Source organism: Mastigoproctus giganteus, chromosome 10, assembly GCF_048544385.1.
Source record: "Mastigoproctus giganteus isolate SK-2022 chromosome 10, ASM4854438v1, whole genome shotgun sequence".
Classification (NCBI taxonomy): Eukaryota; Metazoa; Arthropoda; class Arachnida; order Uropygi; family Thelyphonidae; genus Mastigoproctus; species Mastigoproctus giganteus.
Window position 1 is genome coordinate 204,982,952 of NC_143584.1, and position 144,179 is coordinate 205,127,130.

The following is a 144,179-nucleotide window of genomic DNA, read 5'->3' on the forward strand; positions in this document are numbered from 1 at the left end:
GAGAGACAAATGGAACCAATGGATGAAGTCTTCTGGGGACAATTTGACACCAGCAGGAAGAGTGAAGAAATCAACTATAGGAGAAATTTGTACCTGGGTGAAAAGATCCTGGGATAATATCAAGATTGAGATCATTGTCAAGTCATTTAAGAAGTGTGGTATTTCAAATGCCATAGATGGAACTGAGGACGAGGCAATATATGAAGACAGTGATTCGTCATCAGACACAGATGAGGACAAGCTAACGGATGGGAGTTTTGACAGTGATGAGTTGTATGAATTTTATGATGAATAAAATTTGAGTTCAATAACTTTATGTAATACATTTTTTTTCAAATTTCGGGCCCCAAAATTAAGATGCATCTTATACATGGGGAAATACGGTATATAATTCATAAACTAAGGGATTGGCAATAAGCATGGTGTCTATACGTTGTAAAAGGATAAATCTGCCTCTCTGATACAACATATTTACACTAAGTGGCCACCTTATTAGGTGCACTTACCTAACAGCAAGTAGATTCTTCCCCCCCCCTTAGCTCTCAGTCCATCTGAGAATAGCCATGGCATGGACTCAACAGGGTGTAACGTATGTCACATGAATGCTGGTTCATGTTAACTTAATTGCTTCCTACTTCTTTGCAAATTGGATAGTTGCAGATCTCTTCTCATTGCTCATCCCATAGCTGCTCAATTAGATTGAGACCTGGTGACTGGGGAGCCTACTGCAATGGGCTAAATTCTCTCCATAATTGTGCAGAGCTGTTCCTGGAACAACTCTGTACAATTATGGCCTTGTGAAGTGGTGTATTATCTCATTGGAAGAGCCCATTCATATGTGGATACACTTTTCAGCCACGAAAGGATGTGCCTGGTTGGAAACAATTTCCAAAATACCTGTGGCATCCAAATGTTGCTCATCCCACATCATTACATTAGCCTATACTGTTGATACCTGACAGAATGGGTCCATGGACTCCTGCTGTTTCTGCCGTATTGTAGTATTTGATTTAATCTGAAATAGCAGGAACTGGAGGTCATCATCGAGCGATGTTTTTCTAATTCTCCACAGTCTGGTGTTGGTGTTTCTTTGCCCTCTCTAACCATACCTATTACACTAGTTTACAAATTTAAGTTTGTTCACTGGGGTTTGAATTTCAATAGGTCTTACTGCCAAAATATGTTGCCGTGATTTCAAATATGACTTAGATTTTTTTCTATCACATCCAGATACATCACAATTTAAGAAATAAAAAAGTATTGTTTTTTACGAAAGTATATAACTTTTATTGTATTTAGTAAGGACAAATTGATAGGATTACATTTTCATATATCAAAAAATACGTAAATACTAACAAGTATTAATCAAAATTCTGAAACTTTCATTAATCAGATCTTCGTCTCTTTGTTTGAAAAGAACATTTTAATCATTTTTCTTTTATGTATAGTTCCAGGTTTCTCTCTCTTTTTAAACCCCAACAGTAGTCGGCCATCATGCTTGTATTCCACCTTCCCTGGTACTTCTCTCCATTTCCTTTATGTCCTGATGGAATTTCTCCCCACGTTCTTCACTCATCTGTGCAAGATTTTCGGGGAAAAAAATCAAGATGGGCATGCAAAAAGTGAATTTTGATGCTCATATTTAAACCTAAATTGCAAAGCTTTTCGAGCATATTTTGAACAATTTTTCTCATAATCTTGTGATTTATGATTTCCTAGAAGGTTTTCCGTTACACTTTTAAAAGCAATCCAAGCTTCCCTTTCAACGTCAGTCATAGTAGTTTCAAACAGACCATCTAAAACCAATTTTCTAATTTGCCAACAATTAAGATACCTTCCTTAAGTTTTGCGTCAGATAAACTGGGAAATTTACTGCAAAGGTACTTAAAGCAGTTGCCTTATTCAATGCTTTAACAAATTGCTTCATTATGCCTAACTTGGTATGCAGTTGAGGTAAAAGTATTTTATCTGGCTTCACCAAACTTTGGTGCACAATATTTTTGACCCCAGTGTAAGATTGTGCCTCAGAGGCCATTGCTTCTTTGTCCAATGCAGTGCTTTAGCTCTGCTATCCCATTCACAAATAAAGCATGGCATTTTAGTGTACCCACCCTGTTGCCCCAACAACATACATAACACTTTTAAGTCTCCACATAGTTGCCATTCGTGATCTTGATATTTAATTTTCTCCAGAAGCAACTTTAGATTGTCATAAGTTTCTTTTAAATAGACTGAATGAGCAACTGGCACAGATGTGTACTTATCTCCATTAGAGAACACCTTTTAAACTACTCTTAGAAGAGGCTATAAATAGTCTCCATTCACTAGGAACATATGAACACTTATTAAACCAGCAATATCACTGCAGTATACGAGAGGACCTTCTTGTGAAAAATACTGTATAAACTCTCTTTCACGATTTCTGTACCAGGAAAATGATGTACCTGGAGCAAGTAAGTTCTTTGCTTGAAAGTCTGAATCCCAGAATTTCAACAGTATACTTTGGAAGACCTAAGTCCCTTACTAAATTGTTCAGTTCGACTTGCGTGAATTGCTGTGGCATTAAAATATTTTCTGGTTGATAACATTCCTCTTAACTAACCTCTTTAGCTTCTGCTTCGGTGGAAGAAGATGTGGACTCCAAAGTTTCTGTTGGAGGTTTTGCAGGCAGATCAGGTCCATGCGGAACTGGTCTTATGGCTGACAGCAGATCTGGATATTTGATGTCCTTTTTATTTTTTGAATTGTAACCTTTAATGTCACATACACAAAAGTAACATTCGGCATGGCTTACTGGCTCACGCCACACCATAGGAATAGCAAATGGCAAGCACAGCTTTTTTTCCTTGACTCCATTTTCTAAGATGTTTGACACATGTATGGCATACTTTATGCGATGCCCACGATTTATCCTGATCGCCTAGTTTTATGTCAAAGTATGTATAATACGATTTTTTTACAAAATCGGTAATATTTCGCCTCTGCTTGACAAGAACAAAACAACCACATATGTAACGAAATATGTTGAGGCTGTTTATACATTTTCTGGTTGCCATACTAAAAGAAAACTAACACACAATGAGAGCTCATGACAGTTTTTATAGGAGTACTATGACCGCATAAGGGATGTGCCACTTATATAGGCTCTATGGTTGAGTGAACTGTACAAACAAGTGTGTGCATGCTCAGACAAATTTAACCCATAACTACACACAGGAGTCTCCCAGACTCCACTCTGAAAATAAAATTGTGGGAATCACAGATGGGCCGGAAGAGCGGGGTGGGGGGGGGGCTGTCTACCTTCCTGGGTCAAGGTCGGCTACCTTGCAGTGTGTGCAGTTCCGGATTAAACAGGCACAATCTGTTGTATTTGAGGCAAATATTTGATACTGATTACGAATATAGGAGTATAAAACTTGTAAACCATTGCAGAAACTATAGTTATGTACACATTTGCTTATAATACGTAGGTAATTAAATTTTGTTAATGAATTGTGAAAAATCTTTACATGATAGAAACAAACAGACTTCAGTTTAGTTATTTGGTTGTTATTTTTTTTTTTTTTTTTTTTTTTTTTAGGAGCATTAGCAACTAAGGCTCCGGGATATGCGGTGGTCATTCCCTGACCTTTCCGCATCCTCCGTATTTGGTGGTGACGGGCTCGAACTCCAGTCTAATCAAGAAGCGTGTGCTACGCACTGCTGCTCCTTCCCACCTGGCTACGGAGGCGCCTTTCAGTTTAGTAATCAGTAAACAGCCTCCGTAGCCGAGTGGTCAGGAGCGGGAGTGCAGTAGCATACGCTCTTTGAATAGACCGGGGTTCAAGCCCCTGACTGCTGAATACAGTCAATCTGCCAACCCGCACTGGACCAGCGTGGCAGATTATGGTCCATTTCCCTCAGCATGAATAGTTGAGGAGGCTTCCATCCTGCAGTGGGTTGATAATGGCTGCACTTTACCTTTTTCTTTTAAACATGCATAAATAACTGCCACATACTTTTACTCAAACCCCAGATACACCGTAAACCAGTGTTATTAATAATACAGCATAAAATTGTTTAATAATATTTTTATAGGAATATAATGATTATTCTTTGATTTTTAATACTATATATATATATATATATATTTTTTTTTTTTTTTTGTGTCATGTTTCTGAATTTAAATTGTGGGCTTTGCTGTAAAGCCAGGTGGGCCATGTTTTACTGATCACTGCCTTAAACTCAGTCACAGGTGAAAACTCCAGCAGGATTGTAGTTTTTGAGACATACATACTGATACCAACTACCATGCCTCATTCAAAGTAATAGCTTAAATTTTTTGTCTTGCCTATTCTTGTACTGAACTACACACCTGCACCATCCCTCTGTGCTGCCTACTTGCTTTATATCTTGTGATGCTGTTACTAAAGAACTCCATTTGTAGAAATAGTAGGTATACCTAATAAAGGTTACCTAGGTATATATTAGCAGAATGCTGCTATTTTCAAAAACTATCAATTCAACTAATATCCTTTAGAATCTTAAACAGAGAGAGATTTCCAAACAAATATATAAAAAAAAAAATTGCAACTTTTCTGAGTCATACAAGGAGACAATTTTTAAATTAAATCCAATGAAATACAAATCACTTCAATTAAGAGTGCTAGGACATGAAATTTTCAAGTAACATTCTTTATTCTGTGCATGGTGTTGCCATCAGTCATTAACCTGTAAAACTAAAATGCACATGTGCAGTGCAAGCAGTAAATGAACATGACGTTCAGCACAGAGAAATGTGTTCCTGATGGAACAATATAAAAAAATGTTGTTTATACTTGAGAATGACTGTCATTCATTTTAAATTTATTTTGAGAAGAATAGAATCATTGCCTTTTTTTATCGGTCTTTCAGGCTTAAACCACAGTTGGTTCAAATGCATATGCTACTGCACTAGTCATCTTTCTGTGGTTCCCAGGCTTTCTGCAAAAATTCTTGTAACTGCAATAACTGCACCCACTGTCACATGTCAAGTATACTGACAGTTAGTAAGCTTTATGGCAGCATTTTCCATTTAGATTTTTTAGTGTGGCCTTCCCACTTTCTAATCCCTTGATCAGCTTTAACCCTGCTGTTCCATTCTTGCAGAAAGCCTGATCAAATATTTCACTTCTTTCTAAGAAGAATTTCATACTATTGTGGAATTTGTTGTGTTTCCCTTAACCATGAGCTAGGTGAACAGAGTCAGACTCCAGATAATATTTTAGCAATTTGTGCTTTATCTACTCTGTCCACACAGCTGAAACTCCTAACGGCTGTTTTTGATTTTGTGATTTCTCCACTGAATTCCAGAAATCTCTCATAATTATTGCATAATTATGAAAAATTCATGAATTAAGCTAAACCTAATTATAAGCATCTATTGAGTGGCAGCTATCATACACAGTTATTGATAGCTGGCTTTACTGGCATGTACTTTCTTCCAGTTGGTGATGCTCTCTGGCTTCATGACATCGAAGCTTCATCTGGAATCAAACTATTGATGTGCACTTCGTGTTTCGTGCAGAGGACACACCTGTTGTTGATGGGCAGGTGTCTAATTGTGCACATTTGTTGAAGCACACAAGTTTTTCAGTTTGCATTTTTCTCGCCAATAGGTCTGAAGGAAGCTTTAATTTCAAAAATTAATTTAAAATATAGCTTTTTAATATAAAAAACGAATTTTTCACAGTTCTCTTCAAAAAAGATTTAAAATAAAGGTGGCCTCAAAAGAATGAGCAATTGTGCATTAATTTTCAAATACTCACATGCACAGAGGAAGATTAATTCTCATAACTGCTAACAGCTTAAGTGTACAGAATAGCAACCAGCTCTGAGAGTAATGGGACTCCTTGTGTGACAGAACTCCTCCTTTTAAGCTCATCATTGTCAAGCTGTCAGTGAAGAATCTCCATTGCAAGGATCATACATAACACCTATTGCATTGATTAAACCATTTATGTCAGTACCAAATATAAGAGATCTCCCCTTGAATAGATGGGAATGAATTCTTTTTCTGTGTACTTATACCAAGCGGATTATGTGCCAGGTGCCAACAGATTCTTCACTCAACCTGGAACCCAAGCCCTTCAGCTGGTCCAAGTCCCATACCAGATTGTTCAGTTTGGTTAGTGTAAACTGTAATATTTTCTTTAATGTGGCTTTCATGGCCAACAGAACACTGGGTAATTTCATGGTGGGCTACCTTTTCCATGGGCTTCAAATAGCAAGATCTGATGAATGCGTAATTACATAAATTTTTAACTTAATAATTTATGTTATCATTAAATACATAAAAATATGCTGGTAGAAAGATATAAATTTATTATGGTTATTTTTGTTTTCATCATAGTGTGCTAGTTCACTGGTTTATTTTGTATTATGTCTAGTGCTAGATTTAGGTAGCACAAGTCCTCACATATTTATTTTTAGAGGCCTGAAATAAAATTGTAAGGAACTCTGGACCAACAATAATCATGTTGTTCTTTGGACCCCTCAACTTTGAGGCTGTAGAGCATTTGCACCTCAATAAATCCAGCCTTCACAAGCATGTTTGCATATTGTGGCAACTGAAAGACCTAAGCTATTGTATTGCCTTATAAAGTGCTCTTTAAAGAAATTGAACAAAAAGATAAGCAATTGAAGCCAATTTCTATCTCCACTTCATCAAGTTGCATGTAGCTCTTACATCAAGAAATCACTCCTATCATCTCCCAATATGTCGAGCCTCATATATGATTTTTTGGCAAATTTAGTAGTAAGGCTGAATTAGTAAACACTTTTTTTCTGCACCAGCCTAAAATAAATAAATAAAATAATAATAATTAATTATAATATTAATTCAAATAAACAGAATATTTATGCTATTCCTATTTCCACAAGGTAATCATTCAATTCTGTTTCATACTTAAGTCAGACTTGCTGCCTCTATTACATTGGGAAGCAACTTATTCCAGTATTTGTAAACTTGCTGCCAATAGGTGAATTTCATAGATTTAATCTTCTGTTATTTCCTGAGATTTTATATTGGTGTACCCTGATTCATGTCTCACCCATGAGGGGGAACAGACCTTCCTCATTCATTACTTCCTTCATCCCTTCTCAATTAGATTTCCCTTTAGATGTTTTGTTGTTAAACATTTCAAGGCACACACCTTCTAAGCCAATCTTCATATGTGCATTGCTTTACACATGTCACCAATTTGGTCACTCTTTTCTGAATCCTCTACAGAAGTTCTGTCTTTTTTTAGGTGTGGTTTTCAGATCTGAATGCAATGTTCCAAATGCAGTCTAACCACTGCCTTATAAAGTGGAATAATGATTGTCCTTCTTCCTACTGGCAAAGGCTCAATAAATCATACACAGACTCTATTGTGCCTTCTTAGCCACCTTTTTATATTGCATAGAAATTTTCATGTCAGACTGAATCATAAGGTTATCTGTAGATCTAAAGACAGATCTTTTCATCTTCACAAGATGAAAAGATCTAAGTCTTTTTGTCTTCAACCACTTTTACTGCCTCTCCCCACTGCTTTATACATGACTCCAAGATTTCTGTTTCCCTAAAGGAATAATTTAGAAGCCCTTAAACTTTAGTTGCCATTTTTAGGACCATATATGCAACTGATCAAAGCCTTTTTTTGAAGCAATATGGACCGACTTTGATTTAACTGCCCTTCCTACCTTTAGATCATCAGTAAACTTTGACAGTTCAACCTGGATACCCTAGTCAATATCATTTATGAAAATTGGAAATAGGAGGGGACCCGACTTATGCTGAACCACCAAGAAAACTTACCATTTATGACAACCCTGCATCCCTTATCGTTTAGCCAGCTTGTAATCCAGCATTGGATCTTACCAGTAACTCCAACTTCTTCCAGTTTATATAGCAACCTTCAGTAAGGGACCATATTGGCACTAATGACCTTAAGAGTAAGAGATCTGCAGATTTACTTAACAAATACAGGTCAGTGCTGAAAAAAAGACACGAGTTAGGGTTAAATTTGAAAGTGTCTGCAATTCTGCCCAGACACATCATCATCATCACTGTCCTAACACCTACTTGTACCTGCGCTTCTTGAGCAATAAGCTCATCGACACTTTATTCCTCTATCCTGTCAATTTTAATCTTTTGATCCGTATGATAAATCAAACATTGAGGATATGTTACCACCCCTGCCCCGAAGAGGCGGATATCGACTATCTAGAGCTCAACGAACTGAACAAACAGAGGGGTGAAGTGGAAGTGGGTTTTTTTTTTTTTTTTGGCTGATGCTGCATAAGCTTGCTTTCTTGCATCAAATGCCTCTACTAATGCTAATGCTAATGCAATTAAACTTTAAACTTCAAAGGCAAACTTCTATAAATTGTGATTCTTGTTCCAGCCAAATTAAAACTCTAAACATTTAAAAATCATCAATATATTTTTGTATTTTATATTTTATACTTTTTTTTTCAACATTTCCTTTTTATACAACTATAAACTATAAGATCAAGAAATTCCAACTAAATCTCAACTCCATAAAAACACTATTTACATATATACAAACTTTTATAATTGTCTATCCTGTTTACTTCTCTAGCGAACTCAGCAAAAGCTTCATTCCATTCTCTATTCTTAAACAAGTCACTCCAGGTGTATGAGTCGGAGCCAATCTGCCTAATTAACATATTCCTTGGTATATCATATCTTACACACTGTCGTAAAAATGCTCTGTATCCTTTACCATCCCACAAATACACATTGGATTTTCTTCTACACCAAGCTCTACCAGTCTTTTCTTTAACCCATGTCCAGTTATTAACATTGTTTGGAACATTCCTAGACCAGACCAAGATGAAATCTCTTTCATAGTTTTCACCCCAGGCAGAAAGGCAAAGGTAACATTCCCCTTAGCAGAACCGTTCCATCTTTCCTGCCATATACAATCTATATCTTGCTGCAACCTTTTCTTTTCTGCTTCCAAATCGTGTCTTCCATACTCTCTTCCCTCTTCTCTACAAGATTTTATTTCCATAAGCTCTATTCTCTTATTATTCTTAATTGCATATTCCATTGTCCTTTTAAGTATAATTAGATCCACTAGTTCCTTTCCTGCAATAACTTGCAGAGCATCATTTGAAATGGTTCTGCAGGACTGTGTCACCGCCAGAAGGGCAAATCTCTGTGCTGAAATAAGACTTATTTTAACATGGCTATTAGTCACTCTATGACCCCAAGCCCCACATGCATATGTCACAATCGGTAGAAATATACATTTATAGAGGAGGTCTAAGGACTTGCCTTTCACTCCCCATTCTACCTTTGTGACTCCTAATTTTTAAATAAATCATCCTCACTTTATCTCTTAATTTCTGTATGTGAGGCAAAAAGGACATTCTTTCATCCACATAAACTCCTAGGTACTTGACCAAGGGTGCATATGCTATCATCGTACCATATATTTTTGCAGTTGGCCTTCTTCTTTCACTGAGCTTCCCTTTGAGCAGAACCATGTGAGTTTTTTCATTGATATCTCCATTTTTATGGACCTTGGCCCATTTCTCCACTTGTCTCGTAGCCCTCTTAATTCTCTCCTCCAATTCTTTTCTAGACTTTCCCACCACCATTATTACAAATCATCAGCATATGCTACCAGTTCACATCCTGAACCAGTAGCTCATCCAATACAATATTCCAACTATAGGGACCTATGATTGAACCTTGTGGAGCACCTCTTGTTACTTCTTGAGTAACTTTCCCATATTTCGTTACAATTGTAACTTTCCTATCTTTAAAATGATCTTTTAAAACTCCATAGAACTGCCCAGTACACTTCATTTTTCTCATTCTTGCTAGAAAGCTCGGCCACCACATACGATCAAATGCCCCCTTAAAGTCAAGAAATATACCCAGGACATAATTTTCTGAAGTCTCTTGTACATATGACACCATTTTAACCACAGCATCCTCAGTAGATCTGCCCCTCTGAAAGCCAAACTGCCTAGGACTACTCATTCCACTACTCTCGTAATATCCCTCCAATCTATTCATCAACACTCTTTCAAAAACCTTTGCGATAACTGGCAGTGATGCCACTGGTCTATTATGATCCAGGCTCCGTCCTCTTTTTCTCTATTCTCTAATAATATTTTAATATATGCCTCCTTCCAACAACTAGGAAAGATTTTCTCATTTAAGCACATATTATATAACTTTACCAATTCCTTTCCAAATTTCAAACCAAACTTCTTTATCGCTTTGGGTAGCAATCCATCTCTGCCTGGTGCTTTCTTTGTCTTAACTTTCTCCAATACTATCTTCAATTCTTCCTCCGTAATTAAACTTTCAATTTCCTGCTCCCCCGCATATTCATGATTTAATTCCCTGATTTGTCTTTGTTCTCTACTATCCAAACTTATTTGATCTATAGGAAACAATGAGGAGAGCGAACCATGCATGGAGGACTCCCAGTCCCTCGTACTCTGATTTTCTATTTTAATAGTACTATAAATTTGATCAACTTTCATTCTATCAAATAATAATTTGTATGGTAATCCCCATACATTCTTATTCATTTCCTCTTTTACATAGTTTCACCACGCTTTCTCTCTTCTCTTTTTGAATTCTACCAACATATTCCCATCTTATTTGTGGGTATTGCCTCATTAAATCCTCCATTTGTTCATGTTGATGATTAAGCTTCACACCAGCCAGAAGATAAATAAATTCAATACTGTAACTAAAAACACTTTATTTACAATAAAATAAGTATAAAATATATATTTACAATAAATAACACTGATAAAATATACTAAAAACCTAGAAATTAAAAGCGATAAAAATTTGCTATAGCTTTCGGAGGGAGCAGTCTCCTTCCTCAGCAGCATATGTCTGCTGTGCAGCACATCCTTAAAAAGCAGATCCACAGCACACATCACATGGTTCCACGGTTGGAATTTTCCATTTGCGCACTGGGACCGGAAATGACTTTTAGCATTAGCATTAGCATTAGTAGAGGCATTTGATGCAAGAAAGCAAGCTTATGCAGCATCAGCCAAAAAAAAAAAAAAAACCCCACTTCCACTTCACCCCTCTGTTCGTTCAAAATACCTGTCCAGATGAGCCTTAAACTTATTTAGGCTATCAACCTCCACCACAAGGGATGGAAGTCTGTTCCACCAACCAACCACCCGCTGGCTAAAGGCAAATTTCCGCACGTCTATCCTACATCTGTCTTTCCTCAATTTGAATTTATGCCCTCTCAGGTGATTTTTCTGAGCTAGAGGAAGAATCCCATCAGCGTTGAGCATGCTTAAACCATTCAAGGCTTTATACACCTCTATCAGATCACCTCGCTGGTGCCTAGTCTCCAGACACTGTAATTTGCAAAACTTAAGCCTTAAGAAACGTAAGAGCACCCCTTTGTTCCATTCACTAATCTTGTTGCCCTTCTCTGTACTCGTTCCAACAGCTCTACATCCTTCTTGAAATGAGGCCTCCAGACCTGTATACAGTACTCTAGGTGTGGCCTGACCATCGCCTTATACAATGGAATAATCACCTCCTTATCCCTGCTGGAAAAATTCCTGTATATCATTGACAATACTCAATACTCTTGCAGCCCGTCTGCACTGCTCAGAGAACTTCATATCTGCCTGCACAACCACCCCCAAGTCCCTTTCATTCTCTACCACTGTCAGTGTAGTACCACAGAGTTGATACGTTGCTCTGGGGTTGCTGTTTCCCATGTGTAGTACTTTACATTTGTCAATGTTAAACTTCATTTGCCACCCCTCAGCCCATCTGCTCAACCTATCCAGATCCTGTTGCAGCAGCATAGTGTCAGTAGTGTCCTTGACAACCCTGCCAACCTTTGTATCGTCTGCAAACTTGGACATTAAGCCCCATATACCATCATCAATATCATTTATAAATACAGAAAACAATAATGGACCCAACACTGAGCCCTGAGGGACTCCACTAATAACATCCGTCCACGATGAGCAGTGTCCATTGATTACCACTCTCTGTCTTCTCCCCCTCAACCACCCCTTTATCCATAGCAGCAATTTGCCTCCAATGTCACACTGCTCCAATTTGTGTAGCAGTCTTCCATGTGCAACAGTATCAAAAGCCTTTCTAAGATCCAAGTATATAATATCAAAGTTATTCCCTGCATCCAGTTCTTTTGTGACTGCATCATAGTATCCAATCAAGTTGGTCAGGCAAGACTTCCCCTTAACAAAACCATGCTGTGTCTGAGCTATAACTGAAGTCTTGTCTAAATGATCCTGCAGTGCCTCCATTAATTTTCCTGGAACAGAAGTTAAGCTCACAGGTCTATAATTACTTGTGTCAGCCTTTGATCCTCCTTTGTGAATTGGGGTCACATTTGCACATTTCCAGTCTATGGGTACCTCCCCTGAGTCCAAGGAAGCTCTCATAATTATGGCTAAGGGTTTGCTTACTTCCTTTGCTGCCTCCTTTAATATAACTGGATAGATCCCATCCACCCCGGGTGCCTTTCTTGTGTTTATCTTCAACAGTTTCTCCTCCACTTTACTCCCAGTTATTTCAAGATTCTGTAGCTTACTGCTAGAGTTGAATACACCTCTGGCATTCCCCTCACTGAATAACTCCTCATGTGTGAATGTCGATGCAAAATATTCATTTAGTTTGTTAGCTACCTGAGCAGGATCATCAACACTTGACCCATCAATATCAAGTGGACCAATCTGATTCATCCCCTTCCTTCTAGAGTTTACATAAGTAAAGAACTCTTTGCTGTTTTTCTTTGCATCCCTTGCCAAGGATTTCTCGTAATCTGCCTTCGCCTGCCTAACCTCCTTTGTAACTTGGTTGCATATCAACTTGTATCTATCATAGGCTTCTGTGTCATGTGTTAATTTGTATGTATCCCATGCATTTTTCTTCTCTGCCATATGCCTCATTAGTTCATCTGACATCCATTTTGGCCTAAACCTTGAACAATATTTCTTAGTTGGTATGTAAAGCCTAGTAGCCTCCAAGATGAGTTCTTTGAATGCTTCCCATTTTGAATTTGCTGTTGGTAACATCATCAGTTGGTCCCACTGTATAGAATTTAAATACTGTCTCAGTCCATCGTAGTCGCCTTTACGGAAGCAATAACCCTTCCCTTTACCCCTAATGGTAGTTACCTCTTTGAGTAAATCCCACTTCAGCACACTGTGATCACTGCCACCTAGTGGTTCATTTATCTGCAGATTCTTAATGCATGAAGAATCACTGCTGATAATCAAATCAAGAGTATTACTCCCTCTAGTTGCCTCCCGAACATGCTGATGTAGAAAACAATCATCCAATAAATACACAAAAGCCCTGCTAGTGTGTGAGTAACCAGCCCCGAAATTCCAGTCAATATCTGGGAAATTAAAATCACCCATTATAAGACTCTCTGATTTACTGGCCCACTCTATTTCCCTGTACAGTTCCTTATTATACTCATCAGAGTCATTAGGCCTATAGCACACTCCTACTCTCAATTTTGATCTCGCAATGCTTATGTCACACCAAACTGACTCAACACTGCACTGTCCAGCGATGTCGACTGGCTTCACTTCCTTGGTTTTTATGTGTTTCTTAACTAATAGCATAACCCCTCCCCCCTTCCTATCCTGTCTATCCTTTCTGTAGACTTTGTACTCCCCAAATTGCAGTTCTGCATCCCTTATATCTGTGTGACACCATGTCTCTGATATGCCAACAATATCTGCCTTCGATGTTTTGAGCAATACCTCAAATTCATCAAATTTATTTACTAAACTCCTAGCATTGGTGTACACGCAAGTATACCTGCACCTGTTTCTATTCTTAGCTACCCTAACACAACCCATGTGTTTACTTGTACCGCAATGGCTCCCAGCAGTCTCTGAAATACCATGCATCTTGTTTTTCAGGCTTCTGCTCATTCTCATAGAAGCAGTGCAAGAATCTCTTTCACCTCTGCCAGTGGCTACTGTCAATCTATTGGTCTTTGTCTCCCCCCAAGCTAGCAGTTTTCCGACCCACCTAACACTGCCTCGATAGCATCAGCAAATATTCTTGCACCCTTTCTATTTAAGTGTATCCCATCCCTGTAGAAGCAATCTCTCCTGTTAACAAGTACATTCCAGGCTGAAAAAAATTCTACCCCTTGAGCCTTGCACAATCTTTCCAGGGCCGAATTGATCGACAAGGCTCTCATCATATACTCCCTCCTATCGTGTCTGGGCAGAATTGCAGACACTTTCAACTTCAACCGTAATTCTCGGCTTTTGTTCAACAGTGACCTGTACTTGTTAAGTAATTCTGCCGGTCTCCTACTCTTAATATTATTAGTGCCAACGTGTACAACTATATCACCTTTTGGGCCCTTAAAAGATGATATTCGCTCTACAACGTCATCAACCTTTGCCCCTGGCAGACATACCCTGGTCCTGTTCCACCTATCTTTTTTACAAAGCATGTTCCCCGTTTCCCTGACAATAGAGTCACCAACAACTACTAGTTCCTTCGGGACCAGCGCATTCTGCCTTGGGGGTTGTCTCTGTGTCACGCGATGCCCAAGTGCAAGTTCTGGCGTTGATGTGGGCAGCTGAGAGCTTGATGGGCCCCTCAATTTAGTTTCTTCGAGGGCATCCACCCTGTCCTTCAAGCTCTCATATAGGCCCACAAGAACGCCGAGTTGTTGCCTGATATCGATACACTCCTTGCATCGCGCACACACAAAGACATCCCCCTTGGCAGTATCATGTCCCGTACCCGATTGCTCTGCAAACATCAAGCAAACAGTGCATTTTATAAGGCTGTGAGTCAGAGGACAACTGCCCCCCTCAGTTCTGCTCTGAGCCACAGAACTTCCATTAGCTTGAGCCTTTTGCTTTGCTGCTCTGGTCTGAGTCATGATTCTATTAATTTATTAATTAATTATACTTAATTATGTTATGTTATTAATTATGTTAAATATAATTAATTATATTACGTTTGTAATCTAAGTCGTTATATGTATTTATTTAAACGTACAATTCAACTGCTAACGAAGTTCAACTAACGCTATCTAGTACGGTATATAACTATCGTATCACAATGGCGGGAAAATTACGAACGGTAGCGGTAGTTACGAACACGTGGAAACCCTTACCGATACTTTTATGCAATTACAAGGCCGAGTAAAGAATAAATACACCAAATTAATCAGAAAATCACAAAATAATGTTATACTACTAAATTTAAATCAAAAGTTTTAGAAAAACAATAATTTCAAATCAATAAATAAGAAAAATCCACTTAGCGGCTTTGAACACGACCGTCACTAGTTGCCTCGTCAGCAGACCAATATAGGTCTTGGGACAGCAGACCAATATAGGACTTGGGAGCACACTAGCTGAAACCGTTCATCATGTCCAAGAACGACGGTTTCCAGGAGGGGGTGTAGACGTACACCCCTATCCCTATTAATAGTATTGCTAGCTGCCCCAATACGTAAGCTCTTAAGCTATTTACGCTCCCAGAACCCCTGTGCATGATCTGTGATGACAGCATCCTCCAGAGAAATTTGATGTTGTTTCTCCCAGAAATGTTCTGCCACAGCAGACTTCCCATAATTTGTGGACTTTATTGCGTTTGCATGCTGAATGAATTTATTTATCTTCTGGCTGGTGTGAAGCTTAATCATCAACATGATTTGTCCCAGCCTTGTAAGCCTATTTAGAGATCTCCATTTGTTCACTTCTTCCTCCTCTCCGTACCCTCTGGAAATTCCTCCCTAGCCCTGTTCACTCTCCTGTTCACTATTTTCTCAGCCAGGCTGCTATCTATTTCTTGTCTATCTCTAAGTCTTTTTGTAATCTCTTCTTCAAAACACTGCCAGTTCGCAGAACTCGCTGCAAACCTCTTTTCAAACCCTGTATTACATTCTACTCTCTCATCTCGAAACTGATACATCTATGATCGCTGGTAGTCCAGTCCTCCCTAACCCTCCAACACCATATCTTATTCCACAAGGCTTCTGTAGTTAATGTTAAATCTATATTAGATTCTCCTTGTATAGTACTGAAGGTAGAGGGCTGGCCCAGCTCATTTACAATATTAAGTCTCTGACTTATCAACATTTCCTCTAATTGATTTCCTCTAGTATTAGTCTCGTGACTTCCCCAAGTTGTTGAACTTGCATTTGAATCAATACCAATTACAATTTTCTTTCCTTGTAATATATCTACCACTTTTTCAATATAGTTTAAATAAGGCTGCAGTTCATCACGGAACTGGCAGTACACACTTAGCACATATATGCTACCAACCTCACTCAAGATCTTAGCACAGACTCCACGAGTAAAACACAACTCATCAATTTGTGTTACCACACAGTCTGCATTTCTCACTATGACAGCAGCCTGACTGTTTATACCAGACTGCACAATTTTATCAGTTATTTTATAACCTTTAACAAGGTTCCCAACGATGTATGGCTCCTGAAGGAGGACATTATAGTCTTTTTCATCCATCTGATGACTCAACTGCAATGCAACATTATAGGATCTTTGCCCATTCACTTGCAGTACCTTTAGCTTTTTCATTTCTATTTCTCTCCTATCCATAATCTAATCTAGTCCTATATTGTTCATAATACTTCTTATATTCACTGCATTCCTTACTTCTAATTGAATGGCAAAAATCCCTATTTTTTTCACTTACAGTTAATACATATAGCACTTTCATTTTTCTTTTTACAATCTTTAAAAATGTGTCCCTCTTCTCCACAATGTCCACACGTGGTCTTCCCCTTACACTGATAAGCCACATGGCCATAAGATAAACATTTTGGAATGAGGACAATATCCTTCACCCAAAATGAGGTCCACTGGCAATAGACTCTTCCTTTATTTATTAATAATATTTCTTTCAACTCCTTGGGCACTTCCAAAATCCAATTACTTCCTTCCTTACTTGAAGAAATAGACCTCACAATCGCTTCGTTTTTAACCTTTTCTAAACTATATCCATGATCAAACAAATTTCTATCCCAAAGTTCTTGCATAAACTGTTCCTTCTGTATATCCTTATTCACATCATATACTGTTATCCTTAAACTAGGTTTCTTTGGAACTTTGACTTTAAGACCAGACTCTTCCAATTTCTTATTATTCTGTAATTCACATAGATCACTCATAGAATCAACTTCAACCAATATTCCTCTATCTCTAATCTTTCTTGTTCTCTTTACTTTAAATTTCTTCATTAAAGGTCTTATATCCTCATTCACCACTGCTTCAACTTGTTCACCTGTAGTATATTTATCGGTATTCGCCTTAATGAAGGCCACTATAGTTTCACCTCCCTTTTTAACTTCCTTCACTTTTTCTCTTCCCTTCTCTAATAAAGAAGCATAACATTCAAATTGTTGTTCTAGATCCTGAATTAACTGTCTACAATCTTTTACTCTAGATACCATTACTTGATTTTCCACAAACAATCTAATTGCTCTATCTTCCAACGTATCCCACATTGAAAGAATCTTGTTCATGGCAGCTCTAGTTACTTTATTTGCATCACAAAATAGAAATTTTTGGAGCCTAGTCCGTACTTGTCTTATTTCCAAAAACTCCTCCCAAATATCTTTCCCTATACCCATATGTTCGCTATCTCCATTATCTATCTCTTCATCTTCTACTCTTACCCTTTTCTGTGCCCTTTCTTATTCTCTTCTCCACTTTCCCCTTTTTCTTCACTTTCTATTCTCTCTACTGCTGTCTTTAACTGTTCTTGAAACCTCATCTCCTCCAACTCTTCATCATCCATTGCCAGCAGATCCTCCTCAGATGAGGATTCCTCACTCCTATGAGCCATAACAACTCAAACAAGATTTTAATACTAAGCAATCAAACTTAACAATCTAAATATTTAACTAGCTGGATTCGCTCCAGGGCCAGAAATGCTCTTGTCCCAAAAAACAAACACAGATTACTAAATTCCTAAGCACTCGGATGCGTATATAGTATTATTACTAGACCACACCTACAAAAATAATAGTAAAACTTTTAAAATTCTACCAAAACACTGAAATTCACAACAGTCCAGACAATTGCAACTTGTCTACTTAACCCAAAACATTTATTCATACACACTATAGTATCCACTTATCCTTATAATTCTCACTGTACAAATTAGTTCAGACTCCACTTTGCCGACCAGGACTTGCCTGGCTGCCCACCCCAGGCCATGTGGAGGTAGGAGTCTTGGCAATTGTATCTGACTGCTTCCTTGTAATTTTCTGCACTAAAAACAGTAAAAATATACAATATTCCTTTTATATCTCTCACTAATAGCACTTTATAGCTCACAAGAATCAAAGTCCAATATATGCCTACCCTGGGGCTCTGCCCAGACACAATAGGAGTGAGTATATGATTAGCATTAGTAGAGGCATATGATGCAAGAAAGCAAGCTTATGCAGCATCAGCCAGAAAAAAAAAACTTCCACTTCACCTCTCTGTTCATTCAAAATACTTGTCCAGCTGAGCCTTAAATTTATTTAGGCTATCAACTTCCACAACAAGGGATAGAAGTCTGTTCCACCAACCAACTACCCACTGGCTAAAGACAAATTTCCAGATATCTATCCTACATCTGTCTTTCCTCAATTTGAATTTATGCCCTCTCAGGTGATTATTCTGAGCAAGAGGCAGAATCCCATCAGCATTGAGCATGCTCAAACCATTCAAGGCTTTTATGCACCTCTATCAGATCACCTCGCTGGTGCCTAGTCTCCAGGCACTGTAATTTGCAAAACTTAAGCCTTTCTTCGTAAGAGCAACCCTTTGTTCCGTTCACTAACCTTGTTGCCCTTCTCTGTGCTCGTTCCAGCAGCTCTACATCCTTCTTGAAATGAGGCCTCCAGACCTGTATACAGTACTCAAGGTGTGGCCTGACCATTGCCTTATACAAGGGAATAATCACCTCCTTATCCCTGTTAGAAAAATTCCTGTATATCATTGATAAGACACCATGACATACTCTTGCAACCTGTCTGCACTGCTCAGAGAACTTCATATCTGCCTGCACAATTACCCCCAGGTCCTTTTCATTCTCTACCACCGTCAGTGTAGTACCACAGAGTTGATACGTTGCTCTGGGGTTACTGTTTCCCATATGTAGTACTTTACATTTGTCAATGTTAAACTTCATTTGCCACCTCTCAGCCCATCTGCTCAACCTTTCCAGATCCTGTTGCAGCAGCATAGCATCAGTAGTATCCTTAACAACCCTGCCAACTTTTGTATCGTCTGAAAACTTGGACATTAAGCTTGATATACCATCATCAATATAATTTACAAATACAGAAAACAATAATGGACCCAACACTGAACCCTCAGGCACTCCACTAATAACATTAGTCCACGATGAGCAGTGTATATTGATTACCACTCTCTCTCTTCTCCCCCTCAACCACCCCTTTATCCCTAGCAGCAATTTGCCTCCAATGCCACACTGCTCCAATTTGTGCAGCAGTCTTCCATGTGCAACAGTATCAAAAGCCTTTCTAAGATCCAAGTATATAATATCAAAGTTATTCCCTGCATCCAGTTCTTTTGTGACTGCATCATAGTATCCAATCAAATTGGTCAGGCAAGACTTCCCCTTAACAAAACCATGCTGTGTCCGAGCTATAACTGAAGTCTTGTCTAGATGATCCTGCAGTGCTTCTTTAACCAGGACCTCCATTAATTTTCCAGGAACAGAAGTTAAACTCACAGGTCTATAATTACATGTGTCAGCCTTTGATCCTCCTTTGTGAATTGGAGTACCTCCCCTGAGTCCAAGTCTCATAATTATGGCTACGGGTTTGCTTACTTCCTTTGCTGCCTCCTTCAATATAACTGGATAGATCCCATCCACCCCAGGTGCCTTTCTTGTGTTTATCTTCAACAATTTCTCCTCCACTTTACTCTCAGTTATTGCAAGATTATCTAGCTTACTGCCAAAGTTGAATACACCTCTGGCATTCCCCTTGTTGAATAACTCCTCATGTGTGAATGTCGATGCAAAATATTCATTTAGTTTGTTAGCTACCTGAGCAGGATCATCAACAGTTCAACCATCGATATCAAGTGGACCAATCTGTTTCATCCCCTTCCTTCTAGAGAATACATAAGAAAATAACTCTTTACTGTTTTTCTTTGCATCCTTTGCCAAAGATTTTTCGTAATCCGCCTTCGCCTGCCTAACCTCCTTTGTAACGTATATCTATCATAGGCTTTTGTGTCAGATGTTAATTTATATGTATCTCAAGCATTTTTCTCCTCTGTCATATGTCTCATTAGTTCATCTGACATCCATATAGGCCTAAACGTTGAACAATATTTCTTAGTTGGTATGTAAAGCCTAGTAGCTTCCAAGATAAGTTCTTTGAATGCTTGCCATTTTGAATTTGCTGTTGGTAACATCATCAGTTGGTCCCACTGTATAGAATTTAAATACTGTCTCAGACCATCGTAGTCTCCTTTACGAAATAAATAACCCTTCCCTTTACCCCTGATGGTAGTTACCTCTTTGAGTAATTCCCACTTCAGCACACTGTGATCACTGCCACCTAGTGGTTCCTCTATCTGCAGATTCTTAATGCATGAAGAATCACTACTAATAATCAAATCAAGAGTATTACTCCCTCTAGTTGCCTCCCGAACATGCTGATGTAGAAAACAATCATCCAATAAATCCACAAAAGCCTTGCTAGTGTGTGAGTGGCCAAACAACAAATTCCAGTCAATATCTGGGAAATTAAAATCCCCCATTATAAGACTCTCTGATTTACTGGCCCATTCTATTTCCCTGTACAGTTTCTTATTATATTCATCAGAGTCATTAGGCCTATAGCACACTCCTACTCTCAATTTTGATCTCTCAGTGCTTATGTTACACCAAACTGACTCGACACTGCACTGTCCAGCGATGTCGGCTGGCTTCACTTCCTTGGATTTTATGTGTTTCTTAACTAATAGCATAACCCCTCCTCCCTTCCTATCCTGTCTATCCTTTCTGTAGACATATTCCCCAAATTCCAGTTCTGCATTCTTTATATCTGTGTGACACCACGTCTCTGATATCCCAACAATATCTGCCTTTTATGCTTTGAGCAATATCTCAAATTTATTTACCAAAATTCCTAGTATTGGTGTACACGCAAGTATACATGCACCTGTTTTTTTTTCTTAGCTGCCCTAACACAACCCATGTGTTTTCTTGTCCCGCAATGACTCCCAGCAGTCTGAAATATCCTGCATCTTGTTTTCCAGGCTTCTGCTCATTCCAATAGAAGCAGTCCAAGAATCACTTTCACCTCTGCCAGTGGCTACTGTTAATCTATTAGTCCTTGTATCCCCCAAGCTAGCAGTTTTCCGACCCACCTAACACTGCCTCGATAGCATCAGCAAATATTCTTGCACTCTTTCTATTTAAGTGTATCCCATCCTTGTAGAAGCAGTCCCTTCTGTTAACAAGTACAGACCAGGCTGAAAAAAATTCTGCCTCTTGAGCCTTGCACAATCTTTCCAGGGCTGAATTGATCGACAAGGCTCCCATCATATACTCCCTCCTATCGTGTCTGGGCAGAATTGCAGACACTTTCAAATTCAACCCTAATTCACGGCTTTTTTTTTCAACAGTGACCTGTACTTGTGCCGGTGTCCTACTCTTAATATCATTAGTACCAACATGTACAACTATAAAACCTTTTGTGCCCTTAAAAGATGATATCTGCTCTACATCATCAACCTTTGCCCCTGGCAGATGAGAGACTTGTCAATCAATTTGGCCTTGGAGAGATTGTTCATGGCTCATGGGGTGAGTTTTTTTCAGCTGTGCTTGCTAACAGGAGAGACTGCTTCTACAGGGATGGAATACACTTAAATAGAAAGGGTGCAAGAATATTTGCTGATGTTACCACAGCAGTGTTAGGTGGATCGGTAAACTATTAGCTTGGAGAGATTTACAGACTAAAAGATTAACAGTAACCGCAGGCAGAGGTGAAAGTGGTTCTTGCACTGTTTCTATTGTAATGAACAGCAGCTAGAGAGCAAGTTGCTAGGGATTTTATGAGCTACTGGGAGTCATCATGGAATAAGTAAACACATGGGCTGTGTTAGGGTAACTATCTACAGTTGTCCAGCCTGACTATGAAAACCCTTCAGATGTCCTAGGGACTATCCAGATCACGGAACAGGAGCTCATACGTGCCATCAATTCCCTTCCCACAACAGCCACTGTTGGGGAGGATGGAATTCCACAATTTATGATCAAATGCTTAAGCACATTCATCATAGGCCCTCTTCTCTCGATCTACAACAGATGCCTCGCTGAGCATTATTTTCCACCCCAGTGGAATAAATACAGAGTGTACCCCATCCCCAAAAACCAATTTGCCTCAAACGTCAGCCAGTTCAGACCCATATCAGTTGCCTCTTGTCTGTTAAAAACTCTTGAAAAGGCTTTGCTACCCACAATCACTCAACAAATCCTCCAGACGAAACCACCTGAAATCCATTATGCTATCGCAGGAAAATCATCAATCACTAACTTGGCAGCCACCACAGAACGCATTCTCTCAGCATTCGAACAAAGAGCTGAGCTAGCAACCACATACCTCGACATAAGCGCAGCCTTTGATGCCGTGTCGATTCCGGCCTTGCTCCTCCTACTTAAGGAGAATTTTCACATTCAAGGTGATATGCTGTGCTTTTTGGAATCACTTCTCAGTCACAGAATACTTATTCTCCATCGGCAGCAACATACCCTATCCTGCGACATTACTGCTGGAGTACCGCAGGGGGGTGTCCTGTCTGGTGTCCTGTTCACAGCCATCATCGTGCCCATTATTGCCTCAACGAATGGTCTCCTATGCTATGCCGATGACTTCAAACTGCTGACTCCAATTAACCCTGGCGACGACCCCGCCCAGCTTAGCAACAGGATTAATTCCCAACTTAAGGATCTAGAATTGTACCTGGCAAACTTCAATCTAAAAATCAACCCTCTGAAGTCTGCTCAGGTTATATTCTCCCTTAAATCCATGCCGACAGTACTCAACGTTTCACTCGCAGGGGTACGAATACCAAACGTACCCTCGCACACAGACCTTGGCGTTCTGTTCGACCAAAAGATGTCCTTTGTCCACCAGATCGACAAACTCAGTACCAGATTTTCTCGTCTACGGTGGATCTCAAAGCAGCAGCTGCTACACGTCCGACATCCTGCCACTGTTAAAAGGTTCATCACCTCCACCGTCTACCCTGCCATTCTCTATGGTGTAGAAATATGGGCCTCTGCTGCACATACAAACCTTAAGCGGGTGTACACTGCTGAATACTGGCTACTGAAATGGGCGAATAACAAGCTTCGGCTACCTCCCGCTACCACAACTACCATGATGGCACAAGCACTCGACATCCCGAGGTTGAAGTTCCTGATCGTTGAAAAGAGGCTGGTCTTCACAGCCAAACTCATCTCAGGCCAAATATCATCTCCAAATATTTGGAATGCTTGCTCTTGGAGGATTCCACAGCCAAGCCTAAGGTCGGTACCAGCACTTGTGGCTCACCACAACAGGCTTGTACTCACCGAAAGATTTCTGCCCAAGCAGATGCTCGCTGCCCTCAACCGTGTGGACGCCGACATCGACACCATAATAAGTAAAAAGAAGGACAGACACAAGTTTATCAAAGCTCTTGAAACCTGAATCACTGCCAACTTGTATTTGTTTTTCTTTATTTGTGTTCAGCTCCTTGTTTTTATGATGTATTTGTATTTCTTTTTGCATTTGTAATCTGTATTTTGTAGCCTTTTGTATGTGTTCGCTATATTTTGTAGCCATTTGAATTTGTACTTATGTTATCTATATGTGAACCCCTGGGCTCGTCGCCGTGATGGGATATTGTGCTGTAAATCTACTTCACAATAAAGATTTATTTATTTATTTATTTATTTAAGAGTAAGAACAGGTGCATGTATACTTGAATGTACACCAATGCCAGAAGTATAGTAAATAAATTTGATGAATTTCAAGTGCTGATCAAAGCATCAAAGGCATATATTGTTGGGATATCAGAGGCATGGTGTCACACATATAAGCAGTGCAAAATTGGAATTTGGGGAATACAACGTGTACATAAAAGATAGACAGGGTAGGAAGGGAGAAGGGTTTAGGCTGTTAGTTAAGAAACAAAATCTAAGGAAGTGCATACAGTTGACATGGGTGGACAGTGCAATGTTGAGTCTGTTTGGTGTGACATAAACACTGGGAAAGGGAAAATGAGAGTAGGAGTGTGTTATAGGCCTAATGACTCTGAGTACAACAAACAGTTGTGCAGAGAAATAGTGGAACAGTAAATCAGAATGTCTATTAAGGGGGGATTTTAACTTTCCAGATATTGATTGGAACTTGTGGGTTGCTCATTTGCACACTAGCAAGACTTTTGTAGATTTATTGGATGATTGTTTTCTACAGCAACATGTTCGAGGGGCAAAAAGGAGTAATACTCTTGATCTGATTATCAGTAGTGATATTCATGCATTACGAATTTGCAGATAAAGGAATCACTGAGTGACAGTGATCACAGTATACTGATGTGGGATTTACTTAAAGATGTATCTACTATCAAGGGTAAAGGGAAGGGTTTTTGCTTTCGTAAAGGTGACTACAGTGGTCTCAGATAGTTTTAAATTCTATACAGTGGGATCAATTGATGATGTTACCAACATTGAATCCTAAATGGGAAACCTTCAGGGACTTAATCTTGGAGGCTACTAGGCTTTTCATACCAAATAAGAAATACTGTTAAAGTTTCAGGCCTAAATGGATGTCACATGAATTAATGAGGCTCGTGGCAGAGAATAAAAATGCAAGAGATGCATATAAATTATCAGGCAACACAGAAGCCTATGGCAGATATAAGCTAGTCTATAATCAAGTCACAAAGGAGGTTAGGCAGGCAAAGACAGATTACAAGAATTCTTTGGAAAACAATGCAAAAAAAAAAAAAACAGCAATGAGTTCTTCACTTATGTAAACTCTAGAAGGAAGGGGAGGAATCAGATTGGTCCACTTAACATTGATGGTTCCACTATTGATGATCCTGCTCAAGTAGCTGATAAACTGAATGAGTATTTTACATCTACATTCACACATGAGGAATTATTCAAGGAGGGGAATGACAGAAGTTTATCAATCTCTAAAAGGAAGCTAAGTGATTTTGTAATAACTGAGAGCAAAGAGGAGGAGAAATTATTGAAGTTAAACATAAGGAAGGCATCTGGACTGGATGGGATCTATCCAGTTATATTGAAGGAGGCAGTGCGGGAAGTTAGGAAACCCTTAGCCATAATTATGAGAGCATCCTTAGATTCAAGGGAGGTTTCCATGGACTGGAGATGTGCAAATGTATCCCCAATTCACAAAGGGGGGGGGGTTTCTAATAGTGGCAAATAATTATAGACCTGTTAGTTTTACTTCTGTTCCAGTGAAAATAATGACAAGACTGCACCTAGACAAAACACAGCATGGGTTTGTTAAAGGGAGGTCTTGTCTAACCAATTTGATTGGATACTATGAGGTGGTCACAAAGGAACAAGATGCAAAGAATAATTTTGATATCATATATTTGGATCTTAGAAAGATTCTTGATACTGTTGCACATGGAAAACTGCTGCACAAATTGGAGCAGTGTGGCATTGGAGGCAAATTGCTGCTATGGATAAAGGGATGGTTGAATGGGAGATGGCAGAGAGCGGTAATAAATGGACATTGCTCTACGTGGACTAATGTTGTTAGTGGAGTTCACCATGGTTTGGTGCTGAGCCCATTGTTATTTTGGATATTTATCAATGTTATCGATGAAGGTATATCAGGCTTAATGTCCAAGTTTGCAGATGATACAAAAGTTGGCAGGGTTGTTAATGACACTAAAGACAGTATGCTACTGTAACAGGATCTAGAAAAGTTACGCAGATGGGCTGAGAAGTGGCAACTGAAGTTTAACATCGACAAATGCAAAGTACTGCATATGGGTAGAAGTAACCCAAGAGAAACATACCAATTGTGTGGTAATACACTCAGGGAGGTGGAGAATGAAAAAGACCTGGGGTTAATTGTGCAATCAGATATGAAGGTTTCTGAGCATTGCAGACGAGCTGTCAGAGCATGTCATGGAGTTTTGTCAATGATATATAGGAATTTTGCTAGCAGTGACTAGGAGGTGATTATCCCTTTATGTAAGGCAATGGTTAGGCCACACGTTGAGTACTGCATACAGGTCTGGAGCCCTCATTTTAGAAAGGATGTAGAGTTGCTAGAACGAGTACAGAGAAGGGCAGCAAGATTGGTGAGAGGAACAAAGGGGTGCACTTAATGAAGAAAGGCTTAAGTTCTGCAAGTTGTAGCATCTGGAGACTAGGCACCTGGGAAGTGATCTGATTGAGGTGTATAAGGCTTTGAATGGCTTGAAAAGCCTCAATGCTGATACTTCCGCTTGCTCGGATTAAGAACCTGAGGGGGCGTAGATTGAAGTTTAGGAATGACAATTGTAAAATAGATATGCAGAAGTTTGCCTTTAGCTAGTGGGTAGTTGATTGCAGGAACACACTTCCATTTGTTGTTGTGGAGGTTGATAGCTAAGAATTTAAGACTTTAAGAATTTAAGAATCTAAGAATTTAAGACTGAACTAGACAAACATTTGGAGTGACCGGATGGGCGAAATGGAAAGGCTTTTTTTTTTTTTTTTTGGCTGATGCTGTGTAAGCTTTCTTTCTTGCATCATATGCCTGAACTAATGCTAATATCAAAAGCTTTACTAAAGTCCAGATATATAATGTAAAAACTGTTATCTGCATCCAATGGATTAATGACTACAGCACATGACATTAGTTAGTGTATTTGCATCATTACTATGTAGTTGAATTTTATTGAAAAACCGAAGTTTGTACATTGTCGTCATTATTTGTGACATTTCATATTGTGAAATCCTTCATAGCAAGTTGCTCTCCAAACAAGTGGCAGATGGAGATGTATTGTGCTAACTAAACTGCCATGGAGAACTGGAATAAAACTCTGCTCATAATTTTCAGTCAGTAAAATCTATATACCAATGTTATAGCCACCCTATATATAACAATTCAAATTGAAACAATGGGAAATTATGAGACATTTGACAACTGAAGATACAGTACATTGTTTGTTTGCAGGATTAGCCAGTTCTTGATATTTTCATGGAAATAGTAAATGAAATGTCATTCAGATTTGTTATTTTAGGGCCAACAACTCTTTATTTAAGTAGGTATTATTATTATTATGCATTATATATGGTGGTTATTCGTCTTTTCATTTGAAGTAATGAACCTATCCTAAAGTAATTGTCTTATGCATTCAATAGTCATATGTTAGGAATATAGCCATAGAAATAAAGTAATAGAATTAAGTGGCATGCTAATCATGGAATTTAGTAACCTAGCCTCTGTTTAAATAACTGGGCATTATTTGTTAGGTATTAATTTTCCTTAAATTTTTCCTCTTTCCTTTTAATATTATCAGCCAACCAGTGACAAGGAAATGTAATATGAATAAAACAATAACATATTTACCACATTTCTATAAGTCTTATATATTTTCAGGTAACTCAAATTTTCCATAGTCATAATAGCTAAGACTTATTCAATTTATCTGAGAAAATTAAACCTGAATTAAAAGCTTATATATTTCCAGGAATTTGAAGGTACTTCGGTTTCACTATGCCGTATTGCCGAAATTGTGAGAGACAGATTTCTCCCTGGAAGTTTAATGAGCACCTTAATAGTACATGCCCAATGAAATCTGTACCTTGTATTTATTGTGGGTTGAGCTATCCAAGAAATAGGGTAAGAGTTTTTAAAGGCATTATTATTTGATATTAACTGTAAGTGATTTACCTAGTTTCACAGGATTGACAAATATGCTTGTCTGTGATGGCTCATGGCACGAGTGCAATAGCACTCGTGCCATGGGCCAACATGCTCTTTGAGTGGGCTATGATTCAACGCCCATGATTGCTAACTGTGATTAACAATTGTATTCATGACTTACTATAAACTCCTCTGACCTGGTGGGTGTGTTGGAGTACAAACAAGAATTTTTTTTTTTTTTTAAATATCACCAGATGGTAAGTAGCTACAAATGACAAAAAAAATTTTTTTTATTTTTTTATTTTGTGAATGTTAGAATAATAAAAATTATTGTAACATTTTGTTTTGCTCCCAAATGTCAATGAATGACAGACAATGATAACCACTACCATGATAATGGATATGCCATCCTGGTCTCCAGTTGTGCACATTTGTGCGACTGGGTTCACATGAACCTCTCTAGTGTCACACTGGTTGGCATACTGTTTTTCTTATTAGGACTTAATGCCATTAAAAAAAGAAAAAAAAATTGAGGGCGGGGGTCCCTTTTTTGTGTGGAAAGCAGGATTTTGCATTATTTGTTGAGCCCTGCCGATGGATAGTCAAGAAGTTGCAGCTGTTTGTGCTGAACAGAAAACTATCAAATTGGTAGAAAAATACAGTGTACTGTTTCCAGCAAAACTGCAGATTGAATTTCTAGCCAGTGGAGAAATGTTATTAATATACAGCCTTAACTGAGAAGTTATACAGAGAGAGAGCCAACTACCATTACACACAGAGAGTATCAGAGAGAAAAGAAGCAAACCAATTGCAAAAATTATAAGGCCGCACATAGGATTGAATCTCACACCCAACTGTTACAAAACTGATGATGCCTAGTCTAGATCCCAAATTTTTCTTTTAATTTTTTTTTTTTAATTTTGCATGGAATGTAATTCTTGAACCTAGTGGATTGCAGTACTTATTAAAGCTAATTTTAAAAATTTTTTTAATGAAAAATTGGAAAATGTATAAAAATTTATTAAGTTTTTTTTTATAAAAAACTTAATAAATTATGGCAGCTGATTCATCATGGACAAAGTTCAGAAAATCAGTTTTAAAGAATAAAACACCAGAAATAGTTAAATGGGCAAGTTCAAAAATTATTCTAAATAATGAATAGTAAGAGTAAACTGCAGCCATTATCAATCCATCGCAGGAGGGAAATGGACCATAATCTGCCACGCTGGTCCAGTGCTGGTTGACAGATTGACCATATTTAGCAGTCAGGGTCTTGAACCCTGGTCTATTCAAAGAGCATGTGCTACTGGCCCCATACCTGACCACGCTGTTGCAGAGGCCATATTGAATAGTATAACAAATAATAAGATCAGTAAACATTTCAATTTGAGAGTTCAAATGTTGCAAGCTTAATGACAGAGGATATGTGGTTTATGTATGTTCCTGGTGCTGAGATGCATTATGAAGCTTATTTAAGTTATTGTATCCATATTTAATGCAAACACTGGTCTATCTGCATAAATAAAGTACAATGCCAGTGAAATAATTTTCTATTTTTCAAACATCCAGTCAGCCACTTTCTGCTTTTTTAATATCCCAACTGTAAAATATTGTGCAAAATTTAGTTAAGATATTACAGTTTCTGAGAAGAAAAAAATCAATAAAAACTCAAACTGAGAAAAAAACACTAAGCATGAGATTATTAAAAACAGCTTACACTTTTAATAATGTTATGCTCATTAGAAAAACTGCAGGTAAATGGCTTTTCTTTCTGAGCTTCTAATATGCAGCTTCACAGCTACATGAAGCAGATGCATCAGGACAAATGCTTCCTTTTGCTTGCATTCAGTACAGTAAATGTAAATGTAAAAAAATGCCATATTAATTCCAATTCCAAACAAGCACAATTAGAGGAGTGTTTCTTCATAAAAATTGCATAAAACAGCAACAATTAAATGAAGTTCTGTTATAAGAAGACACTAACAAACTGTCCAGATATTTCAAATGTAACAAAATACACAACAACTAAGAAAACATTAATACAAAATATATACTCACATCTGTTCAACAATTTCAGGCTGAAAATTTTTCTTGTAGCTTCCACTTCACATGAACAGTTAAACTGTACCATTTAGAGTTGCTATGCAATTCTGTCAAGGTCAGTGCAGTCTTAGCATTTTAGTATAGTAAACAAATATTATATTGCCTTTATCTTCCTCCATTTCAGGCAAAATCTTTTCTCTGACAGGATTCAATAGACTTCCCCAAAGGAGTGAAATGTGGCAACTCACAATACTGCCTTGGAACACAATTATTTGAACTATTTTCCAAAAAAAAAAAAAAAAAAAAAAACAGAAACCACAAAAGAGAGAAAGTGACTAAATTTAAATTCTGAAATTACTAGAGAAAGCACTGCTTACTGACTGCCACTGCCTGAGTTTCTCCAAAGATGAATGACAGTAACATAAGTTAAAGCAGGGCAAGTCCTTAGGAGTTGCAGAGGATGCAATACAACCAGGCTCCCAATTGAAAAGGGCCTAAAATCAAAAAAAGGGGGGGGATCTTACAGACCTATCAAGGTTTGACTGGGTAACCCAACATTAATTACTGCATCTAGACCCCTTGAACTTCCTAGGACCAGCCCTGAGTATTACCAGAGGTATTACCAGTGGGTTGATTCTGCTGAAATTCAAATTGAATTTGCAAATAAGTCTTTAGTAGAATCTCACTAATAAATTTTATCACTAAATAAGTTTTTATCTTAAATACAAGCAATGAACTATCAGGCTGTAACAGAGGTGGAAATATGGATGAGCAGAGGTTGTGGAAGATATCAGAAGGTTTGACTACCATTTGGACAAGAATCAAGTTTTCTATTCTTTTACCTTTTTTAAAATCAAGCTTGGATTTATTAATTTATTATATCATATAACATATTAATTTCATGCAACTGTTGCAAGCTTTGGCATAGACAGAAAATAGAGCTGGAGATTTAGATACAAGCCAATTGTAATATGTTCTTGTTTATACGCCAGCACAACCACCAGGTCAGTGGAGTTTACAATAAATCATAAATACAAATGTTAATCGTATTTAGTGGTCACATGCTTTAACCCCAGTCCACTCAAGCAGTGCATGCTACTGACCACTTCGCTGTGTCAGGCCTAATGCTACGTTCTTATTTTGGTTAAAGGATGAAAGACAACAGTTTAGGGTGGAGTAAGGAATTAAGGATTTCATCCCTGCAAGAATAATTTCACTGACATAATTTCTGCAAATATTAGAATTGGAAGACTTAAAACAGTAATCCAACCCAAGAAAAATCATACATGTCATCTGATTTCTAACTCTTGTAAAACCAAATCACACAAAGCTGAGAACAGCCATAAGACAGGCTCCACTGGAGAACAACCATCAAGTTTCAATCTGAGAGAGAGGTACCCAGAGGATAACTAACATGAACTGTGTAATTTGTAAGGTTCTGGTGAGGAAAAGACAAGCAAGGATGTTAAGTGTGGTTATGCCTGATTAGTACCCTAGTAGGCAAATGAACAAGTTGTGTTAGTTCATTAGTAACAGCCTCAACATCTCTACTAGCAAGGCCTGTACAACAATAAAATTGAAGAAAATTGTAATTGTGAACATTAAATCACCAAGAAAAACTATTTCACTATTTGGAAAATTATACTGAAGAAAGTCATTTTAGAGAAAGTCAAAGTAAGTGGTTTGTTAAGTTTGGAGAGAAATAGAGGCAAAATGAATTTTAAAGAATGGCATAAAGAGATTTTGAGCTAAAGAATGTAAAACTTCTCTCTTTCCTCTCTCAAAAAGAGAAAATTCCAGAAGTCTCTGACAAGGAATATAAGGATGGACATATGCATAAGTATCACCATTAAAATTTAAGGGATAATTAGGACAAATGAGACGAGTGGTAGCGGAGGCTTGTTATTATTTGTTTGTTATTTGGTTTTTAGGAGCATTAGCAACTAAGGCAATTGCTCCGGGGTAGCGGAGGCAATTGGTAATGAAGTTTCCCAGAAAAGGTACGTAGGATTAAGCAGAAGACAGCTGTATAAGAAGACTTTTTAAAAAAAAAACAACTATCCTTATGATGGATTTTTACAATTATTTTACCTATATTGCTAAGCATACTTAAGAATTTTCTTGTTTTAAAGGAATCTAGATCACTCCAACCATTTGTATTACCATGCTCTAAATCAGTAGTTATCAATGTGTGTGTGTGGGACATGCCAACTTTCTTGGTCTCCTCAGGAGACCACAAAAGTTTTTCCCAACTAACAGTGACTATGAAGGATGGGACCACAGAGGGTCACAAGCAAAAAAAAAAAAAAAAAGGTTGAGAAACACCTCTAAATTATCTTGGTTCTTTGTTATAATTGTATTCATTATAAATAAATTAGATAATTACAATCTCTAAATTTTAAATGTTATTTTGAATTTCCATTGAATTAGCATTAGTAGTGGAAAATGATGCAAGAAAGCATCATTTTACATCATCGATCAAAAAAAAAATTAATCATTTCACCAATTCATTTCCTCTAAATAGTTTATCTAGTTCTTCCTTGAATTTATTTAAGTTATCAATTTCCACAACAAAGATGGAAGTTTGATCCAGCAATCAATGATCTGTTGGTTAAAGGCAAACTTCTGCACAACTAATGTGCAACCGCCCTTCCTCAATTCAAATTTGTGACCCCTCATGTGTGTAGTCTGAGCAAAAGGAAGAATCCCATCAGCATTGAGCTTGCTCAATCCATTCAAAGCCTTAAACACCTCAATCAGATCACCTCACAGGTGCCATGTCTCCAGACATTGCAATTTGCAGAACTGAAGCCTTTCTTGGTAAGAGCACCCCTTTGTTCCCCTCACCAATCTTTTTGCCATTCCCTGTATTCATTCCAGTAGCTCTACATCCTTTCTAAAATGAAGCCATCAAACCTATATACAATACTCAAAATATGGCCTGACAATAGGATAATCACCTCTTTCTCCTTGCTAGAAAAATTCCTCTATATTATTGACAAACCTCATGAGTTGTCCTGGCAGCCTGTCTGCATTGCTCAGAGAACTTCATATCCAACTGCATAGTTACCTCCAGGTCTTCTTGATTGTAGTACCCTGAATGTAGTATTACACAATTGGTATGTTACCTTTTGCGTTGCTGCTACACATATGCAGTACTTTGCATTTGTCAATGTTAAACTTCAGTTGCCATTTTCAGCCCAATACTTAATTTTTCTAGATCATCTTGCAGTAGCATACTGTCATTCCTGTCATTAACCACCCTGCCAAACTTTGTATCATCTGCAGACTTGGACATTAAGCCGGATATGCCTTCATCAATATCATTGATAAATATAGAAAACAACAATGGGCCCAACACCGAATCCTGGGGGACTCCACTAATAACATTAGTCCACAAAGTGGACTGTTGATTACCACACTCTCTATCTTCTCTTACTCAGCCATCCCTGTATCCATAGCAGCAAATTGCCCTTACTGCCACACTGCTCCAATTTCTGCAGCAGTCTTTTATGTGCAACAGTATCAAAAGCTTTCCTAAAATCTGAGTGCAGGCATACTCTGGTTAGTGTTACCCTTTTTAGCACTGTTTCATTATAGTGCTCTTGAAACTTGGGAAATTTAATTTTTACTAGAAATTAAAAGAAATGACAAAAATTCATATGCTATGTAATTCATGTGTAATGACGATGATGTTATGTATATTTTTATTCACTAGTTAGGTTTGCTTTATTCATAAAAAGTAAAATATTTACATACAAAAAGTAGTTAACATTTTGGCTAATTTTTGATTTTAAAATTTCCAGTTGTTAAAGTGAGTCCAATTGGTCACCCTTAAGTGCAATGTGGCAGTGGGTTAAGGCTGAAATGATCAAATCCATTCATGTAGCCAATCAGAGTCACACACACACACACACACACACACATACACAGAACATGCTCGCAGCCAATCAACTCTCTCCTCTCAAGCTCTTACTTAAAAGTTCTGCCATGATCGCCTGTGTACATATTCTTATTTAGGTGTAAATTATTTTATTTTTATTGCCCATCATGTCTGGAAAACAGCCTTTCAAGTTTAACTTCTAATAATGCATCTAAGGAGTTGAGGAAAAGCATTACTTCAAATGTAAAATTGTAAGTGTTGATGCGATTGGAAGCTGGTGAGTGTCAGGTGGATGTTGGTATCTCTTTGAACTGGGATATATCCACAATTAGAACAATTATCAAAAATGCAAAGAAGATAGCAGCTTTAGTAATGACTATCTTGAAGTTGTCTGCAACAATGGTGACTCATTCAAGGAGCCATTTGCTTGAAGAAATGGAAGATTTGGTATTTGGTGGAGGACCAAACTAGAAAACAATAGAACATGCCTGTAAATCAACTGATAATAATGGAAAAGGCAAGAAGTGTCTTCAGACACCTTCAGAAAGAAGATACATCAGAAACAGTCAACCAGCAGCATGGGCATCCACAGAAAATTTTCCAGGGGGGGACAAAGCTTGGAGACAAATAATTACATCAATAAATTTTTATTTAATTTTTTAAATAATTATTTAATTAAACAAGTAGATTATAGAATACAGTATTGCATCAATACAAAAACACATACATAATGTATATAAATTTACAATATAAAGGAAACAAGAATTAATATATAACAGGTTTTTTTAGTTAAGTATAATACCAACTAGATAAATTAGAGAATTTAGCATAAAAGTATTAGGGATGCAAACTATACTCATTTCTGTTTGCCATTTGCCAAACAGAAACAGATAGCTTCAGCTAATTATTGATGGGATATATTGAGTAGAGCTAGCCTTAACATTCCATTCAATGTATCTATATATCTATAATTAGCTATATTATCATTTTAATTTTACTATTTTATATTATTTTATTTTATGTGTTTGTTTACAGGGTACAACAAAGAAGTCCAACTTAGGTTACCTAAACTTGGCCCTTTGAACTAATGAGTATAGTTTGCACCCCTAATACATTTATGCTAAATTCTCCAATTTATCTGTTGGTATTACAATTAACTAAAAAATTGTTATATATAGACAGATGTAATGTACAATCATAAATTTGATGGCATTAATCTGTTCTGTCACTCTTTCTCCTTTTCTATTTCTTATATTCTTTTACATAACTTTATATATATATACAGGGTGTCTCAAAAATATTGGTACAAACGCTTAGGGGAGGTAGGTAACATCTAAAGGAATGTAAATCGCATAGGAACCCATAACCGTAAACATCACTGTAAGTTGGTACACGGCGCTGTTCATCAGTTTGCGAGAGGGAAAATTTCTGGTTTACTCATTCAAGCAGTAATCGCCGCACGAAGAGCATGCATCGATATACGCACTGTGAGTTGGCAGACATGCACCTAGTGTATGGATTAGCAGAGGGCCCACACGGTGTACGCCCCCATATGGCACAACATCGCTTCGCAATAAATGTGTGGGCAGGTATGGTCGGTGACTGCTTAGTCGACCCATACCTGTTACCATCCCGCATGAACTCCGCTAAATATCGGATCTTTCTTGAACAAGTTCTACCAGGGTTACTTGACGATTTTCCAGCAAATGTGAAACGCAGCATTTGGTTTCAACATGACAGGGCACCTGCCCATTATGGAAGGTGTGTTCGTGACCATTTGAACAGGCGTTTTGAGCGTCGATGGATTGGCTGTGGTGGACCCGTTGCCTGGCCCCCACGCTCACCTGATTTATTGAGCCTTGATTTCTTTCTGTGGGGAACCCTGAAATCTATCATGAATCGCCTGTGGAGATGGAAATGGATCTTGTGGCAAGACTTGTCTGCGCTGCTGCTACTGTCAAAGAAACTCCAGGTGTGTTCGACTGTGTCCACCATTCCATGCTGCGTCGGTGCCACGCATGCATCGCGTCTCATAGTTGAACCTTCGAGTATCTGTTGTAACATCATGAAATGCATCCATCTCATACTCCATTGTTAATATTATGTCAAATAAATGTTTGCCACTAATTACTTTCTTGTGTCATTTCTGCTTCTTGTGCCTCTGCTACTACTTTCCTGTGATGTTTCTGGTTATGGGTTCCTATGCGATTCACATTCCTTTAGATGTTACCTACCTCCCCTAAACGTTTGTACCAAGGTTTTTGAGACACCCTGTGTAGATAATAATAATTTCAATAATCACGTATCGTATAAGAATTGAATTCTCTGTCAGTCGCTTGGAAACCTATTGATGACATTTTCAATAAATTTTTTCTTTACCGCTTCCTCTTCTAGTTTCTTCCTGTGCACACTAATCATACATAAACCTTATAGGTGAGTTTCTGAGATAGTGGACACCTTAACCATGTTTTGACACGTCTCAAGGTACTGAAACTTCTTTCAATGGTACAGGTCGTAACAGGTAATGTCAAACCAATAGTTATTGCCGAATTAATAGAAGGGAAATAGCTGCAATGTTCCAAAACTTCTGGTAAAGTTTGAGGAATATCAGTCGATGAACCAAAAACAGGTACTCTGTTTTATTGCTGCAATAGATGAAACATGTGTTCTATGGTTACCCCACCGAGGGCCGAAACCGGCCAACCCATAATAAAAGTTTAAGGCAGACAAAGCGTCCCATGGTCGAGGGTGTAAGGTTACACATCTCAATCGCTTTTACGATTATAATTTGCGGAATTTTTTACTCAATCCCAGGGAGGGGCAAGTGCCCCGTTTGCTCCCCCTCTGCGGATACCCATGGCCAGCAGAGGTTGGTTTTGATAGCTTCAAATGGTGCACTAACCTCCATAGCATACATATCTCTGGTGTTGTGGACACAAAGGCAGCATAGGAATTTTCTGCGACTCTGAAAGCCATCATGAAGCATGGCAACTACCCTCCCAAGATTGTATTAAATGTTGATGAGACAGGCCTTTTTTGGAAAAGAATACCATCTCCTAAAAAAAAGAGAAATGCACATCTGGATTCAAGGCAGGAAAAGACATTAACTGTCTTACTAGGGTGAAACAGTGACTTTAAGGTAAAGCTGATGCTTGTGTATCATTCAGAAACACCATGAGCTGTGAAAGGATTTTCAAAATCACATCTTCCAGTGATTTGGAAATCAAACAAGAAGGCCTACCATAACAAGGTGATGATTGATATTTTCCAGTGGTTTGTTTCATATTTTTGCCCTGTAGTAAAGTGCTATAAGAAGAGCATAACCTTGACCCAAGGGCATTGTTGGTGCTCAATAATGCCCCAGGCCACCCTTCCACCCAACACCACTTCATTACTTCAACCAGTGGATCAAGGAGCATATCAAATTTTAAGGCCTATTTCCTTCGCCACACGTTCAGACAGCTCATGGAGGAAACAAATAGTGAAGATAAAACAGTCCATCAGGCAATTTTGGAAAAATGTCATGAATGCTATAAACAATATCACAGCAGCCTGGTGTGAAGTGACTCAACTGCATGAATGGAGCATGGAAGAAGCTATGGCCAGAAGTGTGCAACGACTTTATAGGATGTGACGAGGATTCAGTCATTGAAAAATGTCATTGAAATAGCCTGTGAAGTGGGAATGAAGGATGTTGATGTGGACAACGTTGAGGAATTACTGTACTCTTGTGATAAGTCTTACTAATGATGAACTTCATGAATTTGCAAAGGAGTGCACACAGAATGAAACTAAAGGCCTTGATGATCCTGATGCAGAGGAGGAAATGTCACTGCAGAATTCCTCAGTGGTAGTATTGCTACGATTTTACAAATCATGGACCAGTTCACAGAGAATGACTCTGACTGGGAGTGAAACAAGGCAAAGAGAGATGTTTTTGATTGATTTCCTGCTATAGAGAACTACTTTGTGTGAGGAAACTTAAGGGGAGCCAGTCAACCCTTGACTTCTATTTCAAGAAATATTAATCTTCAAATGACTTTTCATGATATATATTGTACATTATTCGATAAAGGTATATTACAATATTAGTCTGTGTTTAACATACCCATAAATTACTGTATATTATATTTCTCAGGTTGAAAAAAAATGTTATGAAAAATGCATCTCCATTTATTTAATGTTAGAATGACCTTGTATAGTGCTGTTTCATTTAACACTCCATTTTCTAGGAATGCATCCTGGGCACTAACCAGGGTATGCCTGTATATAATATCAAAATTATCTTTTGCATCCGGTTCCTTTGTGACCACATCGTGACCATATAATAGATTAATTGAAATTAAAATGAATTTCAAAAACTTTATCCACTCACTCTTTTCCTAGTTTATTCTTTCATTTTTTTATTTTTTTATTTTTTTTTTATATATTTTAGGCTTATAAACCTAATGGTTTATAGTGGCATTTTATGATAGATGTAATTTTTTTTAAAACTTTACATTATTATGTATATAAAATTTTTTCCTGAATGAACTGAAAAAAAAATTATGTAATAAACAGGAGAGGTAATAAATTCGTCTATATAACAAAGCAAATCACAACAACTCTTTCTAGAGTTGTTTGTTTTGATAATTCAATGTCTTTTCCTGTTTTCTTTTTTACTCTTTAAAAACTGTCTTGTTATCATAACTAGGAGATTAAATTAGACGTCTTCTCACATGTACTGATCCACATAATCCATATATCTTTGTTTTCTTGAGTGAAAGCTCACCTTTTATATGTTGATTTAGTTTCATTGTATAGTAGGCTTGAAAAAATTAACTGTGATCACAGGCTTCAGTTCTGGAAATCAGCATCTGGAGACTAGACACCTGCAAGATGATCTGATTGAGGTGTTTAAGGCTTTGAATGGTTTGAGGAAGCTAAATACCAATGGAATTCTCTCTCTTGCTCAGATTATGCACTTGAGAAGGCATAAATTCAAATCGACGGAAGACAGTTGCAGAATAGATGTGCAAAATTTGTCTTTAGCCAGCGATTGGTTGATTACTGGAACAAACTTCCATCTGTCGTTATGGAAGTTGATAGCTTAAATAAATTCAAGAAAGAACTAGACAAACTATTGGAGGGAATGGATAGGTGAAATTGGAAGTGGTTTGGTTTTTTTTTGGCTGATGCTGTATAAGCTTGCTTTCTTGCATCATAATGCTAATGCTAAACATCTTTCAGGATTGTTTTCTCTTTTCAACAGAATCACCAAGATACTTGTTCAGCAGCCATGACTAAATGCCTTTACTGTCATGATATGATTCATTGGGAATGGCTGAATGAACATATGAAAAATAACTGCCCTCAGGTGACTACATGTTCCAACTGTTTGCAGCAGTTTCAGTGGACAAAGATAGATGTAAGTTTGTATCTTACTAATTTTATAATTATCATAAAATGCTGTATTGAGATAAACAGAGTCTTCATGATTATAAAATCACTGAAATTACAATGCTTTTATGTTACAATAAAAATTTACTTTCAAATTGGTAAATCATAGTATCTGAATTGTTTCTGTTGCCACATGTTAGTAGATGGAGATCAAATTAGAAGTGAGAGGAGGATAAAGAATTTTTAGCCTTGTATTGATACACTTATTATTTCCATAAAATTATCCAAAACTCTTGTAAACTGCTGTTAAAAGTAATTTTTATTCTTTGACAACTTTTTATTTTATAAAATCTTAAAAGTGATACTTTTATCATTGCTTATTACCAGAAATCCAGATTAAAAATTAAATTAATAATGTTGAATACAGTAAAAACCCTATTGATGCTTTTTCAGGGAAACTAGCTCATAAAACATTATGAAAGGTGATAAAACTCTTCTGAAGACTAATAAAAATAGGAAAAAAAGATTAATGTTTTTCAACTTACATAATATTTCAAGAAAAGGTGCTTCTCTTTGTTTAACTTGCTGTGTAAATGTAGCAGTATCTATTTTATAAATATCAATAGTTTTTTAATGAATAATAAAGTTTAAAGATGTTAAAAAAAAATTGCTATATTTCATGGACTGAAATCTTCTGTAATTTATTGGCCTAACCATCAACAACTTCTGTAATCTCTCAGTATAGGATATACGTTGACAATCAGTAAGTATAAAATTGCCACGTAGGATGAAAATTTCACAAATTCAATTGTGAATTATCACGTTCACTCTAAGAAATAACACTGTCGATTGCATACATTTTCTTGAAATAACAGTTAAAAGATCCATATGTTCACAATTTTTTTTGATATGCTTCTGGAAACAACTGCATTTCCCTCACAAAATTGTTGAAAAATATGCCACATATTCTCCTACTTCAGATTGTGGTGGTTTTGGTATGTAGCACGGTACTAAGTACTATAGGTTTCCAATACCTCTCGTGTTTTGGGGTTCACATTAAAAAAAAAAAAAAAAAAATGTAACCTCTTTCTCCTTCTTGCTATGCCTCTAGTGATTATATACGTCATCTGGAATTTTAAGCCCACAAGATAAAATTAATCTACTGAAAATTTTCCTATCAGAGTTGCAAAAATTTTTTGGTTCTTTTTGAGCTATTTCTAGCTGCTGTTGCTGCTCAAAGCATTTTCACTGAAATTATCATTACCACTGCCTGCAAGAAGTCTCAAAATTTTACTTCCTCTACCAGTTTGAAGTTATGCTTGAAATGGTGGTTGCACATAATGGAAAAAAAAAATTCATGGCTTTGTGATGAGCTTTCTTTTCAGCATAAAGTTTCCTTGATATTGCTTCAAGCGATTACAGAAACACACGAGTCAATAGTCATCATAGCCTTGTGGCTTTCTTTTGAGATTATCTCAGGGGGGAAGCCAAATCTTTTCTTTCCTTCTTTGCTTTCACCTCTGATTTAATCAGTTCCTTTTCTGTAAAAAACTGAGGAAAACACTTTTTTTTTTTCCCCTTTATAATAGCAACATTAGAAAATTTCACATTGTTTAATCTTTCTGGTGAAATGGAAAGCTTTTTTTTTTTTTTAACTTGCATCCAAAACAAAGTAAGTTTTGTTAAAGTTACAAAAGTCATGAACTCTTTTGTGTAAAGCAAAAAAATATTTCTTTGTAATTTATATGCATTCAAGGTTACTGTACATTGTGATTTTGTACATTTTATCAAGTATAATCACAATATAATTGTGATTATATTGTGATTATACTTGATAAAAGTATAATCCAAAATTAATGAACCAGATAAAATGGAGATATAAAAATCATTTTTATAATAAAATAAAAGTATTTAAATAATTAATTGAAATTTAAAAAAAATTACTTTCCTCCATTTTGCTTCTTTTCAGATGGTGAGTGGCTTCCCCCTACCTCTGTCTGTTAAAGTGTCACCATCAATAGTTGTTATAAAATCACACCTCATTCCATTCCCTAACTAGAATAATAATATTCTCTATTTTAGTGTAGTTGTCCAGTAACAGTACTACTTAGGTGTTTATTTCTCATTTATGTATATTTCAGTTTCCCTTAATTTTCATTTCCGAAATAATCAAATAACTTGGTTTTTATTTTGATTAATTATCTATGCTGCATAGCATAGAACAATATGATGGCAAAAAGACATTTCTTGGCTAAAGCCTATATACTCCCTGAGAGGCATGTAGTGCCTCTCACAGAGTCTATAGCATATACATGGGTAAAAATATAACATAAAATGACACTAATATTAAAGCAATTAAACTAACTAGGATGTAATACAATGACAAGGCCCTAAAAGATTCTGAACACTCTCCAGAAGGTTATTTCTGATTAAACCGATCAAATCACAGGTGAAAGCAAAGAAAGAAAGAAAGAAAGAAAAAGGATTGTAGTGTCTCATCATCTGAGGGGAAAAGCACAAGACTATGGTGATTATTGAACTCATTGTGTTTCAGTGGCCTTTTGAGGCTCACATCTGATGAGTATGGGCTTGGCACACCCAAGATCCTGAGCTGGATATCATCATTCTTCTTTTCTTGGTGATTCCTTTCTAATTCTCTCTCTTTCTCAGGGTAACTCGGGAATTTTTTTTGGCTGGTACAGCATAAGCCTCACACTTCCTTGCACCATATGGCTAATAATAATAATAATAGTTATTATTATTATTAGTATTATTATTATTATTATTATTATTTATTCTATTAGAATAAAAAAATATTCTATTAAAAATATTTATTCTATTAGAATAAAACCACTGCACACCACGAGATGCCTGATGGTGTGTAGTGGTGTTATTCTAAAAGACATTTCTTGGCAAAACTTCAGAGTATGAAGGAGTTTACTTATGCATGGGCTAATGCACACATCATTTATACTACCAAGGTAGTTTTAATGCATCGTTTTAATTATATCTCATATTGTGAATACCTTCACAGTGAGTTTCCATGGTAGTATGAGTGATGTGTGCATTAGCCCAGGCCATAAGTAAACTTTTTCATACCCTGAGGCTTTAGCCAAGAAATATCTTTTAGACTAAATCATTGGCACACCATCAGGCATCTTTCATATTTTGGAGTTATACTTCATAACTGGGTTTGTGACTATTGCAACACCAGGGTACCTACCCACCCATTGAAGAGAAGCCAGTAAGCTTCAAAATGGTGCCATCTGCAGGGGCCTTGATGCTGCCCAAGTTACTGAGAATAGGTAAACAACAGTCTTCCCCTAATGCAGAAGCATTGCCTATTTGAGGGATTTTATGAGTGAGCAGTAACTGCCCCCTTTTCTCTTTTGACGGCATTTCTTCTTCTTTCACTCCTGCTATCACTTTTCCCCACCTTTTTGGCTTTCCTAAGTCTAATAGGGGACAGTTATGTGGATAACACAGTTTTTTATCCCATACCATTTTGCAAAGGATGCCGCCTGGGTGGTGGTATCTGCCTGAGAATAAGTAACAATAGTTTTTCTCCATAGGTGAAGCGTTACTTATTCATGGTAGTGCAATTACCATGGGTATTCACAATATGAGATATAATTAAAATGATGCATTTAAACTACCTTGGTAGTATAATTGATGTGTGTGCTTTAGTCCATGCATAAGTCTGCTGCTCCTTCAATGTTGATGGCTGTTTGAAATAATATATTTTGTGTCAAGAGGGCACTGACACACAATGGGTTCGATAATCACCATAGCCTTACGGTTTCTCCCTGAGATGATGAGACAGTACAGCCCTTTTTCTTTCTTTGCTTTCACCTGTGATCTGATCAGTTTAATCAGAAATAACCTTCTGGAGAGTGTCCAGAATCTTTAGGGGCCTTGTCATTGTATTACATCCTAGTTGTGTTAATTGCTTTAATATTAGTGCCAATTTGGATTATATTTTTAGCCATGTATATTCCACAAATTGGAACAGTGTGGCATTGGAGGCAAATTGCTGCTATGGATAAGGGGATGGTTGAGTGTCAGAAGACAGAGAGTGGTAATCAATGGACACTGCTCAACGTGGACTAATGTTATTAGTGGAGTTCCTCAGGGTTCAGTGTTGGGTCCGTTGTTGTTTTCGGTGTTTATGAATGATATTGATAATGGGATATCAAGTTTAATGTCCAAGTTTGCAGATGATACAAAGGTTGGCAGGGTTGTTAAGGACACTACTGACGCTATGCTGCTGCAACAGGATCTGGAAAGGTTGAACAGATGGGCTGAGAGGTGGCAAATGAAGTTTAACATTGACAAATGTAAAGTACTACATATGGGAAAAAGTAACCCCAGAGCAACGTATCAACTCTGCGGTACTACACTGACATAGTGTGCATAGTATTAGGGTCAGGCGCCACCTGTGGTTTCCCACATCTGCGCCATATGTTCGCTGTGAAGGAATACAGTACTACTGTAAATGCCAGAAAAGTGTTGTGTGTTGTATATGACATATTGCGTTAGGTTCTGTTGTGTGTCCTGGCATTTGGCCGCAGGGCCCCTAGTGGGACTCCACGTTGCCCGCACACACCACTAGGAGGTAGCCAGTCTGCCCATTATTCTCTGGCTTGTCTCCGCCAGGGTCGCCAGAGCTTCCTGGACGGAGACAAAAAAAAAAAAATAAAAATAAAATAAAATAAAAAATAAAAAAAATAATATAAAAAATAAATAAAAATAATAATAAATAAAAAAAATAATAAAAAATAAAAAAATAAATAAAAAAAATAAATAAAAAATAAAAATAAAAAAATAAAAAAAATAAATAAATAAAATAAAAAATAAAAAAAAAATAAAATAAAAAAAAATAATAATAATAAAAATAAAATAAAAAAAAGATAAAAATAAATAAATACAAAAAAAAATAATTAAAAAAAAATAAATAAATAAAATAAAAGGTAGAGTCGGGGAAGTACAGAGTGTACGCAAGAAAGGAGGGTATAGCTAGAAATATGGAGGATGTAGGCAAAGGTATCCTCCAGGTTATCAATGGAGCAATAAGCGCCATCAGTTGAAAGAGGAACCTGGGAAGGACGATAAATAAGACAGCAAGAGAGCCGTGTGCAAGTTGCCACTGAAGAATGAGGTGGTCCATACGCCAGTTGATCCTATCCAGGTTAAGATCGGTTTGCCAGTTAGGTTAGGATCAGATGTTTGGGTTGTTCCTATTTTGTGTTGGCAATAGGGTGCTACGTCTTGTGAAGAGGGCTTGTGCAAACTTGGTAAACTCATAGTAGTAGTGTTCTTCTGTGATGAATAAGTGTTCATTTCCTTGAGGGTTATCTTGGATACGAGTAAACAGGATGCTGCGGAGGTCCTCATAGTGTTGACAGGTATATACTAGATGGTTCCAGTCTTCTATTTCACCACATACTACACTGACAGTGGTGGAGAATGAAAAGGACCTGGGGGTAATTGTGCAGGCAGATATGAAGTTCTCTGAGCAGTGCAGACGAGCTGCAAGAGTAGCTCATGGTGTCTTGTCAATGATATACAGGAATTTTTCTGGCAGGGATAAGGAGGTAATTATTCCCTTGTATAAGGCAACGGTTAGGCCACATCTTGAGTACTGTATACAGGTCTGGAGGCCTCATTTCAAGAAGGATGTAGAGCTGCTGGAACGGGTACAGAGAAGGGCAACAAGATTAGTGAATGGAACAAAGGGTTGCTCTTACGAAGAAAGCCTTAAGTTTTGCAAATTACAGAGTCTGGAGACTAGGCACCGGCGAGGTGATCTGATAGAGGTGTATAAGGCTTTGAATGGTTTGAGCATGCTCAATGCCAATGGGATTCTTCATCTTGCTCAGAATAATCACCTCAGAGGGCATAAATTCAAATTGAGGAAGGACGGATGTCGGATAGATGTGCGGAAATTTGCTTTTGGCCAGCGGGTGGTTGGTTGGTGGAACCGACTTCCATCACTTGTTGTTGAAGTTGATAGCCTAAACAAATTGAAAGCTCAACTGGACAGGTATTTCGAACGAACGGAGGGGTGAAATGGGAGTAGTGTTTTTTTTTTTTTTTTTTTTTGGCTGATGCTGAATAAGCTTGCTTTCTTGCATCATATGCCTCTACTAATGCTAATGCTAATGTGTTCTGAAAAATCTCCACATTATGGTATTTCACACATTAAAAACAATAGGGCTTAGGGAAAAATAGGGATAGGGGCAGAGCACTCAAAAAAAAATGTTCACTCTGACAAGTAAAACACTAATAAAAGTTAGGAACCCAATAAACTTGTTAACACAGGTTTAAATATCTTAAATTTCTAATAAATAAATAAATAGTACAGTAAATATAGCACTTTATCTTGACAAGATACCTTGTATTGGTCAGAGACTATGCACGCTTACAGTATATAGCTTAATTAATACTGTAATATATGCATACAAATTGATAGTTCTGTTCACTGACATTTTTAAATTTTAAAATCCAAAAAAAAAAACAGTAAAAAAGATAAACAATCAATAACGACAAACATGGCACACACAAATTGCACAAGTGAGATACGGAGTAACAAGTTTATGAAGCTTAAAAAATAGGAATGAAGAGAAGGTTCTAAAAATTTATTTGGTTTTTTTTTTATGTAATTGAAGCTTTCATGGAAGGGGAAAAATTTCACCATAATAAGTAAAAATCCACAGAATTCCAGCTATCGGTATTATCACAAATTCAATAAGATCGAGTTTACTACCTGTTTATAATTAGATTGCACTAACTGAAAACTCCAATAAATGGGAAACTGCAAATTGTTTTTATTGTTTTATGGTAGTGACCTCCATAAATGTGCTCCTCTGCTCAAGCTATCACACATCACGAAATTTCTGTTTGAACGGAAAAATATTAGCTCCTGAAAACATGAGTCGGCATACAATATCACTTGTTATCTTGTGAATCGGAGACAGTGTGTCTCCAACCAATACAGCAACAGTAAATGGGAAACATAGCTATCAAACATTTGATGTTTGAGATTTTTTAAGCTTAGCAAACTTGTATGTATTGCTGCACAGATCGCTACATTCCAGCTTGGTGCCAGGTTTTGTGTTCACCTGGTGTTACTCGCAGACAAATTGTGCATGAGCCAAAGCAAAAATCGCACTATACTCACATTGTTCTCTAATATATCAGTTGTGTTGGAGCAAATTCTTGTTGTGAAAATGCGCATTATAGTAGAACTGACTGTATATATCAAAATTATTTTTTGCATCCAGTTCCTTTGTGACCACATCATAGTACCCAATCAAATTGGTCAGCCAAGACTTCCCCTTAACAAATCCATGCTGTGTCTGAACTATAACTGCAGTCTTGTTTAGATGATCCTGCAATGCTTCTCTAACCAGTGACTCCATTACCACGGGAAATTTACTGGACACACTGGTTTGCTACTAACAAATTCTTGGTAAATAGACAGTGCATGTTGTCGGTAGTGGCAATAGAAGTCGAGAACAATATATTGATTGACATTTAGGCATGACAGGCAATGTACTGATTGGTGCATGAACACAACAGACGATAACCTCATAGCATTAACATCATATAAAAACATTATGGGAATCCTATTGTCTCAACTTGATACTACGATAATTTGGCAAGACAACTTGTGTAATCGAGACTGCTAATATTCGTAAAATCAGACAAATGATAACTAATTGTGATTTTTCTCTTTTAGAGGATCTGAATCCTCATTTTGAATTAAATTTTTTTTAATTAATTAAATTCAAAATTTTATTTTATTTTTAAAATTTTCAATTTTTTTAAAATTAAATTCAAAATGAGGACTCAGATCCTCTAACAGAGAAAATCACAATAAGTTAGCATTTGTGCAATTTTAAGAATATTAGCAGGACTCGATTACACAAGTTATCTGTCTAAATTGTCATCATAGCATTAAGTGATTGATTGATGTTATGGTGTGTGTGTGTATGTTTTTTTTTTTTTTTTTTTTCCTTTCTTTTCCTATTATTTCCTAACCTAACATTTAAGGTCAGGTAAGGAAATATAACAAAAAATAAAGAAACCTTTTCCTTTTTTCTTAACCTCACCTTTAAGGTTAGATTATGAAATAAGGTTTCTTAACCTAACCTTTAAGATAAGGTTAGGAAACTTAACCTTAAAAACGTACAAAGAAATGAGCAGTTTGGTTTTCTTGTAATCTGCCTTTGTTTTCCTGGCCTCCTTTGTGACATGATTACGGACTATCTTATATCTACTATAGGTTTCTGTGTAGCTTGATAATTTATATGCATTCGATGCATTTTTATTCTCTGCCATGAGTCTCATTAGTTCATCTGATATCCATTTAGGCCCTCTAAACCTTGAACAGTGTTTTTTAGTTGGTATGAAAAGCCTGGTAGCATCAGAGATTAATTCCTTGAATGCTTCCCATTTAAAATTTGCCGATGGTAACATCACCAGTTGGTATCACTGTATCCTATTCCTATCCTGTAGTCACCTTTACAAAAGCAAAAACCAGTGGTGTAGCTACCATGTAGGCAGGCAAGGCAATTGCCTCCTCTCCCAAAAAAGGGTAACTATGCTACTGGAAAAAACCCTTCCCTTTACCCCTAATGGTAGTTACATCTTTAGGTAAATCCTGCATCAGTATACTGTGATCATTGCCACCAAGCGGTTCCTTTATCTTCAGATTCTTAATGCATGAATAATCACTGCTGATAATTAGATGAGGAATATTACTCCCTCTGCTTGCCTTTCGAACATACTCCTGTAGAAAACAGTTATCTAGTTAACCCACAAAAGTCTTGTTAGTGTTCGAGTGTTCAACCAACAAGTTCCAGTTTATATCTTGAAAATTAAAAACCTCTATTATAAGACATTCTGATTTACTGGCCTACTCTTTTTCTCTGTACAATTGTTCATTGTACTCATCAGAGTCATTAAGCCTATTACACACTTCTACCCTCATTTTTGCTTTCCCAGTGCTTATATCACACCAACGTTGCACTGTCCACCAATGTCAACTGGATGCACTGACTCAAATTTTATGTGTTTCTTAACCAACAGCATAACCCCTTCTCCCTTCCTATCCTTTCTCTAACACATTGTACTTCCCAAATTTAAATTCTGCATTTCTCATATCTGTTTGACACGATGTCTCTGATATCCCAACAATATCCCCCTTTAGGCGCCTCCGTAGCCAGGTGGGAAGGAGCAGCAGTGCGTAGCACACGCTTCTTGATTAGACCGGGGCTCGAGCCCGTCACCACCAAATACGGAGGATGCGGAAAGGTCAGGGAATGACCACCGCATATCCCAGAGCAATATGGCCTTAGTTGCTAATGCTCCTAAAAACCAAATAACAACAACAACAACATATCCCCCTTTGACGTCTTGACCAACACTTCAAATTTATTTACTATACTCCTTACATTGGTGTACATACAATTATACATGAACCCATGTTTAATGAACCTATTTCTACTCTTAGTTATCCTAGACACAACCCATGTATTTACTTGTTCTGTAATGACTTCCAGCAGTTCATGAAATCCCCAGCACCTTGCTTTCCAGGCTGCTGCTCATTCCAATAGAAGCAGTACAAGAATCACTTTCACCTCTGCCTACAGCTACTGTTAATATATTTTACTCTCTGGCTCCCCCCCCATAAGCTAGCAGTTTTCTGACCCACCTAACACTGCCTCAATAGTATCAGCAAATATTTTTGCACCCTTTCTATTTAAGTGTATACTATTCCTGTAGAAGCAGTCACTCCTGTTAACAAGCATGTAAATTAAGCATTTTAGATGCTTATTTAACCTATTATGTCTGCTATTTATGAGCTGTATGGGGATGAAAAAGTTTGCAATCAAACAGGACAGGCCACCCCACATTGTTATTGACCTACCTTGATAATCATTTCATAGACTAGTTGCCAGTGGATAGTCCAATGAGGAAGTATAGAGTATCCCAAAATTTATCTGATTTTATCCTACTCCACTTCTACTGTTTGTATTACCTAAAGTATGTGGTGTATTAGGCGCCTCTGTAGCCAGGTGGGCAAGAGCAGCAGTGTGTAGCACGCTTCTTGATTAGACCGGGATTCAAGCCCATGACCACCAAATACGGAGGATGCAGAAAGGTCAGGGAATGACCACCACATATCCCCGGAGCAATATGGCCTTAGTTGCTAATGCTCCTAAAAACCAAATAACAAAAAATGTGGTGTATGATATAAAATCATCCACTCTTCAATAATTAAAGGATGAAAATTAAATAAGCATGCAAAACTATCTCAGCAATTGCAGTAGAACATTTATCGTTCAGTTGTTTACTACTGTGAATAGTGCCCAGAAACAAATGGTGGACTATCTGAACATCTGCACTAGTTCACAATGGGCCACAAACTAATGCTTCAGTACAAATTATAGGGTGGTCACTGAAAGACTGAAGGGTTTGAAAAAGTCATAACTTGTTCATTTTTAATCTTTTTTATTTTCTTTTTTTACAGGTTATAGAGCATCCCTTGGAGATTAAATTGTGGCCACTGAAAGACTGACCACCCTTTCAGAATCTTCTGAAGTGATGTTCTGGTGATGCCTAGTTGAGCAGAGCGACGACGGGTAGAGGCAGATGGATCCTCAAGGACACTCTGCCGTACAGCTTCCACCGCTGTGTCAGTGTGCTTAGGACCTCTTCCCGGAAGATCGCTGACTGATCCAGTTCTTTCAAACCAGGCGATCAGGTTCTGAATCATGTTATCGCTAGGAGGACTTTAAAATGTTGCTGGTATTTTCTCTGAGTTTCAATAATTGATCTTTCACTGGAATAGAAAAACCCAACGAGTTTTACTCGTTGCTGGACATCATACGTAGCCATCTTAATCTCTAAGGGATGCTCTATAACCTGTAAAAAAAGAAAAGAAAAGAAAAGAAAAAAGATTAAAAATGAACAAGTTATGACTTTTCAAACCCTTCAGTCTTTCAGTGGCCACCCTGTATAATAATAGTTTTTGAAGTTTGTAATTAATTTTGTTTTTGAGACACTGTAATAATTGATTGTTTATTTTACTGTATTGTTTTGATGTACAAATATTTTATGCTAGGACTGTCATTGTTAAATGACAGTCCTGACATTTAAAAACCTTTGTAGAGTTTTGTTAGGTGCTATGATTTTTTTTTTTCTGTTATTATACAGTGAGTATATTTACCACAAAGCATGCATCAGATTATCTTATTATGCAAAAGTATGAAGGTTCTCTTTTTTTTATAATACCTGTTGTAATTTTTTAGGAGCACAAAGCTATTTGTAATATAGCAGAAATGCAGTGTGAGTTCTGTGCTGCTAAAATATACCAGAAAGATTATAATGTGCATTTACGTAACATCTGTCCTAAGGCACCAATTAAATGTTCTCATTGTGATACAGAGATTATAAGATGTAAAATGTCTGTAAGTATTTCAGAAATTGAATTAGCATTGCTTGTTCAGATAATTAAACTACCTCAAACATACCAAATAGATAAGCTTATTACTGATTAAATAATTTTGATTATTCATTCACTAGAATTTGAATTTTATATACATTGTGTGGTCTTAATTATATTAGTATATAACTTATGAAAGATCCTTCATGCTGAGGAGTGGCTGTGAAAATGAGGCTGGTACATGTGAAATTATTCATTTCAAAATTACAGATGACTGTTTATTAAAAAAAAAACTTTTGCACCTAAAGGCAAGTAAGGCTTCTGAAGTTGACGGCATATATCCAGTAATTTTGAGGGAGGTGGCCAGAGAATGTATTGAACCATTCAGATTAATTAGGAAGGAACAATTGAACTCGAGAGTCTAGTTGTTCCATCATAATTAACTTGATTGGAGATTAACCTTTGGATTGTAGATTACCTTGATTGGCACTTCTCCAATCCAAAGGTTAATCTCCAGTTAACCTAATTTGGAGAAGTGCCAATTTATCATCAGTACATAAAGGTGGTCATAACAGTAAAGTTACTAGCAACAGACTGGCGAGTCTCACTTCAGTGGTAGGAAAAATCTTGGACGCAATAATTAAGGATGCAGTCCAGAGACATTTAGATAGAAATGGCATTCTGAAGGACAAACATCATGGTTATGTTAAGTGAAAATCATGTTTAACTAACCTGGTATATACAGTTACTCATGAGCTGGATATAGAGAACAAGGGAATGGTGATGGAGTCAGGGCCATGCCGAGCCATTTTAGTACCTGAGGCAAGAATGAAAAATTGTGCCCTATGCTAAAATACTAAAAAATTATGACATTTAAATTACATTTGTGGTACACCTTTTAATATAAATAAAAGGATGACAAAAAAAATAAAATAAAAACTGTTTAAAGTAATTTTTATTCTTATAAAATCATGTTTAACTATTTATCTGTTATATATTTATTATAAATATATAACATTATAAATATATAATGTTATATATATTTATTATAAATATATAACAGATTTATTTCTGCGTCATTCGTTTCAAAAATAATATTATTATAATACTTGAAACAAATATTTCATAAAAAAATCACAAATTAGAATACTTTTAATTATAAATAAACAATATTTCTTTAATAAATTAATGATAATATATTACAGACAGACACATGGCTTTTATATGTACAGATTACAATTTTATTTTGCAAGCTTTGAATGAAGTCATCAATAATTTTGTCAAAATTTAATTTACATGTGGTCCTCTCAGTTGATAAAATGGCTATATCAGATCGCTTTTCTTGGTTTGATGTTGACCATAAATAGTTTTTAATCAATTTCAGCTTGTCAATGACAACCAATGGGGTGACAACCATGGTGGTGCCCCAGATAGCACTGGCACACAGAGCTCTGTATCTGTACAGTGGTATTTACTTGTTCCACCAGGACAATGCATCTGCTCACAAGTCTTCTATTGTCATGGCTGCACTGCATGAATGTGGCTTTGCAATCTCAGACCATCCCCCATATTCACCCCATAATCATCTAGCAACATTGGACTCTCGCCTATTTCTGAATTTGAAAAAATAACTGGCTGGGATCCACTTCCCCACCAACAGTGAGATCGTTGATGCATTAGATTGCATTCTTATAGGCCAAAGAGAACTTTCTTCACAGTTAGAACCAATGCATTGCATCATTGGTGGAAAAGGTGTATCGACTCCAAAGGAGACCATATTGAAAAGTAACATGTTACCAGACTCCTCAAATAGAGCCTTCATACTCAGGCTGTGAACTTTTGAAATGCCCTTCATACTAATAAGAAATTAGTTATATACCTCAAGAATCTAGAGGAATTCTTCCTTAAAGCCAAGTGTTTTAACCCAGTTATGGCGACACCCAAAATGTAACAAAAACAATTATGGGCCAACTGGTGATAAACTTTCTTTTTAATTTTTAGAAAGTTTTTTTTTTTTCCTCATTCTGCTTCAAGAATACCAATATTTCATCTTTACTTAATGGATTGCAGCAGTTATTTTATACAACTTCCTTATTAAAAAATAAAATTAATTAAAAATTGTATTTTTTCACCTTTTATTTAAAAAAAAATTTTTTTTTTTTTCCAATGAAGAAAAAAAAAGTTTTGCAAGGTTTGTGGGGTAGAATTTTTGTCATTGTGAGCTGTGCTTGTTAACAGGAGAGACTGCTTTTACAGGGATGGGGTACACTTAAATAGAAAGGGTGCAAGAATATTTGCTGATACTATTGAGGCAATGTTAGGTGGGTTGGAAAACTGCTATCTTGAGGAGGGGATTCACAGACTAAAAGATTAACAGTGGCCGCAGCCAGAGGCGAAAGTGATTCTTGTGCTGCTTCTATTAGAATGAGCAGCAGCCTGGAAAGCAAGGTGTTGGGGATTTTTAGGATTGCAGGGAGTCATCGTGGAACAAGTAATTACATGGGCTGTGTTAGGGCAACTAAGAGTAGGAATAGGTGCATGTATACCAATGCTAGAAGTATAGTTAATAAATTTGATGAATTTAAAGTGCTGGTCAAGACGTCAAAGGCGGATACTGTTGGGATATCAGAGACGTGCTTATATCTGTGGTGTCACACAGATATAAGCAGTGTAGAATTGGAATTTAAGAATACAATGTGTATTCTCAAATACAATTATGCTGTTGTCTAAGGAAGTGCATCCAATTGACATTTGGTGGACAATGCAATATTGAGTCAGTGTGGTAAGACAAGCACTGGGAAAGAAAAAATGAGAATAAGAGTATTATAGGCCTAATGACTCTGATGAGTATAATGAACAATTGTGCAGAGAAATAGAATGGGCCAGTAAATCAGAATTTCATATAATGGGAAATTAAAATTTCCAGATATTGACTGGAACTTGTGGATTGGCCACTCGCACACTAGCAAGACTTTCGTGGATTTTTTGGATAACTGTTTTCTACAGCAACATGTTTGGGAGGCAACCAGAGGGAGTAATACTCTAGATATGATTATCAGCAGTGATTTTTTTTTTTTACGCATTAATAATTTGCAGGTAAAGGAACCATGGGTGACGGTGATCACAGTGTACTAATATGGGATTTACTTAAAGATGTAAGTACCATCAAGGGTAAATGGAAGGGTTTTTGCTTTCATAAAGGTGACTACAGTGATCTCAGACAGTTTTTTTAAATTCTATACAGTAGGATCAACTGATGCTGTTACCAATGGTGAATTCAAATGGGAAGCCTTCAGGAACTTAATCTTGGAGGCTACTAGGCTTTTCATACCAACTAAGAAATACTGTTCAAGGTTCAGGCCTAAATGGATGTCAGATGAATTAATGAGGCTCATGGCAGAGAAGAAAAATGCAAGAGATGCGTATAAATTATCAGGCGACACAGAAGCCTATGGCAGATATAAGCTAGTCTGTAATCAAGTCACAAAAGAAGTTAAGCAGGCAAAGGCAGATTACAAGAAATCTTTGGAAAAGGATGCAAAGAAATACAGCAAAGAGTCCTTTACTTACATAAACTCTAGAAGCAAGGGGAGGAATCAGATTGGTCGAGTAGCTGATAAACTGGATGAGTATTTTGCATCTACATTCACACAAGAGGAGTTATTCAAGGAGGGGAATGCCAGTTATTGTTGTTATTTGGTTTTTTTTAGGAGCATTAGCAACTAAGGCCATATTGCTCCGAGGATATGCGGTGGTCATTTCCTGATCTTTCCACATTCTCTGTATTTGGTGGTCATGGGCTTGAACCCCAGTCTAATCAAGAAGCGTGTGCTCCGCACTGCTGCTCCTGCCCACCTGGTTACAGAGGCGCCTGAGAATGCCAGAAGTTTATCAAATTCTAAAAGGGAGCTAAGTTATTTTTCAATAACTGAGAGAAAAGAGGAGGAGAAATTGTTGAAGTTAAACATAAGGATGGCATCCGGAGTGGATGGGATCAATCCAGTTATATTAAAAGAGGCCACAAAGGAAGTAAGCAAACCCTTAACCATAATTATGAGAGCTTCCTTGGACTCAGGGGAGGTCCCCATGGACTGGAGGTTAGCATTAGCATTAGCATTAGTAGAGGCATTTGATGCAAGAAAGCAAGCTTATGCAGCATCAGCCAAAAAAAAAAAAAAACCCACTTCCACTTCACCCCTCTGTTCGTTCAAAATACCTGTCTAGCTGAGCCTTAAACTTATTTAGGCTATCAACCTCCACCACAAGGGATGGAAGTCTGTTCCACCAACCAACCACCCGCTGGCTAAAGGCAAATTTCCGCACATCTATCCTACATCTGTCTTTCCTCAATTTGAATTTATGCCCTCTCAGGTGATTTTTCTGAGCTAGAGGAAGAATCCCATCAGCATTGAGCATGCTTAAACCATTCAAGGCTTTATACACCTCTATCAGATCACCTCGCTGGTGCCTAGTCTCCAGACACTGTAATTTGCAAAACTTAAGCCTTTCTTCGTAAGAGCACCCCTTTGTTCCATTCACTAATCTTGTTGCCCTTCTCTGTACTCGTTCCAGCAGCTCTACATCCTTCTTGAAATGAGGCCTCCAGACCTGTATACAGTACTCTAGGTGTGGCCTGACCATTGCCTTATACAATGGAATAATCACCTCCTTATCCCTGCTGGAAAAATTCCTGTATATCATTGACAATACTCCATGAGCTACTCTTGCCGCCCGTCTGCACTGCTCAGAGAACTTCATATCTGCCTGCACAACCACCCCCAAGTCCCTTTCATTCTCTACCACTATCAGTGTAGTACCACAGAGTTGATACGTTGCTCTGGGGTTGCTGTTTCCCATGTGTAGTACTTTACATTTGTCAATGTTAAACTTCATTTGCCACCTCTCAGCCCATCTGCTCAACCTGTCCAGATCCTGTTGCAGCAGCATAGTGTCAGTAGTGTCCTTGACAACCCTGCCAACCTTTGTATCGTCTGCAAACTTGGACATTAAGCCCGATATACCATCATCAATATCATTTATAAATACAGAAAACAATAATGGACCCAACACTGAGCCCTGAGGGACTCCACTAATAACATCAGTCCACGATGAGCAGTGTCCATTGATTACCACTCTCTGTCTTCTCCCCCTCAACCACCCCTTTATCCATAGCAGCAATTTGCCTCCAATGTCACACTGCTCCAATTTGTGTAGCAGTCTTCCATGTGCAACAGTATCAAAAGCCTTTCTAAGATCCAAGTATATAATATCAAAGTTATTCCCTGCATCCAGTTCTTTTGTGACTGCATCATAGTATCCAATCAAGTTGGTCAGGCAAGACTTCCCCTTAACAAAACCATGCTGTGTCTGAGCTATAACTGAAGTCTTCTCTAAATGATCCTGCAGTGCTTCTTTAACCAGTGCCTCCATTAATTTTCCTGGAACAGAAGTTAAGTTCACAGGTCTATAATTACTTGTGTCAGCCTTTGATCCTCCTTTGTGAATTGGGGTCACATTTGCACATTTCCAGTCTATGGGTACCTCCCCTGAGTCCAAGGAAGCTCTCATAATTATGGCTAAGGGTTTGCTTACTTCCTTTGCTGCCTCCTTTAATATAACTGGATAGATCCCATCCACCCCGGGTGCCTTTCTTGTGTTTATCTTCAACAGTTTCTCCTCCACTTTACTCCCAGTTATTTCAAGATTCTGTAGCTTACTGCTAGAGTTGAATACACCTCTGGCATTCCCCTCGCTGAATAACTCCTCATGTGTGAATGTCGATGCAAAATATTCATTTAGTTTGTTAGCTACCTGAGCAGGATCATCAACACTTGACCCATCAATATCAAGTGGACCAATCTGATTCATCCCCTTCCTTCTAGAGTTTACATAAGTAAAGAACTCTTTGCTGTTTTTCTTTGCATCCCTTGCCAAGGTTTTCTCGTAATCTGCCTTCGCCTGCCTAACCTCCTTTGTAACTTGGTTGCATATCAACTTGTATCTATCATAGGCTTCTGTGTCGTGTGTTAATTTGTATGTATCCCATGCATTTTTCTTCTCTGCCATATGCCTCATTAGTTCATCTGACATCCATTTTGGCCTAAACCTTGAACAATATTTCTTAGTTGGTATGTAAAGCCTAGTAGCTTCCAGGATAAGTTAGCATTAGCATTAGTAGAGGCATATGATGCAAGAAAGCAAGCTTATTCAGCATCAGCCAAAAAAAAAAAAAAAAAAAAAACACTACTCCCATTTCACCCCTCCGTTCGTTCGAAATACCTGTCCAGCTGAGCCTTAAATTTATTTAGGCTATCAACTTCAACAACAAGCGATGGGAGTCTATTGCACAAACCAACTGCCCGCTGGCTAAAGGCAAATTTCCGCACATCTATCCAACATCCGTCCTTCCTCAATTTGAATTTATGCCCTCTGAGGTGATTATTCTGAGCAAGAGGAAGAATCCCATCGGCATTGAGCATGCTCAAGCCATTCAAAGCCTTATACACCTCTATCAGATCACCTCGCCGATGCCTAGTTTCCAGGCTCTGTAATTTGAAAAACTTAAGCCTTTCTTCGTAAGAGCAACCCTTTGTTCCATTCACTAATCTTGTTGCCCTTCTCTGTACTCGTTCGAGCAGCTCTACATCCTTCTTGAAATGAGGCCTCCAGACCTGTATACAGTACTCAAGGTGTGGCCTGACCAATGCCTTATACAAGGGAATAATCACATCCTTATCCCTGCTAGAAAAATTCCTGTATATCATTGACAAGACACCATGAGCTACTCTTGCAGCTCGTCTGCACTGCTCAGAGAACTTCATATCTGCCTGCACAATTACCCCCAGGTCCTTTTCATTCTCTACCACTGCCAGCGTAGTACCACAGAGTTGATACGTTGATCTGGGGTTACTGTTTCCCATATGTAGTACTTTACATTTGTCAATGTTAAACTTCATTTGCCACCTCTCAGCCCATCTGCTCAACCTTTCCAGATCCTGTTGCAGCAGCATAGTATCAGTAGTGTCCTTAACAACCCTGCCAACCTTGGTATCATCTGCAAACTTGGACATTAAGCCTGATACACCATCATCAATATCATTTATAAATACAGAAAACAACAATGGACCCAACACTGAACCCTGAGGAACTCCACTAATAACATTAGTCCACGTTGAGCAGTGTCCATTGATTACCACTCTCTGTCTTCTGCCACTCAACCATCCCTTTATCCACAGCAGCAATTTGCCTCCAATGCCACACTTCTCCAATTTGTGCAGCAGTCTTCCATGGGCAACAGTATCAAAAGCCTTTCTAAGATCCAAATATATAATATCAAAGTTATTCCCTGCATCCAGTTCTTTTGTGACTACATCATAGTATCCAATCAAATTGGTCAGACAAGACCTGCCCTTAACAAAACCATGCTGTGTCTGAGCTATAACTGAATTCTTGTCCAGATGATCCTGCAGTGCTTCTTTAACCAGTGCCTCCATTAATTTTCCTGGAACCGAAGTTAAACTAACAGGTCTGTAATTACTTGTGTCAGCCTTTGATCTTCCTTTGTGAATTGGGGTTACATTTGCACATCTCCAGTCCATGGGTACCTCCCCTGAGTCCAAAGAAGCTCTCATAATTATGGCTAGGGGTTTGCTTACTTCCTTTGCTGCCTCCTTTAATATAACTGGATAGATCCCATCCACCCCTTTTGCCTTTTTTATGTTTATCCTCAGCAATTTCTCCTCCACTTTCCCCTCAGTTATTAGAAAATAATCTAGCTCACTGCCAATGTTTACTTCACCTACGACATTCCCCTTCCTGAATAACTCCTCATGTGTGAATGTAGATGCAAAATACTCGTTTAGATTGTTAGCCACCTGAGCAGGATCCTCAACTGTTGAACCATCAACATCCAGTGGACCAATCTGATTCATCCCTTTCCGTCTTGAGTTTAAATAGGTAAAGAACTCTTTTCTGTTTTTCTTTGCGTCCTTTGCCAAGGATTTCTCATAATCTGCCTTTGCCTGCCTAATCTCCTTTGTGACTTGGTTACAGACCAACTTATATCTATCATAGGCTTCCATGTCACCCATTAATTTGTATGTATCCCATGCATTTTTCTTCTCTTCCATATGTCTCATTAGTTCATCTGACAACCATTTAGGCCTGAACCTTGAACAATATTTCTTGGTTGGTATGTAAAGCCTGGTAGCTTCCAAGATTAGTTCCTTGAATGATTCCCATTTTGAATTTGCTGTTGGTAACATCATCAGTTGGTCCCACTGTATAGAATTTAAATACTGTCTCAGACCATCATAGTCGCCTTTACGAAAGCAAAAACCCTTCCCTTTGCCTCTGATGGTAGTTACCTCCTTGAGTAAATCCCACTTCAGCACACTGTGATCACTGCCACCCAGTGGTTCCTTTATCTGCAGATTCCTAATGCATGAAGAATCACTACTGATAATCAGATCAAGAGTATTACTCCCTCTAGTTGCCTCCCGAACATGCTGGTGTAGAAAACAATCATCCAATAAATCCACAAAAGCCCTGCTAGTGTGTGAGTGACCAACCCACAAATTCCAGTCAATATCTGGGAAATTAAAATCCCCCATTATAAGACTCTCTGATTTACTGGCCCATTCTATTTCCCTGTACAGTATCTTATTATACTCATCAGAGTCATTAGGCCTATAGCACACTCCTACTCTCAATTTTGATTTACCTATGCTTATGTCACACCAAACTGACTCGACACTGCCCTGTCCATCAATGTCGACTGGCTTCACTTCCTTGGATTTTATGTGTTTTTTAACTAATAGCATAACCCCTCCTCCCCTCCTGTCCTGTCTATCCTTTCTATTCCCAAATTCCAGTTCTGCATTCCTTATATCTGTGTGACACCACGTCTCTGATATCCCAACAATATCTGCCTTTGATGTTTTGAGCAATACCTCAAATTCATCAAATTTATTTACTAAACTCCTAGCATTGGTGTACACGCAAGTATACCTGCACTTGTTTCTATTCTTAGCTACCCTAACACAACCCATGTGTTTACTTGTATCACAATGACTTCCAGCAGTCTCTGAAATATCCTGCATCTTGTTTTTCAGGCCTCTGCTCATTCCAATAGAAGCAGTGCAAGAATCTCTTTCACCTCTGCCAGTGGCTACTGTTAATCCATTAGTCTTAGTCTCCCCCCAAGCTAGCAGTTTTCCGACCCACCTAACACTGTCTCGATAGCATCAGCAAATATTCTTGCACCCTTTCTATTTAAGTGTATCCCATCCCTGTAGAAGCAATCTCTCCTGTTAACAAGTACATTCCAGGCTGAAAAAAATTCTACCCCTTGAGCCTTGCACAATCTTTCCAGGGCCGAATTGATCGACAAGGCTCTCATCATATACTCCCTCCTATCGTGTCTGGGCAGAATTGCAGACACTTTCAAATTTAACCCTAATTCTCGGCTTTTGTTCAACAGTGACCTGTACTTGTTAAGTAATTCTGCCGGTCTCCTACTCTTAATATTATTAGTGCCAACGTGTACAACTATATCACCTTTTGTGCCCTTAAAAGATGATATTCGCTCTACAACGTCATCAACCTTTGCCCCTGGCAGACATACCCTGGTCCTGTTCCACCTATCTTTTTTACAAAGCATGTTCCCCGTTTCCCTGACAATAGAGTCACCAACAACTACTAGTTCCTTCGGGACCAGCGCATTCTGCCTTAGGGGTTGTCTCTGTGTCACGCGATGCCCAAGTGCAAGCTCTGGCGTTGATGTGGGCAGCTGAGAGCTTGATGGGCCCCTCAATTTAGTTTCTTCGAGGGCATCCACCCTGTTCTTCAAGCTCTCATATAGGCCCACAAGAACGCCGAGTTGTTGCCTGATATCGATACACTCCTTGCATCGCGCACACACAAAGACATCCCCCTTGGCAGTATCATGTCCCGTACCCAATTGCTCTGCAAACATCAAGCAAACAGTGCATTTTATAAGGCTGTGAGTCAGAGGACAACTGCCCCCCTCAGTTCTGCTCTGAGCCACAGCACTTCCATTAGCTTGAGCCTTTTGCTTTGCTGCTCTGGTCTGAGTCATGATTCTATTAATTTATTAATTAATTATGTTATGTTATTAATTATATTACGTTTGGTATGCAAATTAGGTATGCAAATATATCTCCAATACACAAAGGGGGTTCAAAAGGTGACACAAGTAACTATAGACCTGTTAGTTTAACTTGTGTTCTGGGGAAAATAATGGAGTCACTGGTTAAAGAAGCATTGCAGGTCATCTAGACAAGACTGCAGTAATAGTTAATACACAGCATGGGTTTTTTAAAGGGAGGTCTTCTCTGACCAATTTGATTGGATAGTATGATGTGGTCACAAAGGAATTGTATGAAAACAATAATTTTGACATCATATACTTGGATTTCAGGAAAGCTTTTGATACTGTTGCACGTGGAAGACTGCTGTACGAATTGGAGTGGTACGGCATTAATGGCATAATATAAAAATGGCCACTTTGCCTTCTTTTATGTTATTAGCTTAGAAGAAGGAGGCAAAGTGGTCTTGCAAATGTTTTTCCTGTGTGTGTACTATATGCATAGTCTGTTTTCTCATTAAAATATTATATAATTATGATTTCACTCTAAATAACAAATTATGAAGGTCTTCATTTTTGAAGAACATCATCAGTTTTGTTTAATTCATTCTTCAAACTTTAGAATTAATGTTTTTTTTCATTTTATCTTTTTAAATAAATAGAGATGAGATTAATGTCAAATGTGAAAATTTATTTTAAATTATCAATCCCTTCAGTTTTACCTAGCGTATCCAAGGGCAAATCTAGCAAATCATTTATGTGTACAGATAATAGAAGCTTACATGCAAGAATGTACTTTTGAAATAATCTTGGGAGATAATAATTCCAATTCTACTTCCCCAATCCACTTTTGGTGGCCCATGCATTAAAATCATTGAATTTAAACATCAATAGATTTGGACACTGAGTATTGCAATGTTCATCAAGTGCATGCTATTCTTTGAGATGGGAGTAGATAGGTTGTATCATCTCAGGCATTAAAGAATTAACTTTTTATACTGTTTGTTAGTTTATTTTATCCATGCCACATAAATAAATATGGTATGAACTATTATGTATAATTTGTCTCTTGTGTATAACACAAATACAATATAGACAGACTTACTTTTTTTTTTCTGTCTAACATTAAGATACACTGTGCTGCCACTTTATTAGGTACACCTAATAAAATGGCAATGGTCAGGCCACGCCTTGAGTACTGCATACAGATCTGAAGGCCTCATTTTAGGATGTAGATTTGCTTGAACATGTACAGAGAAGGGCAACAAGATTGGTGAGGGGAATGAAGGGATCCTCTTACCAAGAGAGGCTTAAGTCCTGCAAATTGCAATGGCTGGAGACTAGGCACCTGCATGGTGATCTGATTGAGGTGTATAAGGCCCTGAATGGGTTGAGCACGTTGAATGAATTCTGATGGGATCCTTCCACTTGTTCAGATTACGAACCTAAGGGGGCATAAATTCAAATTAAGAAAAGACAGATGTAGAATAGATGTGCGGAAATTTGCCTTTTAGCCAGCGGGTGGTTAATTGCTGGAACAAACTTCCATCTGTCGTTGTGGAAGTTGATAGGTTAAATAAATTTAAGGAGGAACTGGACAGGCATTTGGAGGGAATGGTGTGTTTTTTTTTTTTTTTTTGGCTGATGCTGCATAAGCTCATACACTTGCTTTCTTGCATTACATGCCACTACTACTACTACCTGCCTAGTAGCGTGTTGTGCCTCTTTTAGCCTTCAAAACAGCCTGAATTCATCTAGGCATGGATTGAACAAGATACTGAAAATGTTGTGCAGGAGTGGAGTACCATGCAGACAAGTGTGTGTCACACGGTTCCTTGAGATTCGATGGAGGTGTAGGCCTGCAGCGAACAGCCCTTTCCAGCTCATTCCAAAGATGTTCAATAGGATTGAGATCTGCAGACTGAGCGGGGCACTGCAGCAAAAAAAGTCATTGTCATGTTCCTGGATCCCTGAATTCCTTAGTAATTCAGGCTTTGTGCACTGATGCATTATCCTGCTGGAAGTAACCATCTGACTGAGGATGAACTGTCAACATGAACAGATGCACTTGGTCAGCAACGATGTTTAGGTATGATGTGGCATTCAGACGTGAATCTATGGTTATCAGTGGACCCAATGTGTGCCAAGAAAACATACCATAACACTGCCCCCACTACCTTGCACAGTAGTTGTCAGACATGACAGGTCCATGAATTCATATTGTTTTTTTGCCAAATTCTGAGCCTTCCATCAACATGATGCACCAGGAAGGCTCAGAATTTGGCAAAAACAACATGAATCCACGGACCTGTCATGTCTGACAACTACTGTGCAAGGTAGTGGGGGGTAGTGTTATGGTATGGGGAATGTTTTCTTGGCACACATTCGGTCCATTGATAACCATAGATTCACATCTGAATGCCACATCATATCTAAACATCATTGCTGACCAAGTGCATCTGTTCATGTTGTGTGTTGTCGACTCAGTCAGACCAAGCAACTGTTTTCCAATCCTTGATAGTCCAGTGCTGGAGTTGCTGTGCCCACAAGAGGCGGTCTCTCTTGTTCTTCATTGATAACAAAGGTACACGATGTAGCCATCGGCTGTTGTAGTCCATTCACGACAAAGTGCAACTAGTGGTCCGTTGCGATATTTTGTTCTGCACACCAAGGTTGTATTCTGACGTGATGTGCGACATTCTGGCCCATCCGTTTGTTTCCACAATTCTAGCCATCCTCCTCTCTCACAACAAGCGATTTTCTTCCACAGGAGTGCTGTTGAGAGGATGTTTTCTGTTCGTTGCACCATTCTCAATACACCCTTGAAACTGTGGCACGTGAAAAGTTCAGAACTGCCATTTCAGAGATGCTCTGTCCTTGCACACGTCTTGCACCTACTACCATGCCACATTCAAAGTCTGTTAGATCACCCCCTTTCCCCATTCTTGCTACAGTTTGTACGCTTAACTGATACTATATTGGTTGTTCTTCTGCATTTATATCCACAACTGTGGCCATGCAACTTATAACATTGTGGGATGAACCATTTGTGTGCGCAGCAGGGATGTACCTAATAAAGTGGCAGCACAGTGTATGTGCTGCTCTATCCAGTATGATTTTGATAGATTTATTTGATCTTTCAAAAAAGGTTAAAAATTGATACAAATTAAATCCTGATTTTCATTAATTAAAATGGTATTATACCACTTTGAAGGGATTTTGGTAAACTGGAGCCAGTTATGCCAATGAGGTGTTGACTGCCACTTAACATATGAGCATAAATTAAAAATTAGAAAATTTTCAGAAATAAATAGCAAAACCTGATAATTTTTATTTGGATTTTTGCGCATATGTAAGTAGCAGTTGTCACCTCATCTGCAGTGGTTGCATTAGTGGTTGCAGTTCGCAACTATCTCTTCAACACAGTTGAACAGTGTTTTAATTTCACAAAAATTATTTTATCGCACATTTATTTTTGACCTTCAATAAATTAAATTATACTTAATGTTTCTATCCCTAGGAACATGAAGATGAGTGTGATTTGGTGCAAGTAAAATGCAAGTACTGCAGTGGTAAAATGGCTCGTCTTTATTATGAGGAACATATCACTAACAGATGTCCAGAAAGATATGCACATTGTTCATTGTGTGGAAAGAGAGTCCTAAAAAGTGATATACCTGTAAGTTTAAATTGATAAGTGTTATCAAAAATTTTAATATTTCTGTTTTAGAATTAGCACTAGGACATTAAAATTGTATTAAAAAAACTTCTTAGGGTGCATGAATTGTTTCATTGTATTTAAATTTCATTCTACAGAATATCACTCAAAAATGCATTATTAATTTAAATAAATTTTTTTGTACAATTTCTAATATATCAGAGTTGTAATTTCCATTTCATTTTACTTAAATATCAAACTACTTCATTACTTAAAGGTACATTCTGAGGTTGGAAAGATATGAAGTTTTACCAGTATTTACTATTCATTTCATATATATTTTTACACAAATATACATTGCTGCTCAGCTTTTAAAATCCAAGGATTTGTTCATCTTCATCAGATGAACATTTCATGGAATTTGTTGGGAATTATGCGTTCAGGTTTACGTGTCTAGTTCTTGAAAAGTAAACTTTCAAAATTGTCAACTTCTTGTAGAAAATTCTAGCATATTGAGGCATATTTACAGAAAAACAATTTGCAATGCAGCACTAAACAGGCAACAAAGAATGGGCTCAGTTACATAATCAAAGCCTCCATGTACACAAATAGCATCAATAAGAACAATGTTGTGTCACTTTTTCCTGTAGATTCTATGCATACTGCAAACATTTATCACTTTCCTTAACCCCTCAACATGAGCAACTGTATGTGGTGAGGGGAACTCCCAATGATGCTGCTGAGCTTCCAGATTAAAATTACTTGGATCTAATGTCCATAACTTGGTTCCAGTTCCAGAGTTATATCATTGGGATAAGGTATGTGCAGCCATTCAGGAAGATCTACTTTGGGGGGCTGTGGTTAACTATTGGATAGAACAGTATCCTGTGCTGTGTGGCATTTTCTTCAGGTGGATTGATTTTACTGTTTCTGCCCCTCCAAGGAGCAAATGTTCCCATATATTTTCAGTTGTATGCTTGATGTTCTGGTTGTGTCACAATTCCATCATCACAATTGTGGCTGCAATCTTACATACTGTGCAGAATAAAGGATATAATCTCAATGAATTTAATTTGTTTAGAAAGAAATATATTAATGGCTTCAGATTTATTGACAGAATTGTTTCTCCAAAAAAAAAATATCAGAGATATTAGGTCAATGTCAGAATGTACCTTTCCTTTGCCAATACCACCCAGTGGTGGCACGCAAAAATACTGAATGCCCTTGTTATTTGATGAATTACTGAATATGCCTATTATTTTCTGAATTACTGAATGTTCCAATATTATTTGCATGTATTAGCCATAACCAAAAAATAATTGTAGATTTATTTTCTTGCATCCAAATTTTCCAAAAACTCACCACCAGATTCATGCTTACATTTTATGTCTAAAACACATTTTTATTTTCATTGGAATTAATTTTTTTGTTTATTTTTGAAAATAAAAGTAAAAAACAAAGCATTTTTTAAATAATTAATTTTATATTTTTATAAAAAAAAGTTGCATGAAATAAGTATTACAATCCATGTACATTTTAGCGCACTTTATTGCATCATTTATACACAGCCAATTACAGATTAGCAAATTTGCAATAGTGGCATTGTTTAAGTTACATCTCATATTGTGAATACCTTCACGACGAGTAGCCATGACATTGCACTCAGTAGTGCAATGTCATATCTGTGTATAAATGATGCAAGTGCACTAAAATATACATAGTCTAACTCTTTCACAGCTTGAGGCATAAGCCCTTAATGCATTAGACTATTACAATCCATTAAGAAAAGATGAAATATTCTCTAAGCAAAATGAAAAAAAAAAAAAAAAAAAAAAAGCAAAATGTTTTCCAGAAATTAAAATGAAAGTTGGTCACCTGTCAGTTGACCTACCACCGTTTTTGTTACATTTTGGGTGTCACCACAACCAATTAAATTACTGGATGTCCTCTTTTTGCAACTTGACCTTAAAGAAGAATTCCTCAAGGGACACAGCCATTCTTATCTTGAAGTACAGGCAATCCCCGTATAACATGGTACTTCTACAACACGTGTTTTGCTCTAATATGATTGATCAATTGCGGTAATCCTCACACAACACAGTACTTATATAACACAGTTTTGCTCTAACACGGTTACAGAATTGTGGCAAACTCGCATAACATAGTATTTTTGAGCTTTTGTGGTATTATGTTGGATGTAAATTTCAAAATTTCCATTCTTTTTTGTAAATCTCTGCTTTTGGCTCTCTAGTTATACAAAAAAAAAATGCTGGGTTATATATGTATAGATTTAAAAGTTTTATTACTATTGGATAATGCACCAGGCCATCCAAAAGATTTAAGTCATCCAAATATTAAAGTAATGTTCCTACCACCTAATATAACTTCTTTAATTTACCTATAAAACTCATTATATCAGAAAATTGTTACAATGGATTTTGGAAAAAATTGATTCCAAATCTATTGAAGTGTTGGAGGCATCGAAACATTTTTCAGTTGTGGACTGTATCAGAATCATAGCTTTATTTCTCAAAGAAGTAAAATCAACATTAACTGTTGGAAAAACTTATGGCCAGAGTCAGTTCATTCAGGAAATACTATGGTCAAACTGGTAGAAAACGGAATCGGTGTGATAGCAGAACTTGCTAAATTGGTAGGAGGGGAAGGTTTTGATGATATGACTACTGAAGACGTTCAAGAATTTTTGGTAGAAAAAGAGGCCAGCAAAGCGGATTTCATAGAAATGGCATTGAAGGTAAACCAAATCAATTCAGAGGATGATAGCGCAGATGAAAATTCTCACGTTCCAAATTTTACACTAAAAAGCATACAGGAAGGCATAATAGGCATAATATATAGCTGAGCAATTAGAATCTTATTTTTTGAATGCAGATCCTTCAACTAAAAGGAGCACAAAGTTCAAAAGGGAGCTTCAAAAATGCTTAGCTCAATACCATGAAATTTACAAAGCAAAAGCTAGCAAACCCAGATTACTGATTTTTTAGAGAGCAGAAGATATACAAAATCTAGATGCTGTAGAAGAAAGTTAAAGTGAAGATATTCTGCAACCAAGAAAATGTCCTTGTTTGATTATGCTTAGCAGCGATGAAGAGGAAAAAAATTAAATTAAATGAACACACATTATTTGGCATATGTGTATCACAGTTGTAAGAAGTTTGTTCAGTTATTACTATTTTTAATAAAAATTAACTTTCCAGTAGTTATAAAAAAATTATGTATTTTTGTTAGCTTTTGGAACATAACCCCTCTCTTTTTTTTTTTTTTTTTTTTTTTTTGTACTGGTTCTTAGTCCCGTATAACACAGTTTCACACTACATGAAATTTTATTGGAACCTAACTACCGTGTTATAATAGGATTACCTGTATATAACTAATTTCTTATTAGTATGAGTGGCATTTGAAAAGTTCACATGATGAGTATGAAAGGTTTATTTGAAGAGTGTGGTAACATGTTACTTTTCAATATGGTTCCCTTTGAAGTAGACTCCTCCGTAGTCAGGTGGGCAGGAGCAGCAGTGCGTAGCACATGCTTCTTGATTAGACCGGGGTTTGAGCCCGTGACCACCAAATACGAAGGATGCAGAAAGGTCAGGGAATGACCACCGCATATCCTTGGAGCAATATGGCCTTAGTTGCTAATGCTCCAAATAACTAACTAACAATCCCCCCCCCCTTTGAAGTGAATACGCTTTTGCCACAAATGCTGCAATGTGTTGATTCCTGGAATGCATCCACTGCAGCAATTATGTCACTATTGATGTGAAAATGGATTCCATTTGGGTATTTTTCCAAATTAGGAAATAGGTGAAAGTCCAATGTTGCTAGATCTGGTGAATATGGGGGATGGTCTGAGATTTTGCAGTGCAGCCTTGGCAGTGACAGATTTATGAGCAGGCTCATTGTCCTGATGGAACAAGACTCCTTTGATGTTTTCACGCAAACACCTCATGCGGTCTATGTAATATGCCCCTGTGACTGTGTAGTCTTTCTGAAAGTAATCCACCAGCAATGCTCCACCACCATTCCAAAAAACCAATGTCATCATCTTGTTAGCAGAAGGAATTGACTTGGCTTTCTTTTGAAGTGCTGTGTTCCCGCTATTCGGACTGCTCCTTTGTCTCTGGCTTAAAGTGATGGACCCACATCTCATCAGTGGTCACAAACCTTGCAAGAAAATTTGCTGGATCTGCTTGCAAACAACACAACTGTTCACTTGACTTGACAATTCTTGTGCATTTTTGATCTTCTGTCAACAACTTTGGGACCCATCTTGCTGACACCTTTTTCACATTTATAAAAAATGAAATTCCCCAGATGCTGGCAATGTATCAAACTGTCACTCATCAATCACTAGATCATGCACACTGTCAACTACTTCTGAAGTGATGGATGTTGCAAGTCTTCTTCCAGGCTCTCCCCTCCCCCATTTATATTCTGCTGCCCACTCCTTAACCATGGAATAGCAATGGTCATCCACCTCCCAAATTTTTAACCATATCCTTATGCATTGCCTTTGGCATTAATTCCTTTTTTCCCAAATATTGAATGACTGCATGATGAATGATTTTTTTTCCTTCTTTCTTCATTCACACAACTTTGTTAAATTCAGGACCTGTAATTAAAAATAGACCTTATTGAAACTTGGAGGGTCTATTTGAAGTCTTATTTATTAAGTACAGAAATGTTTAACACTGTACCACTGTCCTTTCATATTCAGGCCACAAACTTTTCAAATAACCCTCATATTAGTATTAGTCATATAGTCCAAGGAAGACACAGGCTCCACCACCCAAAAAAAAGTAGTAAATGTAAATAACAAAATACAAATAATGCACTTCCCTCCTCACATAGGTAACTATTCAGTTGACCTTTCAATTTCTTCAAAATATCAGCCTCAACTACCTGCAGAGGCAACTTGTTCCAGTAATCAACACTGGCTAAAAGAAAACATCCTACAATAGTCTCTATAGTCTAAACCTCTTCCCCTGAAATTTGAATTTATGGCCCGTGGCTCTGGAATTTTTTATACAGTGAAAATTTTGCCTTCATTCAACCCCTCTAAGATCCTTATGAACCTCAATCAGATTCCCTCTAAAGTGTTTATAATAAATAGCCTTATGAGAAAATATTAATTTTTTGTGCCATTCCTTTCCATGTGCAATGAAACTCATTTATAGAACTGAAGTCTGTAACCAGAATCACTTCATTCAGTGAATTTCAAGGAAACTTCACTAAAGATAATACATAATATCCTGTTCTTTGTTTGATATAATGTGCAATTTAATTTTAAATCCCAGTCTCATATTTGATTTGCTTATTAACTTTTCTGGACTTTCCTGTATGGTTTCCTAAACAGCACATTGACACTGAAAGCTACTTACTGTTTAGAGCAACCTGGGTCTGTCAAAGTTGAACTAGGCTTCCTGTTTTCAAGAGCTTCTATCTTTAAACTCCAATTGAACCCATTTCGTGTACAGTAGGCCCTCATTATAATGCGATTCGCTTTATGATGATTCTCTATAAAGCTGTTCTTGTATTATAACCCGTATCTCACTATAACACTATTATAACTTGCTATAATGCTGTTTTACCCGCATACAGATTGAATTTTTGGCATGTTTAAAGAAAAAGTGATTAGCATATATCTGAAGAACACTCACCTCAAAAAAAAAAAAAAAAAAATGGGAAATCATTTAATGCTAGTAAGGGCTGGTTCGATAGAATCCAGGGAGAAACCATAAGTGCAGATCAAGAAGGAGCCAAACCTTTCAAAAAAGGACTTGTTAAAATTATTGAAGGGGGGTTTTATACTGCTCAACAAGTTTTTAACACAGATGTAATAGGACTTTTTTGGAAACAAATGCCTAAAAGAAGTTTCATATCGAAAGAAGGAAAAAACATGCCAGGCTTCAAAACTGCAAGGGATTGGTTATTATTGGGTTATAACACTGTGGGGGATTTTAAATTAAAACTCCTTTTAGTTTACCATTTGAAAAATCCAAGGGCTCTTAAAGGGTTCACTAAATCAAACCTACCTCTAATTTGGAAGGCTAATAAAAAAAGCTTGGGTAACCAGGCCTCTTTTTCATTGATTGGTACTCTGAATCCGTCTGTTCTGTAGGGAAAGATATTGTGCAAAAAATAACCTTGATTACAAAGCAATTCTGATCATGAACAACATGCCAGGACATCCAAGCAAAGAGAGCTTAGAAGACTTGAACAATTATATAAAAAATTTTTACATACCTCCAAACACTACATCCCTGATCAAACCAATGGACCAAGGTGTTATTGCCACATTTAAAGCTTACTACATGAGGAACACCTTTTCCCAAGCTATTAAAGCCATCAATGCTGGTGAAAATGTACTGAGCCTAATGGAGTTTTGGAAATCCTACAACATAAAAACGGCCATCAACAACATTTTAAGAACCTGGGATGAAGTGACTTGGAAAACCATGAATGGAGTGTGGAGGAAATTTTGGAAGGTTTGCATAAAGTCGAGCCCGTGACCACCAAATATAGAGGATGCGGAAAGGTCAGGGAATGACCACTGCATGTCCCCAGAGCAATATGGCCTTAGTTACTAATGCTCCTAAAAACCAAATAACAACAGCATTGCATAAAGGATTCCCAAGAACCTTATGATTTGGTTGAGAATGTTAAAGCACAAATTGTTGAGCTTGGAAAAGAAGCAGGATTTGACAAAATTAACGATGACGACGCATAAGAGATGATCGATGACAGGGATGGCCTCTCTAATGAAGAACTTGTGGAAATAACAAAAGAACAAGAGCATGCAATTGAAGGAGAAGATGATCAAGATCCTACAGATGAAGAACCAATAAAGTTGCTGACTGCAAAAGGACTTAGTGAAGCTTTTGAACACTGAAAAAAATGTGATTTTTTTTTTTTTTTTTTTTTTTTTCCAGGAGAACAACCCTGACTTGGAACAAAGTTCCAAGCTAATAAGAAATTTAAAAAAAGAAATTAATTCCTACATGATTTTGTACTCTTTTTGTAAAAGAGACAAAGTAAAATCCCAAAATCGACACATTTTTCAGTCCAAAGATGTGAAAACTCGACAGCCCAGAGCCATCAGATTAATGAATTCATGATTTTAATTGGCATTAAGTTTAATTTTGATATGTAATACAGTTACTTATCACATAATTACATATGTATGTAACATGCTATATTTTATGTGTACAAACTTTTGAATATTAAATATGTTGACTGACATTATGCATCTTTTCACTACCGTTTATTATTCATTAGGAAATATCCTATGGCATAGACCACAACTCACAAATACACATGTTACCTTGTGAGAATACGGTGCTTGCTTAGCATTAATTCACTTAGCACTGTTTTTAGGGAACGAATTATCAGCGTTAAGTGCGGTTGCCTGTATTCTGAAAACACTGTCAACCTGAATATGTTTGAGTTCTATTTCTTCCTGTGGACACTGCATTGAATCTGCAACCAGTGTACCACATGTTTAATGTCTTAAAGCAAAGTTAATGTCTGAAAACAAATAACATGATGGTTTCAAACTGCATTCTCCCCCTCCCCAAGTGCATCTCAATCCTGGTGGGGGGGAACATCTTTTTCTCATATGCCCAAAAAAAATATTTAAACTTCTAGTGTAAACTGAACTGACTGACAAGAATTAGAACAAATGAATACAAAGTCACTGATACATTAAGCGGCTGGAGAAACATGCAGGTTAACTTATGACACTGCTGCATAAAGCAAAAATATTTATTTATAATTTATACAAATTCAAGGTTACTGCATGTAGTGAAGTTTACTATGTTTACCATTTACATGAGTAAAAACATAATCCAAAATGGTACTAATATTGAAGCAATTAAACACAACTAGGATTTACTACAATGAGAAAACCCAAAAAGATTCTGGATACTTGCCAGTAGGTTATTTCTGATTTAAACTGATCAAATCACAGGTGAAAGAAATGAAAAAGAAAGAAAGAAAAAGATGGACTTCGGTGTCCCATCACCTCAGGATAAAACCACAAGAGACTGTGGTGGTGATTATCGAACCCAGTGTGTTTCAGTGACTTCTGAAGCAGAATATATTATTTTAAACAGCTATCACATAGTGCTATGCTATGATATGCTCAGATAATGAATCAAAAGGAAAACCAAGTGGTGGAGAGACCCAGCTCAAAGTAATTCAGCACATAATTTCCTTGTTGAATATTAAAAAATATTTATTATTTCATTACAACAGTTCATATCACACAGTATTCAAGCTGAAATCAGTAATAAAAATAATGCATACATCATGAAAGCATTGATCTGAGTTTAAGTTTGTTCAAATTTAAAGTCTGCTTGAGCCTTTGTATTCCCAGCTTAAATTGTTACAGATATGGGTTTGCAACTTCTCCCTTGTAAGTATGGGTATTCTGACACTGAATCAGTCTGTATTTCACAATCCTGTTGTTAGATTTTGATAATTTCTTGAGACCATTATTAAAATACTGAGTTAGCAATGAGCTGCAGTGAACTTATTAATTGCATAGCATGCTTAGTGTTGGCAGCATATCACCGGTTGTAAATTTAGTAATGTCTTCAAAGCAAATATTTGTAATTTATATAATCTTCCTTTTTTCCAGCCCTTTATAGATATTTTAATTATTGCTGGAGAGGCCAAATTGTTTATTTTTTGGTAAAAATATTTTTTTATTAAAATTATTTGTTCTATATGTAATATGTGTAATATTATTTAGTGTTTCAAAATTTTTTTTCTAAGGCAGTGTTCAGCATATTTTCAACACCTGTATTATATATAGTTTATAATTTTATCAAACATTGCCACTTACTAAATCTAATATAAAATGGTTTACTTCAATCATTCCAACTATATACAGAAATATTTAAACAAGTGAAAAAATCTGCATTTTGAAATAACATTGTGTTGTATACATTGCTATTAAACTGTAAAAAGGTATAAATACATAATCTCAGTTGTATTATTTCTTTAGGATTATGAAGCAATGGGTGATTTCACTAAAATATATTGTAAAAATTGTGAAGGTAAATGGGATCATGAGAAAGATGAGAAACTCAAGCTATGCCTAAAAGTTCAAGCTATACCTAATGCAGATATTATTACAAGTGCTGGACTTGAGAAATTTGTGGATTGTTACTGTGGAAAGAAGGTCCAAAAAAGTGAAATCCGTGTAAGTATTGATTGATTAATTAAATTCAAATAAAAGATTTTGTTTATGCATGGGTACTGCACATACACATAACCCCAGAGGCTCACATCTGGTGAGTATGGGCTTGGCACACCCAGGATCTTGAGCTGGATATCATCATTCTTCTCATTCTTGGTGATTCTCTCTCTCTCTCTCTCTCTCTCTCTCTCTCTCTCTCTCTCTCTGTCTGTCTGTCTGTCTGTGTGTGTCTTAGGGTAACTCAGGGAATTTTTTTTTTTGGCTGTTACAGCATAAGCCTCAGGCTGCCTTGCACCATATAGCTAATAATAATAATAATGGAAATAATAATAATGAAAAGGACCTGGGGGTAATTGTGCAGGCATATATGAAGCTCATGGTGTCTTGTCAATGATATACAGGAATTTTTCTGGCAGAGATAAGGAGGTGATTATCCCCTTGTCTTATGGAAGTGAAACTTGGGCACTCACCAAAAGAATGGAAGAGAAGCTGAGAACTACACAGCGAAGAATGGAATGAATCATATTGGGAATCAGACTGTTAGATAAGAAGAGAAACACATGGATTAGGCAACAAACTCAAGTAAAGGACATTCTTATCAAAACTAAAGAACTAAAATGGTCTTGGGCAGGACACATAGCTCGAAGACATGATGACAGATGGACTAAGAAAATAACAGAATGGTATCCAAGAGGAGCTAGAAGAAAACATGGAAGACAAAGGCGGAGATGGATAGATGAAATTCATGAGTTTGTGGGTAGTAAATGGATGTCCAGTGCTCAAAACAGAAGGAACTGGAAAGTTGCTGGAGAGGCCTTCATCCTGCAGTGGATTGAAAATGGCTGATGATGATGATCCCCTTGTATAAGGCAATGCTCAGGCCACACCTTGAGTACTGTATACAGGTCTGGAGGCCTCATTTTAAGAAGGATGTAGAACTATTGGAACAAGTACAGAGAAGGGCAACAAGATTAGTCAATGGAACAAAGCGTTGCTCTTACGAAGAAAGGCTTAAGTTTTGCAGTTTACAGTGTCTGGAGACTAGGCACCTGTGAGGTGATCTGATTGAGGTGTATAAAGCATTGAATGGTTTGAGCATGCTCAATGCTAATGGGATTCTTCCTCTTGCTCAGAATAATCACCTGAGAAGGCATAAATTCAAATTGAGGAAAGACAGTTGTAGGATAGATGTGCGGAAGTTTGCCTTTAGCCAGTGGGTAGTTGGTTGGTGGAACAGACTTTCATCTTTTGTTGTGGAAGTTGATAGCCTAAATAAATTTAAGGCTCAGCTGGACAGGTATTTGGAATGAACAGAGGGGTGAAATGGGAGCGGTTTTTTTTTTTTTTTTTTTTGGCTTATGCTGCATAAGCTTGCTTTCTTGCATCATATGCCTCTGCTAATAATATCATTTCTACTACCCAGGTAGTTTGAATGCAAGAAATATTTTTAGATTAAACCACGCACACAATCAAGCATCTCACATATTGTGGAGTTATACTTCTTAACTGGGTTGTCACTATTTCAACAACAGGGTACCTGCCCACCCCCCAATGAGTAAGACAACAAGCTTCGAAATGGTGCCATCTGGGTGGTGGTATCCACCAAGAATAAGTAATGTTAGTCTTCTCCACTAATGAAGTATTACTTATTCAAGGCAGTACAATAGCTCAGCCACTCATTGTGAAGGTTGATTCACAATATGAGATATAATTAAACAATGCATTCATACTACCTGGGTAGTAGAAATTATGTATATGCAGTACCCATGCATAAACAAAATCTTTCGTACTCTTAGCCAAGAACTATTTTTTGATTTAAATTTATAATCAAAGCTTATCATGTACACATAGCATCAGTAAGGGTGATACCACATTGTCACCTATGTGTGTAGGTTTCCTTTCACTACTCTTATATCTACTCAGTGTAAGAAATAAAATGAGACTTTAGCCATTCATAATAAAGAAATTTTCCATTTGTTACTTCTAATTCCATTTTTGACATCTGTTGTTTAGTAGGATACCACTCTGATAATATAACAAGATACAGTTGTTATAGGCTTACAATTTCAGATTTCTTTAAGCTTCACATACAGTAAAATTATCAATATTTATTTAGTATAGGTCACCGCAAACATGGGGAAATACTATTAGAAGGAGAACAGTATAGAATTTTGTTACCGTTAATAAAAGGTAACAATTTATCTGTTATGGCTACAGCTTAAGTTGAAACATGATTTCTAATACATTGTGAGATGGAATTTTTTATGCTTGAAGAGAAGCTATTGCTTAGTATCATTGCCAATTTTGATTTATCAGTTTGCCAACTGCAGGTTCAACTGACATGAGTAATTACAGACCTGTTAGTTTAACTCTGTTCCAGGAAAAATAATGAAGTCACTGCTTAAAGAAGTGATACAGGACCATCTGTACAGGAGTGCAGTTATACTTTAGTCACAGTATGGGTTTTTTAAGGGGGATCTTGCCTGATCAGTTTGACTGGATACTGTGATGCAGTGACAAAGGAACTGGTTGCAAAAAAATAATTGTGATATTGTTGCACATAAACATCTGTACAAATTGGAACAATTATGGCATTAACGGCAAGTTACTGCTCTGGATAAAGGGATGGTTGAATGGGAGGAGACGGTGAGTGGTAATCAGTGGACACTGCTCTTTGTGGACTAATGTTATTAGTGGAGTACCACAAGGTTTGGTGCTGGGCCCATTGTTGTTTTCTGTATTTATTAATGACATTGATGAAGATATATCACACTTAATGTCTAAGTTTGCAGATGATACAAAGTTTGGCAGGGTCATTAATGACAATAATGAAGGTATGCTGCTGCAGCAAGATCTAGAAATATTAGGCAGATAGGCTGAGAAATGGCAATTGAAGTTTAATAGTGACAAATGCAAGGCACTGCATTATGGGTAGCAGTAATCCCAGAATAATGTACGAACTGTGTGGTACTACACTCAGGATAGTGGAAAATGAAAAGAACCTTGGGGTAATTGTGCAATCAGATATGAAATTTCCTGAACAGTGCAAGCTGCTGGGACAGCTCATGGGATTTTGTCAATGATATACAGGAATTTTACTAGCAGGGATAAGTAGGTGGTTATTCCATTTTATATGGCAATGGCCAGGCCACATCTTGAGTACTGCATACAAATCTAGATGCCTCATTTTAGAAAGAATGTAGAGTCACTTCAATGAGTACAAAGAAGAGCAACAAGATTGTTGAGAGTAACAAAAGGATGCTCTTACCAAGAAAGGCTTCAGTTTTGCAAATTGCAGTGTCTGGAGACTAGACACCTATGAGGTGATCTGATTGAGGTGCTTAAGGCTTTGAATTCATCGAGCAAGTTCGATGCTGATGGGATTCTTCTTCTTGTTCAGACTATACACATGAAGAGGCATAAATTAATTGAGGATGGTTGGTTGTAGAACAGATAGATATGAGGAAGTTTGTCTTTAGCCAGTGGGTGGTTGATTGCTGGAACAAACTTCTATCTGTTATTGTGGAAATGGATAGTTTGAATAAATTCAAGGAAGAAGTAGATAAACTCTATTGGAGGGATGAATATGGGAAATGATTTTTTTTTTCTTTGTTGATGCTGTATAAGCTTGCTTTCTTGCATCATTTGCCATTACTAATACTATATCAGCCACAATAAAGAAGTTAAAACAAAGTTGGGAATTCCTCTATTGCTTGGGGCCACAATGCAGTATAAAGTATTAAAAAGAAAGAAATACTTGAGGCTGACAGCTTGGGGATATTCCATGGCCTGTGGATAGGTAGGGAGGTACTTGCCAGAAGAGAGAAATGTGTAGTGTGTTTTTTTTTTTTTTTCTCTCTCTCTCTCTCTCTGTTGAAGCAAAATGCCCTTAGCAATTTTGCACTGTGTGACTAATATTTAATACTGATACTAAATACACTGAGTAATCACTGAATTATGACCACCCCTATGAAAACCGAATGCGACCCATTGACCACTTGAGTTACTAGAGTGCGGAGTTAGTTGACCTACGTAGCATAGATAAGGTGTCAGTGGTTCAGTAGGTATTAAAATTCTGAGCGTGACAGGTAAAAGGAAGGATTTATTGGACTTTGATAAAGGACAGATTGTGAGTGCTGGATGAGCTTGTGCCTTGATTTCCCAAACGGCTGAACTGGTGGGATGTTCGAGAGCCACTGTAGTTAAAGTGTATCAGGACTGGCACCAAATTGGTCAAACAACGACCCAACGGCAAAACTGCAAAGGTCAGCATAAGGTTGATGTTAAAGGTGAGCACTGGGTCCAACAACTCATACAGGCGAACAGGCGCAGCACTGTTGAATAGTTGACTACCCAATACAACATGGACCAACCCGGAACAATATCTGGCATGACCATGCATCACATGCTCACACGTATGGGCTATACTAGCAGATGACCCCTACGGTATCCTCTCCTAACCAAGGTTCATTGGCATAAAAGACTCGCCTGGTGCAAAGAGCCTGCAAGTTGGATGTTAGAAGACTGGAAGAAGGTGTGCTGGTCGGATGAGTCATGTTATTTACTCCACACCGTGGATGGTTGTGTATGGATTTGGCATCAACAACATGAGGCTCTTCATCCATCATGAATGGTATCAAAAGTGCAGGCCAGTGGAGATGGTTGTATGGTGTGAGGCATGTTTCAGTGGCAGGAACTTGGACCCCTGGTGCACGTGGAACAACTTATCAGTGGTGTCTGCTATTGTCAACTGCTTGCTGACTGTGTACACCCCGCTATGTTACACTTTTTCCCGAATGGTGATTGTGTCTTCCAAGATGACAGTGTGTCCTGCACAACAAGTGCCCGATGGCACTTGCTGTGCAGGAATGGTTTGAGGAACACAGTTCTGACTTCCAACATATCGATTGGCCTCAGAACTCTCCCGATATCTATCCCATAGAGCATTTATGGGACACTATGGAAAGGCACATCAGGCGTCTGGATACAACAATCACCTCCATACCTGCATTCCTGGGCTCATTACACACGGCTTGGTTGGCCCTACCTCCTGAACACTTCCGACATCTTGGTGAATCAATGCCACGTCAGACAGCTGCTGTACTGAGGGCAAAAGGACGACCTACGAAGTATTAGGTAGGTGGTCATAATTCAGTAATCACTCAGTGTATATTATAGTAAAGTATCAAAAATCCAGGACTAACAGGAATAGAACCAAATTAACAAATTTTTTTCTCAAAATTGTTTCAACTGACATTTCCAGTTTTTAATTAAAAAGAAGTTTAATTTACATATTTGTTTTGATACATAGACAAATCCATGAAGTTATTACATAAATACAAATTCCTTTTTTCACTAGGAATAATCTCAACTTAAACAACTTAGATTAGTGGGACTTGGATTATCAAGGCTCTGTTGTATTTCAGTTTTATTGTATAATAATATGTAATTGTATTTTAAGAGAAACATAAAGATTAGTATAAACTTGCATATATTTCATCTCTTTAGCATCATGTTGGTGTATGCAATTTGATGAAAATTGATTGTAAGTATTGCAGTAACAAAGTTCAACGTATGAATTATTAAAATCATATAAACTACAGATGCCAGCAGAGAATTATATCTTGCCTCTGTTGTGGAGAAAAGATGAAAAAATGTCTCATCAATGTAAGTTCACAGCACTCTTTTTCATAATGGTTCTGCATTAAACATTAAATTAAATTATTTTGATATTTGCTAATGCCAAGTAGCTAATAATACTATATATAACGCCGACCGGGCTAGCTGGGTGGGTAAAGTGCCTGCCTGGCAACCCAAAGGTCGCGGGTTCGAATCCCGCCTCGGGCTTGGATCAGAGTAGTGAAAAAGCCTTGGGAGGTGCATTATGGCCACAGAAGCCGATGTGCCAACAACTAACAAAAAAAAACTATATATAATCATATATTTATCCAATAATGAACTAATTACATTAAACAATCATGAGGGGAAAAAAGCATATAGTGGTTTTAATTGAAATTCAATAGTTTTCAGTTATAACCAGTAAACACAAGTTACAGTGTAATGTTGAATTAGCCTGATGTGATATAAACACTGGTAAAACAAAAAGAGTTGGAATCTGTTATAGGCCAAATGACTATGATCAGTATGATGAACAGCTATGCACACAAATAGAGTAGGCCAGCAAATTGGAATGTCTTATGAAGGATTTTAACTTTCCAGATATTATTATTATTATTATTGCTGCTCTTATATTATTTCTCCCTGATTGAGGGTTCCACCTCGTGATGGGTATTGCTACCAGGTACACAGGGTGGTTGTTGTTATATATTATTATTATTATATTTAGCCATATGGCACAAGGAAGCCTTGAGGCTTTTGCTGCACCAGCCAAAAATAAATATATTTTTTAAAATATTGATTGGAATTCATGACTTAGCAGCTCACTGAGCAGCAAAACATTTCTTGATTTGTTAGATGAATGCTTTCTACACCAACGTGTTAGAGAGACAATGAGAGAAAGCAATGCTCTTGATTAACAGCATTGATTCATCATGTATTAAGAATCAAATAACCTTTAAGTTGCAGTGATCATAGTGTATTGATGCAGGATTTATTCAAAGAAATAGCTATTGTCAAGGGTAAAGGAAAAGGGTTTTGTTTTTGCAAAATGGGCTCGGAACATTTTTTAAATTCTTTTTTAGTGAGCCCAACTTATGTTGTTGAAAAATGTAAATACCAAATGGGGAGTGTTCAGAGAGGTAATTACGGAGACCACTAAGTGTTTTATACTGGCTAAGAGATATTGCAAAAGATTTAGACTAAAATGGATGTCAGATGAACTGATGAGCTTAGTGGAAGCAAATTAAAATTCATGGGATGATTATAAACTATTATGGGGTATAGCATCCTAAAATAAGTAAAAGCTAGTGTATAATCAGGTTGCTCAGGGGAGGAGCTATATAAGTTAGGGCAGATTATGAGAGGTTTTTGGCTTAGAGCAGCAGTACCCAACCTTTTTTTGACTCGCAAAACTCTTTCAGCATAACATTTTTATCATCGTGAACCACTAAGGCTGTATTTTCTGAAATCATATAATAGTTGTAATTTTTATTATAAAATTACAGTACTATGTTTTTATAAGTAATATTATGTAATAATATAAAATTATTAAGCACCTATACATAATGTAGGTGCTTAATACTTAAAAAAAAAAAAAAAAAAATTTAGCATGGAAAACATTTAACACAATATACTGTAAGATAATAAACTAATTATAAGGAATTGTGGGAGATGTGGTTTCTTTCATTGGGAATTCTTTATTTTATATTTAATTTTATTTTCTTCTTCTTCTTCTTGGTCCTTAGCTGGCAGCTGGGGGAGGCAGTTGGCCACGCAACCAGTATGCTGCTGTAGGTGCCGCAGGGTTTCGGACTTGCTCTGTGATGTTCTTCCATACCTTACGATCAATGGCGTCAGTCCTGGCCTGGTTAAGGTCGAGACGTCGGCTCTTCAAGTCATTTTCCACTTGCTTGGCCCACGTTTTCCTAGGCGCGGTCCTTTGGATGCTCCATTGGGTGGGTCGTTGTCTCCAAAGGAGTGTGGATGGTATTCTGTTCGTGCCCATTCTACATACGTGGCCAAACCATCTAAGCCTTTGCTTCTGGATTTGGTCAGCAATGGTTGGTTGCTGTTGGCATCTGGCGCGGATGGTATCATTAGTGATGCGGTCACGAAGTGAGATGCCCAAATGCCGCAGGCATCGCATTTGGAATACCTCAAGTTTGTTTAAATCTAGTTTGAGACAAATCCATGTTTCTGATCCGTAAAGGAGAATGGGCAGGATCAAAGTCCGGAAGAGTCGGATTTTAGTCTTTGAGGAAATGTTGGTCCTCTTCCACAGACACCATTTGAACGAGGCGAACGCAGTGGCCACCTGTCCAATTCTGCTGTGGATTTCCATGGTGGATGCAACTTTCTTCTCCTGGACCAGCGACCCAAGGTATTTAAAGTCCTGCACTTGCTCGATCTGGACGCCTTCGAGATAGATGGTGGCTTGCGACCCATCTGTTGTCAGGGCCTTTGTCTTATCAGCATTGATCTTCAAACCGTATGGCCGGGCAATGCGGGCAATGTCGTAGAGGATGTCCATGGCTTCAGAGTCGTTACCAGCAAAGATAGCACTATCATCAGCAAACATCAGGTCAGTCACATAGTGATCCTTGTCATATTGTATGCCCCGTCTGTTTCTGAATGCTTGCCTCATAATGGCGTCGACCACAATGTTGAAAAGCAATGGGGAGGCTACATCCCCTTGGCAGACTCCAGTTTGGATGGTAAATTCCTCAGATAAATCGTTCTGGATGGTTAAACCATTGTATGCAGTTTGGAGGAGTGTGATGACTTTTCGAGGTACATGTTCGACCTCTAGTAGTTTCCATAAGGCAGGCCGATGGACACGGTCGAAAGCAGACTTAAAGTCAATGAAAACAATGACGGTTCGCTGTCCACACCGGATCCTCTCCTCCATCAGCTGACGGATGGCAAAGATTTGATCACAGCATCCTCGCCCGGGTCTAAATCCCGCCTGTTCTTCTCGACTGGTTTGCTCGCGATGTTTCTGCAGCCTTGACTGGATGATCTTCATAAAGACTTTTCCGATGATGGAAAGGAGGCTGATGCCATGGTAGTTCTTGCAATCCCAGTTATCACCTTTCTTGTGGATCGGTACAATAATGGCTTTCCTCCATGTTAGCGGAATTTGTTCAGTGCACCAGATGGTTTTGAGCAGTGAGTGTAGTCGGCGAAGCAGTACATCTCCCCCAGCTTTGATCACTTCTGTGGTGACTTGGTCCACTCTTGGTGCCCTGCCATTCTTTAGGGATTGTATGGCTGCTTTCACTTCTTCTACTGTAGGCTCAACATCGACCATGGAGACTTCAGGGGGATCAATCGATAGTGCGGCTTCTGGCGGTCCCTGAGGTGGGTCATGATTATACAATGCTTTGAAGAATTCACTCCACCGTTGCAAGCGTTCGGACGGTGATCGCACGAAGGTCCCATCAGCATTCTTGATGTTGTCACTAGTCAATTTGGTCTTTCCACTCAGACATCTGAGGGTGCGATAGAGAGTGCGGTACTCGTTCTTGGATGCCGCCACTTCAAGATCGTCTGCCACTTGATTCCAGTATGCTTCTCTTTCCTCTGTCATCCTCTGTCGGACGTCTTGGTTTAGCTACTGGTACCGTTCAAAGTCGACCAACTTTGCCTGCTTCCGTTTGTCCACGAGGTCGAGGCACTCGTCTGATATCTATGGTTGCGTTCGACATCGGGCAGGTGGACATAGGGGCTTGGCACATTCCAGGATGGCATCAGAGATCTGCTTTTCTTCTTCATTTATATCCTCGGGCACGGCTGGCATCTCGAAGCGGTTGGATAGGGCGATCTGATATGCCCCTTTGTTGGCAGTATTCATTAGCTGCCTTCAGTCCAGCTTGGCTGACCGAGATGACCTTTTTGCATGCCGTAATTTGAGCTGCACCTTAGCCCGGATGAGGTAGTGATCAGATCCGCAATCAGGTCCCCTCATGGCACGAACATCCATGAGTGATGAGCGAAATTGGGCGTTGATCAGAATGTAGTCCAGGATTGCTGAGTCCTTGCCAGATGGATTTCGCCATGTAAGTTGATGTTTTTGAGGGTGCTGGAACTGACTGTTTCCGATGATCAGGTTGTTAGATGCGGCAAAGGACAACAAACGTAGTCCATTGTCATTGATCTTCCCATGGCCAAACTTGCCCATTGTTGTTTCCCAACCAGATCTGTCCACGCCAATGTGGGCATTAAAGTCCCCTGCGAGGATGATCACTTCTGTCTGTGGAATTGAATCTAGCGTATGTTGGAGCTGGTTGTAGAAGTCATTCTTGGTCAGGTCCAGGCTAGTCTCAGTCGGTGCATAGGCGGAGATAATATGGGTCTTGATGGTGCCCTTGACAGTAAGGACTGCCAGGCGGTCCGATATTGGTTGAAAAGCGATCACACTACTGGTGGCCTGAACATCGAAAGCCCACTCCTGCTTCTCGTTTCTCACCACCAGAGTAGAATAGCATAACCGCTTCGTTAGGTGCTGGTGGTTGGATGATCATCGTTCTGGACCCAGTGAGCCTTAATTCGGATAATGCCGCGATTGATACCTTGCACCTAAGTAGTTCTTGGGCAATGATTTCCTTTTGTCCAACGTGGTGCCCCGTTCAAACATTCCATTCGCCAATGTTAATTGCCCTTTTCGGCATAGTAAGCTTATTGCTATGGCCAGTGGTCCACTTTACACCAGTACCCTGGGTCCCCAGTGCTGGTGCATTGGCTACCCCGGATGCAGTAACGTTGTTGTAAGAGCTTGTTCTGTGGCCAGTGGTCCACTTCACACCAGCACCCTGGGTCCCCAGTGCTGGCGCATCGGCTACCCCGGATGCAGTAACATTGTTGTAAGAGCTTGTTCCGAATTTCATGCGGTTTCTTGCCTAGTTTCCCCGGTTTCCCGGTTCTGGTCATTTCGGCAGGATGACTACCCTCCTCCTTTCGCAGCCGGGCTTGGGACCATCCATGGCGGAGTTAATATTTTATTTTACTTCATTCTATTTTTATTTATTATTAGTTATAATATTTTATAATCCTTTTGCAATGGTGCAATACATATCAGCACGTTCGCACCCAATTCTCCCCCTCACTAACATCCTGTCATGCATGCTCACATGACCCAAACTACAACTAAATATAAATTTTGAACTGAACTGCATAAATTAATATTAAACTATTTTGCAGTTTACAAAATATACCTTTGTAAATCTAAGCAGATGCCATTACAGAATTTTTAATGCGAACCCCCGAACACTTTCGTGAGCCCCTGGTGATTTGGGAACCGCTGGCTTAGAGTGTAAAGAAAGGCAGCAAGGATTTCAGCAAAATACAAGCACAGGAAAATGGTAACTATCAGCAAATTTCTCATTGCTTCCATGTGATAGGTCAATAACTTGACAGTCTCACTGCATGATATTTGTCTCTCATTGGTTTCTGTTGATCATGATTGACAACTGTTGCCAATCAAAGCATCATCACTGATAGCTACTGCAAATCAAGCTTATGACAAACTTAAAAGTTGTTTTCATAAAAATAACATAGTTTTAAAAATAACTTAACATAGTTTTTAATTAAACATTTTGTAAACGAACTACAATTATCATATTTTATTTTAGGTAACACAGCCTTATTTATTTATGTATATATTTTTTGATACTTTCACATGTACAATTGTTTAAATTGGAGCAAATGTGGCATTAGTGGCAAGTTACTAATATGGATAAAGGAATGGTTAAGTGATAGGAAACAAAGAGTGGGTATAAGTGGCCACTGCTCTTCATGGGCTAATGTAATGAGTGGAGTTTCACAGGGGTCACTGTTGGGCCCTTTATTATTTTTAATATTTATTGATGTAGGTATCTGAAGTTTAATGTCGAGACATTTGTTGATGATACAAAGATGGGCACAGTGGTTAATAACAGTAATCGGGATATTCTACTATAACGGGATATAGATAAACTAAGAAGATGGGCTGGAAAATGGAAATTGAGATTAAACAATGATAAATGCAAGGTTCTGCATTACAGGAATTTTGCCAGTAGAGACACAGAAATGATTATCCTGTTGTGTAAGGCAGTAGTCAGGCTACATCTTGTATACTGCATACAAGTCTAGAAGCCTCATTTTAAGAAGAATGTGGATCTACATTGGAATGAGTGCAGAAATGAACAGCAAGATTAGATAGGGGCATAAGATAGTATGCTTACCAAGAAAGACTTGTTCTGTAAATTGCAGCATCTGGAAACTAGGCACCTGCAAGGATACTTGATTAAAGTGTTTGAGGCTTAAATGGATTGAATAAACTAAATGTTAATGGCATCCTTACTCTTTCTCAGATTACATGCACATGATGGAATAAATTTAAATTGTTAAAGAATGGTTGCAGAATAGATGTATGAAAATTTGTGTCTTTCAAAACAGTAATAAACTGTTTGAATGGAGTTTCACTTAGTATTGTAGAGGTTGGTTAGTTTCAATAAATTTAAGGAAGGTTTGGGCAAATTGTTGGAAGAAATAGGCAAATGAAGTGGTTTTTTTTTTTTTTTTTTTTTTATAATCCTACATAACCATTTATATAAGTATTTTTTTGGAAAAATTTGGTTTCATTTTCTTTTGTTATGTATTTATGCCATTCAGATTCAATTATATGATGTGCATAAGTCTCCAGTCACAGCTAATCATTAGGCATAGCAACTTCATATACAAAAGCATAGATTGGTAGGATTTTTCAAAATTATTCATATACTCTCAATAAAGGAATGAGAACATCGGAGACTTTGGGAAATTGAAAATTAGTATAGAACAGTAGGCCATGTGTAAATCGTTTTTTAGTATTTTGTTTTATTTTTATTAGGCACATTAGCATATATGCACATAATATCTATTGTCTTCATCATATCTGTCTGTCCATATGTAACAAACTTGGCTCCAAGTGGATGGGAGTCAAGTTTTCATATTTGTCTTTTTTTAGAAATATTTGTCAAGCTATCCATGTCATTAAAATTGGACTGATAGAAATCTGGCAATTATTATTTCTTACCATCATTCTTCTCTTTCTTGGCGATTCCCTTCTACTTCTCTCTCACTTGGAAATTTATTTTAGCTGGTGCAGCATAAGCCTCAGGCTTCCTTGCACTATGTGGCTAGTAATAATAAGAATAATAATAATGTAACAACTCAAATTCCACTGGATGGAGTTTCATGAAATTTTATATTTGGCTCTTTTGAAATAATTTGTTGAGCCTTCCCAAATGTCATTCAAATCAGACCAATATAAAACTACTAATTATTTCTTTTTCATACATATCACATAGCCTATCCACATACCATATATTGTAGCTGAAGCACTGGAAATTGTTTGTTGCTTTGTGCTGATTGGAGGAATGAATGGGAAAAGTTTTAGGTTTGCAGAAATGAAATGTTCTCATCTCTTTTCTTTTAAATAAACTAAATGTACATAAAAGTTGTTTACTTTTATTAAATACATAAATCATGAATTATTATTTTTTGCTTATAATATTAATCACAACAGAAACGTTAAGTATGTGTTATATTTTAGTTGTTTTTAAAGTAAGTAAAACTATGTTCACTCATTAATTCACTTATTTTAAAAAATAAGTAAACTATGTTATGAAAGCATTGATAGTATATTAAAATTGTTTAATTTATTAAATCACAAAGCTTAAAATACATGTTGCATTTCAGCACAAAATATGGAGTGAATATTACTTTGGGAGGTATGTGCAGTGAAGTGAAAACAATAACTTTTATATAATATTAGTTAATCAATTAGTGGCTTAGATGGGAACAGGTATCCTGTGTGTGTTATCAGACACTCAGTCTAAAACACTGATGGATCCAATATCTCTCTATTACAGAAGATTTAGGAGAAGTCCGGTTGGCCTGCCTCCCTAAAATCCACTCATGCACACCTCGATGGTAAGCCCTGTTACGTCACTTAGGTGGCAGTGAACGTGTAGAGTGGTTCTCTTCAAGACACCTGGTCAGCGTGAAGAGGAAAAGAGCAAACCCTCCAGCATATGACAGCAGGACAAAACAAATGGCCCTTTCACTCCCCCTCTTACAGCATCGAGAGGATCAGAGTGGAAGCAGAGGGTGCTAAGAATCTCTAGGTACGACCAGGCTGCCATGCACAGAAACTGAACTTGGCCTGTTATAACGTATGATCACTCATTAGTGAAGACAGGATATTAGAGCTGAAAAAGGAATTAGAAAATGTTAATTGGAATATCATCGGTTTGGCTGAAACAAGAAAAAGAAATGAATCACTTATAAGTTTATCAAGGGGAAATCTGCTGTACACCAATGGAAACAGTGAAAGGAGTGAAGGTGGAGTTGGGTTTCTGGTCCATAAAGATTTAAAAAACAACATTTTGGAATTCAAAAGTACATCAACAAATGTGTCAAAACTAATACTCAAGATTTCTAAGAGGTACAAGCTAAAGGTTATAATGATTTATGCACCAACATCGAGCCATGATGATGAAGAGGTTGAAGAAATGTACACCGAAATTGTGAGTCTTCTAGATGAACAGAAAACCCACTATACTATTATTATGGGGGACTTCAATGCTAAGGTTGGAAAAAGACAAAACAGCGCAGAAAGAGGAACTTTTAGAATTCGTGAAAGAAATGAAAGAGGTGAAAGACTTGTGGAATTTGCAGAATCTCAAGGATTGTCAGTAATGAAACACTTTTTCAAGAAAAAGGTGAACAGAAAGTGAACATGGAAGAGTCCAAATGGATTAACAACTAATGAAATTGACTTCATCCTCACTAACAGAAGATATATTGTGAATGATGTTACCGTCCTGAATAAGGTAAATGTTGGAAGTGATCACAGAATGATAAGATGTACACGATATAGATGTAGGAAAGGAAAGGAAAAAACTGACTCGAGTAAATAATACAAAGGTCTTTGAGATAACAGAAGAGGAGAAAAAGCAGTATGTACTGGAAGAACAAGTTTGAACTTCTGCAGACTGCTCAGGACCAAGATATCGACGAGGAATATTACAACTTTCTGAAAGTGATAAAGCCTAAGAAACCTATAGGGAAAAAGAAATCCAAAGAAGAAAACATTAGTCAAGAAACACTTGACTAATTGTTATGATGAACTGAAGGCGAAAAATGAAGAGCAAGATAAACACTGACAAGGAAAAAAATTGAGTATACTCAGTTATGCAAAGCCATTAGAAAGAGACTCAGAGAGGACATAAGAAGATTTAACACAAGAAAAGTAGAACAAGCATTAAAGGAAAACAAAGGATTTAAATCAGCAGCCATGAGTAGTAATACAGAAAGACAAATGATACTGAAACTGAAGAATAGCGATGGTGTACTTATAAACAGCAGCGAAGGCATAATTCAAATAGCAGAAGACTACTATAGAGAATTATACAAGGAGTGAGGGAATGAGGCCAGCAGGGAGGAAGATGGATTGCAAAGTAGCAACACATAACGACATACCCAATATTCTTTCTGATGAGGTAGAACATGCATTGAAGAAAATGAAGAATCAGAAAGCCCCCGGGGAAGACGAAGTTACTGTAGAGTTGTTAAAATTGGGAAGAAGAGACATAACACAAAAACTGGCAAGACTCTTCACAAAGTGCATTAGAAAAGGTGTGACAACTAAGCAGTGGAATAATGCAATCATAGTTTTGCTGCATAAGAAAGGAGATAAATCAGAAATTGGAAATTACAGACCAATTAGCTTGTTATCTCACATCTACAAGTTGTTCACAAGGATCATTACTAACAGATTAGAAAGAATACTTGATGAGCATCAACCGAAAGAGCAAGCTGGCTTTAGGACAGGATTCTCAACTATGGATCACCTTCACGTAATATCACAGCTAATGGAGAAAACAAATGAAGATAAAACACCATTATGCCTGGCATTTGTGGATTATGAAAAGGCATTTGACTCCATACAGCATAAGGCAATGTTTCGGGCACTGAAAAGACAAGGCATAGATACCCCACATATTATGATTTTGAAGAAAATATATGAGAGTGCTACTTCCTTTATTAGACTAGACAAAGACAGTAGGAAATTTAAAATTGAGGAAGGAGTTCGACAAGGAGACACAATATCTCTGAAGCTGTTTACTGCTACCCTTGAGGAAGCTTTCAGAAGATTAGACTGGTCGCAGAAAGGAGTTAATGTGAACGGAGAGTACCTAAACCATTTACGATTTGCAGATGACATTGTGGTCATAAGCCACGATCCCAAAGAATTAGAGGAAAATCTTAATCAGTTATGCACAGTTAGTAAGGATTTTGGACTAAAGATGAATATGGCTAAAACAAAAATAATGATGAACAAGTATGCCATTGAAATGGAAATAATGATTGAAAGAGCAGTAATTGAAAAGGTGGAGTCATATACTTATCTGGGACAAGTTTTTAGCTGTAATAACGATTAATGGCTGGTAGTCAAGAGAAGAATAAATTTTGGATGGATAGCATTCAGGAAATATAGTCACATACTGAAGAGCAATATCCCAGTTTGTCTAAAACGTAAAATAATGAACCAATGTATACTCCCCACCATGACTTATGGAAGTGAAACTTGGGCACTCACCAAAAGAATGGAAGAGAAGCTGAGAACTACACAGCGAAGAATGGAACGAATTATATTGGGAATCGGACTGTTAGATAAGAGGAGAAACACATGGATTAGGCAGCAAACTAAAATGGTCTTGGGCAGGACACATAGCTTGAAGACATGATGACAGATGGACTAAGAAAATAACAGAATGGTACCCAAGAGGAGCTAGAAGAAGACCTGGAAGACAAAGGCGGAGATGGATAGATGAAATTCATGAGTTTGTGGGTTGTAAATGGATGGCCAGTGCTCAAAACAGAAGGAAGTGGAAAGTTGGTGGAGGGGCCTTCATCCTGCAGTGGATTGAAAATGGCTGATGATGATGATGATGATGATGAATCAATTAGTAATTAATTAATATCAAGGTAATTAGTTATGTATTAATCACAGAAAAAGAAAATATTCAATTAATTTAAGAAATAAAAATCTAATTAATCTGAAATATAAAGCACTGCATATATTAACTAAATTGTTTTGTTATTTACTACCACAGACCCAGATCTCAAAAAGAAGACTATAATAGATTGCGCAAGACTCATGCGGTAGAATTTTTTTTTTCAGCATGGTCTGTGCTTGCTAACAGGAGAGAGACTACTTCTACAGGGATGGGATACACTTAAATAGAAAGGGTGCAAGAATATTTGCTGATGCTATCAAGGCAGTGTTAGGTGGATCAGAAAACTGCTAGATTGGGGGAATTCAGACTGAAAGATTAACGGTAGCCACAGGCAGAGGCGAAAGTGATTCTTGCACTGCTTCTATTGTAATGAGCAGCAACCTAGAGAGCAAGTTGCTGAGGACTTCAAGAGCTGAGGAGAGTCATCGTGGAACAAGTAAATACATGGGTTGTGTTAGGGTAACTGTGTCTGTGTGTGTGTGTGTAATAGTGCAAAAGCTGTTGTGGCTATAGTGCGTCTATTCATAGGAATGTTATGTTATAAATAATAATTAATATGAAGCCAGCTCAATTTCATTCAGCTCAGAAACTATTTATATTCAATCATAAATTCAAATTTCTCTCAAAAAAACAGTAAAGTTCACTAATATTTGCCTTCTTTCCAATGATATGATTTAGTGTCATCGATTCACAAGTGCATGTACACTAATGCTACAAGTATAACCTAGCTAGAAGTATAGAAAATAAAATTGATGAATTTGAAGTGCTGATCAAGACGTCAAAGCCAGATATTGTTGGGATATGCATAGAATGGTACCCAAGAGGAGCTAGAAGAAAACCTGGAAGACAAAGGCGGAGATGGATAGATGAAATTCATGAGTTTTTGAGTAGTAAATGGATGGCCAGTGCTCAAAACAGAAGGAACTGGAAAGTTGTTGGAGAGGCCTTCATCCTGCAGTGGATTGAAAATGGCTGATGATGATGATAGTAAATAAAATTGATGAATTTGAAGTACTGATCAAGACATCAAAGGCAGATATTGTTAGGATATCAGAGACATGGCGTCACACAGATATAAGCAGTGCAGAATCAGATATTGGAGAGTATAATGCGTACAGAAAGGACAGACAGGGTAGGAATGGAAGAATGGTTATCTGTTAGTTAAGAAACACAAAATCTAAGGAAGTGCATCTAGTTGACATGGTTGGACAGTGCAATGCTGAGTCAGTTTGGTGTGACATAAATGCTAGGAAAGGGAAAATGAGATTAGGAGTATCTTGTAGGCCTAATGACTCTGAGTACAGTGAACAGTTGTGCAGAGAAATAGAATGGGCCAGTAAATCAGAATGTCTTGTGATGGGGGATTTTAACCTTCCAGATATTGACTGGAACTTGTGAGTTGGTCAATCACATGCTAGCAAGGCTTTTGTAGATTTATTGGAAGATTGTTTTCTACGGCAACATGTTCAAGAGGCAACCAGAGGTAATAATACCCTTTATCTGATTATCAGTAGTGATTATGCATGCATTAAGAAATTGCAGATAAAGGAACCACTAATTGACAGTGATCACAGTGTACTGATATGGGATTTACTTAAAGATGTAACTACTATCAAGAATAAAGGGAAGGGTTTTTATTTTTGTAAAGGTGACGATAGTTTTTAAATTCTATACAGTGGTATCAACTGATGATGTTACCAATGGTGAATTCTAAATGGGAAGCCTTCAGGGACTTAATCATGGAGGCTACTAGGCTTTTGATGCCAACTAAGAAATACTGTTCAAGGTTCAGGCCTAAATGGATGTCGAATGAATTAATGAGGCTCGTGGCAGAAAAGAAAAATGCAGGGGATGCATAAAAATTATCAGGCAACACAGAAGCCTACGGCAGATATAAGCTAGTCTGTAATCAAGTCACAAAGGAGGTTAGGCAGATTATGAGAAATCTTTAGCAAAGAACGCAAAGGAAAACAACAAAGAGTTCTTTACTTATGTAAACTCTAGAAGGAAGGGGATGAATCAGATTGGCCCACTGAGCATAAATGATTCGACTAATGATGATCCTGCTCAAGCAGCTGATAAACTGAATGAGTATTTTGCATCTACATTCACACATGAGGAGATACTCAAGGAGGGGAATGGCAGAAGTTTATCAAACTCTGAAGGGAGATATAAGTGATTTTGTTATAACTGTGAGAAAAGTGGAGGAGAAATTGTTGAAGTTAAACATAAAAAGGCACCTGGGGCAGATGGAATCTATCCAGTTATAAGGAAGGAGGCAGCAAGGGACATATGCAAACCCTTAGCCATAATTATGAGAGCATCCTTAGTCAGCAGAGGTCCCCATGGACTGGAGATATGCAAATGTATCGCCAATTCACAAAGGGAGTGCAAAGGGTGACACAAATAATTATAGACCTGTTAGTTTAACTTCTGTTCCGGGGAAAATAATGGAGTCACTGGTTATGGAGGTGATACAGGATCACCTAGACAAGACAGCAGCAATAGTTCAGACACAGCATGGGTTTGTAAAGGGGAAGTCTTGTCTGACCAGTTTGATTGGATACTACAATGTGGTCACAAAGGAACTGGATGCAAAAAAATAATTTTTATATCATATACTTGAATTTCGGGAAAGTTTTTGAAACTGTTGCACATGGAAGACTGCTGCACAAATTGGTGTGGTATGGCATTAAGGGAAAGTTACTGCAATGGATAAAGGGATGGTTGAGTGGGGCAGCAGAGAGCGGTAATAAATGGACACTGCTCTACATGGACTAATGTTATTAGTGGAGACCCCCAGGGTTCAGTGCTGGGCCCATTGTTGTTTTATGTATTTATCAATGATATCGATGTAGGTATATGAGGCTTAATCTCTATGTTTAGAGATGATACGAAGGTTGACAGGGTTTTTAATGATAGCAAAGACAGTATGCTACTGCAACAGGATCTAGAAAAGTTAGGCAGATTGGCTGAGAAGTGGCAACTGAAGTTTTACATTGACAAATGCAAAGTACTCCATATGGGCAACAGTAACCCAAGAGAAATGTACGAACTATGTGATACTACACTCAGGGAGGTGGAGAGTGAAAAAAGCCTGGGGGTAATTGCACAGTCAGTCAGATATGGCATTCTCTGAGCAGTGCAGATGGTCTGCCACAGCATGTCATGAAGTTTTGTCAATGATATATAGGAATTTTGCTAGCAGAGTCAAGGAGCTGATTACCCCTTTGTATAAGGCAGTGATCAGTCCACACCTTGAGTACTGTATACAGATCTGAAAGCCTCATTTTAGGAAGGATGTAGAATTTCTAGAATGAGTACAGAGAAGGGAAAAAAGATTGGTGAGAGGAACAAAGGGGTGTGCTTATGAAGAAAGGCTTAAGTTCTGCAAGTTGTAGCATCTGGAGACTGTGCTGCACTGGAGGCTACACTATGATGTAGTCACAAAGGAACTGGATGCAAAGAATAATTTTGATAGCATATATTTGGATCTTAGAAAGGCTTTTGATACTGTTGCACATGGAAGACTACTGCACAAATTAGAGCAGTGTAGCATTGGAGGCAAATTGCTGCTATGGATAAAGGGATGGTTGAGTGGAAGAAGACAGAGTGGTAATCAATGGACACTTCTCTTCATGGACTAATGTTATTAGTGGAATCCCCCAGGGATCAGTGTTGGGTTCATTGTTGTTTTCTTTATTCATTAATGATATTGATGATGGTATATCAGGCTTAATGTCGAAGTTTGCACACGATACGAAGGTCAGCAAGGTTGTTAATGACAGTACGCTGCTGCAACAGGATCTAGGAAAGTTGAGCAGATGGGCTGAGAGGTGGCAACTGAAGTTTAACATTGACAGATGTAAAGTACTGCATATGGGAAACAGTAATCCCAGAGTAATGTATCAACTGTGTGGTACTACACTAACAGTGGTAAAGAGCGAAAAGGACCTGGGGGTAATTGTGCAGGCAGATATGAAGTTTTCTGAGCAGTGCAGATGGTCTGCAAGAGTAGCTCAAGGTGTCTTCTCCATGATATACAGGAATTTTTCTTGTAGGGATAAGGAGGTAATTATCCCTTTGTATAAGGCAATGTGGACAGCGAACCGTCATTGTTTTCATTGACTTTAAGTCTGCTTTCGACTGTGTACACCGGCCTGCCTTATGGAAACTACTAGAGGTTGAACATATACCTCGAAAAGTCATCACACTCCTCCAAACTGCATACAACGGTTTAACCAGCTAGGTGCGCATCCAGAACGATTTATCTGAGGAATTTACCATCCAAACTGGAGTCCGCCAAGGGGATGTAGCCTCCCCGTTGCTTTTCAACATCGTGGTCGACGCCATTATGAGGCAAGCATTCAGAAACAGACAGGGCATACAATATGACAAGGATCACTATGTGACTGACCTGATGTTTGCTGATGATAGTGCTATCCTTGCCAGTAACGACGCTGAAGCCACGGACATCCTGTACGACATTGCCCGCATTGCCCGGCCATACGGTTTGAAGATCAATGCTGGTAAGACAAAGGCCCTGACAACAGATGGGTCGCAAGCCACCATCTATCTCGAAGGCGTCCAGATCGAGCAAGTGCAGGACTTTAAATACCTTGGGTCGCTGGTCCAGGAGAAGAAAGTTGCATCCACCATGGAAATCCACAGCAGAATTGGACAGGCGGCCACTGCGTTCGCCCCGCTCAAATGGTGTCTGTGGAAGAGGACCAACATTTTCACAAAGACTAAAATCCGACTCTTCCGGACTTTGATTCTGCCCATTCTTCTTTACGGATCGGAAACATGGATTTGTCTCAAGTTAGATTTGAACAAACTTGAGGTATTCCAAATGCGATGCCTGCGGCAGATCTTGGGCATCTCTCTTCGCGACCGCATCGCTAATGATACCATCCGCGCCAGATGCCAACAGCAACCAACCATTGCAGACCAAATCCAGAAGCGAAGGCTTAGATGGTTTGGCCACGTATGTAGAATGGGCACGAACAGAATACCATCCACACTCCTTTGGAGACAACGACCCACCCAATGGAGCATCCAACGGACCGCGCCTAGGAAAACGTGGGCCAAGCAAGTGGAAAATGACTTGAAGAGCCGACGTCTCGACCTTAACCAGGCCAGGACTGACGCCATTGATCGTAAGGTATGGAAGAACATCACAGAGCAAGTCCGAAACCCTGCGGCACCTACAGCAGCATACTGGTTGCGTGGCCAACTGCCTATCCCAGCTGCCAGCTAAGGACCAAAGAAGAAGAAGAAGAAGATAAGGCAATGGTCAGGCCACATCTTCAGTACTATATACAGGTCTGGAAGTCTCATTTTAAGAAAGATGTAGAGCTGTTGGAACGAGTACAGATGGGCAACAAGGTTAGTGAATGGAACAAAGGGGTGCTCTTATGAAGAAAGGCTCAAGTTTTGCAAATTAGTGTCTGGAAACTAGGCACCTGCGAGGTGACCTGATTGAGGTGTATAAAGCCTTGAATGGTTTGAGCATGCTCAATGCTGATGGGATTCCTCCTCTTGCTCAGAATAATTGCCTGAGAGGGCATAAATTCAAATTGAGGAAAGACATTTGTAGGATAGATGTGCGGAAATTTGCCTTTAGCCAGTGGGTGGTTGATTGCTGGAACAAGCTTCCATCTGTTGTAGAAGTTGATAGCTTAAACAGATTCAAGGCAGAACTGGACAAACATTTGGAGTGAGTGAATGGATGAAATGAGAAGGGCGGGGGGGTTCTGGTTCTATATAAGCTTGGTTTGTACCATCATCAGTTGGCCCTAGTGTACAGAATTTAAAAACTGCCTGAGCAATGTAATCCTCTTTACAAAACCAAAAACCCTTCCCTTTATCCTTGATGATAGTTGCATCGTTATGTAAATTCTACATTAATACACTGTGATCACTGCCACCTAGTGGTTCTTTTATCTGCAGATTCTTAATGCTTGAATAATCACTACTGATAAGTAAATCAAGAGTATTACTACCTGTTTTTGCTTCTCTAACATGCTGCTGTAGAAAATAGTCATCCAATTAATCCACAAAAGCCACAAGTTCCAGTCAATATCTGGAAAGTTAAAATCCAGATATTATAAGACATTCTGATTTACTGACCCACTATTTTTCTGTACAGTTGTTCATTGTACTGATCAGTCATTAGGCCAATAACAGTCTTATTTTCATTTTTACTATCCCAGTCTTATGTCACACCAAACTCACTCAATATTTCACTGGTCACTCATGTCAACTGTATGCCTTAGATTTTTTGTTCTTCTTAACTAAGTGCATTACTCTCTACCCTTTCCGTACACATTGTACTCTCCATATTCAAATTCTGCATCCCTTATATCTGAGTGGCACAACTTCTCTGATATACAACAGTGTCCACATTTGATGTCGTGACCAGCACTTCAGATTTATTTATTATGCTTCTAGCATTGGTGTACATGCAAGTATACATGCACCTGTTCTTACTCTTAGTTACTCTAACACAGCTCATGTATGTACTTGTTCCATGTGTGTGTGACTGCCAGCAGTCCTTGATATTCCACAGCACCATACTTTCCAGGCTGCTGTGTGTGCCAGTAGGAGCAATACACTTTCATCTCTGCCTCCAGTTATTGTGTGTGTGTGTGTGTGTGGCAGTTTTCTGATCCAACTAGCAGTGCCTCAATAGCATCAGCAAATATTCTTGCACCCTTTCTATTTAAGTGTATCCCATCCCTGTAGATGCAGTCTCTCCTGTTAACAAGCACAGGCCATGCTGCGAAAAATTCTACCCTATGAGCCTTGCCCAATCTCTCCAGGGTCAAATTGATCGACAAGGTTCTCATAATACAACCCCCCTCCATCGTTTCTGGGAAGAATATCAGACACTTTCAAATTTAATTTCAAATTTCAAATTCAAATTCAAATTTAATCCTAACTTGCAACTTTTTTTTTTTTTTTTCAAAGTTGTTCTGTACTTGTTAAGTAAGTCTGCAGATCTCCTATTCTTAATGTCATTAGTGCCAATGTATACAACAATATCACCTTATGTGCCCTTAAAAGATATGTAATCTACAAGTCATCAACTCTTGCCCCTGCCAGAAATTGACATCCTTTTTGCACAATATATTTCCCATTTCCCTGACAAGGGGTCACCAATAATGACTGGCTCCTGTGGAACCAGTGCATTCTGCCTTGGGGGTTGCTGCTGTGTTGCCTGATGGTCAAGTGCAAGCTCTGGTGTTGATGTCGGCAGCTGAGAGCTTGATGGGCCCCCAATTTAAATCCTTCGAGGGCATCCACCCTGTTCTTCAAGCTCTCATAAAGGCCCATAACAATGCTGAGTTGGTGCCTAATATCCTCACACTCCTTACATCAAACATACACACACGCGGTCATCCCCATTGACAATATCATAGCCTTTTCCAGATAGTCTGCAAACATCAAACAAGCAGTACATTTTATAAGGCTGTCATTTGGAGGTCATCTTTCTTCTCTTCCCTCAGGTCTCTCACCCTTGGGCCCTTTGCTTTGCTGTTCTTGTCTGAAGCATGATTTTCATTTAAATTCAATATATTTAAAAATACTACACTAAACTAGTATACCTAATGTAGTAATAACACTATGCACCAGTTATGCTATGAAGTTTACATTATTAATTATATATCTGATGTTGCAAGATTTTCAGTTTTTCAAATTATAAAAAAAAAAAAAAGAAAGAAAGAATCACAATGAACAGTTTTATGAGGTTTACTCTTCGCCATGCACATTGATCTGGGTACAGCAGAATAGGTAACTAGCTGTATGAAGGCAGTTATGTGTCATATATCCTGCTACAGTTGTGTTATTAATTTTTTATTGAATAAAATTGTGTGGGAAAGGAGACATTTTAGGAGACATTTTTAGATGTCTTCTGATTAAACCAAGGATGGGGAACAGCTTTCGAGTTGAGAAAAAAACAATTTCAAACAGGGTCAAGAAAAAGCAAAATTTTATTTAGAAATTGTAAAATCTAAATGTTAATACTCAGCCCAATTTTAACATCAAAATCACAACTTTCAGCTCAAATACAACAAAAAAGTTTGTATTTGGGCTGAATGTCAACCAGATAATCTATGCCTGAAAATAATATCTATGCCCAAATAGTCTATGCCTGAAAATAAGCAAGATAGACCCCCAATGTCTTTTAATTGAAATACCCAGTATATCCAGTAAAGTGTACAGAGCAGAAATCAGCCTTTGTTCAGCTCCAATGCTTTAATAGTAATTGTCCAATATGCAAAATTGCTCAAGCAAATAATTTGTTTGATAATTGTATCTGACTGCCTTAGTCTTCAATATAAAGTATAATCCAGGTTAAAAATTTTTTGCCTGATCACTGTTGTGATGGGCATAATTGAATAATTAATTATCTGAATAATCAAAATAATTGATTTATATGCAAATCATTCAATTATGAAATCAAAAAGGAAAAGAATTACAACCATTTGAGCCGTGTGTGGGTGTATGTGTGTGCGTCACTGTACACCTGTATATGTACACCACTGCACTAGAAGTATAGTAAATGGATTTGATGAATTTGAAGTGTTGATGAAGACATCAAAGACAGGTATTGTTGGAATATCAGAGACATGGTGTTACACAGATATAAGTAGCACAAAATTGGAATTTGGGGAGTGCAATGTGTACAGAAAGGATAGACAGGTGAGGAGGGGTTATGCTGTTAGTTAAGAAACATAAAATCTAAGGAAGTGCATCCAGTTGACATGGGTGGACAGTGCAATGTTGAGTTAGTTTGGTGTGATATAAACACTGGGAAAAGGAAAATGAGGATAGGAGAGTGTTATTGGCGTAATAACTCTGACAAGTACAACTAACAATTATGCAGAGAAATAGTGGGCCAGTAAATCAGAATGTCTTATAATGGGGGATTTTAACTTTCCCGATATTGACTGGAACTTGTGGATTGGTCACTCACACACTAGCAAGACTTTTGTGGATTTACTGGATGACATGTTTTCTACAGCAACATGTTCAAGAGGCAACCAGAGGAAGTAATACTCTTGATCTGATTATCAACAGTAATTATTCATGCATTAAGAATTTGCAGATAAAGGAATCACTAGGTGATAATGATCACAGTGTACTGATGTGGGATTTACTTAAAGATGTAACTACCATCAATGGTAAATGGAAGGGTTTTTGTTTTCTGAAGGTGACTACAGTGGTCTCAGACAGGGTTTTTTTTTTTTTTAAGTTCTATACTGTGGGATCAATTGATGATGTTAAAAACAGCGAATTCTAAATGGAAAATCTTCAAGAAATTAGTCTTGGAAGCTACTGGGCTTTTCATACCAACTAAAATGCTGTTCAGTATTTAGACCTGAACAGATGTCAGATGAACTAATGACGCTCGTGGCAAAGAAGAAAAATGCGTGGGATGCATATAAATTATCAGATGATGCAAAAGCCAAAAGCAGATATAAGCTAGTCTGTAATGAAGTCACAAAGGAGGTTAGGCAAGCGAAGGCTGATTACGAGAAATCCTTGACAAAGGATGCAAAGAAAAGCAACAAAGATTCTTTACTTATGTAAACTCTAGAACGAAGGGGATGAATCAGATTGGTCCACTTGATGTTGGTGGTTCGACTGTTGATGATCCTGCTCAGATATCTGACAAACTGAATGAGCATGTTGCATCTACATTCAGGGTTGGTTTTGGTTTTTGTAGGCCCTAGACACATTTATTCCAAAATGTGCTTAAAGAGGGAGTAAAATATTTTACCTCCTTTTCAACTAGAATAAATGATAAACCACCTCAACTGATGGAGGGACCATCACTTCGATTCTTCTAGTTTTGAGAACAGTCGCTAAATAGTGTATGCTTATTGAATTGAAGCTCCTAGAGTCGATTGCGCACGTTTTTACAGCTCATTAGTCACAGTGGAAAGAGTGAACTGTTCTTTTTTTTTTTTTAATTTTTCCCTTCCTTTGTAGGCCCTAGGTACTGTGCCTACAGTGCCTAATGGGAAATCTGGCCCTGTCTTCATTCACACATGAGGAATTCTGTGAGGTAGGGAGGACAGAAGTTTATTAAACTCTAACCAGGAGTTAAATGATTTTGTAATAACAGAGAGCAAATTGGAGAAGTAACTGTTGAAGTTAAACATAAACAAAGCACCTGATGATGCAGCATAAGCCCTCAGGCTTCCTTGTACCATATGGCTAATAATAATAATAATTTCAAAAGAGCAATTTGAATTCCTTAATCATTAAATGCCTATATCAGTAGTGTTTCTTTCTACCCTTAGTCACAAAACCATAAATGGGCTTGCTTATGTTATTTGTGATAATATGAATTTTATTGATTTATATTTGGATAATGAAGAATTTTTTTGTGTAGATTAATAATCAACACTGTGTGTATATTATACAACATGTATATTGTTTTAATTTCCATTTTTGTTTTGTTTAGAAACACCATCAATTTTGTGAAGGTGCTGAAGTCCAGTGCCAGAATTGCTATTGTAAAGTGGTTAGAAAAGAGTACACTGATCATGTGCATAAACACTGCCCTCAGGCTCTAATAAGATGCACTTTCTGTGAAAAACAGTTCTTGAGATGTGAAATGCCTGTAAGTATTGTAACGGCAATACACATTATTTATTAGAAATAATAACTGAATTAAATATTATTAAATAATTAAATAACTGAAATAATTAAAAATTTGCTCTGATTTTTACTGCTAAAAGGAAGATATAAAATTTAAAAAAAAATAAAATAAAAATAAAGTCTTATGACTTGCTAAACATATGTTAACGTCTGAGAGGATTTACTGGTATTTGGATTTTAGGAGCATTAGCAACTAAGGCCATATTGCTCCGGGATATGCGGTGGTCATTCCCTGACCTTTCCGCATCCTCCATATTTGGTGGTGACGGGCTCGAACCCCCGTCTAATCAAGAAGCGTGTGCTACGCACTGCTGCTCCTTCCCACCTGGCTACGGAGGCGCCGAGGATTTACTAAAGCCATTAGTTTGTCGTTTGGTAATGTTTCAAGTCTATGTATTGAAAGATTTCACCTACAGTGCCCCTTCCCACACGATGACTAGCTCATATAGCATTTTGCACAAAGAACACTCTTCCCTTGGCCTCTGTTTGCATAATGATCATATCCATGCACAGCAACTAACTTAAGATGGAAATTCAGTTGCCAATTTGAATAAATCAGAGTGCTTGAAAGTGGTCTAAGCCATAGATTAGGCAACAACAGAACTAATTCCCATAGACCACCATGAAACAAAAAGATCTCCCTTCCACACAGGAATCAGTTAAAAATTGTTTATTTTTGTTGACGTTTTCACTCCCATCACATAACACTCTAGGGGCTCACATCTGGTGAGTATGGGCTTGGACCACCCAGGGTACTGAGCTGGATATCATTGTTCTTCTCTTCCTTGGTGATTCCCTTCTATTTCTGACTCTTGTTCTCTCTCTCTCTCTCTCTCTCTCTCTCTCTCTCTCTCTCTCTCTCAGGGTAACTCAGAATTTTTTTTTTTTTTTCGGCTGGTGCAGCGAAAGCCTCAGGCTTCCTGGCACCATATGACTAATAATAATAATATCAGATGGCTATTTCAGAAATATGTCACTCTCTTGCCCTGAAAAGAATCAATGGTTTGAGAACATTCAGAAACCAGCTGGATTACTTATTGCAGGAGAAGGGAAATAGTTTGTTTATTGCTTTTTTTTTTTTTTTTTTTTTTTTTGGCTGATGCAGGACAAGTTCATATAGCCAATGCCATAATGATGTGCATAATGCACTCCAATTTCAGGTGTATTTAATTTTTTTTCAAAACTTTTTTTATATAGTTATTTTTATGTAGAAAAGTTAGATGCATTATGAAATTAAATTAATAAATTTAATGGCAGTTCATTAAATATGATCTGAGATATGTTAAAAATAAAACAATAAAAATTACACAGATGGACTAAGTGGCAACTGAAGTTTAAATTGACAAATGCAAAGTACTCTTTATGAATAGCAGTAATCCCAGAATAACATACCAATTGTGTGGTAGCACACTGAGGATAGTAGAGAAAGAAAAAGACCTGGAAGTAACTGTTCTGCACTGTTCAAAGAATTTCAGATATAAAATTCTGTGAACAGTGCAGATAGGGTGCTGGGATAGTTCATGGGTTTTTGTCAATGATATAGAGCAATTTTTCCAGCATGGATAAGGAGGTGATTATCCTGTTGTATAAGGTAATGGCTATGCCACATCTTGAGTGCTGCATATAGGTCTGGAGACCTCATTTTAGGAAGGATGCAGATCTTGGAACAGATGCAGAGAAGGGTAATAACAAGATTAGTGAGAGGAACAGAAGGGTATCTTTACCAAGAAAGGCTTCAGTTCTGCAAATTGCAGCACCTGGAAACTAGCCACCTGTGAGGAAACCTGATTGAGGTGTTTAAGGCTTTGAATGGATTGAATAAGATAAATGCTGATGGCATTTATTTCTTCCTCTTATTCAGACAACATGAATGGGAGAGTATACATTTAAACTGAGGAAGGATGGCTGCAAGGTAGATGTGCAGAAATTTGCCTTCAACCAGCAGGTATTTGATTGTTGTAACAAACTGGTGTTGTGGAAGCGGGTAGTTTGAATAAATTTAGGGAAGATAAAACAAAGTAGTAGAGGGACAGGTGACGTGGGAAGTGGTGGTTTTTTTTTTTTTTTTTTTTGGCTGATGCTGTATAAGCATCAGCCAAAAAAAACATCATTTGCCACTACTGTTACTAATAACCCAAGGTATGTTAAAAATAAATGTATAAATAACTCAATATTTGTATGAAATATTGTTTATATGTCTAAATTTAATGAGATTTGGAACAACTTGACAGTTACTTCTAAAACAGCTAAATATAAAACTTGTTGAAAATGTTCATGAGAATTGTTGTTGCATATGGATGGATATGCTGAAGCTAATAGATGCTTATGCATTTTGTGAATATTCTTAAAAATGGAACTTGTAACAAAATTGGCGCCACTGTAGCCAGGTGGGAAGGAGCAGCAGTGCGTAGCACATGCTTCTTGATTAGACCAGGATTCGAGCCCATCACCACCAAATACGGAGGATGCGGAAAGGTTAAGGGAATGACCACCGCATATTCCCGGAGCAATATGGCCTTAGTTGCTAATGCTCATAAAAACCAAATAACAAATGTAACAATATTATTTGAAAATATTTTAAAAATATCACCCAATAGTTACTTTTCATAAACATTTTCAGCTGAAATTTCTGTGCCTTATGGTAGGAGTCATGATAGAATGATTTATGCCAATGGATTAAGCAATCTTTAGAAAATAAATTTCTTGTAATTTATGACAAATTACAAGAAATTAAAACATCACTTTTTATCTCTCATCTGTGATTTAAACTATCACATCATTGTCAAAATATGGTATGAGCTGTGTGGTGAAGTCACCTACAAATGAGATAGAAACAACAATTGAAATGACTACCTGTGAGAGAGTAGATGAAACATTACATTTCAAATGAATTTCACATCTTTCATTTATGAGAGCTGCAGTTTATTTGTAGTTCAACACTGAAGTACCTTGTCACAAAATGAGAGTTCAGTACCATTGTGAAAAGATTCTCTGCCTTTTTTCATTGCCAGTTCAATAAGAAATTTAAATATACTATATTGCATAATAAAAAAAATATTCATTCTTAATTATTATTATTGTTATCGTTGCTCTTATATTATTTCTCCCTAATTGGGGGATTCCACTCCGTGGGTACTGCTACCAAGTACACAGGGTGGTTGTAATGTCTGGTGTTACTGTTGGTCAAGGAAATCTCTGACTATCCTACAGGAGTTCAGGATTGCGACTTTCTGAAGTTCCTTGTACGTGTTCTCTGGGAGCCCTATGGCTGCTATGTAGAGTCTTTGGTACAATACCAGTGGTTGACACAATGATCAGGATGGTTGATACTTCTTGCATATGCTCTTTGCACATCTCCTTGACCTCATGTCTCAGGTTCGTGTACTTCCTGATTTTTGTCCTCGTGGGTTTTCTGGACATTGCTAGTGTTGGGCACCGCTATGTCAATCAGGTAGGTAGTCTTTTCCATCTTGTCCACAAGGCTTATGTCCGGTCTGTTGTGCGGAATGGTCTTATCCGTTATTATGGCACAGTCCCAGTACAGCTTGTGGGTTCGGGTCTCTAGTACTGCCTGGGGTTTGTACTTGTAGTATGGTACACTTTCTTTGGTCAACTGGTATTTTCTCGCTAGCTTCTGATGTATTATCCTGGCTACCTGGTTGTGTCTATGAGTGTACTCAGTCTGGGTGATCACCTTACACCCCGCAGCGATGTGTTGGATCGTTTCTGATGCCAGGTGGCATCGTCGACATGTGTCATCTGACATTCCGGGCTCCTTTGCAATGTATTTTCTATAGTTTCTGGTGGTGATTACCTGGTCTTGGATGACCAGCATAAATCCTTCAGTCTCGGGGAAGAGTGTCCCACTTGTGAGCCATGCATTGGAAGCAATGTTCTTGATGTGATCTTGGTGGAGGTCACATCGATATTATTAGTCATATAGTGCAAGGAAATCTAAGGCTTATGCTGCACCACCAGCCAAAAAAAAAAAATTCCCGAGTTACCCTGAGAGAGAGAGGAATCACCAAGAAAGAGAAGAAAGATGATATCCAGCTGAGGACCCTGGGTGTGCTAAGCCCATACTCACCAGATGTGAGCCCCTGGGGTTAATTGTTAGCATAACACACACACACATACAATGAACAAAGAAATTAGTCACTTGTGATATATAGAGCATATAACAGATTGAACATAAGTAACTCTCTGCGATTTGCTTACAGCAATGAAATTAGAGTATAGGGTTAACCCTTTTTATCTCTGTTTACTGGTATACCAGCTGTGTGTGAAAAAACCATGAAAAATTGGATACAGAAAAGTATTCCCTACCAATTCCTTAAATGCCGATCTTCAGGTAATTCTCCAGTGAGGCAAAGACAACTTAGTTGATTTCAACCCTTCTAAAACTCAGTCTTGTCTTATATCTCGCAAAAAGGATTCTTCTGCTCCTATGCTTATCTTTAGTGACACTCCGATTTCTAGGCAAAATGATATCTCTTTTGGGGATTACCCTGACTTCTAATCTCTCTTGGCACAAGCACATTACAAATATTTCTTCCTCTGCATCTAAAAAACTTGGTTTTCTCTTTCGCTCTCAGCGTTATTTTTCTTCCAAACAACTGCTCACTCTGTATAAATCGCAAATCCACCCTGCCATGGAATATTGTTCCCACATCTGGGGTGGCGTACCCAAAACCTCTCTCAGGCTTCTTGATTCCATTCAGAAGAGGGCAGTTAGGTTAACTAATGATCCATCTCTAACAGAGTCTCTCCACTCACTCTCTCATAGATGTACTGTTTCTGCTGCATACCTCTCCTACAGATACTTCCGTGGGCACTGTTCTTCTGAATTGTCTTCTATAATTCCCGCTCTCTCTTTCAAAACACTCCGAACACGTGCCGCCACCAGCCAACATCCATTTACTGTCCAACTTCAAACTCACAGAACCAACTTTTCATCTTCTTCGCTTATTCATTCAACTGCCGTTTTCTGGAACAACCTTCCTTCATACGTATTTCCTGAAAATTACAGTCTATAGAAGTTAAAGTCCAATGTCAACAAATATCTTCTTTCGTCTTCTCAACCTCCAACCCAAGCACGGTACTAAGTACTATAGGTTCTAATACCTCTCGTGTTTGGGGTTTACATAAAAAAAAAAAAAAAAATTTGTATTTGATAGGTCTCCAGGACATCCTATTAAAGAAGTAGTTGAATTTCTTGGTTTTGCAGAAAGAACAGTAATGAGTTTTAAGGCATGGTGAGTTGAAATCAACCAGAAATTAGTAGCAGAATTGTGGTCTCAGAATAACGTACCAAGTAAGGATGTGCTAAGTGATTGGCAATGAATATAGTGTCTGGTAAATGAAAAGCAACTTCAAATGCCAGAACAGCAGCAAACAGTTAACTAGGGTCCTTAACAGCTGATTTCTGAGAGACCATTTTGAAGAGAATTGCATAACATAGATATCTGGAGTAGGCCCCAAAAAAAGACCAATGTTAAAAGCTGCACATAAAAAAAGGCTCAGCTAATACGGGCTAAAAAGCATAAAAGCTTGACTTTTGATGATTGGAGAGCTGTGATACATCCTGACAATCCAAAATTTGTGTATAAAGTTCACAGGAGAATTAACAAGGTGTTTCATCCAGACTGTATTCCAGGTGTCATACAAGCTGGCGTGGGTCAATGATGCTTTGGGGATGTTTTAACTATTATGAAGTGTGTCTCCTACATGAAATAGAAATGAGGATGAATCAGGCTGGCTATATAAATATTCTGGATGATGAGATTTTACCTTTTTCTGAACATTTGAGAGATTCTCATGATTTTGATTTTGCAGTTCTACACAGCCAAATGTGTACTGAAGAGTGAGCATCATAAATAACCATTGTTTGTTATGTTTTTTCTTTCAAATAAAATCATTTAAAAAATATACCAGTGATAGTTTTAAACTAAACCGAGGGCAGAGAACTTTTCCCAATGAGAAAAAAAGTTCATCTGGCAAAATTTAAATTTTGAAATCACAAAATCTAAATTATGACACTTATTACAATTTTAAAATCAGATTTAAAAATTTCAGCCCCAACATGATAAAAAAAGATCCAGATGACAAATAGCCTAAACCTAAAAATAAGCAAGATATATTTTGGTGCCTTTCAATTGAAACAGTGTTAACATCCAATTAAGAATGAAGCTTTTTTTTTTTTTTTTTTCTTTTGGTAAAGAGTCCAGCTATATTTCAGAATAATAAGCTGCCTGTATATGTACTGATGCAAATTTATGACATATTCTTATAATACTTAATTTTTATCTCTTTAGGAACACAAATTGGTGTGCGATTTTGTGCAAGTTGAATGTAGGCATTGCAATGCTATAATAGCTCGTATGAATTACGATGATCACTTGAATAACAGATGCAAGCAGGTAATGGTGGCTTGTAAATTTTGTGGGGTGAAGATCCAAAAGGACAAGATGTCTGTAAGTTTTTAAATATTTTGTTCATCTATGTGTTCAAATACTGTAATACTATGTTCAAGTACCTGATCGGAAATAAGACATTGAGCTTCTTGAAAGGGTCCAAAGGTGGGCAACTTGAATGGTGACATCAGCGGAAGGACAACCATATGAGGAAAGACTGATTTTGTGGGCTACAGATAGGGTTCCCAGACATCCTTTATTTTAACCAAACTGTCCTTGTCCTTTATTGAAATGAGAAAGGATGCAATTTGGCCTTTGTTTTCATTTTTCAATGCCTGTGCCTTGTAATGGCAGTGACGATTTCCGCACGGGCGTATGCTTCGGACCCAACATGCACAGGGCCCCCCCAAACTGACAAAAAATTACAATTTCATTTCAAAGCTTTAACAGGGATATGTTAAAAACCCCTTCAAATGCAAAATCCGCCATTAAGAAATGAATCAAAAAGAGATAATCTTAACCTGTTCTAGCCTGTCCAGCACATATATGTAGTTTCACGAACACCACGCACTCAACTTCATGCTTCTCGATGAAATTATTTTTTTTTTTTGACAAAGCATAAAAACTTGCATTCGTGTGGCCATGATCTAATTTTCACGAAAATCGTGCAATTGTTAGATAATTAATAAAATCATAGGTATCGGAAAGTCACATTTTATAATATGGAGTTCAGTGGCTTTGTTTAAACTGTTCTTCTTATAACTTTACAAAGAAATAGTAGTAGTGGCATGTGATGCAAGAAAGCAAATGTATGAGCTTATGCAGCATCAGCCAAAAAAAAAAAAAAAAAAATCATACCATTCCCTCCAAATGCCTGTCCAATTCCTCCTTAAATTTATTCAACCTATCAACTTCCACGATGACAGATGGAAGTTTGTTCCAGCAATTAACCACCCGCTGGCTAAAGGCAAATTTCCGCACATCTATTCTACATCTGTCTTTTCTTAATTTGAATTTATGCCCCCTTAGGTTTGTAATCTGAACAAGTGGAAGGATCCCATCAGAATTCAGCGTGCTCAACCCATTCAAGGCCTTATATACCTCAATCAGATCACCGCGCAGGTGCCTAGTCTCCAGCCACTGCAATTTGCAGAACTTAAGCCTCTCTTGGTAAGAGGATCCCTTCATTCCCCTCACCAATCTTGTTGCCCTTCTCTGTACATGCTCAAGTAAATCTACATCCTTCCTAAAATGAGGCCTCCAGACCTGTACGCAGTACTCAAGGCGTGGCCTGACCATTGCCTTATACAGAGGGATAATCACCTCCTTTTCCCTGCTAGCAAAATTCCTATATATCATTGACAAAACCCCATGACCTGCCCTGGCAGCCTGTCTGCATTGCTCAGAGAACTTCATATCTGCCTGCACAATTACTCCCAGGTCTTTTTCATTTTCCACCACCTTAAGTGTAGTACCACACAGTTGGTACGTTTCTCTGGGGTTACTTCTACCCATATGCAGTACTTTGCATTTGTCAAGGTTAAACTTCAGTTGCCACTTCTTAGCCCATCTGCCCAAATTATCTAGATCCTGTTGCAGTAGCACACTGCCATTACTGTCATTAACAACCCTGCCAACCTTTGTATCATCTGCAAACTTCGACATTAAGCCTGATATACCTTCATCAATATCATCGATAAATATACAAAACAACAGTGGACCCAACACCGAACCCTGTGGGACTCCACTAATAACATTAGTCCAAGAAGAGCAGCACCCATTGATTACCACCCTCTGTCTTCTCCCACTTAACCATCCTTTTATCCATTGTAGCAACTTACCCTTAATACCATTCTGCTCCAATTTGTACAATAGTCTTCCATGCGCAACAGTGTCAAAAGCTTTCCTGAAATCCAAATATATGATATCAAAATTATTTTTTGCATCCAGTTCCTTTGTAATCACATCATATCCTATCAAATTTGTCAGACAAGACTTTCCCTTAACAAACCCATACTGTGTCTGAATTATTGCTGCAGTCTTGTCTAGATGATCCTGCAATGCATCTTTAACCAGCGACTCCATTATTTTACCTGGAACAGAAGTTAAACTAACTGGTCTGTAATTACTCGTGTCACCCTTCGATCCCCCTTTGTGAATTGGGGATACATTTGCACATCTCCAATCCGTGGGAACCTCCCCTGAGTCCAAGGATGCTCTCATAATTATGGCTAAGGGTTTGCTTAGTTGCTTTGCCGCCTCCTTTAATATAACTGGATAGATCCCATCCACCCCAGGTGCTTTTCTTACATTTAACTTCAACAATTTCTCTTCCACTTTGCTCTCAGTTATTACAAAATCATTAAGTATCCTGCTACAATTTGATAACCTTCTGCCATTTTCAAACCTTAATAATTCCTCACGTGTGAATGTAGATGCAAAATACTCATTCAGTTTGTTTGCTATCTGAGCAGGATCATCAGCAGTCGAACCATCGATGTCAAGTGGACCAATCAGATTCATCCCCTTCCTTTTAGAGTTTATATAAGTAAAGAAATCCTTGCTGTTTTTCTTAGCATCTTTTGCCAAGGATTTCTCGTAATCTGCCTTCGCCTGCCGAACCTCCTTTGTGACCTGATTACAGATTAACTTATATCTGCCATAGGCTTCTGAGTCGCTTGATAATTAAATGCATCCCATGCATTTTTCTTCTCTGTTATGAGTCTCATTAGTTCATTTGACAACCATTTAGGCCTAAACCTTGAACAATATTTCTTAATAGGTATGAAACTTTTAGTAGCTTCCACGATTAATTCCTTGAATGCTTCCCACTAATGAAATATCTTCCCATAAATGAAATATCTATCTATTTCATTTATACGGTTATAGGCACCTACATATTTCATGTTATATACAAACATATTTTATTTTTTAGCCATCAAAAATGGAATTTCCCCCAAAAAAGAAGAGACTTTGTTTTTATAACAAAAATTGGGAGCAAGAATATGAATGGCTAGCTTCAACAAATGATCCTCATGAGGCAAGATGTCTCCTATGCAGAAATGTATTTAAAGTTGGCTATATGGGAATCTTAGCAGTTACTCAGCATAAAACTCCCAATCTCATAAATCAGCTCAAAAATTGGCAAATTCTTAATCTTCTTGATAGGTTTCTTGTGAAAAAGAATACGAAAGAAGAGGATTTAGTTACTGCAGCTGAAATAACTCATATTTATCATTCAATTAAGCATCACTATTCTTCTAACCCATTAGTAGTATGAAATTGAACTCTAAACTTTACAATGATTCAAAAATTGCACCAAAATATCATGTGGAAGAACTAAATGTGCTGCCATTGTTTGTAATGTTTTAGGTAAAAAAGCATTGCAAATTGTTTTGGATGATTTAAAACATCATGAACTACCATTATTTTTTTCGCTTACAGATTGATGCTTCTAATAGAAAGAATATGAAAATGTTTTCTTTGTCAATCAGTACTTCAACAAAGAATATGGTCCTACAAACTATTTAATTGATTTTTTTTAAAATGCTGATGAAAGTGCAGATGGAATGTTTGAGTGCCTAAAAAATTCAATGAGTAATTTAGAATTGGATTGGCAAAAGCTATCTAGTTTCAGTGCAGACAACACAAATTGTAATTTTGGAAGTAATAAATCCTTATTCCGAAATATTAGGAAATTAAATGAAGACATAATTAAAGCATGCTCACATTATTCATAATTTAGCTAAATATGTTTTTTGGTAATTTAGATATTGATATAGAAAATATTGTCTTGAAAATATATGGTCATTTTTCTGTTTCAGCTAAAAGAAGTAATAACCTTAAAGAATTTCATGAGTTTGCCGAAACAGAGTTTAAGGAAATTTTAAGGCATGTACCTAGATGGCTTTCTTTACAACTATGTATAAAATGAATTTTGCTTTCATGGAAGGCTTTGAGATTTTATTTCGTAAGCAAACAAAAAGACTGTTTCAAACAGCTTTTTAAAGGGGCTCACATCTGGTGAGTAAAACCCAGGGTCCTGAGCTGGATATCATCATTCTTCTCTTTTTTTGGTGATTTCTCTCTTTCTCTCTCTCTCTCTCTCTCTCTCTCTCTCTCTCTCACACACAAACACGCACACACACACAGGGGGTAACTCGGGAATTTTTTAAGCCTCAGGCTTCCTTGTATCATATGACTATTAATAATAATAATAAAAAAATCCTTCAAATTAATGGAAATTCAACAGAGATCCCTGTAATTATAAATTATATTTTCTTTTCTCAATGTATGTGATCAAAATAATTTGCAGAGCAATAAAAGAGCTTGAAAAGAATGAAACGTGTGCCAGTGATATTTTTTATATAATGAATGATCTAAAAAAATTCACTGAAGAATTGTCGTGATCAAGAATATTTTGGGTATCAAGTTCATCAGCATTTTCAGAAATAAGACCCTGTAGTTAAAAGCACAGTAATAAATTATTTCAAAGCATTTTATAATGCTGCACTGAAATATTTAGGAAAGAAATTTTATTTTAATGAAAATACCCCTTTTTCAAAACTCACTAAATTAAGTTTTAAAAATGGTTGTCCTAACTCAAATGCCTGTCCAGCTCAGCCTTAAATTTATTTAGGCTATTAGCTTCCACAACAAAAGATGGAAGCCTGTTCCACCAATCAACTACTTGCTGGCTAAAGGCAAATTTCTGCATATCTATTCTACAACTATCCTCAATTTGAAACTGTGCCCCCTCAGGTTTGGGCACCTCCAGGTGGAAAGGAGCAGCAGTGCGTAGCACATGCTTCTTGATTAGACTGGGGTTCGAGCCTGTCACCACCAAATATGGAGGATGCGGAAAGGTCAGGGAATGACCACCGCATATTCCCGGAGCAATATGGCCCTAGTTGCTAATGCTCCTAAAAGCCAAATAACAAACAACAACAAACCCCTCAGGTTCTTAGTCTGAGCAAGAGGAAGAATCCCATTTGTTGAAGTAGCAGAATATTTTAAATTAATAGAAAAACTAAAGTTGGATAGGAATAATTTATTTGATGAAGTTTCAGTACTGAAAACAAATTATGAAACTGTGTCAACCTCTGAAAAATTTAAAACTTGTTCAAGTACTTTGAGTCAATGGCATTTAATTTTGAAAAGTGTTGATTTTAAACTTTCAAATATTTTCAAAGTCATTTCATATGTTTTTTCAGTTCTGGGGACTTCAGAAAATTCAGAAAGGATCTTTAGTGCAATGAACTCGAAGTAGAGGGTGAAATAGATGTTCAGTTTCACTTATAAAAAGCGAACTAATGATCTACTTCAATTTTAAAGATAACTGTATAGATTTTTTTCAGAAAATTAAAGATGATTCCAAAGTTCTTAAGGCTGCTTGAATGCTCGAAATAGTACAAAATATGTTCAATTGTGAATGATTTCTAGCTATTGAACCAGTACATTTTTTTTTTTGCTTTTTTTTTACCTACCTAAAATTACTTTAGCTTGATCAATGCACTAAACTTGCATTAAAATATTTGGATCAATTCATGCTTTTTATATCATCCATATTGTTCATTATCCTTATACATAAATCCATACCCTTCCCCATAGAAAGCCATGGTTTACCATTAAATATTTTAAATTCTAAATTAAACTAAAATTTGCAAATATTTATAGTCGACATGAAAACTATAATTTTTAAACCAAAATCTAAAAAGTATAAACAAAATGTTTAATTATTAACTAAAAAATCATTCAATTTTTCTTTTTTGGGGTGGGAGGGGGTGGAGTTAGTTGGAGAGTGGTAGCATTAATTATTTTTGGTGTCCTTTTAATTCAGTCATAGAAATATGGCAACCCCTAGCTACAGAGCTTGGCAACCAAGCACCTTGTTGGTGACCTGTTTGAGGTTTACAAGGCTGTGAGAGAGATTAGTAAAATGAATGAAAGTGGAATTCTCACTGTTATAAAGAATTCCAGAACTAGGGGTCATAAATTCAAATTACGGGGATTGAGGTTTAGATTGTAGGAAGTTTTCTTTTAGCCAGCAAGTCATTGATTGATGGAACAAGTTGCTCTCACAGGTAGTTAAGGCTGACAGTTTGTATAAATTCAAAGTTCAACTGGGCAGTTACCTGTATGAGGAGGAAAGCATATAAAATGTGGTTTTTTTTTTTGGTTTTTTTTTCCAGTGCAGCAAAAGCCTGTGGCTTCCTTATACTATATAGCAAATACTATTGCTATATTAAATGATTGGAATAATTAACTTATATATAGCAATCATTAATTGAATGCATTTACAAAGAGCTGTCAATTATGTGTACATTAGTAGAGGCATATGATGCAAGAAAACAAGCTTATACAGCATCAGCCAAAAAAAAAAAAAAACCTCACAGCTGTCTAGTCTCCAGACATTGCAATTTGCAGAACTTAAGCCTTTCTTCATAAGAGCAGCCTTCTGTTCCATTCACCAATCTTGTTGCCCTTCTCTGGACTTGTTCCAGCAGCTCTACATCCTTCTTAAAATGAGGCTTGCAGATCTGTATGCAGTACTCAAGGTGTGTGCCTGATATTGCCTTATACAGGGGGATAATGACCTCCTTATCCCTGTTAGAGAAATTCCTGTATTGACAAGGTACCATGAGCTACTCTTTCAGACTGTCTGCACTGCTCAGAAAACTTCATATCCAACTGCACAATTACCCGCAGGTCTTTTTCATTCTCCACTAACCTGAGTAGTACCACACAGTTGATATGTAACTCTGTGGTTACTACTACCCATATGCAGTATTTTACATTTGTCAGTGTTAAACTTCAGTTTCCACCTCTCAGCCTATCTGCTCAATTTTTCTAGATCCTATTGCAGTAGCATACTGTCATTAGGGTCATTAACAACCCTGCCAACCTTCATATCATCTGCAAACTTAGACATTAAACCTGATATTATTATTATTAACCATATGGCGCAAGGAAGCCAGAGGCTTATGCTGCACCAGCCAAAAATAAATAAACAAATAAATATCGTGAGAGAGAGAGAGAGAGAGAGAGAGAGATTGCCAAGCCCATACTGACCAGATGTGAGTCCCTGGGATTACTTCATCAATATCAATAAATACAGAAAACAGAGTCCAACACCGAACCGTGGGGAACCCCACTAATAACATTAGTCCACGAAGAGCAGTGTCCACTGATTTACCACTCTCTGTTTATTCGCACTCAACCATTCTTTTATCCATAGCAGCAATTTGCCCTTAATGCCATACTTCTCCAATTTGTACAGTAGTCTTCCATGTGCAACAGTATCAAAATCTTTCCTAAAATCCAAGTATATGATATCAAAATTATTTTTTTGCATTCCTAGAAGAATGTGTCCATATGTACACATTCTTGACAGATTTGTGAATTTTACTAATAAAAATAAGTTAGAAAATGAAAAAAGAATGTCATCTTTATGCAAGAATATTAAAGGTTATTCATAACAAAATATTCACACTATTCTCATTCCCAAAAGATAACCACCCAGTTCTGCTTTGAACTTAGCCAGATCCTGTTGCTTTTGCCACTAGGAGGAAACTTATTATTTCATTGTTTAACAACCTGCTGCCTTTATGTGAACTTCATGAGATTAAATCTCCTGTTTCCTGAGAATTTATTTCCCCTCCTCCAATTTTGTTTCACCTATAAGGGAGAACAGACCTTCCTCATTCATTTCACTCAATCTCTTCAACCTCTTAAACACCTCACTCAGACCACTTTGCAGGTGCCTAGTCTCGAGATGCTGCAATTTGTAGAACTGAAGCCTTTCTTGGTAAGAGCACCCCTTTGTTTCCCTTCTCTGTACTCATTACAGCAGCTGTACATCCATCTTAAAATGAGGCCTCCAGACCTGTATGCAATACTCAAGATGTGGCTTGACCATTGCTTTATACAATGGTATAATCACTTCCTGATCCTTGCTAGCAAATTCCTTGACAAAACCCCATTTATTTAGGTAAGCCAAAATATCAAAATTAAAATACTGTTATGTTAATATAGCATTGAGTATACACATAAATGTGTTTACTCAGTAGATCCCTAATTCACACTTTAATATTTTTGCATTATTATTACTAGGGTTCGGATTTTTATGACCTTAAAAATGTCAAAACATGATGAAAATATGTCATTAAATTTAACCAAAGATGACCTTAAATATGACTAAATAATTTACCTTTACATACCATATAAATGATAATATTTACTTTTTTTTATTCTTTTAAAGTTGTACGACTTGTTATACAAATTTCTAACAAGTCATATAATGAAAATATCACAATTTGCAAGTTTTTTTTTTAAATATAAATATTAAAATAATTTTTTTAAACATACAAAAACCAAAATGTATAGGATAAGGTACTAGGTTACTAACACTTAAGTTGATAAGTACTTTACCAACTTAAGTACAGGTCATGCATATTAAAACTAAATATGCATGAGCATTAAATTTTGAATGTCCATATTATTATTATTGCTGTTCTTATATTATTTCTCGCTGATTGGAGGTTCCACCTCGTGATGGGTATTGCTACCAAGTACACAGGGTGGCTGTTGTTATGTCTGATGTTACTGTTGGTCGAGGAACTCTGACAATCCTGCAGGTGTTCAGGATTGCGACTTTCTGGAGTTCTTTGTAGGTGTTCGCTGGGAGACCTATTGCTTCTAGGCTGTTATGTAGGGTCTTTGGCACCATACCTGTGGTTGACACGATGATCGGGATGATACAGACAAAATGATGCCTTTCACACTACTATCATTTATGTTCTTTCTTTTTTTTTTTTTGTTGTTGTTGTTGGCGCATCGGCTTCTGTGGCTATAATCCACCTCCCAAGGTTTTTGCGCTACTCTGATCCAAGCCCAAGACGGGATTTGAACCCACGACCTTTGGGTTGCCAGCCAGGCACTTTACCCACCCGGCTAGCCCGGTCGGCCTGTTGTTCTTTAAGAGTTATCTATGGTGAATCTACACCGATATTATATATATTAATTAATTTACATACCACTTTATTGCACGCGTTGCAATATATTATTTTTCCATCCGTTTGGTATGTGTCTTTGGACTCTTCTTTCACCACAGAAGAAATCCATTTTCTAAAAAGCTCAATTTTGCTCGATTTTGGCTTTATTTTCCAACAGCTGAAGTTTCTATTGTATAAAATAAGTTGAACAAATAATTCCTTGTACAAAGCTATAAAGCGAAACTACTGTAAAGTTTTTTATTATAGCTAAAATGACACTACAGTGTCGCTGTGAGTGACTAAAGAGCTAATCGAAATAACTTTGGGATTTAACTGCTCGTACCCGCCCACGCTGGAATGGGAAATGATTAAATGTAAATTCCTGCGGTTTTTTAGAAATATATTTTAAATCAATTTGATAAATAATTTGTCGATTTTATGAAAATTTTATGTCGACAAGTATAAAATATCCTATTAAATATGATATTTTTTTGAAATTATGACCTAATGTGTAAAATATGATGAAATATGAAATTACAAACACACTTCTTTAGAATCCTCAGACCATGTAACACGGACACACTTAAGTTTCATGCCTTTATGTAAACGAAAAATGAATATGATAATACATAAAAATCCGAACCCTAATTATTACATAAGAGTGTTTTACTTTTCAGTTTTGTGATTGTGTTGTAATCCTTGATAGTATCACCATGATGTATGTGGTTCAGCAAAAGTTCAGTGCCACATCTGCTCTTCTGAAATGTGTCGCAAGGATTATGACATGCACGTGAAAACAACCTGTCCTAAGACCCCTGTAAAGTGTTCTCTCTGCAAGAAAGATTTTTTAAAATATGAAATGGCTGTGAGTATTTGAAATTCCTGTTTAATGCTTTTCCAGAATAAATTAGAATAACTGGATAATTTTATAATATATATGCACTTCTTATTTTTATAAGAAAAGCCTAGTTCTGTTCATATGAACCAACAGCAGAAACAGAAATGGTACTATAAGTATATTTCTATCAATCTCTGTGGCAGTATAGCACTTTTACAACTTGTTACTCATTTGAAGTTGAGTTTGGAGTCTCATCTTAGCTTTCAGGAATTTCTAAGGGAGTCTCTGATAAAGGTTGGTTAGCCAATATCAGATGGAGGTAATAGTTTTCTGCACGAGTTATTCTAGAACTTTTAATCTCATGCAAAATGGATATTGGTATGTGAAACAGACAATGTACATCGGAGGGTCATTAAGTAATGCACTGTAAGCTGTAACATCTTTATTATCTGAGATATTGTAACCATACTTCATATGGTTACAATATCTCATACATAAAGTACAATCTTTCAACTTTGTGAAAATATTACTCAATATAAGAACCAGAACACTTACTGCATTATCTCCAGCATTCTTTCCAGGCAGTGAATTCGCTTTGGTAAAAATCCGGAGGCTGCCTTTTATACCAATGTTTAATGTCAGTAATGCATTCCATATCACTCTCAAACACTTTGCCATGCATGCCTTCAGTCTACCAAACAAAGAAAAATCTGATGGGGGCAAGGTTAGGGCAGATGGGTGGGGCATTAAAAGTGGCCATTAAGTTTTGTCAGTGATTTAAAAAGATTTGACCTTTTGATTACAGGTGTGCCCACAAACCAAACGATAATCATGGATTATCATTTGGTTTATGGGTCATAATGGAAGAACCATGTTTCATCACATGTGATGACCCCTTTAAAGCACCCAAAGCTTTCCAACACCAAACCTCTCCAGAAGATCACAGATCTCTTTCCTTGCAGCCATCATCTCTCATGTGAGTACCTCAGGCACTCACCAAAAACAGATTCTTCTGTACCTCAGTCTGTTGATGATGGTCAAAACAATTCCCTTGGACATTTTCACAGCATCCATTTGTCTGGTGGTTATGCAGCTTTCATTTCAAATGAGTCAGTCAATGAGTTCTTAGTTTTCACTGTTTGTGACAGACATTGGTCTTCTGGCTCTTGGTTTGTCCTTGATGTCGAAATAACCTTCCCAAAACCTTTGAATCCACTTCTTCTTTGATCAAATGCCTGTTTCCCATAGACTGCCAGGAGTTTTTGATGGATAGATGTGGTCTACTGATTACCCAGTTTGAACAGGAACTCCATCACATACACTGTTGCCAGAAATGGCTGTCACTTTGTCCATTCTTTTTTTTTTTTTTTTTTTCCAGATCTAAAAACAGCACAAAAATGTGTGTTAATGAGTAATTAGTAGTAAAACAAGTGTACATCATAAGTGTATGTGTGTGTGTGTGTGTGTGTGTGATTAGACTTTAACTTCTGTAGATTTGTAATTTTCAGGAAATACATATGACGGAAGCCTGAAATACGTTAAGGGCTTTAGCCTCAGGCTGCAAGAGATTTAGAGAACTTACAAGTTAGTGCAAATGCATCATATCAGTACTTAGCTAAACTCTGAATTAGCAAAATTATGCAAATGCAGCATCGTTTAAATTATATCTCATATTGTGAATACGTTCACAACGAGTTGCCATGATATTGCACTACTTTGAATAAGTAATGCTTCACCAAGGAGAAAACTGTTGTTACTTATTGTCAGCAGATACCACCATCCAGACAGCACTGTTTCAGGGCTATCTGGCCCTTCTTCGGTGGGTGGGTGGGTAGGTACCCAAGTGATGCAATGATGACAAAACAATTATGAAGACAAAATGTTGACAAAACAGTTATGAAGTATAACCCCACAATATTGTGGAGTTATACTTCATAACTGTTTTGTCAACATTGCATCACTTGGATACCTAAACCAAAGAAGGGCCAAATAGCCCTGAAATGGAGACATCTGGGTGGTGGTATCCACTGAGAATAAGTAACAGCAGTCTTCTCCTTGGTGAAGCGTTACTTATTTGAAGTAGTGCAATATCATGGCAACTCGTTGTGAAGGTATTCAAAATATGAGATATAACTTAAACGATGCCGCATTTGCATAATTTTGCTAAGTATGAAGGAAGATTGTTCCAGAAATCAGAAGTTCAATAAATAAATGAGGAAGAAGAAAAGTTGGTTCTGTGAGTTTAAAGTTGAACAGTAAAAGGATGTTGACTGGTTGCAGCACATCTTCGGACTGCTTTGGAAAAGACAGCGGGAATTATATAAGCCAATTCAGAAGAACAGTGCCCATGGAAGTATCCATAGAAAAGGAATGCAGCAGAAATAAAGTTTGAGACAGAGTGGAGAGATTCTGTTATAGATGAGTAATTTATTAACCTAACTGCCCTATTTTGAATGGAATCTTTGAATGGAGCCTGAGAGAGATTTTGTGGGTACCAACCCAGATGTGGGAACAATATTCCAAGGTATGGCAGATTTGCAATTTGCACAGACTGAACAGCTGTTTGGAAGAAAAGTAACACCAAGAGCAAAAGAGAAAACCTAGTTTTTTAGATACAGAGGAAACAATATTTGTAATGTCTTTATGCCAAGAGAGATTACATATCAGGATAATCCCTAACAGGGACGTGTGATCTTGTATAGAAATCTGAGTGTCATCGAAGATAAGCATAGTTGCAGAAGAAACCTTTTTGTGAGATATAAGACAGAGCTGAGTTTTGGAAGGATTGAAACCAAGTAATCTTTGCCTCACTGGAGAATTACCAGGAGATCAGCATTTAAGGAATTGATAATGGATATCAGAGAAATTAAAGCTGTTTGTGCAGGGCAAGGTTTCTCAAACTGGAAGTTGGAATATGCTATACTTTTATAAGCAAAACTGTGGATAGGATTTCTGGTCAATGGAAGATGGTCATTAATATGCAAGAGGAAAAGATTAAAAGCAAGAACTGAACCTTGGGGAAAACCTGCATTAGTGGAGAAGTTAGAAGACAGAGAGCCAGCTACAGTCACCGGCAATGAGCAGTCAGGAAGAAAACTAATAACCCATTGCAAAAAACAGTTTGCAGACCATAAGATGAAAGCTTATTCAGAAGACCTTTATGCCAAACATGACCAAAAGCCTTTTAAATGTCAAGCATAACTGCTTGAGTTTCACCAAACCTTTCCATTGAATTTGTCCACAGATGGGTAACGCAGGCCAGTATATTGCCAGTGGATTGATACCGATGGAATCCATATTGATCAGATGGAATGGAAGTAAGTGCAATGGGATGGTAATTGGATGGGAGGGATTTGTCACCTTTTTAGAAACTGCTAGATATGAGTAAATTTGCAAGCAAAAAGGAAAACCACCTGTGGGATAAGAAAGCGAAAAAAGGTGACACCGAACAGGAGTAAGCTCGGGAGCACAGCTTTTGAGAACAAGTGGAGAAATACCATCAAAACCTAGCACATTCTTAGCATCAAGTCTATTCAAAATTCTTCTGACATTCTTTTGATGGAAGACCACAGGATACATTGAATAGAGTGTATTGGGAATGGTAGAAGGTGGTTTACCAAGCTCAGCAATACATGAGTTAGAAGAAAAGTAGGTTGCTAGCCAGTCAGCTTTATCTTTGGATGAAGTTACCATTGAACCATCTGGTTTTGATAAAGGTGGAATAAAGATGGGCAAAAGTTTCAGCCTATAGCTTTGGCAAGAGACCAGAATGCTTGACTACCATTTGTACAAGAAGCAAGTTTTCTACTCTTAGCCTGTTCAACTTCTAGTTTGAACTGATTAATAACTGCTTTCAGGTCTGTGCAAAATTACTTGGGGGCCTGGTTGCAAACTAGGTTAAAGGACCTGGTTTATTTACGTTGAGACTTTGATGGCTCCCTTTAATGTGGGCCCTGATGTGGTGCATCCTATGCACCTCCATTTACATGGCCCTAACTGCTTTACAATTGTTGAGCTTTGTGTAAGCAGAAAATGAACCTGGAGATTTGGGATACAAGTGAATTGCAATATGCAATGTTCTTATCTTAGAATATATATTGGAGGGGATACATATATTTATTTATTGCAGTAACACAATAATTAATACACATTTTATTTATTGTGTATCCCCTGCAATATATTTTTACAGGTGATACAAGACTAAAAGGTTAACAGTGGCCGCAGGCATAGGCAAAAGTAATTCTTGCACTGCTTCTATTAGAATGAGCAGCATCCTGGAAAGCAAGGCAATGGAGAATTCCATGACTGCTGGGAGTCATAGCGGAACAAATAAATATATGGGCTGTGTTAGGGTAACTAAGAGTAGAAACAGGTGCATGTACACAAATGCTAAGAGTATAGTTAATAAATTTGATGAGCTTTAAGTGCTAGTTAAGACATCAAAGGCAGATATTGTTGGGATATCAGAGATGTGGTGTCACACAGACATAAACAGTGCAGAATTGGAATTTGGGGAGTACAATGTGTACAGAAATGATAGACAGGACAGGAAGGGAGCAGGGGTTATGCTGTTAGTTAAGAAACACATAAAATCTAAGGAAGTGCATCCAATTGATGTTGGTTAGCAATGCAATGTTGAGTCTGTTTGGTGTGACATAAGCACTGGGAAAGGAAAAATGAGAGTAAGCGTGTGTTATAGGCCTAATGATGGCCTCTGTAGCCAAGTGGTCAGGAGTGGGAGTGCAGTAGCACACGCTCTTTGAGTAGACCGGGGTTCAAGCTCCTGACTGCTGAATACGGTCGATCTGCCAACCTGCACTGGACCAGCATGGCAGATTATGGTCCATTTCCCTCAGCATGAATTATTGAGGAGGCTTCCATCCTGCAGTGGGTTGATAATGGCTGCACTTTACTTTACTTTACTTTACTTTATAGGCCTAATGAATCTGATGAGTATAATGAGCAATTGTGCAGAGAAATAGTGAGCCAGTAAATCATAATGTCTTATAATGGGAAATTTTAACTTTCCAGATATGGACTGGAACTTGTGGCTTGGTCACTCACACATTAGCAAGACTTTTGTGGATTTATTGGAGGATTGTATTCTACAGCAACATGTTCGAAAGGCAACCAGAGGGAATAATACTCTTGATCTGATTATCAGCAGTGAATATTGATGCATTAAGAATTTGCAGATGAAGGAACCACTGGGTGACAGTGATCACAATGTACTGATGTGGGAATTACTTAAGGATGTAACTACCATCAGGGCTAAAGGGAAGGGCTTTTGCTTTCGTAAAGGTGACTACAGGGGTCTCAGTCAGTTTCTAAATTCTGTAGAGTGGGATCAACTGATGATGTTACCAACGTTGAATTCTAAATGGGAAGGCTTCAGGGACTTAATTTTGGAGGCTACTACGCTTTTCATTCCAACTAAGAAATACTGTTCAAGGTTTAGACCTAAATAGATGTCAGATGAACTAATGAGGTTGGTGGCAGAGAAGAAAATTGTATGGGATGCATATAAAGTGTCAGGTGACACAAAAGCCTATGGCAGATATAAACTAGTCTGTAATCAAATCACAATAGGCAGGCGAAGGTAGATTACAAGAACTACTTGGCAAAGGATGCAAAGAAAAATAGCAGAGTTCTTTACTTATGTAAACTCTAGAAGGAAAGGGATGAATCAGATTGGACCACTTAACATAGATGGGTTGAATATTGATGATCATGCTCAGGTAGCTGATAAACTGAATGAGTATTTTGTATCAACATTCACCCATGAGGAGTTATTCAATGAGGGGAGTGCTAGAAGTTTATCAAACTCTAACAGGAAGCTAAGTGATTTTGTAATAACTGAGAGCAAAGTGGAGGAGAAATTGTTGAAGTTAAACATAAAATAGGCACCTGTGGTGGATGGGATCTATCCAGTTAGATTAAAGGAAGCAGCAAAGGAAGTAAGCAAACCCTTAGCCATAATTTTGAGAGTTTCCTTGGACTCAGAGGAGGTCCCCATGGACTCCAGGTGTGCAAACGTATCACCAATTCACAAAGGGGGGTTCAAAAGGTGACACAGGTAACTATAGACCTGTTAGTTTAACCTGTGTTCTGGAGAAAATAATGGAATCACTGGTAAAAGAAGCATTGCAGGATCATCTAGACAAGACTGCAGTAATAGTTAAGACACAGCATGGGTTTGTTAAAGGGAGGTCTTGTCTGACCAATTTGATTGGATACTATGATGTGGTCACAAAGGAACTGAATGCCAAAAATAATTTTGATATCATATATTCTTGGATTTCAAGAAAGCTTTTAATACTGTTGCACATGGAAGACTGCTGTACAAATTGGAGAGGTACGGCATTAAGGGTAAGTTGCTGCAATGGATAAAGGGATGGTTGAGTGAGAGACAACAGAGAGTGGTAATCAATGGACACTGCTCTTTGTGGAGAAATGTTATTAGCAGAGCTCCCCAGAGTTTGGTATTGGGGCCACTGTTGTTTTGTATATTTATCAATGATATCGATGAAGGTATATCAGGTTTTATGTCCACGTTTGCAGATGTTACAAAGGTTGGCAGGGTTGTTAACAACAGTAAAGATGTATGCTATTCCAACTGGATCTAGATAAGTTGGGCAAATGGGCTGAAAAGTGGCAATCAAAGTTTAACTTTGACAAATGCAAAGTACTACATATGGGTAGCAATAACCGAAGAGAAACATACTGTGTGGTACTACACTCAGGGAAGTGGAAAGTGAAAAAGACTTGGGGGTAATTGTGCAGTCAAATATGAAGTTCACTGAGCAGTGCAGAGGGGTTGCAGGGCAGGTCATGGAGTCTTTTCAACGATATATAGGAATTTTGCTAGCAGGGACAGGGAGGTGATTATCCCATTATATAAGGCAATGGTCAGGCCACACCTAGAGTACTGTGTACAGGTCTGGAGGCCTCGTTTTAGGAAGCATGTAGAATTGCTAAAACGAGTACAAAGAAGGGAAACAAGATTGGTGAGGGGAACAAAGGGGTGCTCTTACCAAGAAAGGCTTAAGTTCTGCAAATTGCAGCACCTGGACAGTAGGCACCTGCTAGGTGATCTGATTGAGGTGTATAAGGCCTTGAATGGGTTGAGCAAGTTGAATGATGATGGGATTCTTCCTCTTGCTCAGATTAAGAACCTGAGGGGGCACAGATTCAAATTGAGGAAAGACAGTTGTAGAATAGATGTGGAGAAATTTGCCTTTAGCCAGTGGGTAGTTGATTGGTGTAACAGGCTTCCATCTTTTGTTGTGGAAGTTGGTAGTCTAAATAAATTTAATGAATGGAGGGGTGAAATGGGATATTTTTTTTTTTTTGGCTGATGCTGCATAAGCTTGCTTTCTTGCATCATATGCCTCTACTAATGCTAATGCTAAAAAACCAAGGTTTAGAAGGATGAGATTTTAAGGTAGAGTGTAGAATAAAGGATTTCATCCCTATAAGAATAATTTCACTGACATGATGACTAAGGAAAAGAAAAAAAAAATCTTGCAGATCATCCCATTTGGCATCCTTTGTAATGCCAATCATGATGAGGTTGAGGGTGGCCACCAGTGAACAGCTCCATTGGTTATGGTCTCTTCCCCAATAGTTCCTAGTGGACTACTTACCTCTACTGTGTACTTAGAAGGGTTGTTTGGGAGAAAAATATCAAGCACTTATTTTTCTCGCAAAAATATCCAAATATCAGTGAGGATAGTTTGGTATTCTGATAGGTAAAGAAACAACCTGCGTTAGGTCATTAGTGATTGCAAAAACTTCGGCATCTCGACCAGCTGGTTCTGTGTGACTAGAAAACAAAGTCAGCTGGAGTTGTGAATATTAAAATCACCAAGGAAAATTACCTCACTGTTATGAAAGTTGGACAGGAGAAAGTCAAGTTTCAAAGAGAGGAAGTCAAAGAGTTCCATGTGATTAGTGGAATTGGGAAATTGATAGAGATGGAGTTGGGAGAATTATAGATGGATTTGACAAAATATAGTAGAGAGATTTTAAGCCAGAGAAGATAAAAAAGAGGAAATTCCAAATTACTAAATCTGTGACAGGGAATATCAGAGTGGACATGTGCACAAATACCACCTTTTGAAGCAAAAGGAATCGTACAGCAAATAATTAGGACAACTGAGATGAGCAGTGGTTGAATCAACCAATAATTGCAAATCTGTCAGAAAAAGTACATGGGATTCAGCAGACTTTAAATGGAAATAGACATCATTGAGATTGAAACTGACACCATGTATATTTGTGAAATGAACAAGGAAGTGTTTGGAAGATTTAGGTCTTTTTGCAGATAAGTTTGTTCTATTAGTTTGAATATTCATGATGTATTCAATAATAAGAAAAGATTGGGATGACATATTGTATGAAGTAATGAAATTTTTTGATGTGGAGTGCACACAGCAAGAATATACCCAACTCCTTAACATAACGTGGCCTTGACAATGTCACCCCTGCATACATACTACTCAGACTCCCTCCAGTCACTATCTGGCAGAGTAGAGGCAGCAAGATTATACACTAACTGATCTGGAAGCCTCCTAGAAAGTTACCAATAGGTTCGCTCTAGTGGACTAGCTAGCAGCCATCCTGCAAACACCATTTTAGAGCTGTACCCTTGAAATGTTAAAAAGCCCAGGGGCTCACATCTCGTGAGTATGGACTTGGCACACCCAGGATCCTGAGCCATCAGATCTCATCATTCTTCTCTTTCTTGGTGATTCCCTTCTCTCTCTCTCTCTCTCTCTCTCTCAGGGTGACTCAGAAATTTTTTTTTGGCTGGCACAGCATAAGCCTCAGGCTTCCTTGCACCACATGGATAATAATAATAAGACATCAAGCATATTGCTTGATGGAAGAGAAGGTGTGTGACACAAGTCAAGAAACAACTGCATTGAGCCTGTATAGTATCTCTAGGACAATTTGTGCACATTGCATCTGGATAACATGCTCTCTGTAGAAGAGATTCCTGCCAGAAGAAGACAATTTCTGTGAGTGAAAGCATACAAGTATATGGGAATTAATTAAGCATTGAATAAAAGTTCTAAGTAAACAGATTAAATGTTTAAATTATTTGCAAAGGTATCTCCATAACTCAGTAATCTAGAGTATTTGACAATATTTCATCCGACTTTAGGATCCATTTTTAAGTCTGGTATCTTGTGCAGTTCAGTGAGTTTGTTCTGTGAACAAGGAAAGCTGCTAGTTGATAATGCAATATGTAAATAATATAAACCATTCAATCTGTTTAGTTGAAATCACTAAAGTGATAATTTTGCTTAGTACACACATAGAGTGAAGTGTTATTCTTAAAATCTTTCAATTAATCCAGCAGTAGTATCACTCCCTTTTTATATCTCATAACAGGAGTGATATCCCATCCCCTGATAGGCTTAGATTTTAATTTTAATATTTGTAAAAAAGTACAGTGGATTCCGGTTATTTGGTACACCGGTTAATTGGGTCAGCCATTTATTTGGGACAAATCTTAAAGAACAGAACCAAATCGAGAAAATTGCTCAGGGATTTCTTCACTTAATTGGGACAACATGCCATTTAATTGGGGCAGGAGATCGCAGCACTCGAGATTACCCTATGATTGTCTCCGACCATATCACGTGGTCTGGTCAGATTTCTGAATGTCACAAGCATAAAACAATAAAAACAATTGGCAGTTTCTGGCTTATTGGGCTGTTCTGTTAGTGCAGTCTATTATAAATGGATAGTAAACTAGATCTTATTGAATTTGTGATAATACCGACAGCTGGAATTCTGTGGGTTTTTACATTATTATGGTGAAGTGTTTTCACCTTCCATGAAATTCTCAGTCATATAAAAAACATAAATAAATTTTCAGAATCTTCTCTTCCTTCCTATTTTTTAAGCTTCTTAACTTGTTACTTCGTATCTCACTTGCACATATTAGTTGCAACTTGTGCATGCTCTGTTCTTTGTTATTGATTGCTTATCTTTTTTTTGCTGTTTTAAATTTTAACAACCCCCCCAAAAATCAGTGAAGAGAAATATCAACTAGTTAGTATGTACATATTGCAGTATGTATTAATTAAGCTATGCACGTAAGAGTAAATTTATTTTTATTTTGTTAACCTGTGGAAAATATTCTTCTGATTTTCATGTCTCATTTAATTTTTTAATTGGTAAGGTAATAAAGTGTAATTTTTTATGCTAATATACTTTGCTTTTATAGCCTGTGGATAATATTCCTCCTATTTTTGCTTATTAGAATTGCTATTTAATAGAATTAAAATTCAGTTCACTAACATGACCACAATGATCGTATAATGAATGGTATCTTACTATGGTGAGTCCACTGTAACATGATTTGTTTATACAGAGAATCAATTGTTACAATTGATATTGTATTTTTAATTATTTACGTGAAACTTCGCATAATTGGGCCAGCCGCTTAATAAGACCAAGTCCCGATGTGTCCCAAATAACTGGAATCCACTGTATTTGTTTTTGAATTGTGCTTTCAGTGTACTAAGGCTTGACCTTTACCAATAGATTGCAGTGTATATTAATTTCAGTTGTATGTTTTTGAGTAATAATTAAAAATTTTGCAAATGTTTTTTTGACGCTTTGTGGGTTTGTTTTTTTTTTTTTTCCTCTCCCGTTGAAGGATTATTCCTACTGACATGATGCACACTACCTGTCAGAATGATATTTTCACCTTTTTTTCATTATATATGATACTTTTGCAGCACTTTCCTGGAATGCAAATGCACCAGGAGGTAGCTGATTTACTTTCATGGTATATGATGAGAGCCTTGTCGATCAATTCGGTCCTGGAAAGATTGTGCAAGGCTCAAGGGGTAAAATTTTTTTCAGCCTGGTCTGCACTTGTTAACAGGAGAGACTGCTTCTACAGGGATGGGATACACTTAAATAGAAAGGGTGCAAGAATATTTGCTGATGCTATCGAGGCAGTGTTAGGTGGGTCGGAAAACTACTAGCTTCAGGGGATACAAGGACTAATAGATTAACAGTAGCCACTGGCAGAGGTGAAAGTGATTCTTGCACTGCTTCTATTGGAATGAGCAGCAGCCTGGAAAACAAGATGCAGGATATTTCAGAGACTTCTGGGAGTCATTGCAGTACAAGTAAACACATAGGTTGTGTTAGAGTAGCTTAGAATGGGAACAGGTGCATGTATACTTGCGTGTACACCAATGCTAGGAGTTTGGTAAATAAATTTACCAAACACCTTTGAGGTATTGCTCAAAACATCAAAGGCAAATATTGTTGTGATATCAGAGACGTGGTGTCACACAGATATAAAGAATGAAGAACGGGAATTTGGGGACTACAATGTGTACAGAAAGGATAGAAAGGGAGGAGGGGTTATGCTATTAGTTAAGAAACACATAAAATCCAAGGAAGTGAAGCCAGTTGACATCGCTGGACAGTGCAGTGTCAAGTCAGTTTGGTGTGACATAAGCATTGGGAGATCAAAATTGAGAGTAGGAGTGTGCTATAGGCCTAATGACTCTGATGATTATAATAAGAAACTGTACAGGGAAATAGTGGGCCAGTAAATCAGAGAGTCTTATAATGGGAGATTTTAATTTCCCAAGTATTGACTGGAATTTGTGGGTTGGTCACTCATACACTAGCAAGGCTTTTGTGGATTTATTGGGTGATTGTTTTCTATATCAGCATGTTCAGGAGGCAACTAGAGGATGTAATACTCTTGATCTGATTATCAGTAGTGATTCTTCATGCATTAAGAATCTGCAGTAAAGGAACTACTAGAGCAGTGATCACAGTGTGCTGAAGTGGGATTTACTCACAAAGAGGTAACTACCATTAGGGGTAAAGGGAAGGGTTATTGCTTTCGTAAAGGCGACTACGATGGTCTGAGACAGTATTTAAATTCTATACAGTGGGACCAACTGATGATGTTACCAACAGCAAATTCAAAATGGGAAGCATTCAAAGAACTTATCTTGGAAGCTTACTAGGCTTTACATACCAACTAAGAAATATTGTTCAAGGTTTAGGCCTAAATGGATGTCAGATGAACTAATGAGACATATAGCAGAGAAGAAAAATGCATGGGATACATATAAATTAACGGGTGACATGGAAGCCTATGATAGATATAAGCTGGTCTGTAACCAAGTCACAAAGGAGATTAGGCAGATTATGAAAAATCTTTGGCAAAGGATGTAAAGAAAAACAGAAAAGAGTTCTTTACCTATGTAAACTCTAGAAGGAAAGGGATGATTCAGATTATTCCACTGGATATTGATGGTTCAACAGTTGAGGATCCTTCTCAGGTAGCTAACAAACTAAACGAGTATTTTGCATCTACATTCACACATGAGGAGTTATTCAGGAAGGGGAATGCCACAGGTGAAGTAAACTCGGGCGGTGAGCTAGATGATTTTGTAATAACTGAGAGGAAAGTGGAGGAGAAATTGTTGAGGATAAACATAAAAAGGCACCCGGGGTGGATGGAATCTATCCAGTTATATTAAAGAGGGAACAAAGGAAGTAAGCGAACCCTTGGCCATAATTATGAGAGCTTGTTTGGACTCAGGGGAGGTACCCATAGACTGGACATATGCAAATGTGACCCCAATTCACAAAGGAGGATCAAAGGCTGACACAAGTAATTATAGACCTGTGAGTTTAACTTCTGTTCCAGGAAAATTAATGGAGGCACTGGTTAAAGAAGCACTGCAGGATCATCTAGACAAGACTTCAGTTATAGCTCAGACACAGCATGGTTTTGTTAAGGGAAAGTCTTGTCTGACCAATTTGATTGGATACTATGATGCAATCACAAAAGTACTGGATGCAGGGAATAACTTTGATACTATATATTTGGATCTTAGAAAGGCTTTTGATACTGTTGCACATGGAAGACTGCTAAACAAATTGGAGCGTGTGGCATTGGAGGCAAATTGCTGCTATGGATAGAGGGATGGTTGAGGGGGAGAAGACAGAGTGGTAATCAATGGACACTGCTCATCGTGGACTAATGTTATTAGTGGAGTCCCTCAGGGTTCAGTGTTGGGTCCATTGTTGTTTTCTGTATTTATAAATGATGTTTATGATGGTATATCAAGCTTAATGTCCAAGTTTGCAGATGATACAAAGGTTGACAGAGTTATTACGGACACTACTAACGCTGTACTGCTGCAACAGGATCTGGAAAGGTTGAGCAGATGGGCTGAGAGGTGGCAAATGAAGTTTAACATTGACAAATGTAAAGTACTACATATGGGAAACAGTAACCCCAGAGCAATGTATCAACTTTGTGGTACTACACTGACAGTGGTAGAGAATGAAAAGGACCTGGGGGTAATTGTGCAGACAGATATGAAGTTCTCTGAGCAGTGCAGACGGGCTGCAAGAGTAGCTCATTGTGTCTTGTCAGTGATATACAGAAATTTTTCTAGCAGGGATAAGGAGGTGATTATTCCCTCATATAAGGCAATGGTCAGGCTGCACCTTGAGTACTGTATACAGGTCTGGAGGCCTCATTTCAAGAAGGATGTAGAGCTGCTGGAACGAGTACAGAGAAGGGCAACAAGATTAGTGAATGGAACAAAGGGGTGCTCTAACGAAGAAAGGCTTAAGTTTTGCAAATTACAGTGTCTGGATACTAGGCACCGGCAAATTGATCTGATAGAGGTGTACAAAGCCTTGAATGGTTTGAGCATACTCAATGCTGATGGGATACTGCCTCTTGCTCATTCTGAGCAAGAGGCAGTATCCCATGAGAGGGCATAAATTCGAATTTAGGAAGGACGGATGTAGGATAGATGTGCGGAAATTTGCCTTTAGCCAGCGGGTAGTTGGTTGGTGGAACAGACTTCCATCCCTTGTTGTGGAAGTTGATAGCCTAAATAAATTTAAGGCTCAGCTGGACAGGTATTTCAAATGAACGGAGGGGTGAACTGGAAGGGTTTTTTTTTTTTGGTTTTTTTTTGGCTGATGCTGCATAAGTTTGCTTTCTTGCATCATATGCCTCTACTAATGCTAATGCTAATGTCTGAACTATAACTGAAGTCTTGTCTAGATGATCTTACAGTGCTTTTTTAACCAGTGCCTCCATTAATTTTCCCAGAACTGAAGTTAAACTAACAGGTCTGTAATTACTTGTGTCACTCTTTGATCCTCCTTTATGAATTGGAGTCACATTTGCACATCTCCAGTCCATGGGTACGTCCCCCGAGTTCAAGAAAGCTCTCATAATTATGGCTAAGGGTTTGCTTACTTCCTTTGCTGTCTCCTTTAATATTACTGGATAGATCCCATCCACTCCAGGTGCCTTTCTTATGTTTATCTTCAAAAATTTTTCCTCCACTTTGTTCTGAGTTATTACAAAATCATTTAGCTCACTGACAGAGCTAAATTATTTTGTTTAATTCACCTCCCCAAATAACCCCTCATGCGTAAATGTAGATGAAAAATACTCATTCAGTTTGTTATCTACCTGAGCAGGATCGTCAACAGTTGAACCATCGATATCAAGTTCATCAATCTGATTCATCCCTTTCTTTCTAGAGTTTACATTAATAAAGAACTCTTTGCTGTTTTGTTTTGCATCCTTTGCAAAGATTTCTTGTAATCTGCCTTTGCCTCGCCTAACCTCCTTTGTGACTTGATTACACACCAGCTTATATCTACCATAGGCATCTGTGCCACATGTTAATTTATATGTATCCCATGCATTTTTCTTCTCTGTCACATGTCTCATTAGTTCATCTGACATCCATTTAGGGCTAAACCTTGAACAATATTTCTGAGTTGGTATGAAAAGCCTAGTAACTTCCAAGATTAATTCTTTGAATGCTTCCCATTTAGAATTTGCTGTTGATAACATCAGCAGTTGGTCCCACTGTATAGAATTAAAAAACTGTCTCAGCCACCATAGTCACCTTTATGAAAGAAAAATCCTTTCCTTTACCCCTGATGGTAGTTACCTCTTTGAGTAAATCCCACAACAGCACACTGTAATCACTGCCACCTAGTGGTTCCTTTATCTGCAGATTCTTAATGTACAAAGAATCACTACTGATAATCAGAGCAAGGGTGTTACCCCCTTTAGTTTCCTCCTGAATATGCTGCTGTAGAAAACAATTATCCAGTAAATCCACAAAAGCCTTTCTAGTGTGTGAGTGACCAGCCCACCAGTTCCAGTCAATATTTGGGAAATTTAAAAATCCTCCATTATAAGACAATATGATTTACTGACCCACTCTATTTCTCTGTTCAGTTGTCCACTATACTTATCAGAGTCATTAATCCTATAACACACTGCTACTGTCAATTTTGCTTTCCCAGTGCTTATGTCACACCAAACTGACTCGACACTGCACTGTCCACTCATGTCAACTGGCTGCACTTCCTCAGATTTTATGTGTTTCTTAACTAATAGCATAATTGTCCTTCTTTCCTGTACACATTGTACTCCCCAAATTTCAATTTTGCATTCCTTAATGCAACAACAAACTTCATTCAGAATGCAGAGGTATGTACAATTTTTAAATTCTTTTGATTTCATTATTAACAAAAAAATAACAATTCTCTAATATAGGTATATCCATCATAACCATAATGGAAAACCATTGATATCCATAATTGTCATATTACTGAAATCTCTGTGTATGCGTGCGTGCATGTGTGTGTTTCTTTGGTTACTGCTGCCCTTTTGGCTGCAGATGCACATGTGATTAGTCTCTACTGTCAGTGTTCTCTGAAGAGTCCATTTTCTTTCTCTTAGCCTTCCACTTCTAGGTATGGCATCTGATAGATGTGTTTTTAATTTATTTTTTATTTATAAATGAACTCATTATTTATTATTATTAGTTTCTATAGTTTATTTTCATTTGATAGTTTTTAATTGAGCTCAAAAAATAATAATTAATAAATCATTGTTTTCAATTAAGTAAAAAGCAAAAAAATATTTTTTTATAATTAAAAAACTTTTATGTAATTAAAAAAATAAATAAAATTTAAATAAAATTTTTAAAAAAGCATCTCACAGACACTAAGCATCTGTCTTAATTTAAGGTCATTTGCAACCTCAAAATCGTAGTTTTGCATGACAGACATTTAAAGAAAGTAATATTAATCATAATATGCCATAGTCTATTGATGCATTAATAATGGTAATGGAATTACACTCTTTTAGTTACTAGCAGGTCAGCTTTTCTCCTAAGGATGCCTTCTATGTGTATATATATTGAATGTCCATATGTAATATGTAAACCCTAAGCCAAGAACTATGTTTCTAGTAAAGGATGGTGTTCTGTTAGCTCTAGAATGAGGGATAATGTTGACTGTCTTCTAGGGTTTTAGCAAGATGTACTTCATCTTTTACTTTAACTTTAAACCTTTACTCTAACCATATAGATGGTTAGAGTAAAGGTTTAAAAAAAAATAACTGTAAGACAGCTAGAAAAAACAAGCTGAAAGACAATTTAGCAGCATATTAGAGAATGAGCAAGTTCTGGTTCATACTGAATGCATTTTTTTTTAACAGTTTAATAAGTCTGAATAGTTTCCTGTAAAATTAAAATTTAGCAGAATGTTGATTATTATAACATATTTTTATTTTTAGTACTGTTCCCAAAATATATATTCTGGAACATTAATAAAGTATTACAATAACATCAAGGAAAAGATTTAGAAAAAATTTTAAGTTGTAGCTAACATTTATTTAATATTCTAAAACTAATTTGGAAAATATTATTTCAGTTAATTTTTTTTAGGATATTTAGATTCAGCCATGGTAAAGAACATTCATCTTGATGATGTTCATGTACTAAATGCTTACTCTGCTCATAAGCATTGCTATTTCCCACTTTTTGTGTGCTAAATTTATATTATTGCATGAAATTATATTTTCCTTTTCATTTTTTTTTTTTGTGATTTCTGTTGTACTTTGCACAGGAGCACAATGAAGTTTGTGATTTTATCAAAGTCCCTTGCCATAATTGCTCTGCTATAATTTGCCGCAAGGATTGTGATATACATGTGAATGAGGTGTGTCCTATGACACAGGTGAATTGCCCTTACTGTCAGAAACAATTTCTAAGGTGGGAACTGCTTGTAAGTGTTTTTCAAGTTAAGTTTTTCTTACTGAAATTCAAAACTAAATAAAAATAAGTTAAAATTCTCCTTATTAATTACATAAAAGTTTTGTACTGCCTGAGGAATTAATTTTGCTTCAATATCTGAATATGAAAATTTCATTCAAGGTTCCTTCAAATATCTTAAAAATATATAATATGTAAAAAATGTGTAGTTAGTAAAAGCATAAATCTTTATTTCTGTTTTCACTTGAATCAATGTAACTAAAAAAATTATTTAGCAGTTAGAATTTTATTTGTATATCCAAATTTAGCTCGGTAAAACTCTGGTATGGACTTCAGTAAGCATTGGTCAGCCATCACTTGTGAACATGTTGCTTGTATAGATTCAGGCAGAGAGCATTCAGCGGAAGCACTTTTGAGGTAGTGCCTGTGTATTCCAGAACAGCCACATGAGAAGCACAAACAGGTATAAGGCAGAATAACAGTTCTTTAAGAGAATGACTAAATTAGTTCAGCAATGCAGAGTAAGAATTAATTCAGTGTCAGAAATGAGGCAATGAAAAGGTGTAAACCAAAGCATTGCACACATGAGGATAATAAGTATTGGTCAATTAATTAAAGAATTTTGAGGGACCCGATTGAAGAAGAAGAGCAGAAACAAGTAGTCACATATATATTTTGTGGGTGTGAAACAGCCACAAAGTGACAGTTAGAAAGCTATTTTAACAAGGTCAAGCAGTGGACTATATACACCAATCTTGTAATTCAGTTAACATTTGCTACGAGTAATTACTTTACAAAGTACAGTTATCCACTGCTATAACTTGCTGATTCAGCACTTGTTTGCAATAACACTATTTTTTATACCCTCCCCTAGAGTAGTGCTCTGTTACAGATGATTCAGTACCCGAGAGGTACTGAATCACCTGTTAATGGGTAACTCCTGTCAAAAAAACTTTTTAATGCTCTTCAATGCAATTTTATAAATGTAATTTATGGTACATGCCCTCAGAGGTGTGCTCTTTAATTTCACTATTAAAAACTGACAATTAACTGTACTGTAATTATTAGCCATATGGTGCAAGGAAGCCTGAGGTTTATGCTGCACCAGCCCCCCCCCACACACACACGGTGCCTCCGTAGCCAGGTGAGCAGGAGCAGCAGCGCGTAGCACACGCTTCTTGATTAGACCCGGCGTTCGAGCCCGTGACCACCAAATACAGAGGATGTGAAAAGGTCAGGGAATGACCACCGCATATCCCCAGAACAATATGGCCTTAGTTGCTAATGCTCCTCTTTAAAAAAAAAAAAAAAAAACCAAATAACAATAACACACACACAACAATGATGATATCCACTGGGTGGTGTTATAGGAAAGGGAGCACTTGCTCAGAGGTTCTATTTAATTTAAGTTTATTGAGGCATTGTTCATAAAACTTCTCTTTAAGAACTACTATCCATTGATTTTAGCTTACCACCTAGGTATTCCAACTAATCTCTTTTTTTTTTTTTCCATTTTAAATGACTTCAAAGAGATTGAATAACACAAAGTCAGCAAGTAATTGTTGTTATTATTATTATTATTATTATTGCTGTTATATTATTTCTCCCTGATTGGGGCTTCCACCTTGTGACGGGTATTGCTACCAAGTACACAGGGTGGTTGTTGTTATGTCTGATGTTACTGTTGGTCGAGGAACTCTGTGACTATCCTACAGGTGTTCAGGATTGCGACTTTCTGGAGTTCCTTGTAGGTGTTCGCTGGGAGACCTATTGCTGCTATGCTGTTATGTAGGGTCTTTGGCACCATACCTGTGGTTGACACTATGATCAGGATGATCATTACTTGTTGCATATGACACATCTGTTTGATCTCCTGTCTTAGGTTTGCATACTTCCTGATTTTTTCCCCATTGGTTTTTTTGCAGGTTGCCAGTGTTGTGTACTGCTATGTCAATCAGATAAGTAGCCTTTTCCTTCTTGTCCACAAGGGTTATGTCTGGTCTGTTGTGCGGGATTGTCCTATCCATTATTATGGCATGGTCCCAGTACAGCTTGTGGATTGGGGTCTCTAGTACTGCCTGGGGTTCGTACTTGTAGTACAGTACACTTTCTTCGACCAATTGGTATTTGCTTGCTAGATTCTGATGTATTATCCTGGCTACCTGGTCGTGTCTATGAGTGTACTCAGTCTGGGTGATCACCTTGCATTCTGCGGTGATGTGTTGGATCGTTTCTGAGGCCAGGTGGGCATCGAAATGTGTCATCTGACGTGCCGGGCTCCTTGGCGATGTATTTTCTATAGTTCCTGGTGTTGATTACCTGGTCTGGGATGGCAAGCACGAATCCTTCAGTCTCGGGGAAGAGCATCCCGCTTGTGAGCCATGCATTGGAAGCAGTTTTATCTATGTGATCCTGATGGAGATCATTGTAGTGTCTGCCATGGAGTGTCTTCTCTGCTCATCTTTCTAGCTTTTTGCACCTCCTGGTTGGACAGGGACTCTTCGCTTAGGTTGAGTGGGGTATACCGCTTGTCTAACTTCCTTATGGCCTGGTGGAGTGCTGCTGTGTTGTTTCTGGAAGTAATCCTTCAGGTTAATGATTGCTGTCTTCTGTTGCTCAATGAGGTCTATCAGGCCCCTTCCTCCTTCTCGGGCAATTGTCAGTCTCTCCCCAGCAGCTCTCTGGTGGTGTTGGCGGTGCTTGGTCATCATTGTCCTTGTCTTTATCATGATATCTTCCAGCTCGGTGTTAGTCCAATCTATGACCTCGAATGAGTATGTTAGCACTGGGACTGCATAGGTGTTTATGGCTCTAACTGTGCTCCCTCCATTCAGCAGGCTTCTGAGTCTCTGATGGTATTTTTCAGTCAGGCAGGCCTTAATTTCCATGTGCTGTAACTGCTGCGCCTGCATCATACCCAAGTATCTGTAGGCCTCTGCCATGGCATCGATCTCTTTACCACTCTGTAGCTGGTAGTTTTGGTTGACTAATTTTCTCCAACTCAATCCGTGGGTCTTGCACTTGTCTAGACCAAATTCCATCCTAATATCATTGCTGAATTCTTCGGTGATCTGGAGTAGTTGCTAAAGGTGCTTCTCGATTCCTGCTTATAGCTAGATGTCATCCATGTACATCAGATGGGTGAGGGTTTACAGGTTCTTCCTTCCTTCTTTGCAGTTATATCCATACTTGCTACTGTTGAGCATGGTAGATAGCGGGTTAAGTGCCAGATAGAACCACAAAGGGCTCAGGGAATCTCCCTGAAAGATTCCTCTCCCGATGGGGATTGGCCTGGTTGTGATCCTTTCGACCTTAATGGTGGTACTCCATTTTGCCATTGTTTCTCCTAGGAAGTTTGTCACTATTGGATTGACTTTGTAGATGTTATTATTATTATTATTATTAGCCATATGGTTCAAGGAAGCCTGAAGCTTATGCTGCACCAAAAAAAAAATTAAAAAATAAAATTTCTGAGAGAGAGAGAGAGAGAGAGAGGTAGAAGGGAATCACCAAGAAAGAGAAGAATGATGATATCCAGCTCAGGCCCCTGGGTGTGCCAAGCCCATACTCACCAGATGTTAACGACTGGAGAAGAAAGTGAAAAGCTGTCATAGAAACACGTCATTGGCAGCTAAACTGGACACTCTGAAAAAAACTGGATTCAACAGAAAACTAGATATTAAGTATATTCAGTAGTTTGAGCAATCTGAAAATTAGCAGTATGCAAACTGTTATTGTAAATAATGTAAATACAGTAAACACATCAGGTTTCCTAATATTAAGATAAGCTTTCTTGTAACAGGACTGGTACAATAAAAAAAACACAAAGTGAAGGACTCAAAAGAGGTTTTATTTTTATTCAAAGTAATTGCTACCTGATTACTTATTACACTGGTCTAAAACACTTATTACACTGGTCTAAAAGTTTATAAAAAGAGTCAGTGCAAGTAATTTCAGTTTGGCACTTATGTTTTTCTTTTTGTCTTCAACATCCTGAAATCACTTTCCTTTAAGGGCATTTTTCACTTTGGGAAAGAGGAAGAGGTCTGCTGGTACTAGATCAGAAGAATAGGGTGGATGGTTTATCCGCACAATGCCATGCTTCATCAGAAATATCTTCACAAATATTGCAGAATGGGCAGGGACATTGTCATGTAAACAAGAAAGGCAGAATGCGCTGGTCCCACAGGAACTAGTAGTTGTTGGTGACTATTGTCAGGGAAATGGAGAACATGCTTTGTAAAAAGGATAGGTGGAACAGGACCTGGGTATGTCTGCCAGGGGCAAAGGTTGATGACATTGTAGAGTGGATATCATCTTTTAAGGGCACAAAAAGTGATATAGTTGTACACGTTGGCACTAATGATATTAAGAGTAGGAGACCGGCAGAATTACTTAACAAATACAGGTCACTGTTGAAAAAAAGCCGTGAATTAGGGTTGAATTTGAAAGTGTCTGCATTTCTGCCCAGACACGATAGGAGGGAGTATATGATGACAAAGAGAGCCTTCTCGATCAATTCGGCCCTGGAAAGATAGTGCAAGGCTCAAGAGGTAGAATTTTTTTTCAGCTTGGTCTGTACTTGTTAACAGAAGGGACTGCTTCTACAAGGATGGGATACACTTAAATAGAAAGGGCGCAAGAATATGTTAGGTGGGTGAGAAAACTGCTAGCTTGGGGGGATACAAGGGCTAATAGACTAACAGTAGCCACTGGCAGAGGTGAAAGAGATTCTTGCACTGCTTCTATTGGAATGAGCAGAAGCCTGGAAAACAAGATGCAGGATATTTCAGAGACTGCTGGGAGACATTGCAGTACAAGTAAACACATGGGTTGTGTTAGGGCAGCTAAGAAAAAGAACAGGTGCATGTATACTTGCATGTACACCAATGCTAGGAATTTTGGTAAATAAATTTGATGAATTTGAGGTATTGCTCAAAGCATCAAAGGCAGATATTGTTGGAATATCAGAGACGTGGTGTCACACAGATATAAGGAATGCAGAACTGGAATTTGGGGAGTACAGCGTCTACAGAAAGGATAGACAGAATAGGAATGGAGGAGGGGTTATGCTATTAGTTAAGAAACACATAAAATCCAAGGAAGTGAAGCCAGTCGACATCGCTGGACAGTGCAGTGTCGAGTCAGTTTGTTGTGACATAAGCATTGGGAGATCAAAATTGAGAGTAGAAGTGTGCTATAGGCCTAATGACTCTGATGAGTATAATAAGAAACTATACAGGGAAATAGTGGGCCAGTACATCAGAGAGTCTTATATTGGGGGATTTTAGCATTAGCATTAGTAGAGGCATATGATGCAAGAAAGCAAGCTTATGCAGCATCAACCCAAAAAAAAAAAAAAAAAAAGACCCTTCCATTTCACCCCTCTGTTCTTCCGAAATACCTGTCCAGCTGAGCCTTAAATTTATTTAGGCTATCAACTTCCACAACAAGGGATGGAAGTCTGTTCCACCAATCAACTACCCGCTGGCTAAAGGCAAATTTCCACACATCTATCCTACATAGACTGAAATTTGTGGATTGGTCACTCACACACTAACAAGGCTTTTGTGGATTTATTGGATGATTGTTTTCTAAATCAGCATGTTCGGGAGGCAATTAGAGGGAGTAATACTCTTGATTTGATTATCAGTAGTGATTCTTCATGCATTAAGAATCTGCAGATACAGGAACCACTAGGTGGCAGTGATTACAGTGTGCTGAAGTGGGATTTACTCAAGGAGGTAACTACCATCAGGGGTAAAGGGAAGGGTTATTGCTTTCGTAAAGGTGACTATGACGATCTGAGACAGTATTTAAATTCTATACAGTGGGACCAACTGCTGATGTTACCAACAGCAAACTAAAAATGGAAAGCATTCAAAGAACTTATCTTGGAAGCTACTAGGCTTTACATACCAACTAAGAAATATTGTTCGAGGTTCAGGCCTAATTGGATGTCAGATGAACTAATGAGACATATGGCAGAGAAGAAAAATGCATGGGATACATAAAAATTAACATGTGACACAGAAGCCTATGATAGATATAAGTTGATCTGTAACCAAGTTACAAAGGAGGATAGGCAGGCGAAGGCAGATTACAAGAAATCTTTGGCAAGGGATGCAAAGAAAAACAGCAAGGAGTTCTTTACTTATGTAAACTCTAGAAGGAAGGGAATGAATCAGATTGGTCCACTTGATATCGATGGTTCAACTGTTCATGATACTGCTCAAGTAACTAACAAACTAAATCAATATTTTGCATCTATATTCACACGAGGAGTTATTCAGGAAGGGAATGCCATAGATGAAGTAAACATTGGCAGTGAACTAGATGATCTTGTAATAATTGAGAGTAAAGTGGAGGAGAAATTGTCGAAGATAAATACAAGAATGGCACCTGGGGTACGAATTCTTATCTTTTTTGAAAAAAATTGGATTGTATCGTAAATTTTAAAACATCACTCTAATAAACCATTAATTGATTCTATCTGAAATTTGATTTTTATTATTTTCCTATGAATAGGCGCACTATAGCCCCAGCAGCTCGTGCGCCATTAAACCCCCATCACAACAACAACAGCACCTGGGGAGGATGGGATCTATCCAGTTATATTAAAGGAGGCAGCAAAGGAAGTAAGCAATCCATTAGCCATAATTATGAGAGCTTCCTTGGACTCGGGAGGTACCCACAGACTGGAGATGTGCAAATGTAATCCCAATTCACAAAGGAGGATCAAAGGCTGACACAAGTAATTATAGACCTGGGAGTTTAACTTCTGTTTCAGGAAAATTAATGGAGGTACTTGTTAAAGAAGCACTGCAGGATCATCTAGACAAGATTTCAGTTACAGCTCGGACACAGCATGGTTTTGTTAAGGGGAAGTCTTGCCTGATCAATTTGATTGGATACTATGATGGAGTCACAAAAGAACTGGATGCAGGGAATAACTTTGATATTATATACTTGGATCTTAGAAAGGCTTTTGATACTGTTGCACATGGAAGACTGCTGCACAAATTGGAGCAGTGTGGCATTGGAGGCAAATTGCTGCTATGGATAAAGGGGTGGTTGAGGGGGAGAAGACAGAGAGTGGTAATCAATGGACACTGCTCATCGTGGACTAATGTTATTTGTGGAGTCCCTCAGGGTTCAGTGTTGGGTCCATTATTGTTTTTTGTATTTATAAATGATATTGATGATGGTATATCAAGCTTAATGTCCAAGTTTGCAGATGATACAAAGGTTGGCAGGGTTGTCAAGGACACTAATGACACTATGCTGCTGCAACAGGATTTGGAAAGGTTGAGCAGATGGGCTGAGAGGTGGCAAATGAAGTTTAACATTGACAAATGTAAAGTACTACATATGGGAAACAGCAACCCCAGAGCAACGTATCAACTCTGTGGTACTACACTGACAGTGGTAGAGAATGAAAAGGATCTGGGGTAATTGTGTAGGCAGATATGAAGTTCTCTGAGCAGTGCAGACAGGCTGCAAGAGTAGCTCATGGTGTCTTGTCAATCCTTCGATTGACAAGGATTGGCAGGGATGAGGAGGTGATTATTCCCTTGTATAAGGCAATGGTCAGGCCACAACTTGAGTACTGCATACAGGTCTGGAGGCCTTATTGCAAGAAGGATGTAGAACTGCTGGAACGAGTACAGAGAAGGGCAACAAGATTAGTGAATGGAACAAAGGGGTACTCTTACGAATAAAGGCTTAAGTTTTGCCAACTACGGTGTCTGGAGACTAGGCACCAGCGAGGTGATCTGATAGATGTGTATAAAGCCTTGAATGGTTTGAGCATGCTCAATGCTGATGGGATTCTTCCTCTTGCTCAGAATAATCACCTGAGGGGGCATAAATTCAAATTGAGGAAAGACAGATGTAGGATAGACGTGTGGAAATTTGCCTTTAGCCAGCGGGTAGTTGGTTGGTGGAACAGACTTCCATCCCTTGTCGTGGAAGTTGATAGCCTAAATAAATTTAAGGCTCAGCTGGACAGGTATTTCGAATGAACGGAGGGGTGAAGTGGAAGTGGTTTTTTTTTTTTTTTTTTTTGTGGCTGATGCTGCATAAGCTTGCTTTCTTGCATGATATGCCTTTGCTAATGCTAACTAGCTGCCTTTTTCTTGAAATTGCAGCCTACCCAGGAAATGCACTTCAGTCATCTTTGAAGTACCTGTACATAGAGCACAACATTGACTTTTTCTCCTTCAAGTACTAATTCCTTGTTAAAAAAACATGATTGGTATCACTTTGATCATTGAAATGTCCATGAAAATAAATGGGAAAATAAATCTAATGCCAGCACTATTTTCTACAGTTTTATTTGTAAACAACATTGTGGCTTTACTGAGGACAGATTGCTAAAACTATTAAAATAGGATATTTAAATTGTTTTGAAAAACAGATAATGTATCATCATAATCTAATTAATGCTAGATATGCTTTGCAGTAACTAGTGTAAGCAGCGATATTAGTATTAACATTGAAATGGCAGAACAATATAAGGAAACAAAGCCTATGCAGCAACTACTGTCAAGGGAAAAAACACACACACACACACACACGCACACATATATATATATATATATTTATATAATAAAAAATGAACTAAAAAATTTTTAAAAATGAGAAAATAAAATCTCTCCATGTTCTTATATTTTATTTACTTACAAATATTATCTAATCCTCTTTAAGTCTTCTGAGTTCATTGGCTGTAGAGCTGGTGTTCCAATAAATGATTACTCTGACTAAAGGAAAGTTTCTTACATCCATTCTGCAATTATCTTTCCTTAATTGGAATTTATGTTCCCTTGTTTGTATCATCCTAGAAAGGGAACTATATGCCCCATTTGAATATTCAAGCATATTAAAAATACTATTCAATCTTCATCCCATAATCAATAATCCCAGAGTAACTTATCAACTGTGTGGTACTACATTTGGAAGAGTGAAAACTGAAAAAGATCTGGACTCCTCACTTTAGGAAGAATGTAGACTGTTGGTATGGATGATAAGGCAGCCAGATTGATTTCTCTTACCTGGAAAGGCTTCAGTTCTGTAAACTGCAGTGTTTGGAGACTAGGCACCTGTCGGGGGGGGGGGATCTGATTGAGATGTTAAAGGCCTTAAATAAATTGAGTAAGCTGAATATTAATGGCATTCTTTTGCCTTCAGCCACCAGGTGATTGATTGTTGGAAGAGGCTTCCATCTGTTGTTGTGGAAGTGGATGATTTGAATAAATTGAAGAAGGAACAATTAAACAAATTCTTATAGAGTATGGTTGAATAAAGTGTAGTGGTGGTTTTTTTTTTTTTTTTTTTTGGCTGACGCTATATAAGTTTGCTTTCTTGCATCATTTGCCACTACTACTTCTTAGTATGGTATTTGCATATTAGTCAAAATTAAAAGACATCTGACTTACTATTATTTTTTTTGTTCACATATAACATTTGTGAAAATATTATATAATATTTATGTGGATATGTAAAAGATGGATTCTTGCCAGAGATAATCAAGGATAAAACACACCTCCAAAAAAAATCACGGGACAGTCAGTAAGTTCATTGGATTCATGGGAACTGTCTCTAAAAGAATTGCACAAGTCGAATAAATGAAAAATTAAAAACAAATCATATATAAGAAAAACCTATTCAGGTATAGCTGTGATAAAGTATTTCATATAATAAACTGCTGAAAGTGAAAACGCTGGACGTACTGACTAACCAGTTAGCCACTCTGACTCTTTTATGAAGGTATATCACGTTAATTTCT